We start from the raw sequence: 142,553 nt of genomic DNA, 5'->3' as shown, positions 1-142,553 counted from the left end.
TTAAGTTATAAAGTATTTTGGTACTTGAATTATACTAATTTGTTTCAATTAAACACATTATAATATTCTTGTTATAATTTGTTGCAGTTAAGTTATCTGACTTATAAATCGTAGTTTCTTAGCATAAAATCAGCTACTAATTAAATTGTATGACTTATAAATCATAGATTTTTAGCATAAAATCAGTCACTAATTAACTTTTTATATTAGAATACACTGCTTACATTAAACTTTTATGGGTCGTTTGGTACAAAACTTAATAGCGCATGCAGGGGCGGCTCAAATCCGTTGGTGGCCTAAGGCCAAAATTAAACTAGATGCCTTAAAAAAAGATTATTAGAAAATTAAAAATATTTTTATTTTAAATCTATTTTTCTAGCTTTTTGAGATGCAAAGTTGTTAATAATTTTTGTGTAGTCAAACTTTCTAATAATTCTTTTTCAATCGATAATATAGCTAAACCACTTCTAAAATTTATCAAGAGCACCTTTTTGAGATTTTATCAAGTTATCGACTTTTCTTTTTCTTTTAAGTTTTGAATGACCGGATTCATATTTTCTAGTTGATATATTAAAATCTAACAAATATTTTAGACACTATTTACAATATCAAATAAAAAGTATAATAAACATAAGACACAAAACAAAAATAATATTAGAAATTAGAATGATATTACCGAATTCAAGAACTATGAAGACTTGATTTTTGAAAATGAATTGAACTGCTGCAATAATATTTTTTTCCAAATTTAAAATATAAATTATCAATAGAACAAGTAAATTCCTAAGCTTTAAATAAGAGAGATATATAAGATTAAGAAAAAATAAAGACAAGAAGAAATAGAAGAGAGGAAGAGAGGAAAATAGAATATATAAAAATAAAATTAAAAAAAGAATAAGGTTAAAAAAAAAAAAAAAAAACTTGTACATTAACAAAAATGTACACAACTTTTTATTGGAAAGGGAAAAAATAATTGTCATATCTATCACTTCATTCATTAATGTCATTTGCATTTGTTCGTCTTAGTTCTATAGTTTAACCCTACCTAATTAACTAAAAAATGGGCCTCCCAATTTATTGGGGCCTAAGGCCAAGGACTTTTTTTTATACCTTACTAGCCGCCTCTGTGCACATGGATTAGTAATGTAGGGATTAACAATGCAAGAATTAGTAATGCAAGGATTAACAATGCAGAGATTATTTTTTATCCTGTGTTTGGTTCATTGCTTCCTATCTAATCTAGTGTTTGTTTTAAAACTCTACAAAAAACTTCTTTTCAATTATATTCTTGAATTATTATGAGATTTTTTATTTCATGTAATTGGTTCAAGGTACATAACTACCGACTAATATTATTTTTTTGTGGCCTTCGAACTAGCTAGAATAAGCACAATTTTGTCTCCATATTTGCTATTTTCTCACTTGAATTATTTGAAGATAAATAATTATCATCTTAATAAATTTATCTCACAAAACATCAATTTCCAAAAAAAATTTAAAATAAATAATTTACTACTAAAACAGAAAAAACGATAAATAATAGTAAAATCAAGTAAACCGTCTACATTTACACATAAAAATTGCAAATTATAATTTTAATATGTATACATTTTTATAAAATATTGAAAATATGAGTCAATTTCAATAAAAATTAGAATAGTTGTATCTTTATACCTTTAATTCAACCAAAAGCACACTCTTATTCTTTGACATATATATAGCAACATATGCCAACGGATATATGTTGTTCTGCCATCCTATAAACGTATACACACACTCTTATCTATTCATACGTTGCTACGGTAGGTCTCAAATATGTCTTCTATATATCTAGTAGATTATGAAAAAAAATATAGAAATGATCAATGCATACATTTAAGATCTTTTAAGTGAGTTAATACAAATATCATACGGTGATATATTTATTTTTTTAATTAGTAAATATTAAATAATTCATATTTCAAATATTGTATGGACTTATATTGGATTTTTTTTTTACTTGTAATAGATTTATTTAGCAACAAACAACTCTCTCTAAGTAATAAAATTTGTTAGCTAATTTATTTAAATAAATTTACTAGTACAAATATAAAATTAAAAAAAAAAAAATATGATTAAAAGGATTTGAGGAATATTTTTATCTTTACATAGACTAATCCTATGCATTGCTAATACCACCAAATAGAAGGTATTAGTTATACATCCTACAATACCATGTAGGGTGTATAACTAATCCATGAATTAATTACACATAAGCTCAAAATTCCTACCAAACATATTATTAAATAATATCATACCTAATCTATGAATTAATTACACATAAGCCCAAAACACCTAACACATGGATTAGAATCCTGTGTGAATATAAAACGTCTATATATAGCGATGTTTTTTTTTTCTCAGGTCAAAATGCATACAAACTAGGTGACCTGTCACATCAACTTTGTAGCTCAAGTGATTAAGAAGATCTCTCAAATCCATTTAGGATTAGGTTCTAGTCATGATTATATAATAAAATATTACTAAAGAATCCATTTAATGTGTTACTTGCCAACTTTGATAATAGCACTAATTAGTATATATTATTTTTGCAATGTTTCACTTATATAATGAGATGAATGTATTTATTGTTGTAATGACTATCATTTAAATGTAAAAAAAAAAAAAAAGCATTGAAGAATTTCTGTTGTTAAATAGTATAAATTATGGCTAATTTTATTTAATTTGATAATGGAATATCAAAAAGTCTATTAATTAGAGGCTATATAGCAATAAATTAACAATGAATTTTGTGGCTAATTCATATTTGTTTCGTTATGAAATTTTAATGTTAAAAGTTTTAGTTTGCTCCCATCTCACAAACACACGATTTTGACTTTTAGCAAAAATAAAATAAATGAATTAGAACATCAAACCTTTCTCCAACTCATTTTTTTTTAAAACAAAACTAATAAGAACATACAAACAAATTAATAAAAACATAGTGTCATATAAATTGTATGATTGGAAGAAAAAAAAAATGGTTTATTCATACACCTTAAATATTAGTTTTGGCATGTTAGAAAAGCTCAAACATAATATTATATGAGCGTCTTGAATGGAAAAAATTAAAAAAATAATTCACACACACACAAAAAAAATAATTAATACACTATAGTAAAAAGTGCAAACAATTTATATGAAAAAAAAATCAAATTTTATTTCATGATAAATCAAATCAAACAATACTCCTACGAATAGAAATTAAACTACTTGAAAGTTACAAATCAAACAATATTCCTACGAATAAAAATTAAACTACTTGAAAATTAATAGAAACTAAATCATCAATAAGATATTGATCGATTCATCAATAATATTCTTTAATTCTTAGGTGGAGACGGTTTTGGTGGATGCATGAATGGCCATGGAAACTTAGGATGAAAACCACCAGAAGGCATTGGAGGATGAACAAATGGCCAATGTGGACGTGGATGTGGACGTGGACGTAGCCATGGACGTGGACGTAGCCATGGACGTGGACGTAACCATGGACGTGGATGATACCATGGATGCCAATAATCTAGTCCAATATTATTTTGTGTATTAGTAACACCACTTTCATCATTTGATGATGAATCAAGTTTCTCACTTGCAAAACATAAGTTAACAAATAGACATATGCAAACGAGAAAAGTAACTAGGCAATTTTTATTTGCCATAGTTAATAGTGAAGTTTTTTTTATTTTAGATGAAATATGAATGTTGGTGTTGTGGGGATTTTATAGGGTTGTCAAGCAAGAGATTTATTTAGCTTAGGAGAGCTTTTATGTTAATCATAAGTGAAGTTTGTGTGCAAATAGAATTCTTAATTATAACAATGAATATCAATAGAGATTATTAATTTTAAATGAAACTAAATATTTGTTTGGGACGTGAAATTGCAAGAATATTAAGAGTCATACGTACAAATATTATATCAAAGAGTATAATAAAATTTTATAACCATAAAGAATTAATTTTGCTTTCTCTTATGTGTAAATGTAAATAAATAATTCCAACTTTGATTTATGTATCATAAAAACTTCGTATTAATGTTAAAAGATAAAATTTACCATTGAATTCCTTTTACAAATACAAAAATGTCATTCTTATATGAATAGACTAATAAAAAAAATAGCGTCACATAAATCAAAATGGATGATAAGAATTGTTACACTTTAAAGATTTTTTTTGGCATGATTTGGAGGATACAAAAAGTCATAAAATAATAACAGCTAATAATAAATTATTTTTAAAAAAAAATAGCGTACAAGACTAATTTTGACAGGAAGGGTAGTGTTTAATTTATTGTCCTTTTGTTATAATGATTTTTCTGGATGCAGGTTTGCTCCAAAAAAACAACACTAAAAATAAAATGAGGTTGTTGAGTTTGAGGATGGTAACAAATTGTTTCTGGTAGACTCTCGATTAAATGAGAATATTATTGAGTTTGAGGATATATCAATGTATACAGTCTTATCCTTATCTGTGAATGAGATTGTTGAGTTTGAGTTAACTCCTATTTTGTGAAAATAGAGAGATTGTTATGATAGAAAAGCTGATTCAAACAGCCAACAGCCTACCACTTCTAAAAGCCAAAGCATATAAAAACATTAAAATTTAAACTTATTCCTAAGCCTTAAAAAAAAGTAATTTTTATTGCCATTTTTGACTTTTCTCAAGGCAATTTTGGAGTTTCTCAACAGTGAAACCCTACTACAATCTACAACAAAAGAAGCAGCCAAACATATATTAGATAATAGTGTATCTTACTATATCGACAGGACTTCAATTTGTTACACTATACAAAGAGTACATAACATTTGAGGCATACCATCCAAGAATCAAGATGGTACTCATGCAAGACAACCACTCAACAGTCACAAGTAACAACCAATTTCCCAAACTTCAGCTCCATCTATTTCAATTTACGTGACGTTCTTTCCTTTATAATTTATCTAAAAAGACACATTTTCTTTAGTATAGACACATGTACACTCTTAATGAAGTAATTTATAGTAACAAAAATATTCAAGATACCATCTTTCTAGGCTAGTGCAATTCCTGCTTTGGTCTATATTTTCCTTGAGTCAAGGGTTTATCAGAACACTCTCTCTACCTCTAAGATAATAGTAAAGTTTGCGTAAACTTTACCCTCTCCAGACCTCATTTTTGTGGGATCACACTGAGTATGTTATTTTTGCTTCTAGATCACAATTTTTTTTTAAAAAAAAAATTCTTAATTTTTTTTTTTATCAAATTAAATAGTGCCACGTAAAATCGAAGAATGAAGTATTATATACTACTAGACAAATCTCAACTCATTGGTGTGAAATAGCATTAACCAGTAGGCAAAGAGGGGGGACATGGATAGGACATAATCCAAATAATCCAGAAAAAGGCAGAAATTGATTGACTTGAATGTTACTACATCAAATCAACACTACATCTACTTTAGCATAAAACTAGACAAACAGGAAGGAAAAAGGCAAAGACAATCAATGAAGATCATGTACCATCATTAATCACACCATTTTCACAGTGATATTGGTTGAGGTTGTTGTTGTAATTTTGTCCAAAAGAGTATGCTTTTTAGATGAACCTGTGCAAATTTAATGACATTTACCTCTAGTTTTCTGAGTGCAGCATTACCAAGATCAAGCAACACATTTTTTTTCTTATGAGCGAGTCTAGATCAGTTTTTACGCATCTCGATTAATTCAATAAAATACCTACTACCTTTCACCAGTAGCAAAAACTAGATAACTCTCTCCACCATGACTGCAAATAAAGCATTATATTTTTTTATGAACGATGATGTCCAGATAAGCTTATATACACCTCAACTAATTAAACACAATACCTACTATATATTCCACTAGCAATAAGAATCAAATAACTTTGTCCACAAAGACTATACATAGATAAAATGATACATTTTTTAAAAATAACTATGACATTCAAATCAATTATTGTGCACCTTGACTAATTCGACAGAATACTTGCTACCTACTATTAACAACAAGTATCAGATAACTCTGTCCCGATAAAGAAAGCAATACTACATTTGAGAGCTGTTCACCTAAATGCTGCTCTTCCCAATTTGGTAGACCTCTTGGGACCTCACCTTTCCACTGAAATATTTCAGACAACTCTCCCACTTCAACCACCTGGTATTAAAACACAAACATGCATCAGAATTCAGAATGACCAATACCAAAATCTTTATTATCATCAAAAACTAATAAGATTTAAATTTTATACAATGAAAATGTATGGAAGTAAGTTGACTATCTTGTTTTTCATGTTACAAGTTGATATATCTACCTTAATAAACTAAATGGCTATCTTTAAAGAATTCTCTACATTGTCGATCAAGTATAAAAGTTACAACTCATTTAATACGCGGGATAAGAAGAATAAGAGTTAATATTTCAAAAGGTCATTCAATTTTGAGAATTTATCTAGTAAAGTCATTGAACTTTGTTTTGTATCAATAAAATCACTCAACTTACACTTTTGTATCAAAAAAATCATTCAACTTAAATTTTTGTATAAATAAAATCACTTAACTAAATTTATCATTGAATTTTTTTTTTTTATATCACAAAATAGTATTTTTTATGCCAAGTATACATTAATGGAGTTTAATTATTATGCATTTAATTAAGCAACAAATAAAGGTCTCTTGGTTGGATATATATCACGGGTAAAGTGTTGATTTAGTGTGGTAATCCTATTAAATTAAGCGAATACATTAATAATTATGGCTGTCATATCTCATTTGCAATGGAAGTTTTGTAATTAAACTTCATTAATAAATGTATACATAGCATAAAAAATAACTACGAAAAGGAAAAAAAATTCTTGTGTAAAGCGCTAACTAATTTGTTTATCAAACTTCTCAATATTCACTGCTAGGTTAGGTTTAAGACTTTAAATAATAACCAACAAATAAGGGCTCCTGGGTGGGATATATCACGGGTAAAATGTTGGTTTAGTGTGTTAATCCTATTAAATTAATAATTAATTAAGGCTAAATTTAGTTAAATGATTTTATTGATACAAATGTTAAAGTTGAGTGATTTTATTGATACAAAATAAAGTTTAATAACTTTATTAGATAAATTCTCAAAGTTGAGTGACCTATTAAGATATTAACTCGAAGAATAATCCTGAGATAATATTTGAGAGATAATCCCATTAGATATCTTTGTTTATCCCATCCCGTGTTATAGAAAAAAGACCCCTTAAAGTGTTGCATTACAATAACATTATGAGGAACATAAAATCATATAAAGATTATGAAGTACTACTCCATATGCCTTGTTTGGTACAAAAAAAAACTGAGGAAAAAGAAAGATCTTTTCTGGCTTTCAAGACAATTGAAAACCTCAATAATGACATGACCCAAAACCCACATACAGTACAATTTTAACAAATAAAAAAGATGACTTTTTGTTTCAGACATTTTTTGTAATCAAATTTGATCTTTATAGACTCCAACTTTCCCTCTTATACATTAGTAAGTCCACTGAAAAACACAATTTTCCTTTCAATCAAACTAAATATATGCAAAAGTAATCAGCTAAACACAAAGGAAACTTTTTTTTTTACTCATTTTCTTCAAAGTTCATCCAAGAAACAAGCAATATCTCCTACTTTCTATGTCTCAATTTATATGATTCACTTTCCTGGTTAGTCAGTTAAAAAAAGAATGACATATTTCCATATCAAGTAATAATTTAAGTTTAAAATGTCCATATTTATCTTTAATGAAATGATTTATAATCACACAAATATTTATCACTTACTTTAGACTACAAATTTTGAAAGTCTTTCTTTCTTTCTTTCTTAAATTCAGTGTCAAGTCAAACTAACTCATATAAAATGAGATAGATAGAGTAATAATCAATAAATCACAAAGAACACAACAACATAACTAGCAGTGGCGAAGCTAAGAATTTTGTTAAAAATATTCAAAACTTTAGTTTATATCTCCCAAAAGTTATTTTTGACATATATGCACAATATTATTTTCTATATACCCAATATAATTTTCTATATGCCCAATATAATTTTTTTATAAATAGTGTTCGAATAATCACACATGAGTCAATGCAGCTAGGCCACCAATTTAATATAATCCTACAAAAAAAATTTAATATAAAAAAATAAAGCATACAAAACCTTAACAATATCATATAGATCTAGAAATTGCAAAGACCATATAAGAAAAAAAAATGCTTATAAACAAGATAGGACAAAACCCCATCTATTTGTACAACAGAAGAAAAATAATAGAGAGACAAAAAAATACAGAGGACCAACCCAACCCTACATACTTGAAAAATCTTTCTTTTTTTGGGTATTCAAATATTTCCTTTCTTTTTCATAACTCTTCAATTTTATCTTTTTACGTGACATATTTAATTAAGATTATTTTTTTCTTCATATATTTATCATATTCTTAATTTATAATCACCAGATTCAATTATATTTTTTTAATTTTTTTTATGTCGAATTAAAATAGAATTCAAATTGGAATGGCGGAGTATATAAAGGATAACTTCACTATGATGGAGTTTCACGAATAATTCGATTAAATCTAGATTTGTTATAAGAAAGTTTCCAAGCAAACTATAAGGTATATTATTTAATGTAAATTACTTCGTTTGACTATAATTCATGTTAGCTCCTTCTATTTGTTTTTTTTTCTTTCCGCCGGTTGAGTTATAATTATTATTTAATGTAAATTATCGAAATACTACTCCAATAAATTCGGTTTGGCTTACACTTTGGGGCTATTTGGTTGGATCAACGAATTAAGTGGATTTTTTTTCGATATAAATTTAAAATTTTATCTATCCCATATTTGATTAAGAATTTAAGAATATTAATCAAAATTAAAATTAACTCATAGCGTATATTAAAATTTGAAATTATATACTAATTCAGATTTGCACAAAATTACAAATGCGATGTGACATTCAGAATTCGAATGAGCATACTAATTAATATTTGTACAGTTACAAAAGCGATCTCATATCCAGGATTCAAACGTTAATACTAATTCAGATTTGTACAAAGTTATGAAAACAATTTCATATCCAAACTTCGAACATTACATACTAATTCAGATTCACACAAAGTTACAAGCACGATTTCATATCCAGAATTCAAATAAACATACTAATTCAAATTGAATACAAAGTTGCAAAAACAATTTTATATTTAGGATTTGAACTTTACATAGTAATTCAGATGTGCACAAAATTATAAAAACAATTTCATATCCAGGATTTAAACTTACATACTAATTCAAATTTTCACAAAGTTACAAAAGCAATTTCATATCTCACCTACTTCATATATACATATACAATGTCCACTTGCTTTATTATCTACATATTTTATATACATCCATTGTCTTTCTCCCAGCATAGTAATAAGCTTAAGCTGAATCACAACAATGGCGGCAGAGGGAACAAAACTGGGAAGAATGAAATTGGGTTCAGAGGGATTTGAAGTATCTGCTCAAGGACTTGGTTGTATGGGTATGTCCGCTTTTTACGGGCCGCCCAAACCCGAATCCGATATGATCCAACTTATTCACCACGCCATTAACTCCGGCGTCACTCTTCTCGATACTTCCAATAGTTATGGGCCACACACTAACGAGATCCTCCTTGGCAAGGTATCAATCAATTTGTTAATTTTTTGAGTTTTATGCAGTAAGATAGTTGTACCTAATGTTAAATATGTTGAACCTTGTGGTGTCTTGGAATGATGTGATTGGCAGAGGCGTATTCATGAGATGATGGGTGCACTATTATAAAAATGTTGATCTATGATATAAATTTGATACCAATTACCACTTAGAGAAGTGTTATCTAGTTTTAGAAAGAAAAATAAAATAAGATAAATTTAAAATTCAAATTTCCAACTTGGCGAATAGAGGTGCATCTAGTCATAATCGCATTATGTGATACTTCGAGTATGCGTTCAGGATTCACGTGAACCCCATTAATACACCTTTGGTGATTGGGTATATGGTTGAAAGTTGGATTATTTTTTCCCTGAAAGTTGAAGTTATCTTTGGACATTACATTTCACTTAAAATTTTTTTAGAGTTTTGCGAGTTATAAGGTAGAAAATCGAACCGTTGGTCATTAGTTCTTTGTTTGACTATATTTCATGGTGGCTCCTTCTATTTGTTTCTTCCCATCAGTTGAATTACAACAACAATCTATTTAGTGAAATCTTACTATATGGGGTCTGAAGAAGGTAAAGTGTATATAAATTTTATCATTATCTCGTGCAGGTATAAAAATTGTTTCTGAAATATTCTCGGCTTAAGTACATCAAACTCAAGTATAAGAATAAATTAATGATGAAGAGACCATAACAATTAATAAGAAAGCAATGTAAAGTTTACACGAAAGAAATAATAATAATAACAATAACAAAATAATATGATACATATGGCTAAAACTACAAGGATATGACTTGTGCTACACAACAATCTACGCAATGCAAGACAATACTCTATTCCTACTATTTTATTAATCCTAATATACAATCTTCACTCCTTCCTAACTAGAGTCAAGTGCTCGATAATTTGAAGTTGCATCATGTCTTGTCTAATCACCCCTTTCAATATTTTTTTTACCTACTTCTACCCCTCCACATAACCAGCTACAACCAGCCTCTCACACCTCATCATTCGAACGTTAGTGTACCTCCTCTTCACATGTCCAAAGTGACTAATAATCTTATTGAATGGAAAAATGAAATTCAACGACTAGTATATGATTAAGAGCCCGTTTGGATTGACTTAAAAAAAGTAACTTTTAAAAAGTAACTTTTCAAAGTGCTGGAACTTATTTTAAAAATAAGTAGTTATGTGTTTGGATAAAAGTGTTGCAGTTGAAAAAAAAGTTGTTGATGTGTTTGGCAAATAAGTGCTGGTAAACACTTTTTTTATCAAAATGTCTGAAATACCCTTTAAGTTATTAACATGATGAAAAGTTGATTAATTTAAGGTTTTTATACTTTAAAAAAAATTTAAAAAAAATTAATTTATATTTTACATCCATAAGTAATAATATTTTCCTACCATTCACATATTTCTTTACCACCACAAATTATTTATAAGAGGAATAATAATAATAATAATAATAATAATAATATAATAAAATAATAATAAATAATAATAATAATAATAATAATAATAATATAAATAAAATAATAATAATAATGATAATAATAAAATAATTATAATAATATAATAAAATAATAATGATAATAATAAAATAATAATGATAATAATAAAATAATAATAATAATAATAAAATATCACATGTTTCTTTACCACCACAAATTATTTATAAGAGGAATAATAATAATAATAATAATATAATATAATAATAATAATAATAATAATGATAATAATAAAATAATAATAATATAATAATAATATAATAATAAAAAATAATAATGATAATAATAAAATAATAATAATAATGATAATAATAAAATAATAATAATAATGATAATAATAAAATAATAATAATAGTAATAAAATAATAATAATAATAATAATGATAATAATAAAATAATAATAATAAAATAAAATAAAATAAAAATATAATAATAAAATAAAATAAAAATATAATAATAAAATAAAATTATAATAATAATTAAAATAAAATAAAATAGTAATAATAAAATAATAATAATAATAATAATAATAATAATAATAATTCAATATGGACAATTTAGAAATTGTATAAAAGAATTAAGGGCAAAAAGGTAATATACTTGGTCAACATAAAAGGGCTTTTAAGTTAAAAAAAAAAAAGAAGCTCCCCTCCCCTAGCTTTTAGCTTTTGGCTTAAAATTAAGTCATTTTTTACTTAAAATAAGTCACTTTGATAATTGTCAAACACTCTAATAAGTCAAAAACTAGCTTTTAAGCCAGTTTGACCAGCTTAAAAGCCCATCCAAACAGGCTCTAATTTAAATCGTCTTATTCAAATAACTACTCCAATAATTTATCTAGTGTTTGTTGAATTCATAGTCACAAGGGTTCATAAGGTCTTCTAGTTTAAATAAAAAAATTCTTAGCAATAGAAAAAATGAAGCACATTATGACTAGTGATAATTTATCTAGTGTTTGTTGAATTCATAGTCACAAGGGTTCATAAGGTCTTCTAGTTTAAATAAAAAAATTCTTAGCAATAGAAAAAATGAAGCACATTATGACTAGTGACGCGTGTGCTTACATATAATAAAGTTACGTTTGTGCTTATATATAGAAAAACACTTCTTCAAACTTTTAAGCTAAACCACAACAATGGCGAAAGAGGGAAAAAATGTGGGAAGAATCAAATTAGGTTCAGAAGGACTTGAAGTATCTGCTCAAGGACTTGGTTGTATGGGTATGTCCGCTTTTTACGGGCCGCCCAAACCCGAACCCGATATGATCCAACTCATTCACCACGCCATTAACTCCGGCGTCACTCTTCTCGATACTTCCGATTTATATGGGCCCTACACTAACGAGATCCTACTTGGCAAGGTATCAATTTTTTAATTTTTTTTAAGTTTTATGCAGTAGGATGGTTGTACCTAATGTTAAATATGTTTGTACCTTGTGGTGTCTTGGAATGATGTGTGATTGGGTATTTGGTAGAAACTTGAAAACAAAAAAAGTTTTTGAAAGTTGAAGTTATGTTTGGACATTACATTTCACTTGATATTTTTTAGAGTTTTGCGAGTTATAAGGTAGAAAATCGAACCCTCGATCATTAGTGCTTTGTTTGACTATATTTCATGGTGGCTCCTTCTATTTGTTTTTCCCCACCGATTGAATTACAACAACAATATATCTAGTAAAATCTCACTATATGGGGTCTAAAGAAGGTAGAGTGTTGTATACATATTTTATCATTATCTCATGCAGGTAGAAAAACTGTTTCTGAAATATTTTCGGCTTAAGTACATCAAACTCAAGTATACGAATAAATTAACAATGAAGAGAGCATAATAAATAATTAATAAGAAAGCAATGTAAAGTTTACAGTAACAATGGCAAAATAATATGATAATCAAAATACTGTAAATAATATATGACTAAAACTACAAGGATATGACTAGTGTTACACACAATCTACGCAAGGCATGACAATACTCTATTATCCCTACTATTTTTTTTTATCCTAATATACAATCTTCGTTCCTTACTATCTAGAGTCAGGCGCTCGATAATATGAAACTGCACCATATCTTGTCTAATAACTTCTTTCAATACTTTTTCAACCTGCTTCCACTCCTCCACATAACCACCTACAACCGGCCTCTCACACCTCATCATTGGAACATTAGCGTACCTCCTCTTCACATAACCACTTATTGAATGGAAAAATGAAAAGTCAACAACAAGTATTTAAATCGTCTTATTCAAATAACTACTCCAATAATTTATCTAGTGTTTGTTGAATTCATAGTCACAAGGGTTCATAAGGTCTTCAATGTTTAATTAAAAAATTCTTAGCAATAGAGAAAATGAAACACATTATGACTAGTGACGCGTGTGCTTACATATAATAAAGTTATGTGTGTGTTTATATATAGAAAAAACACTTCTTCGAACTTTTAAAGTGAACCACAATAATGGCGAAAGAGGAAAAAATGTGGGAAGATTCAAATTAGGTTCAGAAGGGCTTGAAGTATCTGTTCAAGGACTTGGTTGTATGGGTATGTCCGTTTTTACGGGTCGCCCAAACCCGAACCCGATATGATCCAACTCATTCACCATGCCGTTAACTCCGGCGTTACATTTCTCGATACTTCCAATAGTTATGGGCCACACACTAACGAAATCCTCCTTGGCAAGGTACCAATTTGTAAATCATATAAATTTTAAGATTATATTTTTCATTATATTGATATAAAAAATTATAATTTATAGTACTTTTCGTATATTTAATTTTTTAATATAAAATATCAAATCAATATAACCTAATTTAGCTTTGAGAATTAGTTACTCTCTATAAGTGCCACATGACAACATAAGAGGAACATAAAAAGTAATTCTTTGAGTTTTATGTAAGAGGGTGGTTGTACCTAATGTTAAATATGTTGTACCTTGTGGTGTCTTGGAAATATGATGTGTGATTTGGTTGGAACTTAAAAAAAAGAAAGAGGAGTTTTTGAAGTTGATGTTATGTTTGAACATTGAATTTCACTTGAAAAAAATTGAAATTTTGTGAGTTACAAGGTGAGAATTGAATCCTCAATACTTCTTCCGTCTCATTTTATGTGATATCATTTGACTTGACACGGTGTTTAAGAAAAAAATGAAGACTTTTGAAATTTGTGATCTAAAACAATTTTTAGATATTTCTGTGGTTGAAAATCATTTCATTAAGGATAAAGAGGGTATTTTAAAGTTAAATTATTACTAGTTATAGTAAGGTTACATTCTTTTTGGGACAGACTAAAAGAAAAGCGTGCCTTATAAAATGGAACGGAGGGAGTAACTACTTCGTTTGGCTATACTTCATAGTGGCTCCTTATATTTGTTTTTTTCCTGCCGGTTATATTACAACAACAATAACATATTCAGTGAATTCCACGGGGAAGTTAAAGTGTACATAGACCTAATTACTATCTTGTGAAAGTAGAGAGTTGTTTCTGAAGACTCAAGTGCATCAAACCTAGGTACAAGAAGAAGAAAACAATGAAGAGAGCGTAACCATTAAAAAGAAAGTAGTGTAAAGGCTACGAGAAAGAAACATTAACAACAATAAAATACTGTAACAATCAAAACTCAATAAACAACATATATATACTAGAACTACAAAGGTAAGACTAGTACTACACAACAATCTACGTAAGACAAGACAAACATTATCCCTATTAACCTTTTATCCTAATAAATGACCTCTATTCCTTACTATCTATACTCTATAGTAATATCTTCAATAATATGAAGTTTGTCATGTCTTATCTAATTACTTTACCCTAATACTTTTTCAATCTACTTCTTATATACCTCCACATACCATCTACAATCAGCCTCTCTCACTTTCTTATCTTGGCATCAACTGACGTCCTAATCCTAAAATGACTAATAATCTTATTAAATAGAAAAATGAAAAGTCATAAACTAGTATATAAAATTTCTTAGCATGAATAGAGAGTGAAACACATTAGTGATGCATGTGCTTACATATAATAAATAAAACGCATGTGCTTACATATTATAAATAAAGTAATATTAGTGCTTATATATAGAAACACTTCTTCGAGTTTTTTAACTGAATCACAACAATGGCCAAAGAAGGAAAAAATATGGGAAGAATTAAATTGGGTTCAGAGGGACTTGAAGTATCTGTTCAAGGACTTGGTTGTCTGAGTATGTCCGATTTCTACGGGCCGCCTAAACCCGAACCCGATATGATTGAACTAATACACCATGCCATTAACTCCGGCATAACATTTTTCGATACTTCTAATAGTTATGGGCCTTACACTAACGAAATCCTCCTTGGCAAGGTATCAAATTCTTAATTCTTGTAGGATGGTTGTACCTAATCGAACATGAGTAATAAGGTGAAAGTTCAGGTAGCTAGTTAACTAACTGAGCTACTAAAATTCTAATACAGGCTTTGAAGGGAGGAATGAGGGAGCGAGTCGAGTTAGCAACAAAATTTGGTATACATTTTGCAGATGGAAAGAGAGAAGTACGTGGAGAGCCAGCCTATGTAAGGGCAGCATGCGAGGCTAGCTTAAAGAGACTTGATGTTGATTGCATAGACTTGTACTACCAGCACCGGATTGATACACGCGTGCCCATTGAAGTAACGGTTGGTTTCTCTTTTCCACAACTCTGTAAAATGGCTCAATGCTGCATAAAAAAATACACTATCAGCGTGTTTTATGCTTTACAATTCTTGTTTTACTAGGTTGGAGAACTTAAGAAGCTAGTTGAAGAGGGGAAAATAAAATATATAGGTCTATCGGAGGCTTCAGCATCAACAATTAGAAGAGCACATGCTGTTCATCCAATAACAGCAGTACAATTAGAATGGTCTCTATGGTCGAGAGATGTAGAGGAAGAAATAATCCCTACTTGCAGGTTTTTTCTTCTTTTTGTTTATTTTTCGTGTTTGAGGTTTATAGCAATGTGAGATCCTGATCTGTTAACTGTTCAGAGAGCTCGGAATTGGGATTGTAGCATACAGTCCACTAGGCCGGGGCTTTTTGTCATCCGGTCCAAAGCTGGTTGAGGACTTGACAAATGAAGATTTCCGAAAGGTTTAGATTATATTTATTGTTTGTTTTGAGTTCCAACATATTCACATTATGTTTAATTGCAGTGCATTTGACTTGAAATGATCTCCAACTTTGCAGCATCTACCGAGGTTTCAGGGCGAAAATCTTGAGCATAACAAAAAATTTTACGAGAGGATTTGTCAAATGGCAGCTAAGAAGGGATGCACCCCGTCTCAACTCGCGTTGGCCTGGGTGCATCACCAAGGAAACGACGTGTGCCCCATCCCGGGCACCACTAAGATTGAAAACTTCAATCAGAACATTGGAGCTCTGTCCATAAAGCTAACATCAGAAGACATGGCAGAGCTTGAATCTATTGCTTCAGCTAATGCAGTCCAGGGTGATAGGTACGGTTCGGTTGCGCCTACCTACAAAGATTCAGAAACTCCACCCCTTTCAGCATGGAAGGCTACATAAATGATGAGTTGTTCTTGTGTTGTGCAGTGTATGCAATGAGAAAGTTTGTTATTCTTTTTTTCTGTTTCAAAACTATTGTGCCACTTGCTGATGGTTCAAATAATAAAATCAATTCTCTGTTTGTGGACTTTTTTACCTATGGAGTAAAATATTGATACCGATTGGGGTTTGTATTAGTTATTCGACCTATCCGTAACTTACTTCCTACCAAATATCGTATAAGTTATACCAAAATTAATACAAGAATAACTTAAAAAGTATATTAAGTTAGGCAATCAACATGAATCAAATTGTACAAAGTTACGAAAGCAAATTAATATCCACGATTGAAACATATACACTAATTTCAATTTGCACAACATTATAAAAAATGATTTCATGTTCAGTTGTCGACATACATACTAATTCAGATTTGCATCAAGTTACAAAAATAATTTCACATTTAGGATTCGAAAGTACATATTAATTCAAATTTGCACAAAGTTACAAAAGCGATCTTTTGTCCAAAATTTGAACACACACTAATTCCGATTTGCACAAAGTTACAGAAATAATTTCACATGCAGAATTCGAACATACATACTAGTTTAGATTTACACAAAGTTGCAAAAGCGATTTCATATCCATACTAATTCAAACTTGCACAAAGTTACAAAAATGATTCCATATTCGAGATTCAAAGTTCAAACGTACATACTAATTTAAATTTGCACAAAAGTTATAAAAGTTATTTCATATACAAGATTGGAACGAACATACATATTCAAACTCACACAAAGTTACATAAACGATTTCATATCAAGGATTTAATCATACATACTAATTCAAATTTACACAACAAATTTATAAAAACAATTTCATATCCAGGATTCGAACTTTCCGAACGAAAGTACACACTCAGCCACAACTTTGGTGGTTTGTCATTTGTCAATACCTCATCTAATTAACAACCTCTCTATAAATACAATACAATATCCACTTGCTCTATTACGTGCATATTTGCAGAGTAATAAGCTTAAGCTGAATCACAACAATGGCGGCAGAGGGAACAAAAGTGGGAAGAATGAAATTGGGTTCAGAGGGATTTAAAGTATCTGCTCAAGGACTTGGTTGTATGGGTATGTCCGCTTTTTACGGGCCGCCCAAACCCGAACCCGATATGATCCAACTCATCCACCACGCCATTAACTCCGGCGTCACTTTTCTCGATACTTCCGATGTATATGGACCCCACACTAACGAGATCCTACTTGGCAAGGTATCAATTTGTTAATTTCTGTGAGTTTTATGCAGTAGGATGTATGTACCTAATGTTAAATATGCTGTACATTTTTTTTTCTTTTTGGTGATTGGCTTTTCTTGTGCTTGAGCTGAACTGTTTTCTGGATTTCTAAGCATTTATGCATTGATTTTATTGTACCGTATGCCTGTTCTGTTGTACCTTTTGGTTTTGGAGTTTTGGTGTTTGTGCTGGAATAATTGTAACATATGCAAAATGTGCTGGTTCATAAAGCTTAAAAGACTTGTACTTTTTGCACCCACGGGTGTAGTCTAATGGTCAATGAAATGAGTTGAGAACACGAGGTCTCAGGTTCAATCGAGACACCATGGTTATCAATAATATAGAAAGGACTCTACTCTTTGTTTTAGGTTGGGTAGGAGTTGGTGCTATACTTTACATGTTTTAAGTCTCTTGAGTTGGACCTTACCAAGAAATGTAGTTCATGGTTCTTCAAACCTTGTATATTTTCTGGGGTGCTAGCATAAGCGAATTCAAAATTTGAACTTTATGTCCTATCTGTCCTAGCTTTGGTGCATAGAGTTATCTGATACCTGTTGTTGGTGGGAGGTGGTAGGTATCCTGTGGAATTAGTCGAGGTATGCGAAAGCTAGGCCGGACACCACGGTCATGAAACAAAAAAATTTGAACTTTATGGGTTCGCACTCAAATTTTATCATATGCCGTCTAATTTACTGGTTCAAAATCTATCATTTATACTAATTTATTGAGCTTTTTAACGCATATACATGGTCTAAGCCAAAGCTATTGGGTTTAGATGAGTCGATAGGTTCTTTACTAGATCCGCCCTGGGTGTTGGTGGATGGTTTCCGCTGGGTGCTTGGAATTTGAAGGTTCCAATATATGAAATCAGTGCTACTATGCAGATTTTATCCTTGTTATAGCTAGTTCCAACAAATTCATTCTATATTCTCATAGTCTGATTATTTAGATGCTAAAATCTATCGAGGTCAGGATAAGGGCACACGTAGCAAAAATTGAAGTGAAATGATAGAAATAACAGAGAATGGAAAGCTCAGAGACAGAGAGGAAGAGAGGGAGTTGTTTTATTATTGATCCGCTGTCCAGTAAAAAAAAAAACTTTCTTGTCGATACGAAGTCAGCCAATTCTAAGAACAGGAATACTAGTAAATTAAAGAAAGATCTTTTCGGAGTGTAATGTAGTAGTTGCAGCGAGTAATTGATGATTGATGTCCTTGCTTGTAGGGGCGAGGCTCCTTTTACAGGGTAAAGAAGAGGGTCTATATGTAATTCGTTTGTTCTTTTTTCAAATGATGAGAGTCATGGTCAGTTGCTAAGAGCGTGACTCTCGGTTCTTGGGTTGGTTGAGAGTCTCTTGGTCCTCAAGGTTATATGATAATCCATGACCATTGTATTTATGCAGGCTCTGAAGGGCGGGATGAGGGAACGAGTTGAGTTAGCAACAAAATTTGCTGTATGTTTTGCAGATGGAAAAATGCAAGTGCGCGGAGAGCCAGCCTATGTAAGGGCAGCATGCGAGGCTAGCTTAAAGCGACTTGATGTTGACTGCATAGACTTATACTACCAGCACCGGATTGATACACGCGTGCCCATTGAAGTAACGGTTGGTTCTCTATTCCACAACTCTGTAAAATGAATGTTATGAACGTTTCCTAATCATCAATTACAAACACTAAATGGCTTCAATGCTGATCAACATACACAATCATTTTGGAGTTGATCTAGTTGTTGAAAGCCAGTCTCTGTATATGTTTATAGTACAATCGTCGCGATTATAATCCAAATGGCTTTCTACACAGACAAAAATAAGAAGAAGAATTGATCCTCCAGAGATGGGAAGAAGCAATATGAAGTTGAGACAAAATTAGATGCAACTGCACTCTAATTTAGACTTTTCTGACTTCTAGTTTACATCTCTGAGCTTGATGAACCATTTAAAGAATTTAAAATGAGCAGCCGGTACCTCTGATATAATGCATGGGTAACCTTTAGAGAGTATTGGCATAGACCAATACATTTCAGCCGCGCACCAATTAAGTGGAGTGCTTATATTGTTTAATTTTTTCACATCTTTGTTCAAATGGTTAATGATCATCATTTTTTCCCCTTTGAATATCTTGTTTTACTAGGTTGGAGAACTTAAGAAGCTGGTTGAAGAGGGTAAAATTAAATATATAGGTCTATCCGAGGCTTCAGCATCAACAATTAGAAGAGCACATGCTGTTCATCCAATAACAGCGGTACAATTAGAATGGTCTCTATGGTCGAGAGATGTAGAGGAAGAAATAGTCCCTACTTGCAGGTACTTTCTTCTTTCTGTTAATTTTTCGTGTTTGGCTCTATAGCAATTCGAGCTCCTGATGTACGCCTATGTGTGAACTGTTTAGAGAACTTGGAATCGGGATTGTAGCATACAGTCCACTAGGGCGTGGATTTTTGTCATCCGGACCAAAGCTTCTTGAGGACTGCTCAAATGAAGATTTCCGAAAGGTTAGCTTGTGTTTATTGTTCGTCTTGGAGTTCCAGCATATTCATATCATGTTTAATTTCAGTGCGCATTTGGGTTGTTAGTGTAATATGGGGCATGGTTTGATCTTCAATTTTGCAGTATCTACCGAGGTTCCAGGGCGAGAATCTTGAGCATAACAAAAAACTGTATGAGAGGATTTGTGAAATGGCAGCTAAGAAGGGATGCACCCCGTCTCAACTCGCGTTGGCCTGGGTACATCACCAAGGAAACGACGTGTGTCCCATCCCGGGCACCACTAAGATTGAAAACTTCAATCAGAACATTGGAGCTCTGTCCATAAAGCTAACATCAGAAGACATGGCAGAGCTTGAATCCATTGCTTCAGCTAATGCAGTCCAGGGTGATAGGTACGGTTCGGCTGCGGCTACCTACAAAGATTCAGAAACTCCACCCCTTTCAGCATGGAAGGCTACATAAATGATGAGTTATTCTTGTGTTGTGAAATGTATCGAATGAGAAACTTTATTTTTTTTCTGTTTCAAAACTATTGTGCTACTTGCTGTTGTTTCAAATAATAAATTATGTGTCCAAACATAATTTGAACTTGCAACTTTTAAGTTTGAACATGCTTGCCATCTGATCAATCCCTCTCATCCAATGCAACTTGATTCTTTTTTTTTTTTTAAAAAAAATATTTTCAAATGATATGATATATAAATACATTCAAACTTAACCTCAAATAGCAGGTAAGCACTCCGACTTTGAGAATGTACATATAAACCACCTTAATCTGGTCTAAATGACAATTTGGATACGACGGTAACATGACACATAAATTTTGGTATTTAGATGATTATTTTGTAATTTGAAGTGTTTAATTGACATGAAGACGAATTAAAGGTATTTAGATGTGCAGTGATAAATTGACTATTTACTTACCAGCCGCCGCGCATAGTTATAAACCACAGTCCTTCACATTTAGCAGAGTGAAACGACAACGATGGCGACGTTAGGATCAAAAGTGGGAAGAATGAAATTGGGTTCAGAGGGGCTTGAAGTATCTGCTCAAGGACTTGGTTGTATGGGTATGTCCGCTTTTTACGGGCCGCCCAAACCCGAACCCGATATGATCGAACTAATCCACCATGCCATTAACTCCGGCGTCACTCTTCTTGATACCTCCGATGTATATGGGCCTTACACCAATGAAATCCTCATTGGTAATGTATGATATTCAACTTCTTTCCCCCAAATGCTTAATTTTTTTTTTTTGTTGATGAATTCCATTCTTTGGGTTTATGCATTAGGATGATTGTACGTAATGCTGTAATTGTTGTACCTTTATTGGTTTTGGTAAAAGTATGTGATTGCTACTCGTCGTCCCAAAATGAAATTGTTACTAATAAAGCTAAAAAGGTAACTATTTGTTTCAATTTGTTTGTCTTACTTTTCTTGTTAATCCGTTTAAAAATTGCCTATATGTTTAAGATCACACAATTGAAGAACATTTTGATACATTCTACGTATCTTTAGTTTAACACTATAAGATTTAAAAGTCTTTCTTTATTCTCTTAAATTTCATGTAAGTGAAAACCAGGCAGACAAATTGAAATGAAGGGAGTATCATTTTTGGAACGGACTAAAAAAAAGAGTGTTACATTACGGGACGGAGGTAGTAAGTAGTAGTGCTAATTACTGGTGTTTGAGCTGGAATACTTTTTTGTTTGTTTACATATGCAGAATATGATTGTTCTCAGAGCTTAAAGTCTTGCACTTTTCTTTTTTGGGTTGGCGGCGGGGTTGTTATGAGACTTTGAGGTACCATTACATGTTTTCACCTTACAATGTGCTACGTTTCAGACTTTCAGATGCTTAAGCCTCACGAGTTGTACCTTAAGAAGAAGAATTGTTCATAATTCTTCAAACCTGTATCCTCGTGCGCGATTTCTAATTTTACTATTTGAGATTATTTGTTTTTTTTTCCTGCAAAGTCGTTGTTTTGGAATGTTGTTTTCTTAATATGAAGTACACAGAAACAAAAGTGTAGTGAACTTGTATTTTCTTATAGTAGTGTTCAAGTTAGCTTCTGTGCACCTTGATTATTTCACCGTGTAGTTGCTAGCTTCCACTAGCACAAATATTGAGTAACTTTACAAACCAAGGCTTAGACAGGTGAAATGAAATCATCTTGTATTTTATTTTTGTCTCCGCTGAGATTTGAATTGAACTTTTGAAAGTTTGCATCGACTTCATCAACCATAAACCACACTCTTAAGCTTATTCATTCATCGCATAAGCAACTGAGAAATTTTAACCATTTTGCAATAATTGTTGCTTGATGTTCTGATAATTATGTATCTATGCAGGCTTTGAAGGGAGGGATGAGAGAACGAGCTGTATTAGCAACAAAATTTGGTATTGTTTTAGGAGATGAAAAGAAAGCAGAAGGAAAGAGAGAAGTGCATGGAAATCCAGCCTATGTAAGGTCAGCGTGCGAGGCTAGTTTAAAGCGACTTGATGTTGACTGTATAGACTTGTACTATCAGCATCGAATTGATACACGTGTTCCAATTGAAGTCACGGTTAGTTCTCTTTTTCCATTTATGATCTTTGTAGTTACTGATTATTTATTCAGGAAAATGATGTAGTATTTGATCTTACTCGGAGGATGTACTGCTGAGGAAGTAGTGCTGCTAAAATCAAACAAAATAATTACTGTACAGTAGTTATATTATATCTACAAATGCTGGACTGTAATACGAACTTCTGGCTAGTATTCGAGTAAATGTTTTACTTAATATCTCAGTGCAATATTTCGGAATTGATCTTAGCTGTTGTTAGCCACACTCTTTATATTGCTTAGACCAAATCATTGCCCTTATTGTCCAAATCAGCAAAACAATTCACTGTCTTTCTGCTTTAATAAAAAGGAAAGCAACAACAAAAGAAATGATCATCCGGAGACAGGAATCAAACAATAGGAAGATGAACGGAAAAATAGATGTAACTGCTCTCTTTTTTAGACTATTGTCAACATTTCTTATTCCCTTGAGATTCCTGCTTTACTAGGTTGGAGAACTTAAGAAGCTGGTCGAAGAAGGTAAGATAAAATATATAGGTCTATCCGAGGCTTCAGCATCAACAATTAGAAGAGCACATGCTGTTCATCCAATAACAGCAGTACAATTAGAATGGTCTCTATGGTCGAGAGATGTAGAGGAAGAAATAATCCCTACTTGCAGGTTTAATCTTCTTTCTGTTAGTTTTCGTGTTTGGGGTCTATAGCAATGTGAGATTCTGATGTTCGCCTATCTGTTAACCATTCAGAGAACTCGGAATTGGGATTGTGGCATACAGTCCACTAGGACGGGGCTTTTTGTCTTCCGGTCCAAAGCTGCTTGAGGATTTGTCAAATGAAGACTACCGAAAGGTTTGCTTTGTTGTTTCATATTTCAAACATATTGCTATCATGTTTAATTGCATTGATGTATTTCTGTTGCGAGTATATTTACTTGTTTTAGGGAAGAAAGAGTTTCGAATAATAAGCTTTGATCTGGATGACATTACTAGGAACAAAAGCTTTCAATAGTTTGTATCAAAAGTCATGAAGTATGAACTTTACATTATCCCTTATATATTGCCATTTGCTTAATTGGTATACAATGCTCTCCTTCGTGATGTTTAGTGTTACTATTTGTTTACCTCTATTTTCTACGCGATATCGTGGGATAGTTAAGTCATGTCTTCAACCCATTGGACTTAAAATTGATCCTCAATTTTGCAGCATCTGCCAAGGTTCCAGGCTGAGAATCTTGAGCATAACAAAAAGTTGTATGAACGGATTTGTCAAATGGCAGCTAAGAAGGGATGCACCCCTTCTCAACTAGCGTTGGCCTGGGTACATCACCAAGGAAACGACGTGTGTCCCATTCCTGGCACCACTAAGATTGAGAACTTCAACCAGAACATTGGAGCTCTGTCCGTAAAGTTAACATCAGAAGACATGGCAGAACTTGAATCCATTGCCTCAGCTAACGCAGTCCAGGGTGATCGATATATACCTGGTATGAGTACTTTCAAAAATTCAGAAACGCCGCCCCTTTCAGCATGGAAGGCTACATGATGTTGCAGTTGCTTGAGTTGTTCTTGTGTTTGTGCATAATATGCACTGAGAAAGTATATTTCCCTGTTTCAAAATTCAAACTATAGTGCCATTTGCTTATGGTTCAAATAATAAATTTCATGTTTATTGTTTGTAGACAGTGGCGGAGCCACCAAGATGAACCCCTTCGATGGAAAATTATATTATTTTTACATGGTTAAAATAATTTTTTAGGTATATATAGTAGATGTCGAACCCCCTTCGAGTACTTCATGTGTTTATTTTTTCAGATTTTGAACCCTCTTATTGAAAATTTTGGCTCCGCCACTGTTTGTAGACTTTTACCTATGGAGTAAAATACTGATATTTATTCCTCCACTGCCTTACAAAATATGTATAATTCAATCTTTTTCCTTAATTGGACAGAGTCGAGAAGTATTTTTCAAATCATGATAGTGTCCAGGCAAACTTCCGTTCTTCGATTATTTTCACTCATTTAGCTAGTTTAGCTATAGACATTATTTTTAGCATGTTTAGCTTCCAAAATTGCTGAAGTCCTGCGTTACGATATTATCACAAAAGACATCTATAAAGTTGCATAAATAATTTTTCGAAACAAGCTTGAAATAATACAATATGATGCATTTTTCGAAAAAAAGTTATTAATGGCAATAAAATGTTCATACAACCCCTATGGTCCTCTTTTTAATCAATAATGACGTATGTGCTTACATATTCTTTGTCACAATCCATAATCGGTGTATAAAATATTACTCCGATCCCGCTCCTTTAATATTTAATAAAAAAGTATTCATCTCTATAATTAAAGCTATATACATTATTAGTGTTAAACTTTTGTACTATCAAGTTATAAATACTAAGTATAGATTTATATATGTCGTGTTATTAGTATTTAGACTTTATATTTATATATAAAAAAATATTTAAAATGTACAATAATCTATTCAAGATTAGTGTCAAGAATTCATAATTACTTTTTTTAACTCTCTGCGAATTTAGTAATTTTTTTTTAATTATTATTGTATTTGTATTTAAAGATTAATTTATATATATATAAATATGTAATTATGAACCCAATAATCATGACCATTATGCATTGCACACTTTCACAATGTTACAAAATTAGATCCATCCGAACTTATTACTTTCCATGTAAATCATATATTTATCTATAAATATTCACTAAAATATACTTTATTTCATACTAAAAGATCGTTTAGTATGATAGATTAAAAAAATTAACTCTGAAATAATTTTTGAGTATCCTTTATACTCATAAAATTCAAATCCCGAACTTAGGTGCATACGTATGCCTTGTAAAGTTCATCATGAATGACAATTAACACAACGAGCCGCCAGATACAGTCCTTCAATGTCAGCTATAAATAAATCATAAATTTCTTCACTATCTCTCATAATAAAAATCATTATTAGCTAAATGGAGAAAAAGGGAACAAAAATGAGAAAAATCAAATTGGGCTCAGTTGGGCTTGAAGTATCTGCTCAAGGGCTTGGTTGTATGGGTATGTCCGCTAATTTTTATGGGCTACCCAAACCCGAACCCGAAATGATCAAAGTGATCCACCATGCCATTAACTCCGGCGTCACCCTTCTTGATACTGCCGATATCTATGGACCCAACACTAATGAAATACTCATCGGCAAGGTAATATTACTCTCCGCGTTTTAATTTGTTTGTTTGATTTTGATTAGATACGAAGTTTAAGAAAGTAAAAAAAAGTTGAATCTCGTGATTTTAAACTAAAGAATGTGTTTTAAAGTTATAAATTGAAACGGAGAGAACAATTAAATGTTTATTTTTTCATTTTTTTTTAAATTTTATGCACTAGTATGGTTGTACGTAATGCATTAACTGTTGTACCTTTTGGTTTTGGGTTTTTGGTAGGAGTGTGGTTTGTTACTTGCTAATTACTGGTGTTTGAGCTGGAATAGTTTTTTTTTTACTTATGCAATATATGATTGTTCTTAGTGCTTAAAGTCTTGTACTTTACGTTTTGGGGGTTGGCATGATGCATTATATTTTGTTGTTTTCACCTGATAATCAGTGGTTGGTGGATATATATATATATAGTGAACTTGTATTTCCAATGTACTCTAGTTGTATTTTTTTCTAGTGACAATAGTGTCTAGATCAGCTTCCGTGCACCTTGACTATTTCACCTAGATACCTGTTATCTTCCACCAGCATAGGTATCTTGTAACTTTACTCACTAAGACTTAGACATATGGAAATAAGCTACATCGTATTTTTGTCTCTGTTAAGATTTGAACTGTAGTTTCCAAGGTTTGCATCAACTTCGTGAACTACTTAACAATGCCCTTCGTCTCTGATAATGTAGGCTTTGAAGGGAGGGATGAGAGAGCGAGTTGTGTTAGCAACAAAATTTGGTGTTGTTTTAGCATCAGATGATAAGAGAGCAGAGGGAAACAGAGAAGTGCATGGTGATCCAGCCTATGTGAGGGCAGCGTGCGAGGCTAGCTTAAAGCGACTTGATGTTGACTGCATAGACTTGTACTATCAGCACCGAATTGATACGCGTGTGCCCATTGAAATCACGGTTGGTCTTCTTTCTCTTCAATTTATAACTCTATAAAATGCAGGCTTTAAAATGATCAACATTTCTTGTTCCTTTGAACTCTGTTTTACTAGATTCGAGAACTTAAGAAACTGGTAGAAGAGGGTAAAATAAAGCACATAGGTTTATCTGAAGCATCAGCGTCAACAATTAGAAGGGCGCATGCAGTTCATCCAATAACAGCAGTCGAGTTAGAATGGTCTCTGTGGTCGAGAGACGTGGAGGAAGAAATAGTTCCTACCTGCAGGTATATTTACTTCTTTTCTGTTGTTTTTTCATGTTAGTGCGCGGTCTATAACAATGTGAGATCTTGATGTTCATCTGCTAGGGAACTTGGAATTGGAATTGTGGCTTACAGTCCACTAGGACGGGGCTTTTTGTCATCAGGTCCGAAGCTGCTTGAGGATATGGAAAATGAAGACTACCGAAAGGTTTGCTTTGTATTTATTGTTGTTTTGAGTTTCAAACTTATTAGATTTGCTTGTATTTGTGTATGGTTTTGGATTTCAAACATATAGATATCATGTTTCATTGTTGTGTATTTATATCGCGAGTATATTTCTGTCCTTAAATGTATATAAGGAGCATGGTAGTTAGTTAATGCATACATATTGCCTTTTGACCTTGTTGATTGAGAGTCGTATTTGTGGCTACTGATATTGAATGAACTTAACATTTGTGCTACTCTGTATACGATGTACTAAAGTCGAAAAATACATGTTTGACTCAAATAGATGTTCAATTTTTGCAGCATCTACCAAGGTTCCAGGCTGAGAATCTTGAGCAGAACAAAATCTTGTACGAGCGGATTTGTGAAATGGCTGCAAAGAAGGGATGTACCCCTTCTCAACTGGCGTTGGCCTGGGTACATCACCAAGGAAACGACGTGTGTCCCATCCCAGGCACCACTAAGATTGAAAATTTCAACCAGAACATTGAAGCTTTGTCCATAAAGTTAACATCAGAAGATATGGAAGAGCTTGAATCCATTGTTTCAGCTAATGCAGTCCAGGGTGATCGGTATATTCCTGGTATGAGTACTCATAAGAATTCAGAAACTCCGCCCCTTTCATCGTGGAAGGCTACAGAATGATGCAATCGCTTAACTAGTGTCTCAGAGTATGTAATTAGTGTGTGTGTGTGTGTGTTAAGTCGAGCTAAGTTTTTTCTGTATTTTGCGCGCTGTAATATAGAGTATATTTTTCGATTTCAGTCTATCGTGCTACTTACGATGTTATAATGGTATAAACAATAAACTTGTGACTCTCTTTTACAATTTTTTTGAAATGATTCTATTTGGTGTTGGCCGAAGAACATGCCCTGGATTTCCATTGGCATTGAAATTGATGCCAGTAATGTTGGAAACTTGAGGCATGCATTGAGCCAAAATACTTGGACATGGAGGAGAAGTTTGGTGCCATCTTAGCCAAAGCTCATCCTTTGAAAACTATCTCATCTCCTCTTTGATATTTTACTTGATCGATAAATATTTATCTAATATTGATTTTCTAATTATATCACTTAACATAATTACCCGCCACCATCATCAATAACCTTTTGTCATATATAATAAATCAAAATCATAGCTCAAAGGTGTTTGCAACATGTTCATACCTTATTTGAAATAAAATGGTTTCATATTCTTGATTGATCGATTATTTTTCTCTCCATATTGTTGGGCTATTGCCCGTGTTCCAGCCAAAGGCCCATGGCCTAATCCTACTTGAAAAAGGATTGGAATTATTCTCTTTATTTGGTTTCCAATTCTATTAGGAAAAGGATTGGAATAGTAATCCTATTTGGAGTTGGTTTTGGCTTTGTAAGGAAAAGCACAACTCTATAAATAGAGGATGGTCTTGAGAGAATAATTAAGATTGCTCATTAATATTGTCTTTGAAAGACATTAGGACATAAGAGAGGTTTTTGAGAGAGCTTTCAACAAGAGATAAGAGAGAAGAAAAAGGGTTCTTTTGCTGCAGTCCTATATTCCGACCAGCAACCTTCAGATCGTGTTTTCCGATTAACTAACCGTTGGATCGGGCTGAAATTTGTACTGAGTGTTCCTGACATCTTGGTGGTTGATTTGAACGGTGGAGATCGGATTCGGAAGTCAGCAAGATCCTGTTTTAAGTCCCGAACAGCAGCTGGGTTTGGGTGGTGTTTCTTTCTATTTATCTTTTGTTGGTGTAGCTATTGTTTGTTCTCTTTTGGCACTTGTTGTGTAGCCATTAGAAGAATAATTGTAACTCTCTTATTGTTATAGTGAAGCAATTCGGATCTTGTCGATCCCGTGGTGGTTACCTTCGTTTTGAAGGATTTTTCCACGTTAAACTTGGTGTTCTTTATTTTAGATTTTCGTTTTTCATCTTTTCGTCACAACACATATGTATATCTATTTCCAATTTCGAATGGTCACAAAAGTAGCATATTCTAAATTGAGTGACCATTCGAAATATTATCATTAGTGTTTTAAAAGTAAAATTTTGCGACGTATTTATAAAAAAAATGTTACGCAAAGTATATAATTACTTTCACAGTGTTACCAAATAGGAAAGATGCGATACTAATACTTGTTATTTGAATTATTCTCAAACTTCTTTATCTCTATAGATTAAAAATTATTATGTATCATTCAATTATTCAAAAATTATGAGGGTCAACAATCTTAACTAAAGATTTTAACACATAATTTGTGTAAGATATGTTAGGCGAGCCTCGAGCCTCGAGCGTTGGATGTGCTTAGGGCATACAGTCGGACGTTTAAGGCGTAAGTCTTATAGAACTAAGCCCCACACTTGAGTCTCGAGGCGTTTTGCTAAAGTCCCACCCTAGGGCGATTCCCAAGGCAAGTCCCAACAGAGCTTTTTAAAACACTGATTATCACATTCCACTTCCCCCCTCCCCCAGCCAAACTACCCTTATCTACACTAAAACATAAACTACCCTTATCTACACTAAAACATAGTTATTCCCCCTCCTCCCCTAAGACCAAAAGTTCCTTAAAAGTTAGGCCGCAGTAATTACTCTACACATATGAAAAGCAATAATAGGACCAAAAGAGTTCCTCAAAAGTTAGGCCGCAATAATTACTCTACACATTTTATTTTACTTTACTACTCCTTTATTTGTCAAATTTTAACTTACCTTTGTTAAGAAAATAATGATTGGTATAGTGAGTATGTCATTTTATCTCTATTAATTGGTAGAGTCTTAAATATATTTTCTCACTACACTTCAAAAACAGTAATTCAATATTCATAAATTGAGGGTATAATAGGTAAAAGTAATTGTCCTTCCTTAATTTGAAACATAGGAAGTAATATAAAAATTATGTAAAAAGTATTATAAATGACAATAATTAACAACTTAAAATATTTAAAACCATATAAAAATTGGTAGAGGTTGAAACTTTCTAACACATCAATAATATCAAAGTTGGAAGGAAGAGAGTGATAAGAGATAATGGATTACTATACACTTGTGATGGGATCAAGTTTTGCCTTGATAAGTTTTGTTTATATTATAGCAAAGCTATGTAGCAAAGGAAGCAAAAAAGTTCCACCAGGGCCATCACCATGGACAATTATTGGAAATCTTCACTTGTTAGTTACAAAACCCCATGTATCACTAGCCAATCTTGCAAAAAAATATGGTCCAATTATGAGTTTAAAGTTAGGACAAATAACATTAGTGGTCATTTCTTCATCAGCTATGGCAAAACAAGACTTTGCCTTTTCTTCTAGATTTATCCCTAATGCCCTTCAAGCACAAAACGATTGCAAATTTTCTATGTCATGGCTTCCTGTTTGTCCTCAATGGCGAATGCTTCGGAGAATATTGAACATAAATATCTTCTCTACCAATAGGCTTGATGCAAATCAACATCTAAGGTCTCAAAAGGTGAATGAATTGATTGCTTATTGTGAAAAATGTTGTCAACAAGGTGAAGCTGTGGATGTTGGTCAAATTGTTTTCAAGACTAATCTCAATTTAGCGTCAAACACCCTTTTCTCCAAGGATTTGGTTCATCTTTATTCGGATTCAAAGGTATAATTGAATAACATGATTGTTTAATAACGTATAATTAGCTGGGTGAGAAATTAATATATTACTTTTAAAAGTTGAAGGTTGAATTGAAGGACGTGATCTGGGGCATCGTTGATGTTGCTGGGAAGATCAACCTAGTGGATTTTTTCCCTTTACTTGAAAAGAATAAGGCATCGCACAAACATCCTTTTTGGTAAGTTGTTTAAACTCTTTGTTGATATGATCAATGAGCGGTTGGAAGAAAAGAGCGAAAAAAGTGATATTTTACAAGTGCTTCTCAACCACAGTGCAGAAAATCCCCAAGAGATGGATCAAAATTATGTGAATTCCATGCTCCTGGTTCGTTCTCTTCTCTTCTCTTTTGATGCATGGTTAAGAAGACATGATGTGCTACTTTTTTAAGTTTATTTGAGAGAATTACCAAATTTAATTTACAGGACATATTTATTGGTGGAATCGATACAATTACAAGCACGTTAGAATGGGCAATGGCAGAAATACTTAGACAACCAGAGATTATGAAGAAAGTCCAAGCTGAACTTGCACAAGTCGTTGGAAAAGGAAAACCAATAGAAGAGGCTGATGTATCCAGACTCCCTTACTTGCAATTTATCATCAAAGAAACATTAAGACTTCACCCACCAGCTCCATTCTTAATCCCCCGCAGGGTGGACCAAGATGTTGAATTGTGTGATTATATCATTCCAAAGGGTTCACTAGTACTAGTCAATGCGTGGGCAATTGGTCGTGATTCTTCTTTCTGGGAAGACGCTTTAGTGTTCAAACCTGAGAGATTCCGGAGTTTAGAATTGAATATGCGTGGAAAAGATTTTGAATTGATTCCATTTGGTGCTGGCAGAAGAACATGCCCTGGATTTCCATTGGCATTGAGATTGATGCCAGCAATATTGGGCTCTGTGGCGGAGGACGGGGTGGCCTAGGCGGGGGTGATCTTGTTTGGGGGGAGGGGTGGCTGGCGGGCGGGCGGGGAGAGGGGGGGTGACGTGAAAAAAAAATTGAAATATTTTTTAAAATTTGAAACATTTTTCAAAAAATATTTTTTTTGTTTGGGGTGGCGGAGGTCGGGAGAGGGGGGCTAGTTTGGTGGTAGGGATAAAATATATTTGAAATTTTAAAAATAAGTACTTTAAATTTTTTTTTTTTTGAATGGGTAGGGTCGAGTATGGGGTATGGGTAGGGTAAACAAAAAAATTAAAGTATGAAATAAAGGTTTGGAAATTGTTTTTCCTAATTTTGAAAGGGAAGTCATTTACCTTAAATTTGAGTAAAATGAATTGATTTGAAAAATATTTTCCAAACATTTAAGTCAACCAATCATGAAAAAATTAGAAAACATCCGTACCAAACACACCCTAAATGAATCATTAATTTCTATAAAAGGTCAAAATGGGGGGCTAGGATGTCAAAATCACATTCAACTCTACATTTGAATCCAAAAAAGGGGTCATTCATGTTGATATTAACACCAAAAATTCAAATCATTTGTATCTACCGTTAATTGAAATAAAAAATAATAAACTGTTATATCAATATTGTAATCAGAGATGACAAAATTAATCCATGAAAATATAAATCATTCATAGACACCTTCTTGTCCTTAATATGTTATATAAAAGTGAAAATTACAAAAATATACACCTTAAGACTTTTATTAACAAAATATCAATATATTTGTTTTATTAGGAAAATATATTTTTTGAGTGGTTTAGAGTCGCCACTTAATTTTTAAGAAAAAATTAAGAAAACTATTGTTTTCAAAAGACTGAAACAGTAAATCTATTGAAAACTTTTAAGGGGGTTCGAGGTTCCTATTAATATTCTAGGAAGGTTTTTAAAGCACCTGGAATATCCGCTAATGCGGTTATCCGACAATTAATTATTTGGCTAAAATAATTTTAACTTAGCTTAACTTTGTAAAAAAAAATTGAATTATTTTATAGTTAGAACTATTTTTAAAAGGGAAAAGGGGAAATATTGAAATATTATCTAAGTGAAATATTTTGTGAATTTATTTATTTATTTTCTTTTACGTTAAGTAGAGATGAACAATTTAGTTTAAGTAATTAATAAAAAAAATTGGTGTCTTTTGGGGATTTGAATTCTTTTAAAAACCTTAAGATTAATAGCAAATAATAACGAGCAAACAAATATAAAAAAAACAAAGAGAGAAAGGAACTTGGGCCCAAATCCGGTTTTCCTGTCCGCCTGGGCCGGCACTTGGGCCCATTTTCATATTGGGCCTTCGGCCCATTTGAGCCACCTGCACCTGTCCTACACTAACGTTAAAGAAATATTTTTTTTCTTTGGGTTTTAGGCCCAATTTTTCACCTGTCTTAAGCTTCTAACAAAATAAGAATAGCAACTAAATGGGCTTAGGCCCCAATAGATAACAAAATACAAATTTGGAATTAAAAGTGGGCCTTTGGCCCAATCTTTCAATTCTCTAATCTGCTCCAATATTTTCCTCGACTCCGGGACCTGTACGCCTTAGTCTGTTGGGACTTGAATTTTTAAATACGACTCGAGGGAAATGCGATTTTGGGCCTCCATGGCCCATGGGAATGGAAAGAGGGGCACTAGAGCTCCATGAGCTCATTCAATATCACATGAAACAAGAAAAGGAAGAAAAAGGATTAATATCCATACTAATAACTATAAAACTCACAAATAAGGCAAGATTATTCAATAAGAGGAATGACACACTTGATGGCATGGCAACAACACATTTTGACAGTAATCTTTATATATATTCCACATATGTTCATGTTCACAAATTAGAAGCTAGCCAATCGAACCTTCTCTTTTCCTCTTTTAAAGACACAATTCCCGGGGATAAGCATAAGCAAATTAAGATAATTAAGCAGAACAAATTCAAACAATTTAAGTTGACTTTGCAGATGCTTTCCGAGATAAAATGCGACACCAAACTAAAGGTGTTTAACTCGATCCCTAAAAAATGATAGGCCGTGGATTGCTACAATAAACAGAGAGAAAGCCATATTGCTTAATACTTAAGGAGACATACTGAGAGGAGAAAAAAAATAAAATAATAAAATAAAATAAAAATAAAAATTGAATGGACAACTACACATTCCTAACTCCACATGCTCAACTATCAAAATGCTAAGACAATAGTTAAAAAATAAAATGAAATAAAAAAAAGCAAACATGCTAAGGTGGAAGTAAAGTACATACAGGTTCAAATCAAATAAAATTCAATTATGCAGATTTGATATAAAGTAACGGCAAATAATTCGGCTACTATTTAAAGCATGGATATAAGAGCATATGTATAACCGGTTGTTTCAATACCAATTTAATCATATCAAACAGATATCAAGAAAATAAAAATAAAAATAAATAAAAATAAAATAAAAAATAGAAAATACATATATGTGTGTGTATATATATATATATATATATATATATATATATATATATATATATATATATATATAATAAAAATAAAATAAAATAAAAAAAATAAAATATATATATATATATATATATATATATATATATAACCTACCAACAACTATACCAGATTAAAAGAAGCTTAAAAGGGAATATAGGCAATACGATGAGATCAAGCAATGATAGTGACCAACAGAGACACAAACTTCAGCACATCAAGTAAATATATAATAGGAGAAAGAAAAAGATTTAACTCCTTTCTTGAATTAATTAGCCGGCAACAACCTCAAGCAAATGCTAAAGTGACCACAAAGATAAAACTAATCAATCAAGAAAACATGTTTACTACTAGTAAACTAGCTACTGTTTTGGCACTAAGATAAAATCCCACAACAAAACATATACTACACTACCAATGAAGAAGAATAACTATGAGCAAGCTAGCAAATGATACCTACAGTCGAAAAACAAAATCCTTAAATTCATTTTGCATTATATGGAGCACCATTGTTGGACATTTTAGAGAAATAAAACTCTATTCTAACTTACTATGCTACATGATAAAAAAAAAGAAAAGAAGAGTTCATCAAGCATCAAGACCAAATTGTTTCAGAAGCGAAAGGATAAAACAAGGTATTAGTAGCTAAGCAAATAGGAACATATATCACCATACTTTTGTCAAAAAAAAAAAGCTTAAGCTATATCTCTTAAATGGCTAACCAGATTTACAGTGCTCCAAAAAGTTAATGCAAGATAAGAACAGCGATAGGCAACATAATCAGCTATAAATAAATAGATCGAAACAACTTGAATTCCTATCATTCAATTAACTCAACAGTTATCATACCAAGATATGAACTGAAATCGGGGGGTTACCTTTCGAGGTGCAGCAAACAGGACAACGAGCAGAGGACAATGATTTTTCCACCAACGACTCCGGAGAACTCCGAAGATTTCGGCAAAATTCCCAGCAACCAAAGAGAGACGCTAAGACGAATATACTTGGTATATGTTTTTTGTATGACCTTTGAGACTTGCCACTTTTATCTCTATCAACTTTTATATGTATTGATGAAAAGTGACCAAAAGTTCTTCACTAAAGAATCGCTTCAAATCTCTTATGTAGAAATTTTGGTTCTAAAAAACAACACTCTTTTTGAGCCTCAATTTTCTAATCGAAAAAAAATAAAAATCCCCCCCCTCTCAACTGAAAAAAAAGAGAATATATAGAAGGATATAAGGTTCGATTTTGAGGGGGAAAGGGCTGAAAATCGGATCAAGGGGTCATTTGGACTGTTGTAATCATTGTATTGTTTGGATTGTTATATTGTATTGTTACTGATTTGCTTGGGCCGGGTAAAGGGGGAAATTGGGCTGAGGGAATATTGTATGTTGGGATGAGAGGAAAGAGAGGTGTGTTGGGCTGATTGTGTGGGTTGTAATGGTGGGCTGAAAATGTAATAAAAAATAAAGGCCCCTTGGTGATTATTTAAATAAGCTAGAGGTAAGGTTAGAGAATGGTTAAAATTGTAATGTCAAGAAAAGGGCTAAATGGATTACGATTATAACCATCTAGAGTTAAAACTTAGCCAAATTGAGATAATTGGTGAATTCGGTCAAAAGCTAAATAAGATGGATTTATAAAAATTAATTAATGAGCTTCTTAATCTTAACGAAATGAAATAATTAATTTAATCGCAAACCAATGATTTAAAATTATGACCATAACTTGAACTAAACTAATTTTGTAAAATACTTACTAAAATTAAACTCTTTTTGGGATGATTTTCGAACATTCATAAAATATACTAATTAGACACATAATTATATAATAATTAACTTAATTATAAACTAATTAACTCAAAATATAAGTTATTAATTAATTTAAACCAAATAGCCAAATATTTAAATAAAACTAAAATCCTTTTGAGACAATTTTTGAACATTCGTAAAATATACTAATTAGACACATAATTATATAATAATTAACTTAATTATAAACTAACTAATTAACTCAAAATTGTAAACTATTAGATAACTAAGCAAACTAACCAAATATCTAATTAAACAAATCTTTTTGAGACGATTTTCCAATATTTATAAAATACACTAATTATATACATAATTGTATAAAAGACATATTATTATTTAAAAATTATAACAAGTGACAAACTATTTGAAACAACTTGCAAATTATTCTATTATATTTTTTCTTTTTTTCGAAATTTCTAAAATTAATTATTCTAAATCATTCTAAAATTAATTATTCTAATTTTCTCAGGTGAATCAAGTGGTCCGAACTCTCGCGGGACTTGATTATGACGTCATCTACATACACCTCGATCTCCTTGTGAATCATATCGTGAAAAATGGTTGTCATGGCCCTCATATAAGTAGCACCGGCATTCTTGAGGCCAAAAGGCATCACCCGATAATGATATACGCCCCAAGGCGTGATGAAAGCTGTCTTTTCTGCATCTTCTTCGTCCATCAGGATCTGGTGGTAACCCGCATAACAATCCACAAATGACTGCATCTCATGCCTAGCACAGTTATCAATGAGAATGTGAATATTTGGTAATGGAAAATTATCTTTTTGGCTAGCTTTGTTGAGATCTCTGTAATCGACGCAAATTCTTATTTTTCCGTCTTTCTTGGCAACCGGAACAACATTAGCTAACCAAGTCGGATATTGCGTCACTTCCACTACTTGGGACTCGATCTGCTTTGTAATCTCCTTTTTGATCTTCAAACTCAACTCAGGCTTGAACTTCCGAGTCTTTTGTTTTACTGGACTGAAATCTGGGTTGATCGGCAACTTGTGGGACACCATATTTGTGCTCAGCCCTGGCATGTCTTTATAAGACCAGGCAAATACATCAATGTACTCCCTAAGCAAGCGAACCAGGTCTCTTCTTTGAGCTTCCGTCAAATGGACACTGATTCTTACTTCTTTAACACATTTATCGTCTCCGAGATTCACAGTTTCGGTTTCTTCCAAATTTGGCTTATGTTGATTTTCAAATTGTCGAAACTCTTCAGCAACATGTTCGGGAACCTCATTTTCTTCTTCATATTCCTCACATTCATCATCACCTGCCTCATATTGTTCACTCGGTTCATGACATGACATGACATTGACAGGTTTTAAATTAATATTACTGAAATCATAAACAAACAAAGTTAGGAAAGTAAAATATAAACAGATAAGTAAACAAGCAAATTTGATAAAAGAGGCTTTTCATTTAAATTGAAAGACAAGCACAAACTTTAGCCATGACCGAGGGCCATTTTTCCTTTTGAAACATCACAAGGGAATTTAAAAACTTCAAACAAATAAAATTGCATAAAGGGTGGGTCTCGGGCCTCTTCCGGACTACCACCGATTTTAAAACAAACAAAGACACATGTCTTTTCTACCCAGATGAGCGGGAAATCAGGAGTGGTGTGGAGGTCCAGTTCTGCAATCGCTCCTCAGGCTCTGCATCACGGATGCCTGATGTCCCAGCCTCTTCCTCAATGACCGCATCAATCTCCTCAAAAAGGCCACAGATTCCTTCCCCGAGACCATCATCATTGACATATCCTCGCACCGGGAATGACTGGTACAGATGAGGAATTGGCATGGCCAATGCTTGATCAACATTCTTGTTCTTCATCTCTGCTTCGTCATCTGTTGGGACATATCCCAAACCAAACTTTGCTCCTTTGGTGGGAATTTGGATAGACTCGACGATTTCTTGGAAATGCTTCCCCAACCCAAAACCTGGTTCGAAACCATTCTGGAGCATAACAGCAGCAATCATCTTGTACACGGCAAGCATAAGAGGTTGCGGAGCCAAATCATCACCGGTGGCATTTACCAGCTCCACCGAGTAGAAATCACAACCTCGAGAAACCTCGTGAACGACCGACGCATACCCATCGGAATGACTCCCCTCACCATGAATGACCAATTCCTGATCCTTCCAAACAAATTTCATCAATTGGTGAAGGGTAGAAGGCACAACCCCAGCCATGTGGATAAACGGCCTTCCCAGAAGCAAATTGTAGCTGGTATTGATGTCCAACACCTGAAACTCCACATTGAATTCTGCAGGCCCCATCTGAACATCCAAATTTACTGCCCCTATCGTGTCTCTTTGTACTCCATCAAAAGCTCTCACATTGACCTGGTTTTGTTGAACCTTTCCCAAGTCGAATTTCAGCTGCTTGAGAGTTGAAAGCGGACATATGTTGAGACCGAACCCATCGTTGACCAAAACACGATTTATAACTTTTTCCCGGCACTTGATGGTGACGTGCAGAGCTTTGTTGTGCATCCTCCCTTCAAAGGGCAACTCTTCGTCACAAAAGCTGATTCGATGTCCCCGAATGACCTGGTGTATCATGGCTGCTAGATTGTCGCTGTTAGTACCCACAGGCACATAAGTGTCATCCAAAGCTCTCATCAAAGCCTGTCTATGCAACTGTGAACTCATTAATAAAGCCCACACAGAAATCTGAGCTGGTGTTTTCTCCAAATGCTTCATAATTGAATAATCTTTCGGTTGCATTTTTCTCCAGAACTCCTCAGCTTCGGCTTCACTGATCGGCCTTTTTGCTTGGTCCTTCTTCTGCCCTCCTTGAGCCAACTCTTCCGGTGTGTAGCACCTGCCGGATCTGGTCATACCCTGAGTAACAGCTGTTTCAATCACAAACTTTGGTTGGGTAAGAGTTTCCCGTGGCACCAAGGCAACAACCTTTTCGGGTGTCAGAATCACAAACTCTTTCTTCTCTCTAATGCTCAACGAGGCTACAGCCCTTTCTAGTTCATCAGGAACAACTGAAACTATTGCCTTTGACACACACCAATCGTCATCTGTCTCTATCATATTGATAGTGACGCCTCCATGATTTGGCAAAGGATTACTGTTGACATTGGGCGCGACCGTCCGAAGAGAGACCACATTCTGATCGATCAGGTCTTGGATTTTATGTTTCAGGTTGATACAGTCTTCGGTATCGTGTCCAACACTGTTGGAGTGATATGCGCACCTCTGGTCGGGTCTGTAAAACTTTGAGCTAGTATCAACCGGCTTGGGCCCCACTGGATGAATATATCCTGCCGTGGTTAATCGCTCAAACAACTTTGTTCGGCTTTCAATAAGCGGGGTGAAAATTCTAGCAGGCTTCTTCTCGAATCTAGGGCGGGGGGGATCGTAATTTACTTGTTGCGGAGGAGGCATCTGGCGATAATTTGGAGCGTTTGGACGGGGGGCTTGATATCTGGGATATGAATTGGTTTGGTAATTTGGTTGTGGAGCTTGGTAGTTCGGGGGGTACTTTGGTAAAGTGGAGTTGGGGTTTGGTACGTCGGGGGAGGTATTTGGTAATTTGTCTGAACATTGGCACAGTTGGGGGCGACGTTCCGATAGTGATGAGGTGGAGTTTGGTAAATTGGAGGGGGAGTTTGGTAAATAGTAGGGGGGGTTTGGTAAATGGGAGAAGGGGTATTTTGATAACAGGGGGGAGGATTATTTTGGTAATCAACCTGTGTATAACAAGCCGGGTACGAACTCTGTTAAAGTCTAGAACGACCTTGGTATGATGAGGTTTTCCTTGGGGTCTTCTTTCCCTCATAAGAGATAGTGGACACATCCTCTCTTTTCTTCTTCAACAAGCCCGAAGATCCGGGCGAGGCAGCAACACGGGCAATCTTCCCAGTTCTCAATCCATCTTCGATAGTCTCACCTACCTTGACTATCTCAGCAAATTTTGCTCCAACGAGCAACATGATTCTATCATAATATTCGGGCTCCTGCACCCGCACAAACACTTCGACAATTTCCTTTTCTGACATAGGAGGTCTAACTCTAGCTGCCTCCTTTCGCCATCTATATGCGAACTCTCTATAGCTTTCAGTCGGCTTCTACTTCATCTTCTCCAAGGAGTAACGATCAGGAACGATCTCCACATTATAGGCGAATCGTTCGATGAAGTCCTTAGCCAGAGCGTTCCAGCTAGACCACTGTCTCGTTTCATGAGACGTAAACCATTCTAAAGCTTCTCCGCTCAGACTTCGGCTAAAAAGCCGCATTAACAAAGCTTCGTCTCTTCCAACTCCCACGAGTTGGTCACAGTAAGCCCTCAGGTGTGCTAAGGGGTTTCCCGTTCCTCCGAAGATGTCAAATTTTGGCACCTTGAACCCTTCCGGGAGGTCCAAATTTGGATGAATGCACAGGTCTTCGTAACTCAACCCTGCGACCTCAGGAATGCAGTTCAGCTCCTTCATTGCTTTTCTAATTTCCTCCTTCATATCTATCTTGGCGGTCTCTTCCTTTGACCTCCACTCTCTCTCCCTCTCCTCATAGTGGTCGAGCTCCGAACCATGGGCATCATGCTCGTTGGGAACTGGTATTTGGAAAATGGGTTTTTGCGGTAGTGGTGGAGCGATAGAGGGACTCTGGCCATTTAAAGGGGCGTGATAGTTTTGGGGATAAGTCTGGGGGTTGGTGTACAGGTTTTGGTGAGGGAGGGAAGTGCGTGGGTTATTAGCGTTTTGGCCGTAGGGGGGCAGGCTAGTTTGGTGGTTTGCGTTAGGGGGAGGGAGTGATGCTTGGAGGTTGGTATTTTGAGGAGGGGGTGGTGTTTGATAAGAGGCCGAAGCGTAGTGGGGATTTTGAGTGGTAAGGTCAATGACGGAGGGGTTACGAGCAGGGCTTGAAGACGGGTTTTGAGCCTGTTCCACGTTCGGAGGGGGAATTTAAGCTGGAGGTCTTCCGTCTGGTTGAGTGTTGACAGCAAAAATCGGAGGAGGCAAATCTTGTCTTTTCTGCATCTCGACCCTCATCTCAGCAATTTGTTGCATCAACTGCAGGATCAGTTCATTCTGATCAGCAAGGGCGGGTTGAGCCACCACGACATCAGTAAGGCCAGGTTCTTCGTTGTTATCACTCATTGCTGTTTTTCCCTTTTGTGAATTTTGGCTGGGAAAGGAATCTGTAGGCCCTTTTGATCTGGTAAAATAGGGGTGTTCAGCCAGCGTATCAATACAGATCATTTCTAACTACCTGTAAAGACGAACAACTCAAAGACAAATCTGTCAGTATTAGTTCTGGATGAATAATGCAAGATATCACATAGAAAGCAGGTAAATACATAAAAGTTGCTTTGTCTGAGAACATGTTAACCCACGAATAATGGGGACTGATTTTTGAACAAGCAGGAATTTGCTTGTTTTTTATATCGAGGTTGGTGTCTCAGAAAGGTTAAATTGCGTTGAGCTAAGGTCTTCTTGTTGGATCTTCTCGGCATGTGTTGATGTGAATTCAATGTTTCCTTGTATGATGACAGAGGGGGAAAGAAAATTTGAAAAAGATAGGGGCCGGGCCTTGAAAGGCTGCCTACGTATCTCCCAGGGAGAATTCAAGCCCTACGTAGTTCGAATACAAAAGGGAATTTCATTTTCATTCATTCATTTCTGGTGATTACAAGAAAAATGAAAAACAGATAATAAAGCGTCCTAAAAGATAGATGGTGCCTTCACCAAAGCTTCTTCTTCTAACTGCCGTATTAGCCACGGGGGACAGACTCAACTTGAATCTTTCCCATGTTGACGAGGGATTCCACGTCATAGCGAAACTTGAGGCACCTCCCAATGTTGTGATCGATGACATCATGATAAGGGCAGGGCTTCCAGATCTCAATTCCAACGGGATCGATTGCTTCACCATCCTTTCTGATAGAGGCCAAGACTCCTTTTTGGACTAATAGACTGTAGATATCCAGCAATGTTTTCTTAAAAGGTGTGAAGTAGTGACAATAAAACAAAGTGTGCTCAGTGACTGGCACATTAGGCTCCTGTTGGTCACAGGTAAAGACGGTGTTTCTCCCCCACATATACGGGATCTTCCCAATGTTGATCAGGTTGTGGATCGCTGCCTTAAGCTCCACACATTCCTCTATACTGTGTCCTCTTTGGTTCGGGTTGTAGGCACATGTCTTTTGAGAGCTTTCATGCCCAAACCCAAAAGTGGTTCCTTCGAGAGGCTTCAGCATACCTGATGCCTTAAGGTGCTCGTAAATGAGAGCACACGACACGACTCTTGCCCCTATGCTATGTGTCCGCTCATAAGCCGGGAGAGTGATCTTTTGGTCCCCTCCTTTCAGACGTCCCAGGAAGGGAGGCATATAGATGATTTCCTCATCGACATCTTCTTCAGTAGCCCCAGGGTGAGTGTCTCTTGGACCACTATTGGCTTCTTGATTGAAGAAAGAGCATTTCCCACGTGTCTTCTGAAGTCTCATAGTTGCATCTTTGAAGGCATCGCGTTTCTTCCGCACAACAACTGTCTTTTTACTTATAACATCGCATTTGGTCATCTTTGCGGCCAATTCCGCGTCTAGTGCCGCATTTGCTGCTTGTGCGACCGCGGTGGCAAACTCCACTTCTATTCTCCTTTTTCTGGTTTCTTGGATCTCTTGTCTGAGCCGCTGCAACTCCATCCTCAAATCCTCCTCGGTCAGCTCTATGTCGACACCCTTGCTTTTTTCCATCTTAGCGGCAATTTCACCTTTCCTGAGATGATAGAGTAATATTTTAGGATTTGGGTGGTAGGACTTTATTTCTGGCTGAGAAACTCAAGACTCATGGAATTTTGGTCGGACATTTTGATAGTGACTTGTATTTGGTATTGTAGAGATTTTGGAAATTTTTTGAAAAGGAGTGGGCTAAAATATCATCATTCAAAGCAACAATATCACATAAACAGCTAAAGCACACAAGCATATATCGCGCATCCTAAACAAGTAGGGGACCCTTTTGTGCCAAGGGTAGGCCTAGCGTATTTGAAAATGTATGTGTAGAATTGAACCATTTTGTTACCCAAAGCAAATTTCACATATAAAATGATGTTCAAGAAGTGAAAATAAGCAAGGGAAATAGGGAATAAACGAAAATCGCAAAGGAAAGGCCCACGCAGGGGTCATTTGAAAAGAGTACCAAAATACAAGAAAGGCAAGCCCACGCAGGGGCAAATAACAATAAGTACATATAGAAAAACCCACGCAGGGGCGAAATCCGCTAAGATGTTCCCGATGGCCCCGTCTCTGATCTGCTCCTCTTGTTCTGTGCCATGAGATGTTGAAGCCTGTATTGAATCATCAGCAAGTATCCTTCGCTCCGGCGACCTTTATCTTCCCAGTCTTCGAGGCACATTCCGTTTTTCTTATCTCCAATCCATAAGTTAAGCTCTCCCAAATCGCTTCTCAAGCTTTCTTGTTCTTGAGTTACGCTCTCGAGGGCGTACTTATCCTCTTCTTGCTTTCGGAGAAATTGCTCGTGCATTTCCTGGGCTTCTCTTCTTACCTCTCTCAGTTCTATCAAAGCTTTGGACTCTTTGTCCTCTATACTGCGGTAAATGTTCGGAACTGAGAAAGAGATACCCTGTATATTGCGCTTCAACCAAGCTTTGTAAGTTTCATCATACCCCGCATTAAATCGATCTATGGCAATAGTGTCCTTGTTCATTCGCACAACTCTTTTCCATTCTCTCAGCATCTCTGAAGCCTCAGGCACTCTATCATCCCCGATGTCGAACACATAGATACGGTAATATGCTTCTGGGGGTGTAGTCTGTCTTCTTCCAAACTGTCTCAAGACCCGAATGGGTGCATATGGGCGAATACCTCGAATACCTGGCAGAGGAAGCACAAGTTGTCTGTCACCCCGTACTATGGCATCTTTCGAGATGAAACGATCGAACATCCATTGAATGTTTTCTTCTCTCAACTCAGAGAAAATTTGAACCCATCTTTCTCTGGTTCGTCTTTTTTCCAAGTCTGCCCAGAACAACATGTCATTCAAACTCTTAAGAGCGTTATACTCATCGAGGGTATGGAGTTCTTGAATTCCGTGTCTCTTCACCAAGTGACTCATTATCCACCATTGAAGAAGAAGGTTGCAACCCTGAAAGTAACGATGCCCTTCCTTGCATTTCCCCAAAGCACGGTACATGTCGGAAAGGATGACAGGTGCGATAGGATAATACTTTACTTGCCCTTGGTTCAGATGCCCGTGGAACAGAGTGTGCGCAAGCATTATCACTCGGGTGTTGATACTGAGGCTCGGGCCATGTGGGAAAACCATGGTGCCTAATAGTGCAATGGTAAATGCCAAAGGTCTGATCCCGTCCCATTCTCTGAAAGTGACCCTGAACTCTTGGTTGTAATTCACATAAAAGCTCGCATCTCCGAATCTAACATAGAGATCCATGAAAGAAACGCTAGAACCCTCGGCCCAGTAGGCGCAATCCTTTCTTAATCCGAGCCAGTTTACAATATCCTCAAGGGTAGGCTTGTTAGGGATTAGGATGTTTTCCCGCTTTCTCACCCTTCTTTCAAGCCCTGTACCGACTGTGTCTATTCCATCCCGAATTTCCTCAATTGTCGGGGTGATTTCCGTGGTTCCGAATCGAAACACCATTTTCTCGTTGTCCCAATAACCCGTGAGGACTTCAATCAGTTCAGGCCACCCAACCATATTGAGGAGTTCTGTTAGGGCTCCTATATATTTGTTGAGGACCCTTTTGTGAACCACAGTGAGGTCGTTGTACCACATCTTGAGCAAAACTGGGGCTTCTACTACCATGTCAAATTTAGGAAATCGATCCATACCTACAAAATAAAGCATGGTTAAGATTCCCCTCCCCCAAATAGGCAACAATTAGGTTTCCACACATACATCTTTCAAATGTCAAACAATATGATATGTCGTTAGGTCGTGGACCTTGGACATGATTTTTGGCAGTTTTACTAATGGACTTAATACGCCTTGGGTATTAAGCCGTCTTAGGCTAATGCTTAGATTTGGATTTGGTCTCGCTCTACTCTAGGTTGACTAGAATTGGTTGAGAAATGACGGTTACCCGAGTCGGACAAACAACGGGGTGAAGTCTAATAAACGACGTTGGATGACCACAAGCCAACTATTCGTTTATCACTTCCAAAGAGTTCAACTTGTGTTTTTCTGAAGGACAGCCGTGGTAAGCCACGTAACCGCCTTTTTCCTAATGCAATCTATTTGCCGTTTGGCGGAATCGACTGTCATGAATGCCACAATTCAATAAGATATGATAATTTAAACAAGTAAACAGTTAAACACATAGCCAAATAAATTAATCTTAAGGTTAGAACCATTCAAATCCCCAGCGGAAGTCGCCATTCTGTTTTATTAGGAAAATATATTTTTTGACTGGTTTAGAGTCGCCACTTAATTTTTAAGAAAAAATCAAGAAAACCATTGTTTTCAAAAGACTGAAACAGTAAATCTATTGAAAACTTTTAAGGGGGTTCGAGGTTCCTATTAATATTCTAGGAAGGTTTTTAAAGCACCTGGAATATCCGCTAATGCGGTTATCCGACAATTAATTATTTGGCTAAAATAATTTTAACTTAGCTTAACTTTGTAAAAAAAATTTGAATTAGTTTATAGTTAGAACTATTTTTAAAAGGGAAAAGGGGAAATATTGAAATATTATCTAAGTGAAATATTTTGTGAATTTATTTATTTATTTTCTTTTACGTTAAGTAGAGATGAACAATTTAGTTTAAGTAATTAATAAAAAAAATGGGTGTCTTTTGGGGATTTGAATTCTTTTAAAAACCTTAAGATTAATAGCAAATAATAACGAGCAAACAAATATAAAAAAAAACAAAGAGAGAAAGGAACTTGGGCCCAAATCCGGTTTTCCTGTCCGCCTGGGCCGGCACTTGGGCCCATTTTCATATTGAGCCTTCGGCCCATTTGAGCCACCTGCACCTGTCCTACACTAACGTTAAAGAAATATTTTTTTTCTTTGGGTTTTAGGCCCAATTTTTCACCTGTCTTAAGCTTCTAACAAAATAAGAATAGCAACTAAATGGGCTTAGGCCCCAATAGATAACAAAATACAAATTTGGAATTAAAAGTGGGCCTTTGGCCCAATCTTTCAATTCTCTAATCTGCTCCAATATTTTCCTCGACTCCGGGACCTGTACGCCTTAGTCTGTTGGGACTTGAATTTTTAAATACGACTCGAGGGAAATGCGATTTTGGGCCTCCATGGCCCATGGGAATGGAAAGAGGGGCACTAGAGCTCCATGAGCTCATTCAATATCACATGAAACAAGAAAAGGAAGAAAAAGGATTAATATCCATACTAATAACTATAAAACTCACAAATAAGGCAAGATTATTCAATAAGAGGAATGACACACTTGATGGCATGGCAACAACACATTTTGACAGTAATCTTTATATATATTCCACATATGTTCATGTTCACAAATTAGAAGCTAGCCAATCGAACCTTCTCTTTTCCTCTTTTAAAGACACAATTCCCGGGGATAAGCATAAGCAAATTAAGATAATTAAGCAGAACAAATTCAAACAATTTAAGTTGACTTTGCAGATGCTTTCCGAGATAAAATGCGACACCAAACTAAAGGTGTTTAACTCGATCCCTAAAAAATGATAGGCCGTGGATTGCTACAATAAACAGAGAGAAAGCCATATTGCTTAATACTTAAGGAGACATACTGAGAGGAGAAAAAAAATAAAATAATAAAATAAAATAAAAATAAAAATTGAATGGACAACTACACATTCCTAACTCCACATGCTCAACTATCAAAATGCTAAGACAATAGTTAAAAAATAAAATGAAATAAAAAAAAAGCAAACATGCTAAGGTGGAAGTAAAGTACATACAGGTTCAAATCAAATAAAATTCAATTATGCAGATTTGATATAAAGTAACGGCAAATAATTCGGCTACTATTTAAAGCATGGATATAAGAGCATATGTATAACCGGTTGTTTCAATACCAATTTAATCATATCAAACAGATATCAAGAAAATAAAAATAAAAATAAATAAAAATAAAATAAAAAATAGAAAATACATATATGTGTGTATATATATATATATATATATATATATATATAATAAAAATAAAATAAAATAAAAAAAATAAAATATATATATATATATATATATATATATATATATATATATATATAACCTACCAACAACTATACCAGATTAAAAGAAGCTTAAAAGGGAATATAGGCAATACGATGAGATCAAGCAATGATAGTGACCAACAGAGACACAAACTTCAGCACATCAAGTAAATATATAATAGGAGAAAGAAAAAGATTTAACTCCTTTCTTGAATTAATTAGCCGGCAACAACCTCAAGCAAATGCTAAAGTGACCACAAAGATAAAACTAATCAATCAAGAAAACATGTTTACTACTAGTAAACTAGCTACTGTTTTGGCACTAAGATAAAATCCCACAACAAAACATATACTACACTACCAATGAAGAAGAATAACTATGAGCAAGCTAGCAAATGATACCTACAGTCGAAAAACAAAATCCTTAAATTCATTTTGCATTATATGGAGCACCATTGTTGGACATTTTAGAGAAATAAAACTCTATTCTAACTTACTATGCTACATGATAAAAAAAAAGAAAAGAAGAGTTCATCAAGCATCAAGACCAAATTGTTTCAGAAGCGAAAGGATAAAACAAGGTATTAGTAGCTAAGCAAATAGGAACATATATCACCATACTTTTGTCAAAAAAAAAAAGCTTAAGCTATATCTCTTAAATGGCTAACCAGATTTACAGTGCTCCAAAAAGTTAATGCAAGATAAGAACAGCGATAGGCAACATAATCAGCTATAAATAAATAGATCGAAACAACTTGAATTCCTATCATTCAATTAACTCAACAGTTATCATACCAAGATATGAACTGAAATCGGGGGGTTACCTTTCGAGGTGCAGCAAACAGGACAACGAGCAGAGGACAATGATTTTTCCACCAACGACTCCGGAGAACTCCGAAGATTTCGGCAAAATTCCCAGCAACCAAAGAGAGACGCTAAGACGAATATACTTGGTATATGTTTTTTGTATGACCTTTGAGACTTGCCACTTTTATCTCTATCAACTTTTATATGTATTGATGAAAAGTGACCAAAAGTTCTTCACTAAAGAATCGCTTCAAATCTCTTATGTAGAAATTTTGGTTCTAAAAAACAACACTCTTTTTGAGCCTCAATTTTCTAATCGAAAAAAAATAAAAATCCCCCCCCTCTCAACTGAAAAAAAAGAGAATATATAGAAGGATATAAGGTTCGATTTTGAGGGGGAAAGGGCTGAAAATCGGATCAAGGGGTCATTTGGACTGTTGTAATCATTGTATTGTTTGGATTGTTATATTGTATTGTTACTGATTTGCTTGGGCCGGGTAAAGGGGGAAATTGGGCTGAGGGAATATTGTATGTTGGGATGAGAGGAAAGAGAGGTGTGTTGGGCTGATTGTGTGGGTTGTAATGGTGGGCTGAAAATGTAATAAAAAATAAAGGCCCCTTGGTGATTATTTAAATAAGCTAGAGGTAAGGTTAGAGAATGGTTAAAATTGTAATGTCAAGAAAAGGGCTAAATGGATTACGATTATAACCATCTAGAGTTAAAACTTAGCCAAATTGAGATAATTGGTGAATTCGGTCAAAAGCTAAATAAGATGGATTTATAAAAATTAATTAATGAGCTTCTTAATCTTAACGAAATGAAATAATTAATTTAATCGCAAACCAATGATTTAAAATTATGACCATAACTTGAACTAAACTAATTTTGTAAAATACTTACTAAAATTAAACTCTTTTTGGGATGATTTTCGAACATTCATAAAATATACTAATTAGACACATAATTATATAATAATTAACTTAATTATAAACTAATTAACTCAAAATATAAGTTATTAATTAATTTAAACCAAATAGCCAAATATTTAAATAAAACTAAAATCCTTTTGAGACAATTTTTGAACATTCGTAAAATATACTAATTAGACACATAATTATATAATAATTAACTTAATTATAAACTAACTAATTAACTCAAAATTGTAAACTATTAGATAACTAAGCAAACTAACCAAATATCTAATTAAACAAATCTTTTTGAGACGATTTTCCAATATTTATAAAATACACTAATTATATACATAATTGTATAAAAGACATATTATTATTTAAAAATTATAACAAGTGACAAACTATTTGAAACAACTTGCAAATTATTCTATTATATTTTTTCTTTTTTTCGAAATTTCTAAAATTAATTATTCTAAATCATTTGAAAATTAAGAAGCTCAAGATTAATTATTATCGGGGAGGGTCAAAATTAGGTGTCAACAATATTTATATTTAATTACAAACTAAGTTTTTAAATTACATACATAACAAACATTTAATTTTGTATTTAATTTAATTTTGTTTTACAGATTTTTCTCTCTCATACTATTAATATTTTGTGCCTTTTATATGGAGTATAATTAGGATATTAATATTTATCAAATATTCTCTCTCCTAAACAGTTTCAAACTCTTTTTGTTTATAACAATAACATTTTAATTATACATATGACAGCTTATTAAATATATATATCTTCAAACGTGTTTATACCTATTTTTGTGCCTTAGTGGCTTATTTTATGGAACTCGTTATTTATTACTTTTACCATTTAGATTATCAACACAATTATAATTGCATACATTTCTTTTACTTAAATTTTTTTTTTCTCTTTTTTACTTGATACAATTACTATGGTAAAAAATATTTTTCTCTCTCTTCAATTACCTTTTTCTTAAATTATCTGTTTTAGATGTTGATGCTAATTTTTTCTCTCTCTCTTCAATTACGTTTTTTTTTTTAATTATCTTTTTAGAATTTGATGCTAATTTTCTCTCTCTCTTCAATTACGTTTTTTCTAATTATTTTTTTAGATTTTGACACTAATTTTTAGGGAGTAAAAATGTATCATGTAATTAATATGATTTCTATCCTTAAACACGTTTCTCATTAATTTCATACAATTACTACTGAATTTATTTTCTCTCTCTTTAATTTCATTTCAACTATTATGGGAAGATCTTTTTTTACTTCTCTCTTCAATTTTATATATGTTAGTTAAAAAGGGGTGGGGTGGGGGGTGAGTATATTAAATGGTATAGAATTTGTATTATATCGTTGACCATTTTTTTGTAATTATAATAAATAACTTATACCAAAATCTAATCAAATTTTATTCCTATTAAAAACCATAGCACCGTTCAATAGTTTTAACTTTTTTTAAAAAAGTATATTAAATAATGTACATTGTAGATTAAGTTTGGTGTACAATTATTTTTAATCACAATGAATAACTTACACCAACAAATAATTAAATTGCACATGAAGTAAAAATTCATGATTATAACATTAATATTTGTTATATATTTCAACTATATGTTGCCTTACACCATAATATTATCAACTATCTATCAATATTTATCATCGAATTAATAAATAATTATACCAATATATATATGAAAAAATCACTAGTATTAGTAAGAATTCCATTCATAAAAAAATAAAATTAATTACAAAGTATTGTATCTATTTGGTAAACGTCTTTTTGGTGTTTGTGTCATATATCACTCTTTCAATCTTGAAATCCACATACATTCCTGCGATACATTTCGATAAATAGTTAGACACATACTAACCTACAAGAATGTATAACATCATAATACAACCACTTATTTATAATTTTTTAAATTACAAATTAATTAGAAATGATATATAATATGGTGACGCTTTGGTGTACAGTATGGTAACGTTTTGGTGTGTAATATGGTGATGTTTTGGTGTACAGTTCAATCTAATATATAATATATGATGTACACCAATATATACACCACAAACTAACCAAGAAATTACCATTTTCAACTTAATTAAAAAAAAAGTGCACATGATAGTTTAACATTGCTATCTTGAACAATATTGTACATTATGATTAAATTTTGGTGTATAGTGCACTATAGTACGAAATACATAAACTAGACCAAGATATACACCATAATTTAACCCAAAATTTTTCAATCATTTTATATAATCAAATTAATTCAAATTTGTGTGTCAAACAATATACGAAGCATTCATTCAAGCAACATTTTTCATAGTTAACATATCTATTTACACAAAAAATCAAGCAAGAAAAACAACAAAAAAAACTTAAAACAATAAAAAAAATGAACTATATATTTTAGCAATCAAACTAAAAAAATAATAATTAAAAAACTAATACATACTTGTTACACTCCATATTTAAGATCCCATCCAAAAAACACCAATCAATAAAGCTATAGCAATATATGTTTATAAAAACGTTTAATCAATAAAACCAATAAAATACTTCAAAACAATCCAACTTATATTTGTGTATTATAGTGGTATAATTTATGATAAAGAATGCTAAAATTAATTTACTGGTTTAAATGCTATGCAGAATTGGTATAAATTTTAGTATTTACAATTATTATGGTGTATATTAGGATTAAAAATTTGTGTACACTTCAAATTGATATATATATCATCATTTGAACTACAAACTAACCAAACAATACCAATAAACAAACTAACCACTATCATATAACAAAACTTTATAAAATCTTATTTTATATTTGTTGGTGTTTTGTTTTTGGTAGATACAAAATAAATAATAGTGCCTAGTAGAATAACCCGATAAATAACATAAAAATTCAACAAAAATACACCATAATATTTTGGTGTATATACGCCACTAACTAAAAAACATATGCATTCAAAATATATGGACTACACCAATATATAAACCACTAATTAACCAATAATTTAACTATAGGCGAGTACCTACGTATGGTGCAAAGCAATTGAGAACAATATAGTTTATGTTTTACAAATTCCATCCAAAAAATACCAATCAATAAAGCTATAACAATATATATATTTATTAAAAAAAATCAATAAAACCAATAAATATACTTTAAAACAACCATAATCGAAGCAATTATTATGGTGAATACCAGTTTCATTCCATCTCCCGTCGTGCTGAAAAAAATCCATTGAACACACTTTCAGAATAACTTGCAACACAGATGGGGCCAGTAAAGGAAACCCAGGTCAGAGTACATATGGATTTTGCATAAGGGACAAAGAGGGCGACCTAATTTATGCTGAAGCACAGAGTATAGGAATTACAACTAATTTGGAAGCAGAGGTTAGAGCAATTTGGGAGGCTTTATTGTATTGCAGAAGAAAAGGCCTCAATCAAATAAAGCTGGAAACTGATTCGCTTATGGCCAAAAATATGATTACAAGAAATTGGAGGATACCTTGGGAAGTTATGGAAATGATGGAAGACATACATGACATAGCTAAAAAGCTTAACGTGAATGTTCAACATATTTTCAGGGAAGCAAATCAGTTAGCAGATTATATCGCAAACACAGCAATAAATAAAGAGGAAAAACAACAGTATAACAGTTTCAGTCAACTACCAAGTTTGGGGAAAAGGATTCTCAACATAGACAAACAACAGATCCCATCAGTGAGAATCAAAACAAGAAGGATAAACTGCATCAGTAATGACCAGCATGATTAATTACAAGAATGACAACACAATGGGCTACATCTATGATGAGTACAAATTCGATAGAAGCAATTGCAGGAGCAAAAAGTTGTACGAATTATAATTCTAAACTATGACAGCCTGCAAAAAGTGTTCCAGGTACCTGCAAAAGGTGAGAGACAAGGAGCAAAATTGGAAATCATATTAAGCATCCAGGAAGGAGATCAAAGGATTGAAGTGCGAGAGAAACCTCTCTTGTTCGTCTCCAGATATACACAAAGTTTCAGATCAGTAACAGCAACACACACAAAGGAAGTGCAGGAGATACACTTACATGGATCTACAATACTGTTGTGCCAGGCTCAATCTCTCATTCGAGTTCAACACAAACTCAGGCATTCAGTTCGGACAGTACACCTGCACAAGCATGGAGGTCAGTGGAGAACATGGGGATCAAAAATACTAAACAAGGAAAGTCACTGACCTTTATCAGCTGATATGTTCAACATTGCACAACATATGAAGATGAAGTATATTCACTCAAAGGACAAGAAGCATGAAGGTAACATTAAAGCTGGCAATGGAGGACATTTTCAGAAGCAGCAACAAAAAAAAAAAGAAGAGGAAGAAATAGATTAGGGGAAGAAGGAACTCATTTAGGAAACCCTACTGATGGGTCTTGTTTTTACTTACCTGGTCCGGTCACTTTTGGGCCGACCAGGACGCTCTTTTCAATTTGGAAACTAGCCCATGTTTAAGTATTAATAAAATGGACGACATGTCCAAATTTAATTAAAAAAAAAAAAAAAAAAAAAGAATAGTGAAGGTATAGAGTCTGATTTTGATTAGAATTATGAGAGAGAAGCAATAACTATATTAGAGATATTTATGGAAGGTAAATAAAAGAGGGGGAGAAAATTAAGGAATTAAAAAACAAATTGTGGGCTGTCATGCTTTAATTTCCGATTTTTCTTTTTCTTTTTATTATTTATTTTATTGTTCCGATTTATTTTTTTAACATATTTGAATAATTTAGGGAAGGTAAAATTATTGGAGAAATTTATGGAAATCGGGATAAGTGTGGCTGATTTGGAATTTAAAAAAAAAAAATTAAATTCTACTTTTGAAAAAAAAATATTGCTATATAATTGAAAAAGAAAGTATTGCTATGTTGGTGTAAATACAATTGTTAAGTTGTATACTTAAAAAATCGACCCTATATAAAATCATAATAATTTTTTTTAAAATAGTTTAATTTGATTCTAAAATGAATAATTACCGCTCAATTCCTTTAAACTATCTAGTATATAGATAATATACACGTTGTACTAAATATACATATTGATACACAACATATTCAGATGTTACAATCAAGTTATTGTTTTGAAAGCAATTTGACCTACAAAGTGAAGATTTCCCATAAGTGGCCTTGGTGGAAGATTTTTGCTTCCGCTTGTGAATATTTTTGCTATAATATAAAGAAAAATCAAAGCAAAAATTGATACAAACACATTTTGTCAGTTAAAATACAAGTCGTATGTCATGTACATTTTAGTTTTAATAATAAAACAAATAGGCATGTGCCTATTTAAGATGTGTTTGTGGACACAATGGATTTTTGCTACATATAATGCCAAACTTTTTAGATTTTTGCTATATAATGCCAAACTTTTTAGAATTTAATCTAATCTTGGCTAAATATATGCCAACAATTCTTAGAACTATATGTAGATATCAATATCCCTATCTTTGAAGAGAATAGTCTATTTTAAAAGCAGAAAAACTAGACCATTAATTATGTCCAACTGAATATTAGCAAAAAGGTCTATTTTAGGGTAATCTTTAAATTTCGTCATTCACCATTTTTGAATATTTGCTAATTTTTCCCTTATATATGTCTATGTATAATAATAATAATAATAATAGTAATAGTAGAATACATCTATAATTACACGTTAATTATTAAAAATTAGAAGATAAAATAGTCTTTTCAAGAGTAAATTTTATTTCAAAATGATGAAATTTTAATGCGAATATTAAATATTACTCCATGTCTTCTTCTACTCTTTGATATGACAAGGTCCAGGGATGGATCTACTAGCCTAAAAAAATGACAGTAGCCTTATGCCACCTAATTTGAGGACCTAATTTTTTTTAAAGATAGATTATGAATTTTTTAAAAAAAAATTGAATTATTTAGAAAATATAAATTTTCATAAAGGAGAAAAAGTTCATTAGAAATTTTGATAAATCTAAAATATTGCATATCAAAAAATACTAAACGAATTAATTATAAATAAATTATTTAAAAAATAATTAAAAATTATGAACTTCGTTCCAATTTGGCGATAGGCTACTAATATATTAAGCCGCCTCTGACCAGTCAATTACTTCAAAGTCAATTTATTAAGCCGCCTCTGACCAGTCAATTACTTCAAAGTCAATTTATTAAGCCGCCTCTGACCAGTCAATTACTTCAAAGTCAATTTAAATTTAGAGTGATGGGTTTTTGTATATAAGGCTGGCCTACCCTTCTATTTCATCTCTATCCTACCTTTTTTTTTAATTGGACCTATTTTTGATATAATAAAATCCATTTGAGAATTTTTTTGTAAAAGAGAATATTAATAATTCCTTCAATCCCATTGTTCATTAAAACGAAAAAAAAAATAGAACATATGATTTCTCAAGTTTCCCTATTAAAGAATCACTATCATTAATCATTTCCCTAAATGTTCGTTGGAGCGACTCCAATAAAAATTGATTGATTTTTAGGAGCGAAAAATTGAAAGAGAGAAATCATTTCAATTAAGATTTTCTTAAAGGAATATTTATTTAATTTTTTAGTTTGAGAAACACACTTCTCTCTTTTGTAACACTCTCATCATGGTGATACACTCTCTCTTTTATTTTTAAAAACTAGTCACATTGACAAAAAATATTTGTTTTAGCGCCTTCATTTCAGTTATCCAATTCAAAAATAACAAAATCCTACCTCTCGTTGATTTGCCTTTTCGGTATTTACGATTCTATGCGAAGATATATTGTTTCTCCTTCTTTTTTCTTGAATCAATCCAAAGATTCCGATTGGCTATTGCATTGAATTGAAAAAAAAAACACCTTTGTTGAGAAATTTTAGCTTGCAATTACGCTCTTTGGTTGATACAAATTTATGTTAAAAATAGTGAGCACCCATAGCTGTAAAAATTTTGATCCGCCACTGTCTTAAGGAAGACATAGATTGATGAAATTTCTATTTAACTTTTGCAAAACACTACTCTCATTCGACAACAACTTCTTAATACGTATGCAAATGTGAAAAGTTGGAGATTACAAAGGTGAAAAAGAATATGATAAACTCAAGACAAGAAATATTTTGAAATCACGCTTGACATTTAAATTATGAGTTATGACATATTAAACAAAAGAAACTTTTATCAAATTGAATACGTGATATATTACAAGAATTGCATAATTGAAGTTATTGGTTTGAGCTTGTATATTTCTCTTCAATTTTTGTGCAATTTATCACACACTTATTATAATATTTTCAAATTTCTTGTACTTAATTAGCATGGGATACACGAGCAATATACATGTCCGAGTATATAAATATCGTTATTACGACTCCACACAACTTAGCATGGGACACACGTGCAACACACATGCCCAGGACTAGTTATAGTAAAAGTAGGAAGCACTAAAGTGCAAAGTTGGATTACCATTTTACCCCTACATTAAATTATTTTTTAATAAAAAACTAATTAATTATATATTAAATGTTTCTAAAAAAATCAAATGACCATTTTTCATTCACTAAATTAACACTATTCTCTAATAACTTAGCTTAGGAACTAAATTATTACGTAAACATTAATGTTTCAAAGCACAAAAAATTAATAACAGAGCTTCTTAGGAATTTCAAAGGTTATTTTGAAATTTACAAGCAATTTAATATGGTTCATGTATTAGCAAGAAGTCACGTTTTCAAGAAAAATGTTAATATTCTCATGCATTTATTTCATGATTTGCACTTATCTAACTCTTGACTATACACATTCTCTTATAATTTTTGGATTATCCCTACATTTTTCATCTATAAATATGATAAATATTGGAGTAAATAATATCATATGATATACAAGGAATGAGCAAGCTAAGATTTGGGATATCATCTTCTTTAGGAATGAACAGAGCATTATTCTTACTCTTTTTTTTTTTAAGAACAAAGATGAATGATCTTCTGGAAGGAAACATCATCAGATGTACAAAATATCAATTAGATATGTTTTTTTTTAGTACATAGTTTTCCTTCTTTGAATGTAAAATAAAGGGCCATGCATCAAAATATAAGATCATGACATTTTAATTTACTAATATACTCGTGTGATGTAATTTGTAAAAAAATAATAATTATAATTTAATTGATCTTTTTAACAATTAAATTATTGTACTATATTAATTGATAAATAAAATTATTTAATTTGTTCTTATGGTTTAATCACTTATATATGTTTATTTTTTGTAAGAAGGGTGTAAAATAGAATATATAAAACTAATTTTTTGTCAATTTTTTTCTAAAGGGGTGTACAAGATTGAAATAGGATAAATAATTTGAGATGGAGAAAGTGACATATAATTAAATTATTAGTAACTTCTTTAATTTATGGAATAGATAATGATATAAATGTTTATCCTTATTTTTTTTTTCCTTTTGTGTCATTTTGAGAAATGCAAATTCAGTGTTTCAACTTTTGATATCGTTTCATATTTTTAGTTGTCGCTCTGTTGATGCTATGTTTCTGTATTCTTAGCTCATTTTTTCTGAAAAAAAATATATTAATTTGGTAGGATTCAATACTTGATACGATCCCTTAATAATCAATAAAATAATATTAATTATTAATTGTAGCCTTCATTTTATTTTAATTAACTCTATGAAATGACTAGCAAATTCTTTTCATTTTTCATCTTTCATCTTTTCTCTGAACTTTGTCTTGCAGGTAATTAACATATATATGAGATAAGAATATACATATTGTAACATCCGGCAATGTGAAATAATCGAAGAGGCTTAGAATTGGAAATTTTCATTTTTGGAAAGGATTTGAAAATCTGGAAAATTTTCGGCCAAGTATGGAAAGGTGAGTTTTTGGCCAAGTTTGATCAGTCGTAACTTCTAGCTCATGATGAGTTAGAAGTATTTCCAGTTATGGTTGCATAGCCCTCTGAACGATCTTTCCAACGCCGCCGAGTTTGCTCAATTCCGAGTCCGTATGAGCGAGTTATGACCTTTGAAAGTTGGGCAGTTGACAAGGAAATCCGTCCGGGAATCATTAAGGGCATTTTGGTCTTTTCCCTAGCCTTTTATTTTGGTTTTATAAATGTGTTAGGCTGATCATTTTGATCAGTTTTACCATTTTAAAAGAAGTGAGAGTGAGGGTTTTGAGAGAAGAAGAAGAGAAGAAGAGAAGAAGAGGAGATCAAGCAAGGAGATCATCGTGGATTTTCGTCGGGGGTGATCCCTACCAAGGTATGTGAGCTTTTAGTGTTGGGTGATCCTTTCCCCCACATGCCAAACTCGTTTTATTTTCGAGAAAAGATGGATTGTGTTTGTTGAAGTTGTGAGTTGTTGTGGTTGAAGTTGTTAGAGTTGTTAAAGTTGTTAGTTGTTGAAATTATTGTTGGTATTGTTGTTGGTTGTGATGTTGAGATTCTTGATGATTTGGGACTTGTTTCCGGTTGGGGTTTTGAGTTGAAATCTATTGAATGTTGAGGGATTTCATGTTTCTAAGTGATTGGGGTTGGAACCCTTGAAGTTAGAGAGTTTAGAGTTGGAAAAAATGAAGGAGAAAAGTCGGGCTTCTTACATGAAACAAGTCCGTGTCGCGGACTTGTTCCCTCTGTGAACAAAATCTTCTCCGCGTCGCGGACAGGACGCGGACTTCACTGTTTTCAGAATTTATTCTCAAAAATTTTCTTAAGTTTGGTTGTTCCAAATCATTCATAAATCATTCCTAAACATCATGAGGTCCTTCCAAACACCAATCAAGTCCTTGAATCCATAATTCAATTCAAGTGAAGTTAGTTTCCGATTCAAGTGAAGTCAAGCTTAGAAATTAAGTAAGTCCAAGCGAGTCTTTAAAGCTTTTCAAGAGTCTTCATTGAACGTTTTAACTTCATTCTAAGGCTCAAGTTCCAAGTTAAGTATAGAGTTTCAAGCTAAGTAAAGAGTTTCAAGTTTCAAGTTGAGTTAAGAGTTTCAAGTCAAGTCAAAGTAAAGAGTTTAAGTAAAGTAAGGAGTAAAGAGTCGAGTCCATTTTCTCCAAAGTTATTAGGGGAACTATGTACTTCCCAAAGAAGTTCTAAATGTCTTTACATTTAAGTAAGAAAGGAGCCATGTTTTCCAAAAAGAGCCTTTGGGCTAAGTTTTGAGTAATCATCTCAATCAAAGAAAGAAGTTCTTTTAAAAGCATGAGCCAAAGTATTTTTGGGAGTAGTATTGAGCACCGAATTGGGGACACGAGTTCATATTAACTCGACTCTCCATAAGAACCATGCGCCAACATGGGACTTGACGTATCCTCTTTTTAGATGATCACGTAAGATTAGGCTAGTGGATCCACTAAGCAAAAGTAAGGTCCTATATCGATGGCAAGGTATAGGATGGTCCTTTGGCAACGTGAGGTAAAACGTTGTATCATCACTAAGGCTCGTAGTGGTGGTTGTCGGTTAAAGAACCTCCCACAAAAGCTGTATTATGTTTATAAAAGAAAAGTTGAGTTTGTTATCATTTTATCCTTAACGATCTAAGTTGTTTACATTCTTTTACAAGCTTTATATGTATGGCTCGTGTCTTATTGCTTTACTTTGAGTCCAATTACATATATGAGTCGTTCAGAGTCAAGGTTAGTGATCTCTTGTTCTCCTTTCAAGCTTAAGTTGTGGTTCAGCTTTCCCAGCTCACATATTCGTACATTCTATGTACTGATGCCAGTTGGCCTGCATCGTCTTATGATGCAGATACAGGTACCCCGGATCAGCATCCTGCACGTCGTTGATCCAGCTGAGCACTCCAGAGTCAGTGGTGAGCCTCCTTGCATTCCGGAGGACTCAATTATTTTGTGTACTTAGTTTTGTTCTATTAGGATGTGCGGGGTCTGTCCCCACATCCATCTCAGTATATTAGAGGCTTCAATAGACAGTCAGACAGTCAGTCAGTCAGTTAGTTTTGAGTCTCTCATCCATGTATATGTATATATGTGTAAATATTCTATTTTGAGACTCGAGTTGCCCTTTGGGCCATATTTTTATTAGTTAAGTTGTTTATGTCTTTGCACGACGTTGAGTTATTCTGTTGAGTAGGTTTCCGCTGAGTTAAGAAAGCCAGGCCAAGGGTTCGCTTGGGGCCAGCAATGGTCTCCAGGTGCCGGTCCCGCCCAGGGTGTAGGCTCGGGGCGTGACACATATATTAATTTGTGTTTATTATTATAGTATTTTAAATTACTAAATATTCTCATCTTTTATTTCATTTGGAGAAGAGATACTTTGCTGTCATATTTTAATTTGTTATTGGTATTCAAGAATAGATTCTAAATATTTGAACTACTTTTTGTTTGAAAATGATCTATATTCATGTAATTTAATTATAAAACTATTTTTTATACAATGATAATTTAAAACAATTTATGTCAATTTAGATAGGGTACGCATGCATCGTTTGGTGTGATGGATAAAAAGAATTAATCCCGGGATAACTTTTTAGTGGTCTTTAATTCATTGTTTGGTTGCAAAGGTAAGGATAACTTATCCCAAGATTAACAATTAGACCTGGGATAAGTTATCCCTCGTTGGGGGTGGTATAGTAATCCCAGGATAAGCTATCCTGGGATAAGGTGTGTAAATTAACAAAAATATCCCCTTAAACTCTCTTTTGTACACCACTTTTACATTCATACATATTAACATAATTTTTAACAATATTTATAATAACATTCACAGCCTTAATTATTCATTGTTTTTATGATAAATATATTTTCTATTAAAAATTTACATTTTATAAATACAATTTTTATTTATTAATATATTATAAGTTGAATTTATTTACGTAATTATTATGTTTATTATTATTATGTTCACTTCACTACTAAATTACATATTTTTCATTAAATAGCTTATTACTCACTTAAAAATTATATTTTATCTATAATTAAAATGTAGATTACTTTAATAATAAATTTTCTTTTACTATAATAAACTTACAATGAAAGTTTTATTTTTAAGCTAAATAAGATGAAATTTTTATTTTTAAACTGAATAAGATGAAAGTTTTATTTTTAAGCTACATAAGATGAAATTTAAGCTAAATAAGATGAACATTTTATTTTAAAGCTAAATTAGATGAAAGTTTAATTTTTAAGTTAAATAAAATGAAAGTTTAAAATTTTAAACATACGGCACAATCATGGAAATGCACACACAATTTTTTTTTAGCTAAATAAGATGAAAATTTTATTTTTAAGAATGAATAACTAAAACTTGCAAAGAAAATGTAAAAAAATAACTAAATAAGGGGAGGGTATTTTTGTAAACAAACAACTTATTCTTAAAAAATTTACAATGAATGTTAGTTTGAATATGACAAACCAAACAAGCAATAAAAATTAATCTCAGCATAACTTATCTCAGTATAACTTATCCTATCATAACTAATCTCAGCATAACTTATATTCAAACCAAACGACCCTTAAATGTATACGCATGTGACGACTAATGGATAAAAGTAGCTATTGTAGATCAAAAAGGTTCCACTAAAGTTAGGCCTTAGTAATCTCTTTTTCAAAAATGTAGTTTTCCATATTACGTCATCAACAGTAACGATTAATGGTAACAATAGTTAATTTCTCTGTTTTCTATCCGTTAATTCTTATGAATAAAATTATTGATAAAACGTTACTTATGGTAACGTTTATATTATTTTGGTTACTTTTTAAGAATATGTATGACTTTTGTTCATTTATTTTATATTTATATTATTTTGATCAAACCTTCAATATTGACCTGCACATTCATTATCACGCTATGCTAGTAAATAGCACGACCATCTGATATTAATGGATAACAGTAGTCAAATACCAAGAAAGTCAAGCAATCATAATTGTATCCGATCTAACAACAGTTGTCCACTATATTATTTTATAATATCTATCAATACTTGTTCACTTTATAAAATTAATGGATAATTTTACACTTACTTTCTAATTTATCGTTATCATTAATCATAGTAATTTCCCTATTACATTTCAAGACATTGTATTTATTATATTTAAGGGTGATATAGTAAAATCATCCTTCTATTTATAGTTTCTTAAGAAATGTGTAAAGTCAATAGTGGACAAATATAGTTGAACTGAGGGAGTATATATATATATATATATATATAGTTGAACAGAGGGAGTATTATATATATAAAATAATAATAATAATAATAATAATAATATTATTATTAATAATAAATATGAAAAGTTCCAAAGTACAAAGTTGGAATACCATTTTACTCTTTAATCTAAAACTATTTCTATAATATTTTATGTACTAAAATGTAAATTTATATTGCAATAAATATTTAGACCATAAAATATTTTATAATGAATTGTTAGATGAGAAACTAAATTTGTAGTAGTCTTTTCAATTTTTTGGAGTTACCTTTTTGCTTAATACTTATCGTGAATATACAATATGTATTATGCTTAGCGATAAATTTATGTATGCTTCACTATGATATATTTACTTATATAAATTTACTTTTCTAATGTCAATTGGGAGACAAACGTGTAACGCACGTTCCCAGGACTAGTATATAAATAGATGTATTGTCCAACTCCCTTACATATCAACTTTGTGAATAGTACTAACAAAGTTGAAGGAAAAGAGTGGGAGAGCTTTGCATCATGAATTATTTTATACTTGTGTTGGCATCAATTTTTGCTTTGATTTTTGTATATAGTCTAGCAAAATTATCCAGCAAAAAACTTCCACCAGGGCCATCACCATGGCCAATTATTGGAAATATTCACTTGTTAGGTGCAAATCCCCATACATCACTAGCCAATCTTGCAAAAATTTATGGTCCAATTATGAGTTTAAAAATAGGACAAATAACAACAATAGTAATTTCTTCATCATCCATGGCAAAACAAGTCCTCAAAAATCATGACTTAGCCTTTTCCACTAGATTTATCCCTGATGCCCTTCAAGCACATAATTATAGCAAATTCTCTGCTGTATGGCTTCCTGTTTGTCCTCAATGGCGAACACTTAGGAAAATCATGAACACCAAACTCCTCTCTACTAATAGGCTTGATGCAAATCAACATCTAAGATCTCAAAAGGAGAAAGAATTGATTGATTATTGTGAAAAATGTAGCCAACAAGGTGAAGCTGTGGATGTAGGTCAACTTGTTTTCAAGACTAATCTCAATTTAGTGTCAAATACCCTTTTCTCCAAGGATTTGGTTGATCTTTATTCGGATGCAAAGGTAGAATTGAATAACATGATTAATGTTTAAGTATAACATAACCGTCTGAGAAATTAATTTTTTTAAAATTTGAAGGTTGAGTTGAAGGACGCGATCTTGAGCATCATTGATGTTGCTGGGATGATCAACCTAGTGGATTTTTTCCCTATACTTGAAAATGTTGATCCTCAAAGAATAAGGTATCGCACAAACATTCATTTTGGTAAGTTGTATAAACTCTTTGGTGATATGATCAATGAGCGGTTGGAAGAAAAGAAAACGAACCAGAGTGAAAAGAGTGATATTTTACAAGTTCTTCTCAACCACAGTGCAGAAAATCCCCAAGAGATGGATAGAAATTTTATGAATTCGATGCTCCTGGTTCGTTCTCTTCTCTTTTGATGCATGATGTGCTACGTTGAAATACTTTTTTTAAGTTAATTTGACAGAATTACAAAATTTTACAGGACTTATTTATTGGTAGTATTGATACAATTACAAACACGGTAGAATGGGCAATGGCAGAAATACTTAGACAACCAGAGATTATGAAGAAAGTCCAAGCTGAGCTTGCACAAGTCGTTGGAAAAGGAAAACCAATAGAAGAAGCTGATGTATCCAGACTCCCTTATTTGCAATTTATCATCAAAGAAACATTAAGACTTCACCCACCAGCTCCATTCTTAATCCCCCGCAGGGTGGACCAAGATGTTGAATTGTGTGATTATATCATTCCAAAGGGTTCAATAGTACTAGTCAATGCGTGGGCTATTGGCCGTGATTCTTCTTTTTGGGAAGACACTTTAGTGTTTAAACCTGAGAGATTCCAGAGTTTAGAATTGAATATGCGTGGTAAAGATTTTGAATTGATTCCATTTGGTGCTGGCCGAAGAACATGCCCTGGATTTCCATTGGCATTGAGATTGATGCCAGTAATATTGGGCTCGATGTTGAATTCATTCAATTGGAAACTTGAGGCATGCATTGAGCCAAAAGACTTAGACATGGAGGAGAAATTTGGTGCCATCATAGCCAAAGCTCATCCTTTGCGAGCTATCCCATCTCCTCTTTGAAATTCCGCTCAGTTCATAATAAATACTTATCTAATATCGGTTTTCTTATTATGTCCACAATCACCAACTACCACTCTATTTACCATCATTACTTTATCCACAATCACCACCCACTACCATCAGACGTAACCTTTTGCCATATATTGAAATCATAACTCAAAGGTGTTTGCGACTTGTTCATACCTTATTTGAAATAAAATGGTTTCATGTTCTTGATTGATTGATTATTTCTCTCCGTATGTATTTCTTTTTCAAATTTTGTTTGGTCACAAAAAATTGAATGGTTATTCTCCTCCGAACTCGTTTAAAAAAGAGATAAGAATAATTTAATCAAATTAAATACTCTTTAATGATAAAAATATTCCGATAATTTTATTACTTAATTTGATTGCTCATAATACATTGAGCGGAGAAAAAAGCATGCAATTTTTTTTAGGGCAAATCACATAAATATGCTATATTAAGAAAATATTTACCATCTATGACAATATAATTTTTCTAACTTAATATAACAATTTTTTGGATTAAAAAATTGTACTGCTTCGCCTCCTTCTCTATCCTTTTTCTCTTCCTCCTCTTCTTCTTTTTATTTTTCTTCTTTTCGTCTCTTTCTGTGTTATTCTCTCTTCCTCCTCTTCTTTTTTTATTCTTCTTCTTCTTCTTTTAAAATTTTCATTTAAATAATTATTCTCAAATCAATTTTTATCCATATTTCACTATTTTTATCCAAAAACACGACGAGAAGAGAAATAAAAAAATAATATTTTTTTTAACAATATCATATTCTCAAACAAAAATTTCAAATCTCTAAAATTACAACAACAAGAATTCACCATTGATGGTCACTATAAAGCTTCAAATTTTGAATTCATTTTATGAATCTTACGAACTAGATTAGTTTGGATAGGTTGATCCTACAAATAATTGAAAATGCAATTTAAAGTTTATATCTCAATTTTAAGAGGGTTCAGTTAAGTTTATAATTGATTTTAGGAGAAATATAAGATTGAAACTCAAAAAAGGTAAAGTTTATGGAACTATATCGCAATTGTATTAAAGTTGAATTAGATATGTTTTTATAATTGTATTAAAATCATGTACAGTACATTTATAATACATATTGCAAACTTTATTCTCTTCTTAGTGATACCAACCAAATGATTTAGGTAACACACTTAATAATACATTTATAATACATGCACACTACATTTTTAATATATATTGCAAACATCACTCATGTTCTTAGTGATACAAACCAAAATAATTTATAACACATATATATAATACATGTTTTATTCATGAATAATACAAGTTTAATTTAGTCTATAGATTATTGTCTTGTCTTTCGTTAGTTACATTTTTCATTTATTCTTAATTTTCTCTTCTAATTCAACTTTAATATTGTGTATACACTTTTAATGCAAATTTAATTCATTTTGTAGTTTATTATTTGTTACTATTAGATTACTTGTTTAATTCATTTTTTTTTATATAAGTTTAATTCACTTTGTAGATCATTGGCTGCTCTTTCATTAGTTACATTTTTTATTCGTGCTTAATTCTCTCTTCTAATTCAATTTTAATATTTGTGTAATACACTTTTAATACAAGCTAATTCATTTGCAGTTTATTGGTTGATTTGTTACGATTGAATTACTTTATTATTTCATTATTGATACAAGTTTTATTTAGTTTACAAATCAAATAATGCTCTTTAGTTTGCTACATTTTGCATTCATGTTTAATTCGCTTCTAATTCAACTTTAATATGTGTATAATACATTTTTAATTCAACTTTAATTCATTCGGCAGTTTATTATGTTTCTTCATTTGTTATGATTAGATTACTTGTTTGCTCTTTCGTTTGCGATTAGTTTGGATAGGTTGTTCCTACAAATAATTGAAAATATCTTTTGGAGTTTATATCTCAATTTAAAGAGTGTTTGATAAAGTTTAGAATTGATTTTAGGAGAAATACTAGATTGAAGCACGAAAAGGATGAAGTTTATGGAACTATATCGGGTTTGTATTAAAGTTGCATTAGATATGTTTCATAATTGTATTAAAATTGTATAAAAATCATGAACAATACATCCTACATTTATAATACATATTGCAAATTTCACTCCCTTTTTAATGATATCAACTAAAACAATTTAGGTAACACACTTATAATATATGCACAATACATCTTTAATACATATTGCAAACATCACTTACGTTCTTAGTGATACAAATCCAAAATAATTTATAAGACACATATAATACATGTTTTATTCATGAATAATACAAATTTAATTCAGTTTATAGATCGGTGTCTTGTCTTTCGTTACTTATGTTTTTCATTCATTCTTAATTTTCTCTTCTAATTCAACTTTAATATCGTGTAATACAATTTTAAAGCAAATTTAATTTATTTACTTGTTTAATATTTGTGTAATACACTTTTCAATACAATTTTAATTCATTTTGTAATTTATTGATTTGTTACGATTGAATTACTTGTGAAATTCATTGTTGATACAAATTCATTCAGTTTACATAGAATGCTATTTGGTTTGCTACATTTTGCATTCATATTTAATTCTCTACTAATTCAACTTTAATATTTGTGGAATACATTTTTAATGTAAATGTAATTCATTTTGCAATTTATTATGTCTCTTCATTTGTTACGATTAGATTACTTGTCTAATTAATTAATTATTGATACAAATTTTATTTAGTCTACGAATCATTAACTACTCTACAAAAGAAAATAGAGAGAGAAAGGGAAAAAAAGTAAGAGAAAGAGCAAAAAAAAAAAGTAGCAAAAAGAAAAACAAAAGAGAAAGAACAACATAAAGAAAAAAAAGGGAGAAAGAGCGAGAGAGAAAAGGGAGAAAGAGGCAAGAGAGAGACAAATCTAATAAAATATATAGTATTGTTATATATTGCTATAAATGGTAATAATTAAAGAGTATATTTAAAATAAGTAATTATTTTTTAAAAGGGATCCACTCAAGTAATTAGCCCTTTTTTTTTCTAAATCCAACACCTAATAAATAAACTAAACAAAAGAATTAACATTAACTAGCACCCAATAATTGAATATATTATGGGAAAAGGGTCTGATTTACCCCTGAACTTTATGATTTGGAGCTGATATACCCTCCGTTTAAAAAGTGGCTCATATATGCCCTTGCTGTTATAGAAATGGCTCATATATGCCCTTTTACTTAACAGACCAATATTTAATAAATTAAAATTTTATTTTTTTGTCTCTAATTTTAGAAAATGCCATGTGGCTTTTAAAATACCCCACTCAATAACTTTTCACCATGCCCACCCGACCCAATTGGAAACAAAAGCCCCGCTCATTTAAATAAATCAAACCCATTTCATTTCATTGTCTCCCCAATTGGAAACAAAACCCCCCAGCCATTTAAAGTTTACAATAGTATTTTGATCTATTAGCTTACTAAATTTTCTAAAGAAATCGGTACCTCTTTTTTTATTTTATAAATTGTTCAATTTTTTTAATCGTTCCAGAGAAATTGGTGAACAAGCAAGCTTCTACTAAAACTGATCTTCAATGGCGATAAATTATTTTAACCGTTCAAATTGAACTGAAATGCATTGTTTTGTGTGTGTGAACTCGTCTATCTTCCTCTGTCTTTCCTATTCGTGGGTGTCATGTGCCATAGATTCACCTTTAGTAAATTTTATTGAATAAAAAATGCTTTTGCAGAATATTAGAGCCGCCAACAGTGATGATGCCTTCTACAAGTATTGCCAAAACTCTAGCAAGGCCAACATCTTACACTATAAAATTTTGATGAAAAAACTGAAACTTCCCTCGTCAATGGAGCTCATGATTCTGCCAAGCTTGCTGGTCTTCTTGAGATTTTCATCAAGAAATGGAATGAAATGGGTTTGATTTATTTAAATGGGTGGGGGGTTTTGGATCAAGTTTTGCCTTGATCAGTTTTGTTAATAATATAGCAAAAATATGTAGCAAAGGAAGCAAAAAACTTCCACGAGGGCCATCACCATGGACAATTATTGGAAATCTTCACTTGTTAGTTACAAAACCTCATATATCACTAGCCAATCTTGCAAAAAAATATGGTCCAATTATGAGTTTAAAGTTAGGACAAATAACACTAGTGGTCATTTGTTCATCAGCTATGGCAAAACAAGACTTAGCCTTTTCTTCTAGATTTATCCCTAATGCCCTTCAAGCACAAAACTATTGCAAATTTTCTATGTCATGGCTTCCTGTTTGTCCTCAATGGCGAATGCTTCGGAGAATATTGAACATAAATATCTTCTCTACCAATAGGCTTGATGCAAATCAACATCTAAGGTCTCAAAAGGTGAATGAATTGATTGCTTATTGTGAAAAATGTTGTCAACAAGGTGAAGCTGTGGATGTTGGTCAAATTGTTTTCAAGACTAATCTCAATTTAGCGTCAAACACCCTTTTCTCCAAGGATTTGGTTCATCTTTATTCGGATTCAAAGGTATAATTGAATAACATGATTGTTTAATAACGTATAATTAGCTGGGTGAGAAATTAATATATTACTTTTAAAAGTTGAAGGTTGAATTGAAGGACGTGATCTGGGGCATCGTTGATGTTGCTGGGAAGATCAACCTAGTGGATTTTTTCCCTTTACTTGAAAAGAATAAGGCATCGCACAAACATCCTTTTTGGTAAGTTGTTTAAACTCTTTGTTGATATGATCAATGAGCGGTTGGAAGAAAAGAGCGAAAAGAGTGATATTTTACAAGTGCTTCTCAACCACAGTGCAGAAAATCCCCAAGAGATGGATCAAAATTATGTGAATTCCATGCTCCTGGTTCGTTCTCTTCTCTTCTCTTTTGATGCATGGTTAAGAAGACATGATGTGCTACTTTTTTAAGTTTATTTGAGAGAATTACCAAATTTAATTTACAGGACATATTTATTGGTGGAATCGATACAATTACAAGCACGTTAGAATGGGCAATGGCAGAAATACTTAGACAACCAGAGATTATGAAGAAAGTCCAAGCTGAGATTGCACAAGTCGTTGGAAAAGGAAAACCAATAATTTTTGACAGTGATGGCGGAGGACGGGGTGGCCTAGGCGGGGGTGATCTTGTTTGGGGGGAGGGGTGGCTGGTGGGCGGGCGGGCGGGGAGAGGGGGGGTGACGTGAAAAAAAAATTAAAATATTTTTTAAAATTTGAAACATTTTTCAAATTTTTTTTTTTGTTTGGGGTGGCGGGGGAGGGGGGCTAGTTTGGTGGTAGGGATAAAATATATTTGAAATTTTAAAAATAAGTACTTTTAATTTATTTTTATTTTTTTTTGAATGGGTAGGGTCGAGTACGGGGTATGGGTAGGGTAAACAAAAAATTTAAAGTATGAAATAAAGGTTTGGAAATTGTTTTCCCTAATTTTGAAAGGGAAGTCATTTACCTTAAATTTGAGTAAAATGAATTGATTTGAAAAATATTTTCCAAACATTTAAGTCAACCAAACATGGAAAAATTAGAAAACATCCGTACCAAACACACCCTAAATGAATCATTAATTTCTATAAAAGGTCAAAATGGGGGGTTAGGATGTCAAAATCACATTCAACTCTACATTTGAATCCAAAAAAGGGGTCATTCATGTTGATATTAACACCAAAAATTCAAATCATTTGTATCTACCGTTAATTGAAATAAAAAAATAATAAACTGTTATATCAATATTGTAATCAGAGCTGACAAAATTAATCCATGAAAATATAGACACCTTCTTGTCCTTAATATGTTATATAAAATCATAATAATTTTTTTTAAAATAGTTTAATTTGATTCTAAAATGAATAATTACCGCTCAATTCCTTTAAACTATCTAGTATATAGATAATATACACGTTGTACTAAATATACATATCGATACACAACATATTCTGATGTTACAATCAACTTATTATTTTGACAGCAATTTGACCTACAAAGTGAAGATTTCCCATAATTGGCCATGGTGGAAGTTTTTTGCTTCCGCTTCTGAATATTTTTGCTATAATATAAAGAAAAATCAAAGCAAAAATTGATACAAACACATTTTGTCAGTTAAAATACAAGTCGTATGTCATGTACATTTTAGTTTTAATAATAAAACAATAAGATGTGTTTGTGGACACAATGAATTTTTGCTAATATATAATGCCAAACTTTTTAGATTTTTGCTATATAATGCGAAACTTTTTAGAATTTAATCTAATCTTGGCTAAACATATGCCAACAATTCTTAGAACTATATATAGATATCAATATCCCTATCTTTGAAGAGAATAGTCTATTTAAAAGCAGAAAAACTAGACCATTAATTATGTCCAACTGAATATTAGCAAAAAGGTCTATTTTAGGGTAATCTTTAATTTCGTCATTCACCATTTTTGAATATTTGCTAATTTTTCCCTTATATATGTCTATGTATAATAATAATAATAATAATAATAATAATAATAATAGTAGAATACATCTATAATTACACGTTAATTATTAAAAATTAGAAGATAAAATAGTCTTTTCAAGAGTAAATTTTATTTCAAAATGATGAAATTTTAATGCGAATATTAAATATTACTCCATATGTCTTCTTCTACTCTTTGATATGACAAGGTCCAGGGATGGCTCTACTAGCCTAAAAAAATGACAGTAGCCTTAGGCCACCTAGTTTTTTTTAAAGATAGATTATGATTTTTTTTTTTAAAAATTGAATTATTTAGAAAATATAAATTTTCATAAAGGAGAAAAAGTTCATTAGAAATTTTGATAAATCTAAAATATTGCATATCAAAAAATACTAAACGAATTAAATATAAATAAATTATTTTTAAGAATAATTAAAATTTATGATCTTCGTTCGAATTTGGCGATAGGCTACTAATATATTAAGCCGCCTCTGACCAGTCGATTACTGCAAAGTCAATTTGGAGTGATGGGTTTTTGTATATAAGGCTGGCCTACCCTTCTATTTCGTCTCTATCCTACTTCCGTAGTGAATCACCTACTAAAGGGGCAGAGCGGGGCGGCTCCAGAGGCGCTACCGCAGGCGTCAGCATCGACATAAATTGTTCACCCCGCTCCTGATCAAAAAGAGCGTGCGAGACTTCGAAGGGACATTTTTTTTTAATTGGACCTATTTTTGATATTATAAAATTCATTTGAGAATTTTTTTTTGTAAAAGAGAATATTAATTATTCCTTCAATCTCATTGTTCATTAAAACGAAAAAAAATAAATAGAACATATGATTTCTCAAGTTTCCTTATTAAAGAATCACTATCATTAATCATGTCCCTAAATGTTCGTTGGAGCGACTCCAATAAAAATTGATTGATTTTTAGGAGCGAAAAATTGAAAGAGAGAAATCATTTTAATTAAGATTTTCTTAAGGTAATATTTATTGATTTTATGACATTTACTGACACACACATGCACCCTGTATCATTTATCATATACTCCTTGTTAGCTTAATTTCAAAGTTGAAGCAAGGGAGAGAGGCATAATGGATTACTATACAATTGTGTTTGGATCAATTTTAGTATTGGCTATCCTTTGTAATATCATAGCAAAAATATTCATAAATTGAGGATATATATAATAGGTAAAAATAATTGTCCTTCCTTAATTTGAAACATAGGGAGTAATTTATAAATTATATAAAAAGTATTATAAATGACAATAATTAACAACTTAAAATATTTCAAATCATATAATAATTGGTAGAGGTTGAAACTTTCTAACACATCAATAATATCAAAGTTGGAAGGAAGAGAGTGATAAGAGATAATGGATTACTATACACTTGTGATGGGATCAAGTTTTGCCTTGATAAGTTTTGTTTATATTATAGCAAAACTATGTAGCAAAGGAAGCAAAAAAGTTCCACCAGGGCCATCACCATGGACAATTATTGGAAATCTTCACTTGTTAGTTACAAAACCCCATGTATCACTAGCCAATCTTGCAAAAATTTATGGTCCAATTATGAGTTTAAAATTAGGACAAATAACATTAGTGGTCATTTCTTCATCAGCTATGGCAAAACAAGTCCTTCAAAAACAAGACTTAGCCTTTTCCACTAGATTTATCCCTGATGCCCTTCAAGCACACAACCATTACAAATTCTCTACAGTTTGGCTTCCTGTTTGTCCTCAATGGCGAATGCTTCGGAGAATCATGAACATAAATATCTTCTCTACCAATAGGCTTGATGCAAATCAACATCTAAGGTCTCAAAAAGTGAATGAATTGCTTGCTTATTGTGAAAAATGTTGTCAACAAGGTGAAGCTGTGGATGTAGGTCAAATTGTTTTCAAGACTAATCTCAATTTAGTGTCAAACACCCTTTTCTCCAAGGATTTGGTTCATCTTTATTCGGATTCAAAGGTAGAATTGAATAACATGCATGATTTTTTAATTAGTTGAGTAACCATCTGAGAATTTAATCTTTTTAAAATTTAAAGGTTGAGTTGAAGGACATGATCTGGGGCATCGCTGATGTTGCTGGGAAGATCAACCTAGTGGATTTTTTCCCTATACTTGAAAAGATTGATCCTCAAAGAATAAGGTATCGCACAAACATCCTTTTTGGTAAGTTGTATAAACTCTTTGGTGATATGATCAATGAGCGGTTGGAAGAAAAGAAAACGAAGCAGAGTGAAAAGAGTGATATTTTACAAGTGCTTCTCAACCTCAGTGCAGAAAATCCCCAAGAGATGGATCAAAATTTTATAAATTCCACACTCCTGGTTCGTTCTCTTCTCTTTTATCATTAAAATTTTTGAGATGTAAATTTCCATCCTTTTATCATAGTGAACATAAATAATTTTTTCTTGTATTCATAGCAAGTTGTATAATTTGATGCATGGTTAAGAAAACATGATGTGCTAGTTTGAAATACTATTTTTTTAAGTTTATTTGTGAGAATTACAAAAATGTTACAGGACTTATGTATTGGTAGTATTGATACAATTACAAGCACGTTAGAATGGGCAATCGTAGAAACACTTGGACATCCAGAGATTATGCAGAAAGCCCAAGCTGAGCTTGCACAAGTCGTTGGAAAAGGTAAACCAATAGAAGAAGCTGATGTATCTAGACTCCCTTACTTGCAATTTATCATCAAAGAAACATTACGACTTCACCCACCAGCTCCATTCTTAATCCCCCGCACGGTGGACCAAGATGTTGAATTGTGTGATTATATCATTCCAAAGGGTTCACTAGTACTAGTCAATGCATGGGCAATTGGTCGTGATTCTTCTTTTTGGGAAGACACTTTAGTGTTTAAACCTGAGAGATTCCAGAGTTTAGAATTGGATGTGCGTGGAAAAGATTTTGAATTGATTCCATTTGGTGCTGGCCGAAGAACATGCCCTGGATTTCCATTGGCATTGAGATTGATGCCACTAATATTGGGCTCGATGTTGAATTCATTCAATTGGAAACTTGAGGCATGCATTGAGCCAAAAGACTTGAACATGGAGGAGAAATTTGGTGCCATCATAGCCAAAGCTCATCCTTTGCGAGCTATCCCATCTCCTCTTTGAAATTGTGTACACTTCATAATAAATACTTATCTAGTATCGATTTTCTTATTATGTCCACAATCACCAATTACCACTCTATTCACCATCAGTTTATCCACAATCACCACCCACTACCATCAGTGACGTAACCTTTTGCCATATATAATAAATTGAAATCACAACTCAAAGGTTTTTGTGACTTGTTGATACCTTATTTGAAATAAAATGGCTTTATGTTCTTGATTGATTGATTATTTCTCTCCGTATGTATTTCTTTTTCAAATTTTGTTTGGTCACAAAAGATTGAATGGTTAATTCTCCTCCGAGCTCGTTTAAAAAAGAGATAAGAATAATTTAATCAAATTAAATACTCTTTAATGTTTAAAATATTTCGATAATTTTATTACTCATAATACATTGAACGGAGATAAAATAATTTATTTATTTTTCTAAATCGAACACCTAATAGATAAACCAAACACAAGAATTAACATATTAACTAGCACCCAATAATTGAATATATTATTTTGTTGACGTGCTTTCATGTAAATGGCGGGCTAATAACTAGCTTTACTTATTTGACTTTTGTCGAAAGGAGAAATCACTTTTAAAATATAGTAATATGGTCAATATTGCTAAAAACACTGATTTAACGATCAATAATTAAAGTTGATGAAATAGTTGAAGATCAAAATTAATTTCCAACAAGAAAAAAAAACTTATTTACAATTTCTTCCTATTTATTTGAACTTTGGTGGACAATTTTATCCTGTTTATATACTGGTGAAAAATAACCGTGAGATACGTGTAAGGTAGCTCTCCATTTTGTGTGGATACTTTTCTTTGTTGTCTCTCTCAAACATAACAACATGTTTCTATATTTAAAATAAATTTAGCTCTACACTTCTCCATTTTTACTTTTAAAGTTTTAATGACACAATATTATATCAAGACAAATAAAAACAGCCAAAATTTTGAGTTTATAGGTTCTGAATTCTGAAAAAAATGGCTTACTAATTTATGAACATATTATTTATACATATTAGATGAATTTTTTAAAACATAAATACTAAGTCTAAAAGCAAAGCTACTAACCTGTAAGTGAAATTGTAATTCCGCCCCTGGCCCCTACACACAAATGTCTATGTCATGTTACCACAAATTCAACTATCTCTTTTAATTTCTTAAACTTCCTGTCTAGTCAAATCAATCCAATTTAAATTCTAAATCCGCGTCCCTCAACTCCATATATATATATATATACCTTAACATCTTCATCCTAGTCACACACACAACTCTGTTTCTCTGTTTTTTTTTTCTCTCTTTCATTCATCAATTGCTGCAGAAGGAATTAAAAAAGTGCAAAGAATGAAGATGGGCTCACAAGGCCTTGAAGTATCAGCTCAAGGGCTGGGCTGTATGGGCATGTCTGCATTTTATGGTCCCCCAAAACCTGATGATGAAATGATCAAACTTATTCACCATTCCATCAATTCTGGTGTTACTTTTCTTGATACTTCAGATATATATGGGCCTTACACAAATGAAATCCTCATAGGAAAGGTATGTTACTCTACGAATTTAGTCAGTTCCAAAAAGAATGAGTCTAAATATGTCATAACATTTGTGTGCTCATTAAAGGTAAAATGAGAAGTTCGCGTAAAATAATTTCCAAACTCAGAAAGATGCCATTTTTTTTATAAGAATGAACAAATGAGAAAATAGTGTCATTCTTTTTTAAATCGAGGGAGTGTATATAAGGGATCTTACACATATTGGTTGATTTCTCAGATGATTGTTCAACTAAAAGTTATTATCTAAGAAGTAACCTTTCTTCTTTATTCCAATTTTCTTCAACAAAGAAAGTGACTTCCGAGATAATAATAATTAGCTGAGTGACCATTTGAGATATCATTGTAAATTCAGACTTATAATCATACTGTTTACTAAAGTACATGATTTGAGAGTTGTAAAGATCATTGAAATCAACATGAACATAATATCTGTCTGTAATTTGTTTCATAAACTTGTTGATTAACGTTAATTGTATAATCGCGACAGGCTTTGAAGGGAGAGACGAGAGAACGAGTTGAGTTGGCAACAAAGTTTGGAATTAATGCTTCTGCAGATGGAAAAATAGAAATAATTGGAGATCCCAGCTATGTTAGAGCTTCATGTGAAGCCAGCTTAAAGAGACTTGATGTTAACTGCATCGATTTATACTATCAACATCGGGTCGATACACGTATGCCAATTGAAATCACTGTAAGTTATATACATCATCAGTATAAGTTACGATAACAAGTTTGTTAGTACTCTATCTTTATCAGGTTACCAATCAAAAAATTTCTATATTTATTGGTCATGTTGTGAAGAGCTATGTGATATTGACACAGATCATAGAATTATCTTATTATTTCAAGTTTTTCAAGAGTTAAACTAACAGCAGTACAGTTAGAATGGTCCCTATGGTCGAGAGATGTAGAGGAAGAAATAATTCCTATTTGCAGGTTTATAACATTCATCCATTTAATATTCGTTTAACGTCTAAAAGCATAGTTTTTAAGAACATTAATCGTCATGACTAAAATTGATTTTTGTAGGGAGCTTGGAATTGGAATTGTAGCATATAGTCCCTTAGGTAAAGGTTTTTTGTCATCGGGTCCGAAGCTGCTTGAGGATCTGTCAAATGAAGACTTTTGGAAGGTTTGCAGTATTTGTTGAACTGTGCGATCATTTCATCTAAAATTTAGATTGTTATAAGAAAACAATCTTGTATAAATACTGTATATTGATTTTGCAGCATATACCTAGGTTTCAAGCTGAGAATCTCGAGCATAACAAGATCTTATACGAGAGAATTTGCCAAATGGCAACGAAGAAGAGATGTACGCAGGGGCGGCTCAACATAATTTGTGGCCTAAAGCGAAATTTTTATTAGAGGCCTAAAATCTATATAAATTTTATCTATAACTATTTATTTTTCTAAATTTCTAGATGTAAATTACTACTTAATATCTTTTATATAAATGATTTTTCAAACACTTTTTTATTTATTTATTAGTCAAAAAGTTGATAACTTGGTATACCTACTTTAATATGAAAATTAACAAATAAATTAAAAAAAATAAAATTGCAATGCACTTTGTTCAACACTTTTCGACTATTGATTCATATTTTTGAGAGTATATTACTCTAACTATCAAAGATTTGAAAAAATAGAGTGCAAAAAGAGTTACAAATGATAAATAATATGAGTGTTAACGAAGAAAATGTAAGAATCCAAAACAATGTTTCCTTAATTTCTTCTATTTGAATGGGGTTAAGATACATAATTTTTTATTTATAAAAATTTGAGGCCCCCAAAAATTTGGGGCCCAAGGCCAATGCCTAAAATTTTATAGGCAAGAGCCGGCACTGGATGTACGCCATCTCAACTAGCCTTAGCCTGGGTATATCACCAAGGAAATGACGTGTGCCCCATCCCAGGTATTAGAGACAGATTCATGATTTAAATTTGACGAGTTCAAACTATTGAGAGTGTAAGTTTCTGTAACATCCGGCAATATGAAATAATTGAAGAGGCTTAGAATTGGAAATTTTCATTTTTTGGAAAGAATTTAAAGTTTTGGAAAATTTTGGCTAAGTATGGAAAATGTGAAATTTTGGCCAACTTTGAACAGCCATAAATTCTAGCTCAGGATGAGTTAGGTGGAATTCCAGTTATGGTTGCAAAGTTCGTGGAACGACCTTTCCAACGCCACCGAGTTTGCTCGATTCCGAGTTCGTATGAGGGAGTTATGACCTTCGAAAGTTGGGCAGTTGACAAGGAGATCCGTCCGGGAATCATTAAGGGCATTTTAGTCTTTTCCCTAGCCAATTCTTTTGAGCTCATATTGTTGTATTAGGATGATCTTTGGATCATTTTTGTCCCATTTTTGGTAAGAGAAAGAGTTAGGGTTCTTGTGATTGAAGAAGAGAAGAAGGAGAAGAAGAAGAAGAGAAGAAAGAGGAGATTTGTCAAGACCATTGTGGAATTTCGTCGGGGGTGATCCCTATCAAGGTATGTGAGTTTTCCGTGTGGGTTGATCCTTTCCCTCACACACACCAAGTTTATTTTATGCTTTGAGAAAAGATTTGGGAATTGTTGTTGAAGTGTCGAAGTTGTTAGTTGTGGTTGATATTGTTCGTTGTGAGGTTTGATTGGGTTGTGCATTAAGTTGAAACCTATTGTATGTTGAGGGGATTATGATTCTAAGAGCTATGACCCTTTAGAGGTTGATCCACCATCGATTTGCAGAAGTTTCTGGCTGTCGATCCCCATCTACGGGACTGACCTACGGACCGTAGATCGATCAACGGTCCGTACTGGTCAACCGTCAATCGAAACAGAAGTTGGTTTTTGGGGCATCGATCTACGGTCACGACCTACGGTCCGTGGCCTGACCTACGGACCGTAAGTCATGACCGTAGGCCAACACTTAGTCTTTTTCTTAAATGAAATTCTGGGGAAAATCTCTGACGCAATCTACGGACCTGCAGTACGGACCGTAAGTCCATCTACGGTCCGTCGATGGCGACCGTAAGTCCCATATGTGTCACCAGAAATCTGAAGTCTCAGCCAAGTTTCCCCTCTTCTTTTCTCACTTTCTCATACATGTTCCAAAGTAATTCACCTATGTTTTATAGTTGTTTTCGACGTTCCAAAGTGCGTCTAAGCGTTCAAGAATCCTTCCATAACATGTGATCGAACACCTTGAATTCATAATTCCACTTCAAGGAAAGATAGTTCCAAGTCAAGTGAAGTTTCAAGTCGAGTAAGAGTCTTAGTTTCAAGCTAAGTCATGAGTTTAAAGTTGATTTCTCTAAAAAATAAATAAAAAGAGAGAGAAAGCTATTAGGGAACTAAGTATTCCCAAAGGAGGTTGTAAATGCTATTATATTTGAATAAGAAGGGAATCCCGTTTTCTTTCCCCAAAGGAGCATTTGGGCTAAAGTTTTAGTAAGTATCTCAATCAAAGAAAGAAGTTATTTTAAAAGCATGAGCCAAAGTATTTTTTGGGAGTAGTATTGAGCACCGAATTGGGGACACGAGTTCATATTAACTCAACTCTCCATAAGAACCATGCGCCAACATGGGACTTGTCGTATCATTCTTTTTAGATGATCACGCAAGATTAGGCTAGTGGATCCACTAAGCAAAAGTAAGGTCCTATATCGATGGCAAGGTATAGGATGGTCCTTTGGCAACGTGAGGTAAAACGTTGTATCATCACTAAGGCTCGTAGTGGTGGTTGTCGGTTAAAGAACCTCCCACAAAAAGCTGTTTTATGTTTATAAAAGAAAAGTGGAGTTTGTTGTCATTTTATCCTTAACGATCTAAGTTGTTTACATTCTTTTACAAGCTTTATATGTGTGGCTCGTGTCTTATTGCTTTACTTTGAGTCCAGTTATGTATATGAGTCGCTCAGAGTCAAGGTAAGTGATCTCTTGTTCCCTTTTCAAGCTTAAGTTGTTTTTAGCGGTCCAGCTCGCGTACTCGTACATTCCATGTACTGATGCCAGTTGGCCTGCATCGTTTTATGATGCAGACGCAGGTACCCAGGATCAGCATCCTGCACGCCGTTGATCCAGTTGAGCACTCTAGAGTCAGTGGTGAGCCTCCTTGCTTCCAAAGGGCTCAGTTATTTTGTTCTCTTAGTTTTGTTTATTAGGGTGTTGTGGGGTCTGTCCCAACATCCATCTAAGTATTTTAGAGGCTTCATAGACAGTCAGTCAGTTAGTTTTGAGTCTCTTATCTATGTATATATGTAAGTATTCTATTTTGAGACTCGAGTTGCCTTTTTGGCCAGATATGTATCATTTAAGTTGTTTATGCCTCTGCATAGCATTGAGTTATTCTGTTGAGTAGGTTTCCGCTGAGTTAAGAAAGCCAGGCCAAGGGTTCGCTTGGGGCCAGCAATGGTCTCCGAGTGCCGGTCCCGCCCAGGGTGTAGGCTCGGGGCGTGACAAACTTGGTATCAGAGCACAGAGTTCAAGAGTCTTAGGGTGTCTATGAAGCCGTGTCTGTAGAGTCCTAGTTATCGGTGTGAAGCGCGCCACATCTATAATTGGGAGGCTACAACATTTAGGAAGGTTTCCCATTTTTTTTTTTCATACTCATCTCGTGCGCTAGAGTTGATCTCTAAAGAGTTTCCTTTTAATCCGTGCTTGCGCGTGTTTTCAGATAGTCATGCCTCCACGAAGAGTTGGTAGAGGGCGTCTTCCTAGACGCTATGTTGATGAGCAAGAGTTACCCTATGCACCGGGAGTGCAAGATCAAGGGGAAGTTTCTAATGCCGAGTTCAGAGAGGCAATTAGGATGTTGAGTCAAGCTGTAGCCAATCAGGTGGGTCAGCAAAGGGGAGTTCGACATGAAGGAGCTGACACTTCAAGGATCCGTGAGTTCTTGGGGATGAATCCTCCGAGTTTCATGGGATCAAGCACTACTGAGGACCTAGAGAACTTCATTGAGGAGTTGAAGAGGATTTTTGATGTAATGCATGTAGCAGACACTGAGCGGGTTGAACTAGCTGCGTATCAGCTGAAGGATGTTGCTAGAACATGGTTTGACCAGTGGAAAGGGGGTAGAGTTGAGAATGCACCATCGGCGAGTTGGGCCGATTTTGAGGAAGCTTTCTTGGGGCATTTCTTTCCTCGAGAATTGAGAGAGGCCAAGGTACGTGAGTTCCTTACCCTTAAGCAGGAGCCCTTGAGTGTTCGCGAATACAGTCTGAAGTTCACCCAACTTTCCCGCTATGCTCCGGAGATGGTTGCGGACATGAGGAATAGAATGAGCTTGTTTGTTGCTGGGCTGTCTCGGTTGTCGAGTAAGGAAGGTAGGGCTGCAATGCTTATCGGGGACATGGACATATCCAGATTAATGGTCTATGTACAGCAGGTTGAGGAAGAAAACTGAGGGATAGGGAAGAGTTCAGGAGTAAGAGAGCCAAGACCGGTAATGAGCCTGGGCAGCAGAAAGGTAATGTGAGTCGTCCGTCCTTCCAAGAAAGGCAAAAGGGACCTGCTCCATCATCTGTTAGCGCACCCGCACCAAGGTATAGAGGTGGTCATAATGGCCAGAATTCGAAGGACTTCAAGGCTAGACCAGTACAGTCCTCAGGTAGTGTGGCACAAAGAAGCAGTTTGTTTCCTGCATGTGCTAGGTGTGGTAGAACCCACCCAGGCAAATGTCGTGATGGCCAGACAGGATGTTTTAAGTGTGGGCAAGAGGGTCACTTTGTGAAGGAGTGCCCTAAGAATAATCAAGGTAGTGGAAGTTTGGGTAGTAGGACCCAATCTTCATCAGTTGCTCCCCCAGACAGGATGGCACCTAGAGGAGCTACTTCTAGTACCGGTGGAGGAGCAAATCGCCTTTATGCGATCACCAGTCGCCATGAGCAAGAGAACTCTCCAAATGTTGTCACTGGTATGATCAAAGTCTTTGCTTTTTATGTATATGCCTTGTTAGATCCAGGAGCAAGTTTATCTTTTGTGACTCCTTATGTTGCGAATAAGTTTGATGTTCTTCCTGAAAGACTTTGTGAACCCTTTTGTGTCTCTACACCTGTTGGGGAATCTATCCTAGCTGAAAGAGTTTATCGTGATTGTCCTGTTTCTATCAATCACAAGAGCACCATGGTTGATTTGATTGAGTTAGACATGGTAGATTTCGATGTCATTTTAGGTATGGATTGGCTTCATGCTTGTTATGCATCGATAGATTGTAGAACTCGAGTGGTCAAGTTTCAGTTTCCGAGTGAGCCAATCTTAGAGTGGAGCAGTAGTTCAGCAGTGCCCAAGGGTCGTTTTATTTCGTACCTTAAGGCAAGAAAGTTAGTTTCAAAGGGTTGTATCTATCACTTAGCCCGAGTTCATGACTCTAGTGTTGAGATACCTTATTTTCAGTCGGTTCCTATAGTAAGAGAGTTTCCAGAAGTTTTTCCTGATGATCTACCCGGAATTCCTCCCGAGAGAGAAATAGATTTCGGCATAGATCTCATACCAGATACTCGTCCTATCTCTATTCCGCCTTATAGAATGGCACCAGCAGAGTTGAAAGAGTTGAAAGAGCAGTTGAAAGATCTTCTAGAGAAGGGTTTCATTAGACCGAGTGTCTCACCTTGGGGTGCTCCGGTTTTGTTTGTGAGAAAGAAAGATGGTTCCCTTAGGATGTGTATAGATTACCGCCAGTTGAATAAGGTTACCATCAAGAATAAGTACCCTCTTCCGAGGATTGATGATCTTTTCGATCAGCTTCAGGGTGCCACCTGTTTTTCGAAGATTGACCTCAGATCAGGTTATCACCAGTTAAGAGTAAGGGAACGTGATATTCCAAAGACAGCTTTCAGAACCAGATACGGTCATTATGAGTTTTTAGTCATGTCTTTTGGTTTGACCAATGCGCCGGCTGCTTTCATGGACCTGATGAATAGAGTCTTCAGACCTTATTTAGATATGTTTGTTATTATCTTTATTGATGACATACTAATCTATTCAAGGAATGAAAAAGATCATGCTAGTCATCTCAGAACAGTTCTTCAGACTTTGAAAGACAAGGAGTTGTATGCCAAGTTCTCAAAGTGTGAGTTTTGGCTTAAGTCTGTGGCGTTCCTAGGTCATCTTGTGTCCGGTGAGGGAATTAAAGTTGATACTCGGAAAATTGAGGCAGTGCAGAATTGGCCTAGACCCACATCTCCAACTGAAATTAGGAGTTTCTTGGGTTTAGCTGGTTATTATAGAAGGTTTGTTGAGGGGTTCTCGTCTATTGCATCTCCTTTGACAAAGTTGACTCAGAAGACGGTGAAATTTCAATGGTCCGAAGCTTGTGAGAAAAGCTTTCAGGAATTGAAAAAGAGATTGATTACAGCTCCAGTTTTGACGCTACCAGAAGGTACTCAAGGTCTTGTGGTGTATTGTGATGCATCTAGAATTGGTTTGGGTTGTGTCTTAATGCAGAATGGCAAAGTTATCGCTTATGCCTCCAGACAGTTGAAGGTTCATGAGAAGAACTACCCAACCCATGACTTAGAGCTAGCTGCTGTAGTATTTGCTTTGAAGTTATGGCGTCACTACTTGTATGGTGTGCATGTTGACATATTCACTGATCACAAGAGCCTTCAATATGTGCTTACTCAGAAAGAGCTTAATCTCAGACAGAGGAGGTGGTTAGAGTTACTCAAGGATTATGACCTGAGTATTCTTTACCACCCAGGTAAGGCTAATGTTGTTGCTGATTCTTTGAGCAGGTTGTCTATGGGTAGCACCGCCCATATTGAAGAAGGAAGGAGAGAGTTGGCAAAAGATGTGCACAGACTGGCATGTCTGGGAGTCAGATTTACAGATTCCGCAGAAGGAGAAATTGCGGTGACGAGCAAGGCCGAGTCATCATTGATGTCAGAAGTGAAAGAGAAGCAAGATCAAGATCCCATTTTGCTTGAGTTGAAGGCAAATGTTCAAAAGCAAAGAGTATTAGCATTTGAACAAGGGGGAGATGGCGTTTTGAGATATCAAGGTAGATTGTGTGTACCTATGGTAGATGGACTCCAAGAAAGGGTTATGGAGGAAGCTCATAGCTCCAGATATTCCGTTCATCCGGGTTCCACGAAGATGTACCGTGACTTGAGAGAATTTTATTGGTGGAATGGCATGAAAAAGGGCATTGCAGAGTTCGTTGCTAAGTGTCCAAATTGCCAACAAGTGAAAGTTGAACACCAAAGGCCCGGTGGTTTGGCTCAGAATATAGAGCTTCCGGAATGGAAGTGGGAGATGATCAATATGGATTTCATCACAGGGTTGCCAAGGTCTCGCAGACAGCATGATTCTATTTGGGTGATTGTCGACAGAATGACAAAGTCAGCCCATTTTCTACCGGTAAGGACTACCCATTCGGCAGAAGATTATGCCAAGTTGTACATTCAAGAGATAGTGAGACTTCATGGAGTGCCAATCTCCATTATTTCAGATAGAGGTGCACAGTTTACTGCACAGTTCTGGAAATCTTTTCAGAAGGGTTTGGGTTCGAAGGTGAACTTAAGTACTGCATTTCATCCTCAGACTGACGGGCAAGCAGAGCGCACTATTCAGACCTTAGAAGATATGTTGAGAGCTTGTGTGATCGATTTCAAAGGCAACTGGGATGATCACCTACCTCTCATTGAGTTTGCCTACAACAACAGTTATCATTCTAGCATCCAGATGGCTCCATACGAAGCTCTATATGGGAGAAGATGTAGATCTCCTATTGGATGGTTCGAAGTTGGTGAAGCACGGTTGATAGGACCAGATTTAGTTCACCAAGCTATGGAAAAGGTGAAAGTGATTCAAGAGAGGTTGAAAACGGCACAGAGTCGCCAGAAGTCCTACACTGATGTTAGGAGAAGGGCGTTAGAGTTTGAAGTAGATGATTGGGTATATTTGAAGGTTTCACCCATGAAGGGAGTTATGAGGTTTGGTAAGAAGGGGAAACTTAGTCCCCGGTATATCGGACCTTATCGCATAGTCCAGAGGGTCGGCAGTGTGGCTTACGAGTTAGAGCTACCACAAGAGCTAGCAGCGGTCCATCCGGTATTTCACATCTCTATGTTGAAAAAGTGCATAGGTGATCCTTCATTGATCCTACCGACTGAAAGTGTTAAGATCAAGGATAACTTATCTTATGAGGAGGTGCCGGTTCAGATTTTAGATCGCCAAGTTCGTAGGTTGAGAACGAAAGATGTGGCATCAGTCAAGGTCCTTTGGAGGAACCAATTTGTTGAGGAAGCCACTTGGGAAGCCGAAGAAGACATGAAGAAGAGATATCCTCATCTTTTTGAATCCGGAGGGAATGCGGATTAAGGTATTAATTTCCTTCTTAGTGCTCTTTAATATATAATGGGCATGTTGTAGTTGTTGTTGTTGTTTGCATGATTGCTTGTTGAGTGTTTGAGTTAGATGTTACACCCTTAGTTTTGTTAGAGCAACCTCATTCGAGGACGAATGTTCCCAAGGGGGAGATATTGTAACATCCGGCAATATGAAATAATTGAAGAGGCTTAGAATTGGAAATTTTCATTTTTTGGAAAGAATTTAAAGTTTTGGAAAATTTTGGCTAAGTATGGAAAATGTGAAATTTTGGCCAACTTTGAACAGCCATAAATTCTAGCTCAGGATGAGTTAGGTGGAATTCCAGTTATGGTTGCAAAGTTCGTGGAACGACCTTTCCAACGCCACCGAGTTTGCTCGATTCCGAGTTCGTATGAGGGAGTTATGACCTTCGAAAGTTGGGCAGTTGACAAGGAGATCCGTCCGGGAATCATTAAGGGCATTTTAGTCTTTTCCCTAGCCAATTCTTTTGAGCTCATATTGTTGTATTAGGATGATCTTTGGATCATTTTTGTCCCATTTTTGGTAAGAGAAAGAGTTAGGGTTCTTGTGATTGAAGAAGAGAAGAAGGAGAAGAAGAAGAAGAGAAGAAAGAGGAGATTTGTCAAGACCATTGTGGAATTTCGTCGGGGGTGATCCCTATCAAGGTATGTGAGTTTTCCGTGTGGGTTGATCCTTTCCCTCACACACACCAAGTTTATTTTATGCTTTGAGAAAAGATTTGGGAATTGTTGTTGAAGTGTCGAAGTTGTTAGTTGTGGTTGATATTGTTCGTTGTGAGGTTTGATTGGGTTGTGCATTAAGTTGAAACCTATTGTATGTTGAGGGGATTATGATTCTAAGAGCTATGACCCTTTAGAGGTTGATCCACCATCGATTTGCAGAAGTTTCTGGGCTGTCGATCCCCATCTACGGGACTGACCTACGGACCGTAGATCGATTAACGGTCCGTACTGGTCAACCGTCAATCGAAACAGAAGTTGGTTTTTGGGGCATCGATCTACGGTCACGACCTACGGTCCGTGGCCTGACCTACGGACCGTAAGTCATGACCGTAGGCCAACACTTAGTCTTTTTCTTAAATGAAATTCTGGGGAAAATCTCTGACGCAATCTACGGACCTGCAGTACGGACCGTAAGTCCATCTACGGTCCGTCGATGGCGACCGTAAGTCCCATCTGTGTCACCAGAAATCTGAAGTCTCAGCTGTCACGCCCCGAGCCTATACCCTGGGCGGGACCGGCACTCGGAGACCATTGCTGGCCCCAAGCGAACCCTTGGCCTGGCTTTCTTAACTCAGCGGAAACCTACTCAACAGAATAACTCAATGCTATGCAGAGGCATAAACAACTTAAATGATACATATCTGGCCAAAAAGGCAACTCGAGTCTCAAAATAGAATACTTACATATATACATAGATAAGAGACTCAAAACTAACTGACTGACTGTCTATGAAGCCTCTAAAATACTTAGATGGATGTTGGGACAGACCCCACAACACCCTAATAAACAAAACTAAGAGAACAAAATAACTGAGCCCTTTGGAAGCAAGGAGGTTCACCACTGACTCTAGAGTGCTCAACTGGATCAACGGTGTGCAGGATGCTGATCCTGGGTACCTGCGTCTGCATCATAAAACGATGCAGGCCAACTGGCATCAGTACATGGAATGTACGAGTACGCGAGCTGGACCGCTAAAAACAACTTAAGCTTGAAAAGGGAACAAGAGATCACTTACCTTGACTCTGAGCGACTCATATACATAACTGGACTCAAAGTAAAGCAATAAGACACGAGCCACACATATAAAGCTTGTAAAAGAATGTAAACAACTTAGATCGTTAAGGATAAAATGACAACAAACTCCACTTTTCTTTTATAAACAAGGTAGAGTTGAAGGAAGTTATATGGGGTGTCATGGCTGAGGTAGGGAAGCCTAACCTAGTAGATTTTTTTCCCATACTTGAAAAGATTGATCTTCAAGGAATAAGACGTCGTGCAATCATTCATTTTGGTAAGTTGTTTAAACTTTTTGATGGTTTGATCAATGAGCGATTGGAGGAAAAGAGAAGATCAGGATTCATGGAAAAGAGTGATGTTCTGGAAATGTTTCTCAATATTACTGAAAAAAATCTTGAAGAGATTGATCATAATCACATCAAGTCCATGTTCCTGGTTCGTATTCTCTTAATTACCATCATTTATCATAACCTTATGTTAGTTTCTATTAATTATTATTCTAATTAATGAATTTTCTTTTAATTACTGCAATATATGGTTATATATTTTGATGTACAAATGTTATAGGACCTATTTGGTGCGGGTACTGATACAACTACAAGCACATTGGAATGGGCAATGACAGAATTGCTTAAACAACCTGAGATAATAAAAAAAGCTCAAGTTGAACTCGCAGAAATCATTGGAAAAGGAAAACCAATAGAAGAAGTTGATGTTTCTCGACTCCCTTACTTGCAATGCATTATCAAAGAAACATTAAGAATGCACCCACCAATTCCGCTCTTAGTTCCGCGCAAAGTGGAGCAAGATGTTGAATTGTGTGACTACATCATTCCCAAGGGCTCACAGGTATGTGTGCCAAATTAAAGTTATTTGAAACATTGACCAAAATAAGCTATTTTAAAAATCAATTCACCAAACTAATACGCTTTTTAAATTTTTTACAAAAGTAGTATAAACATACTTCATGGTAACGTTTTAGGTTATTTTTATTTTAAAAATTCAACGGACAAAAACTGACGGAATTGACGACGTTAAATGAATAAACGTTACTGTAAGTAACGTTTTAGGTGTAAAACGTTACTCCCAATAACGTTTATTGAGAATCCAATCACGTCAACCCTACAAATGCAGAATCAAATCCTGCAAATTTAAAACGTTACTATGAGTAACGTTGTACACCTAAAACGTCACTCACAATAACGTTTTACACCTAAAACGTTACTATGAGTAACGTTTACTAAGAATCCAATCACGGGTCTTCAACTCCTGCAAATTTAGAATAAGTGAAGTTTATCATATTATGTTAAGTTCTTACTATAGCTTTAAAATTATTTTTCTAATTTATTAATATTATTTTAAAAAATCTCTTAATAATATGATACACTTGACTTATTACCTAATGAAGTTTTGTGAAAATTATTTTAACAATGGGCAACACAAGTAAAAGTTTTGTTGAATATTGTTGGAATATGCAAAACATTCCTTACAGCAACATTTATTTTACAATCACATGTGGTCAGTTTAAAAAATGAAGGAAGACTTTAACAGAGTGTCGTAACTGACAGTCACGTTTTTGAGGTAAAACGTTACTATGAGTAACGTTTTATAGCTAAATTTGCAGGATTTATTCTAAATTTGCAAGAGTCGAAGACCCGTGATTGGATTCTTACACCTAAAACGTTACTATAAGTAACATTTTAAATTTGCAGGATTTGATTCTGCATTTGCAGGGTTGACATGATTGGATTCTCAATAAACGTTATTGTGAGTAACGTTTTACACGTAAAACGTTACTCACAATAACGTTTTTTCATTTAACGTCGTCAGTTCCGTCAGTTTTTGTCCGTTGAATTTTTAAAATAAAAATAACCTAAAACGTTACCATGAAGTACGTTTATACTACTTTTGTAAAAAAATTAAAAAGTGTATTAGTTTGGTGAATTGGTTTTTTAAATAGCTTATTTTGGTCAAAACTTCAAGTTATTTGACGAATATAATATGAATAGTACTCCAAAAAAAGACCCAAAAGAAAATTTATCAAATTAATTTTGACTTGTTTGGTATTTCTTTTTCAAAAATAAAGAAATTAAAACTTGGTTAGAGTTGGACGGATTAGGTTTGACCTATTATTTAGTACTCAATCTTAGCTCTGATATTTTTGGGCGAGTTAATGACCTTTCTATTTATTGATTAGCTCTTTTGATCAATACAAACATAAATTAACTAACTCATTTAATTTGATGCCTTTACTCACAGGTACTAGTTAATGTGTGGACGATTGGTCGAGATTTTACTTTTTGGAAGGACCCTTTAGTGTTTAAACCCGAGAGATTTTTGAGTTTGGATTTGGACACGAGAGGACAAGATTTTGAGTTGATTCCATTTGGTGCGGGGCGAAGACTATGCCCTGGCTTGCCACTAGCATCGAGGATGATTCCAGTAATGTTGGGCTCACTCTTGAATTCATTCAATTGGAAACTTGAAGCAGGCATTGAGCCAGAAGAATTAGACATGGAGGAGAAGTTTGGTATCACCTTAGCTAAAGCTCGTCCTTTGCGAGCTATCCCCTCTCCTCTTTGATGTTGCATTGCCTAGTCGATAAATACTTCTTTGTATTTGATATTTACAATGAACCAAAGTATTTAAGTCTTAATAATCTTATCACTTCATCGTGACTTAACCATGATTAAGTGATATGTATAATACCTATGTAATATATATATATATATATATATATATATATATATATATATATATATGTATATTGACTATATGATGTTTCTCATTAATGTTATTTTCTTTAGAAAAATAGACAAAAAGAGAATAAATATAAAAGATTATGAAGATCAAAAGAGGAGATTCATGTTGTGCAATAGTAGTACTAGGGGTGTACATATTAGGGTTGGTTCGGGTTCTTCAAATATCAAACCAAATTATTTGTGTCGGATTTTTAAATCTATAAACCAAACCAAACCAATAAAACTTGGGTTTTTCAACCTCGGGTTTTTTCGGTTTTTTCGGGTTTTTCGGATTTTCGGATTTTTTCGGGTTTTTCCGGTGAAGTATTCATACAAACATATAATTTACTTGTACTTTAAATATTTCTTTAGTCCTACCAAAATATAACTATCTAAGGTGTTTCTTAAGAAATTAACACAAAATATGATATGATTAATGACACTAAAATATCCAACAAAAAAATAATAATAATGAAATCGAGTAAAACAAATATTGCAAATCAACAAGTCATAAGGAAAATGATCATAATTTAAAAATACTAAATCATACTATGACAACTGTTTAGAGATCAAGAGAGTAATGTATAACTGTATATGAACATGTTATGCTTAATGGATAAAAATAGTTCATGTTGACCAAGAAAGTTCCACAAAAATTATGCCTCAGTAATTGCTCTATGCATCAATTTTCACTCTATGATAGTACATAATAGGACCATTTGATATTAATGGATGAAAGTAGTTCAATACCAAGAAAGTTACTCAAAAATTAGGCATTGTGTAATTATTCAACAGTTGTGTACAAAATTTATTATTCACACATTGCACTATTGTTTTTGGAAAGTCAAGCAATATATATAAATATACATTGTGCAACATAACACATCAAATTTGTGAATAATACTAACAAAGTTGAAGGAAGAAAGAGAGAGCGCTTTGCATAGTGTGTTCAATGTAATAAGCCTGAATTCTTTATAATTTCTACAAAGTTAATATTTAATATATATTACCTTCATATATTAAAAGAAATTTACCCTATCACATTAAGTTGACATATACTATGTAAATGATAGTTGGAATAATGTGTATTAACTTAAAACTCATGATACATTAATTAGAAAAAAAAATATGAATCAGGAACATGGACTTGATCTGATAATTATATATGATTAATTTCTTCAAGATTTTTTTTTCACTAATATATTGAGAAACACTTCTAAAAAAACAGATTGATAACATAATTATTATAGTTATAACAACATGAGTACATTATATTAAATGCACCATTTAATTTCTGTAAAAAATCAAAATGAGGGGTTGGGATGTCAAAATCACATTCAACTCTACCTTTGAATCCAAAAAAGGGGTCATAAACATTTATATCAACAGTATAGCAATTCATGTTGATATTTACACAAAAAAATCATTTGTCTCTACCTTTAATTGAAATAAAAAATCATAAACTGTTATATTAATATTGTAATCAGAGCTGACAAAATTAATCCATGAAAATATAAATGAATAATTACCGCTCAATTCCTTTAAACTATCTTGCATATAGATAATATACACCTTGTACTAAATATACATATCGATACACAGCATACTCAGATGTTACAATCAAGTTATTGTTTTGAAAGCAATTTGACCTACAAAGTGAAGATTTCCCATAATTGGCCATGGTGGAAGTTTTTTGCTTCCTCTTCTGCATGCATATTTTTGCTATAATAATATAAAGAAAAATCAAAGCAAAAATTGATACAAACACATTTTGTCAGTGATAATACAAGTCATGTGTCATGTACATTTCAGTTTTTATGATAAAAACAAATAGGCATGTGCCTATAAGATGTGCTTGTGGACACAATGAATTTTTGCTATATATAATGCCAAACTTTTTAGATTTTTGCTATACAATGCCAATCTTTTTAGATTTTAATCTAATCTTGGCTAAATATATGCCAATAATTCTTAGAACTATATATTATATAGATATGGATATCCCTATCGTTGAAGAGAAAAAACAAAAAATAGTCTATTTTAAAAGCAGAAAAAATAGTTCATTAATTATGTCCAACTGAATATTAGCAAAAAGGTCTATTTTAGGGTAATCTTTAAATTTCGTCTTTCACCATTTTTTAATATTTACTAAATTTTCCCCTTATAGACTATGTATAATAATAATAATAATAGTAGTAGTAGAATACATCTATAATTACACATTAATGATTAAAAATAAAATAGTACTCCATATGCCTTCTTCTACTCTTTGATATGACGAGGTCCAGGGTGGCTCTACTAGCCTAATAAAATGACAGAAGCCTTGGGCCACCTAATTTGAGGGACCTCTTCTTCTTTTCTTTAAGTAATAATAGATTATAATTTTATTTTATTTTTTAAAATGAATATTATTTAGAAAATATAAAATTTTCATAAAAGAGAAAAAGTTCATTAGAAATTTTGATAAATCTAAAATATTGCATATCAAAAAATATTAAACGAATTAATTATAAATAAATTTATTTAAAAAATAATTAAAATTTATGAACTTTGTTTGAATTTGGCGATAGGCTACTAATATATTTAAGTCGCATCAGCTCAATTACTTCAAAGTCAATCAGTTGTACTGTCTATGATAGAGTGATGTAATTTTCTACCCTTCTATTTCGTCTACTTTTTTTTAATTGGACCTATTTTTGATATAATAAATAATCCATCTGAGATTTTTTTTTTTAAAAAAGAATATTAATTATTCTTTCAATCCCATTGTTCATTAAAACCAAAAAAACAAAACATATGATTTATCAAATTTCCCTATTAAAGAATCACTATCATTTATCATTTCCCTAAATGTTCGTGGAGCGACTCCAATTGAAATGGATTGATTTTTAATAGAAAAAAAATTGAAAGAGAGAAATCCTTTCAATCAAGATTTTTTTAAAGCAATATTTATTTAATATGTCAGTTTGAAAGGAGTGGTGGTTATTGACTTGTACATTATTGATTTTATGATATTTACTGACACACATATGCATCCTATTATTGACTTGTACATATATCTTGTTAGCATTTTAATATTAATTCTTTGTAATATTAATTTGCTATCCTTTACTTACTTTTGGTTACTGCCTTCCAACGGTTAGGTGGCATTTCATTAGATGCCGTTGGAACTACTTTATTGCTGCATTACTCCATCTTATTTTGGAGTTAGTGCTCATTCCAATTCTTCAATAAGTTGAGCAGCAATCCGTTAGAGAAATTAGCCATTGATGGCATTGGATACCCCTCATTTCATTTCACTCTTAATTCCTCCATTATACCTTGTAACCTATGTAATTTCTAAAGCCATTATCTTTACTATTTACTATCCCATTATCTTCCTATTCATTGCTAGGAAGACTTCTTCTAGTATAAATAGTGGTGGTCTTCATTTGGTTTGGGAGATACAATACACACAAGAAAATATAGAGTGCATAAAGTTTATCAAAAAGAGAGTTCTTATTAGTTGAAGGAAGGTGTTTCTTTTGTGGAGTTTTGGACTCAACTCTTGTCCAGAGTTGTTGAGTTATATTTTGTGAATAGGCTGTTGTATCCTGGAGGGGACAAGTCAAGAAGGACTACTGTTGAACCAGTGAAAAACATTTGCTGCAGTGGACTTAAATCCCCTTAAAGAGAGCGAGATATCCGCGCCTCAGTCTGAAGAGATTTTATTTCTTCATTTTTATTTTCAATTATAATTTTGTAATTCTGTTATTTTGTAATATTTCACTAACATTTATCATTTCCCTAAATGTTCGTGGAGTGACTCCAATTGAAATTGATTGATTTTTAATTAGTAGAAAAAAATTGAAAGAGAGAAATCCTTTCAATCAAGATTTTTTTAAAGCAATATTTATTTAATATGTCAGTTTGAAAGGAGTGGTTGTTATTGACTTGTACATTATTGATTTTATGATATTTACTGACACACACATGCATCCTGTATCATTTATGATATCCTATTATTGACTTGTACATATATCTTGTTAGCTTTCAAAGTTGAAGCAAGGGAGAGAGGCATAATGGATTGCTATACACTTGTGTTTGGATCAATTTTAGTATTGGCAACCCTTTGTAATATCATAGCAAAAATATGTAGCAAAGGAAGCAAAAAACTTCCACCAGGGCCATCACCATGGCCAATTATTGGAAATCTTCACTTGTTAGGTGCAAAACCTCATATATCACTAGCCAATCTTGCAAAAAACTATGGTCCAATTATGAGTTTAAAATTAGGACAAATAACAACAATAGTAATTTCTTCATCATCCGTGGCAAAACAAGTCCTTAAAACTCAAGATCAAGCCTTTTCATCTAGATTTGTTCCTAATGCTCTTCAAGCACACAACCATTACAAATTTTCTGTGGCATGGCTTCCTGTTTGTCCTCAATGGCGAACACTTCGCAGAATATTGAACACTAACCTCTTCTCTTCCAATAAGCTTGATGCAAATCAACATCTAAGGTCTCAAAAGGTAAAACAATTGATTGCTTATTGTGACAAATGTAGTCAACAAGGTGAAGCTTTGGATGTAGGTCAAGTTGCTTTCAAGACTAATCTCAACTTGTTGTCAAACACACTTTTCTCCAAGGATTTGGCTGACCCTTTTTCAGATTCAAAGGTAGAGTTGAAGGAAGTTATCTGGGGTGTCATGGCTGAGGTAGGGAAGCCTAACCTAGTAGATTTTTTTCCGATACTTGAAAAGATAGATCTTCAAGGAATAAGACGTCGTGCAATCATTCATTTTGGTAAGTTGTGTAAACTTTTTGATGGTTTGATCAATGAGCGATTGGAGGAAAAGAGAAGATCAGGATTCATGGAAAAGAGTGATGTTCTGGAAATGTTTCTCAATATTATTGAAAAAAATCTTGAAGAAATTGATCATAATCGCATCATGTCCATGTTCCTGGTTCGTATTCTCTTACCATCATTTATCATGAGCTTATGTTAGTTTCTATTAATTATTATTCTAATTAATGAATTTTCTTTTAATTGCTGCAATATATGGTTATATATTTTGATGTACAAATGTTATAGGACCTATTTGGTGCGGGTACTGATACAACTACAAGCACATTGGAATGGGCAATGACAGAATTGCTTAAACAACCTGAGATAATAAAAAAAGCTCAAGTTGAACTCACAGAAACCATTGGAAAAGGAAAATCAATAGAAGAAGCTGATGTTTCTCGACTCCCTTACTTGCAATGCATTATCAAAGAAACATTAAGACTGCACCCACCAGTTCCATTCTTACTTCCGCGCAAAGTGGAACAACATGTTGAATTGTGTGACTACATCATTCCCAAGGGCTCACAGGTATGTGTGGTAGATTAAAGTTATTTGACGAAAATAATATGAATAGTACTCAAAAAATACCCAAAAGAAAATTTATCAAAATAATTTTAACTTTAGTTTGGTAATTTTATTTTCCAAAAAAAATAAATTAAAACTGGGTTAGACTTGAACATATTAGGTTTGACCTATTGTTTAGTACTCAATCTTAGCTACGATATTTTTGGGTGAGTTAATGACCTTTCTATTTATTGATTAGCTCATTTGACCAATCCAAACATAAACTAACTAACTCATTTAATTTGAGTCCCTTACTCACAGGTACTAGTTAATGTGTGGGCAATTGGTCGAGATTCTACTTTTTGGAAGGATCCTGTAGTGTTTAAACCTGAGAGATTTTTGAGTTTGGATTTAGATATGCGAGGACAAGATTTTGAGTTGATTCCATTTGGTGCGGGACGAAGAATATGCCCTGGCTTGCCACTAGCATTGAGGATGATTCCAGTAATGTTGGGTTCACTCTTGAATTCATTCAATTGGAAACTTGAAGCAGATATTGAGCCAGAAGAATTAGACATGGAGGAGAAGTTTGGTCTCACCTTAGCCAAAGCTCGTCCTTTGCGAGCTATCCCCTCTCCTCTTTGACGTTGCATTGCCTAGTCGATAAATACTTATTTGTATTTGATATTTACAATGAACCAAGTATTTATGTCTTAATAATCTCAACACTTCATCATGACTTAACCATGGTTAAGTGATATGTATAATACCTATGTAACATATATATATATATATATATATATATATTGCCTATATGATGTTTCTCATGAATGTTATTTGCTTTAGACAAATAGACAAAAAGAGAATAAATATAAAAGATTATGAAGATCAAAAGAGGAAATTCATGTTGTGCAATACTCTTAGTTTCCTCATAATAAATATTGTAGCAATAAAAAAAAAAAATCTACCTGAAAAATAATAATATGATAAAATGTCAATGATAAATTTAAAATATCAAAATGACATAATAATATAATATGTTTTTCTTAATCGTTTGGTCTATTATTAGCTGTAAGATCTACAACATCAAGATATGGTCGATTATAACTTTGTAATTTAACTTGATATTTTAATTATATTATGGCTCTCAACCATACAATGGTATGTGATGTACATTCTATTTTTGTATTATTATTTTAAAAGATACCAAATGGCATGCCATGCGAATATTAAAGAAATTAATTGAAAATGGATCAAATAACTATATTAATAGAGATAATATAAAATATGAATTGTAATGTCAATGATATACTGAAAATATATAGTGTATTAGATATTAATAACTCACAAATATTGATAATAAGTGGGCCAAATCCACAATTCAATATCTGTTAAGGATGTTGGATTGGGCCCGGAGAAGTTGCACAAGGACTACTATTTAAAATATAGCCTAAATTTATTTTATTTATATCTTAGCAACTTTGGGTTTAAACTTGAGATTTCATGTTTGAGTTTCGATTTCAGTTCTTCAAGACCAAGAACCTACTAATGGCCGAAAGTAGTTACTCCATCCGTCTCAATTTATATGACATAATTCGGATTTTAAGATTAATTTTTTATTTTATTTTGATCGTGTATATTTCTTCTTCAACCATTGCAAAACAAATCCTCAAAAATCAAGATCAAGTGACCATCAATCAAAACGAACAAACACAAATCTAGTGCTATTCGGTGTGTCTGTCAGAGAAGACGAGGAAGGATCTATTGTTTATCGGAAAAACGATATAGTTAAATATGAAAGAGATCAATGACACACGTCTCAGTTTAACTAATAAGGTAAAGTTGTCTTCGTATATATCATAAATTTGAGCTATGATAGCAATCACTAATATTTTCAGTAGGGTGAGATGTCAATAATACACCTCTTTAGATGTGACCCTTCCTCGGACTCTACTAATGCGTAATGCTTTGTACATCATGTTGACCACCTAAATATATATGTATAATAGAATTTTGTCTTGGTACAATTTAAAATATTTTAGACATATTATGTGATACATACACGCACAAGCTAGTAAATTAGTCCCAAAAAGAAGCACTACCAGAAAATAAAATATAATATGACCCAATGATTCAATTAAATATATCAAAATCATGACATAATATGTTTTTTTTTATATCGTTTTATATTCTTCTATCATTAGTACGACAACATAATGAGACGATATTGTGATAACTTTGAGAAAAAAAATCTGTACATAAAGTTAAGATTTGCAAATCTGATTTTTATATTTTTAATTGTATATTATCGATCTCATTCATATAATATAGAAACATATATTATTATATTATATTAATGGAAAGCTCCAAAGTGAAAAAATAAAAATTAAAATAGCTATGAGTTTTGTCGTATGGGAAAATGCAATATCGTGTCATTATGTTGTCGTACTAATGATAGAAGAATATTAAACGATATTAAAAAAAACATATTATGTCATGATTTTGATATTTTTAATTGTATCATTGAGTCACATTATATTTTATCTCATGTAGTGCTTTTTTTGGGACTATTTTTTTTTCCCCTCCCTAGGAGCTCCCAGAGTGACTCGAACTCGCAACATTCGGGTTGGAAGTGAGGGGTGCTTACCATCCGAGTAACTCCCTCTCGTCACATAGTTTTAATATGAAATTACAATCTATCCCTCTTTTGTTTGTAATTACATTAATTCCTTAAAAAGTAACACAAACCGGATACATAATATATAGCTCAGATACATTAAAGAGTATCTCGGATACATTATAACATAAACCAGATACATTAAAAACTAGCTCGGATACATTATAAAATAAGCCAAATACATTAAATACTGGCTCGGATACATTAATATGTAGCTCGAATACATTAAAGAAATAAGGGATTTTAGAGGTTTTTAAAAATAGAAGGGGATATTGGAAATAAGGAAAACATAAGACGTGTATTTCAGTAATTTTTCCAAAAAAATAGTCGTCAGATGTATAACATATGTATATTAATTAACGATTGTGAATAGTTTTCATCGAGCATCAAAATATGTAACTTTCCCTTGATATTATTCCATATGTTTAGGTCAAGACAAGACAATTTTTATATTGTTGGGTGTGGAATTTATACTCTTCAAGAGAAAAGTTTGATGACTTTATTAAGTCTTTAACACAAAATAGATTTATATAAAGACACAGCAAGTGACTACCAAGGTAATTAGACAAAAAAAAATGATGCTCTTTCTACTCTTTGTAGCCCTTCCTATCATTCTTATTTTCCTTCTTCCTAAAGCCAAAAAGGGTGCAAAAAACACACAGCCACCAGGTCCTGTTGTCCTGCCATTCATTGGAAATTTGCATCAATTTGATAGTTTAACCCCTCATATCTATTTTTGGAAACTTTCCAAGAAATATGGAAAAATATTCTCATTGAAACTTGGTTCTACTCCAATGGTCGTAGTTTCTTCAGCAAAATTAGCAAAAGAAGTGTTGAAGACACAAGATTTAGTATATTGTAGTAGACCCTCTATTCTTGGCCAACAAAAATTGTCTTACAATGGTCGCGACATAGTCTTTGCACCTTACAATGACTATTGGAGAGAGATGAGAAAAATTAGTGTGCTTCATCTATTTAGTCTCAAGAAAGTGCAATTATATAAACCAATTCGTGAAGATGAAGTATCAAGAATGATCAAGAAAATATCTCAACATGTTGCTTCTTCTCAAATTACAAATTTGAGCAATTTAATGATTTCGCTTATAAGTACAATTATATGTAGATTTTCTTTTGGTGTTAGGTTTGACGAGGAAGCACATGAAAGGAAGAGATTTGATTATCTATTGGCTGAAACTCAAGCTTTGATGGCTAGCTTTTTCGTGTCTGATATTTTTCCTTTTTTAGGTTGGATTGATAAACTTACTGGATTGACAATTAGACTCGAGAAGAATTTCAAGGAATTGGATGAGTTTTATGAAGAACTCATTGAGCAACATCAAAATCCCAATAGGCCAAAATCCATGGAAGGAGATATTGTTGATCTTTTGCTTCAATTGAAGAAAGAGAAATCAATACCAATTGATCTCACTTTGGAGGACATAAAAGGACTTCTCATGGTAATTTCACATGTCTTAACTCAATACATTGCTATTTTTAAGATAATTCGATAGCTATTTTAATTAAATTATTTGCTTGTATATAGAATGTGTTAGTTGCTGGATCAGATACTAGCGCGGCTGGGATAGTATGGACAATGACAGCTTTGATGAAGAATCCAAAAGCCATGAAGAAAGTTCAAGAAGAAATCAGAAAGTCAATTGGGAACAAAGGCATTGTGAATGAAGATGATATACAAAATATGCCTTATTTCAAAGCAGTGATAAAAGAGTCCTTTAGATTGTATCCACCAGTTCCACTTCTAGTGCCAAGAGAATCAATGAAAAAATCCACACTAGAAGGGTATGAAATTCAGGCCGGAACTATAGTTCATGTTAATTCATGGGCAATTGCAAGGGACCCTAAAATATGGGAAAATCCAGAAGAATTTATACCTGAGAGATTTCTGAATAGCGACATTGATTACAAGGGACAAAACTATGAACTAATTCCATTTGGAGCAGGTCGAAGAGGTTGCCCCGGAATGACACTTGGGGTTGCATCCATGGAACTTGCATTATCAAATCTTCTTTATGCATTTGATTGGGAGTTACCTCACGGGATGAAAAAAGAGGACATTGACACAAATGTTAGGCCTGGAATTACCATGCATAAGAAAAATGACCTTTGGCTTATCCCTAAAAGTTATTTTTAAAATATACTCAGATGTGAATCTAAGGCGAGTTTTGTAATAATAAATTGTAACGACTTTAAATCTGGAATTCACATTACACCCTCCTTCCATTTTGATATTCTTCGCCTTATAATCCATTTAGTCATCCGCTACTCGCTTTATTTGATACTATTCAATGGACCTTAGTTAAGTTGGTGTATATATATATATATATATATATATATATATATATATATATGGTTATTATAAAAATGTGTATCGTAGATCCAAATCTTGAATAATGAAATGAATATAACTCTTAAAAAGTTTTAAGGATAATATTATTTATGAAATTGTTATTCTATAGGCAGAGTTGGTATGCTTCACTTTTGAGATGTTTGGGCCAAGAGTACATTCATGAGTTGTAGTTCTCATGGAGTCATGTGTGGACGTTATCGTTCATACAAGTCCCAATCAAAAAGAAAATTGTGCCCACATTGGTAGAAGCTCATCTTCTCATGGTTTGATCAATTGAAAGACATCCTCTTGGTGCAATTACGTAAGTAACAAAAATAATTTGTTTTTAGTTTTATGTTACTCGAGATGATTTTTATACATAAAAAAACTGAAAAAATTATTTTTGTTATTTAATTATTGCAAATAGTCGTAGGAGAATTGTGTTCGGTGTTAGGTTTGATGAAGAAGGGCATGAAAGGAAGAGATTTGATTGTCTTTTAGCCGAAGCTCAAGCTATGTCCGTTAGCTTTTTTGTGTCTAATTTTTTTCCTTCTTTAAGTTGGATTGATAAACTTACTGGATTGACAAATAGACTTGAGAAAATTTTCCAGGATTTAGATGAGTTTTACGAAGAACTCATTGAGCAACATCAGAATCCCAATAGGCCAAAATCCATGGAAGGAGATATTCTTGATCTTTTGCTACAATTGAAGAAAGAGCAATCAACTTCATTTGATCTCAATTTGGATGACATCAAAGGAATACTTATGGTAATTTTCCGAACCTACCTACTTCTACATGCATCTCGCATACATGTATATACATATACATAATTAGCTAGTAATCATGAGTACTTTGGAAACTAATTTACTAACTAGTGCTTATATGTAACACATATCTCTATAATATTTTAAATTGTACCATGACAATTAATATATCACTGTAATTACATAGGGAAAAATCACTATGTAAGACAATGATGATGTTAATTTAAAATTTAAAATACTCCAATTACACAACTCTAGAGAATTTATAAGTGGGAAAATGAATGGCATACTTTAAGACCCTAGTGGATTATTATTATTACAAACAAGGGTGCATGAGTGTATGAGAGAGGCATAATGGATTGATTATATACTTGTGTTTGGATCATTTTAGCTTTGATTTTTCTCTATACTACTCTAGCAAAATTATCCACCAAAAAACTTCCACCAGGGCCATCACCATGGCCAATTATTGGAAATCTTCACTTGTTAGGTGCAAAACCCCATGTATCACTAGCCAATCTTACAAAAAAAATATGGTCCAATTATGAGTTTAAAATTAGGACAAATAACAACAAAAGTAATTTCTTCATCATCCATAGCAAAACAAGCCTTTAAAAATCAAGATCAAGCATTTTCTTCTAGATTTATCCCTAATGCCCTTCAAGCCCACAACCATTACAAATTCTCTGTGGCATGGCTTCATGTTTGTCCTCAATGGCGAACGCTTCGCAGAATATTGAACACAAATTTCTTCTCTTCCAATAAGCTTGATGAAAATCAACATCTAAGGTCTCAAAAGATGAAAGAAATGATTGCTTATTGTGAAAAATGTAGTCAACAAGATGAACCTTTGGATATAGGTCAAGTTGCATTCAAGACTAATCTCAATTTGTTGTCAAACACCCTTTTCTCTAAGGACTTGGCTGACCCATTTTCGGATTCAAAGGTAGAGTTAGGGGTGTACAAAATCGAACCGAAACCAAACCAAACCGCAAACCGAGTCAACCCAAAAAAAAACCCCGACTAGTGGTTTGGTTTGACTTGGTTTGGTATTGAAAAAAAAAAACCTGACTATATTTGGGTTGGTTTGGTTTTAACTAAAAAAAACCAACCCGAGATCAAACCAACCCGACATTATATATATAATTTTAAAATTTTATTTTATACATAAAAATATTACTTTGATTTAATTTTTAAATATTTCTTATACTTTTTCATAGTTTTTGTCACGACCCGATTTATCAAGTCATGATGACACCTACTATAACCCACCAGCAGGTAAGCCAACCCGTAACCCGGAACAACAAGTAATGGGTCTTAGGGTAGAAATTAAACAAGAGTAGACAAATAACAATATAAACAGGCGGAAGCAACCCAAAACATATATACAAATAAAGATCCCTCCGAGAACCTGGAAGTCACCAGTCCAGAGCTACTACAAAATGAGTACAAGTCCTAAAACCGGACAACAGAGAATAGACTGTCTCGAAAGGAAAAAGACAAGTCTATATATACAGATGGAGACTGAAATAGTACAAAACGTCGTGTGCTCACCCCCGTCTCCGGATAAGTCTACTCCAAGCTCGATCAACGCTGGCTACTAGTGCTCGGACCTGCATCACGAAATAGATGCAGAGCGTAGCATGAGTACCAAAACAACAGGTACCCAGTAGGCATCATCGGCCGACTGAGCAAGATAAGCAAAAGTAAACTGAAATGCGAATAAAGGGTTACATCAAGTGCAAAGAGTAGTAAATGGGGGGTATGTACACGAGCGTACAGGCAACAAAGACAAGTAATCTAACTAACTCCGCCGAGCTCCCATAAACCCGACGGGTACGCTCGTGCACAATAAAAGAAACCACCTGCACGGACCCCCATAAGCCCGGCAGATGCACCGACAGTTGAAGTAAAATAATGGAGTTAGAAGGTCTATCACAATATTACCAATTTCCAGACTTTTAACTGAACCATTCCCAATCATATTCTAAGATCTCATTACGTCCCGGACTTTAATCAGAATCTCTCCAACCTCCAAAACCTCAACCTACAGATGAGAGTAATCAAGACTAAACTGAAGCTTTAGTGAGGAATTGGGAATACACCACGTGCAAGCTGGACCACGGACTCGAACCGGGTACTATAGCTAATGAGTCAACCTATATGGGTTGGACCACGGACTCGAACCGGGTGCTGTAGCCAAAGGTCAGGCACGGGTGGGCTGGACCACGGACTCTAACCGGGTACTGTAGCCAAAACCAGATCACAGGTAAGCTGGACCACGGACTCTAACCGGGTACTGTAGCTAAGCCTGGACATAAGTAAGCTGGACCACGGACTCTAACCGGATACTGTAGCCAAAACCAGATCACAGGTAAGCTGGACCACGGACTCTAACCGGGTACTGTAGCCAAAACCAGATCACATGTAAGCTGGACTACGGACTCTAACCGGGTACTGTAGCTAAGCCTGGACATAAGTAAGCTGGACCACGGACTCTAACCGGGTACTGTAGCCAAAACCAGATCACAGGTAAGCTGGACCACGGACTTTAACCGGGTACTGTAGCTAAGCCTGGACATAAGTAAGCTGGACCACGGACTCTAACCGGGTACTGTAGCCGATAGAAAAGCAGGGCATTATGGATACAAGGTCATAAGCTGAGTTACCGTCTAGCTAAGGCTCAGACTATCAGACTCAAGTCTGCTATATCAGTCTACAAGGAGCTGACCGTCCGAAACGACGTCGGAAAAAGTTCTACTGCCCAACGACATCCGAAACCTCGCAAGTCTATGGCAACACTAGTCTAAGCCTAGACTAAGGCTAAACATACTTCAAATCAATATTATCATATACATCACAAAGTATGGATGTTCATTAATATCAAGAGACATGCTGTCACAATCCAACACTTTCCCGAAATAAGGTCTAAGGCAGGAATTATAGAAATTTAGCATGCTCGACACCCGAACCCCTCCATACTCAAGAAAATCAATAAACAAATGCCTAAACATGCTCAATCTCACGAGAGAAAACCATAGCCTACCTGAAAGCCGACCACGCGTGCTCCAACTCACGGTACTGGATCTTTTCCCCTCCGAACGGTCTCCAAATGCTTCCCCACTAACAAAAGGTTAATCACCTCGTCATTACGAATATATTGACACTAAAATTATATTTTTTGGAGACGGACCCAAAATCGGGTCTAAAACGGGATTGTGGGGCCCACAATTAGAATCTCAAAATCGAATCCGTGGAAACGTCCCAAATACCTTACTAAACTAATACCCCAAAATTTTAGCACAAACAGATGCCTACAACACCGCAAATCAGCCACAACAATTAAAATGGACAGCCCCTTGATCATCAATTTCTGGAAAAACGAGACCCTTTCAACCCAAACAGATTATACCACGACGATCCTTGCGAAAAACTCTACAAGTTAGCCTCAAGAATGACTCAAAACGGACTTACGATGATCAAGATCTCACATTTCAAAAATTCAACAACAAAACAATCCGGAAATCACCCTGGCAGTGGCTAAAAATCAATTTCTTACCTCAAATGAAGCCTCCCCTCGCGTTTCTGAGACCACCGCTAGATTCCCCTCGAAATTCTCTTGAAGTTTACCTTTTGAATCACTTAATTTGGACTCAAAATGAAGGAGCAATCTCAAGTTGAAGTTGAAGGAAAAAATTGGACGAATTTCGTCCTAAATTCTGGAAATTTCCAGATTCCCACTCCTCTGCCACGTCACCGCCGCGTCAAAATTCTACAACCCTTCAAACTTAAATTTCGATGTTTCGGACTCGTTCGGAGTCGGAAAAATACAAACCTTATATGGAATCTGATTGGAAATGATATTTTGGACTCAACGGTGAAGGCGGAATTTCCATTTGGAGCTCGCTTCGATGAAAAGTGGGTCCCACACCCAGTATCGTTTTGAGCCAGATTCCACAACTGCTATCTAAAGTCTCGGGAAGTGAACAAAGGGTCGTTCTAGACCAAAATCGATCTTCCGAAGCTAACCTAGCTGTCAGAATTTTCATCTGAGCACGCCTTCCAAAAAGGTTGACCAAAGTCAACTTTTCAAGTCATTACAGTTTTTATCTTTTAATATATTATTTCAAGTTTGAAACTTAGAATTATGAATGGTCCAATAAAGATTATAGTCCACAGCTGTTGGTAATTATAATAAAGCTTAAATCAAAATCAAATTAATACTAATGCAAAAAGAAAATCAATTCAACACTAAGAATGACAATAATATTGAATATTTGTTCTTTAGTTTTACATTGGTTTAGACAATTAAAACACATAATCTAATTTTAATTTCTTTTAATATTTAGTTATGTAACTAATACTTATTAAACTTATTTTAGCATGATTTATTACTTTTAAATTATGATCATTTTCATTATGACTTGTTAATTTGCAATATTTGTTTTACGCGATTTCATTATTCTTATTTTTGTTGGATATTTTAGTGTCATTAATCATATCATATTGTGTTATTTTTTTAAGAAATACCATAGATATTTGTATTTTGGTAGGACTAAAGAAATATTTAAAGTACAAGCAAATTATATGTTTGTATGAATACTGTCACGACCCGAGCCTACACCCTGGACGTGGCCGGCACTCGAGAACTATTGCTGGTCCCCAAGCGAACCGTCATCCTGGCTGACTACAAGCAGAAGACTAACTCAAGCATACAAAAGCTTAAAACCTGAATAAAAATCCATGAAACTGAAATATAAAACTTTAACTCAAATGAAATACTCTGAATATAAAAATAATATTCAACTCGCCATAAAATAGGCAACTTAAGTCTTTAAAACATTTAATAAAATAAATGAATAATACAGACTTCTCAACTATACTGACTATCTATGAAGCCTCTAACTGATAAAGATAGAAGTCGGTACAAGACCCACGACATCCTGACTAAACTGAAAGGTAAATGAAATCCTCCGGAAATAAGGAGGCTTACCATAGCTAACTCGAACTTCTGAATGTATCAACGAAGCTCATGTTGATGACCTTGAATACCTGTGTCTGCATCATGAGAAGATGCAGGCCAAATGACTCAGTACGTGAAATGTACGAGCATGTAAGAGGAATTTTAAAACATAAACATAAGCTTGAAACTTGATAAAAAGGAAACATACTTACCTCTTTTCAATCTTACTCAACTCAAGGAATACTCCAAACTACTCAAACTTACTCAACTCAGAGATTAGATACTCAACTCAAGGATATGATATACGACTCTGGATACTCAACTTTGAATACTCAACTGAACTCATTTCATTATAAAGCAGTTTAAAACAAGTGCAATATAAAGAAAAGGAAAATTGTTTAAAAACATGTTGTCAACTCTGTGTGTATGCAAGGACACAACATAACTCTGAAATATATGTAAAAAAACAAATAATTGTGTATATAAGAATACAATAACTTCTGTGGGAGTTTCTCTAACCGACAACCATCACATAAGAGCTATAGTGATGATACAATGATCTACCTCACGCTGCCATCGCATCATATACCTGGCCAAAGGTATAGGACCTGAACTACTAAGTGGATTCACTAGTCTATTGTGAAAAGGGTTCATCTAAAAAGTATGACTCTTTTCTACCCATGATGGCTACATGGTTTATGGGGGCTGTGAGTTGTTTGAACTCTCCCCCATATCGGTGCTCAATACTACTCCCAAAATATACTAGCTCTTATGTTTTAAAAACATACTTTTTCTGTGATTTGAGATTAGTGCTCAAAACTTAGCCCAAAGGCTATCTTGGAAATATCAGTTTCCTCTCTTGCTTTATTTAGAAAGCGGTTTCTCTTTTCTGAAAACTAGCCCAAAAGATCTTTGGAAATCTCAGTTTCCGTTCTTATTTAAATGTGAAAACATTTTAAATCTCTTTGGGAATACTTAGTCCCCATATACTTCTTTGAAGAACAGAACTTCAACTTTACTCTTTCTCAACTCAGTGCTCAAGTCTTTAAAACAAGTTTTAAAACAATTTGTAAAAAGACTTCTTGAAATAGGGTTCATGCCGAATTATGGACATGAACGACTCAATTCAAGGTTTTCAATAACCATGCATAGAACTCAATTAAAGGCTTAGAACTTGAAGATACCACTTCTCCGAAAGATGCTCAACTTACGAAGTTCATGTTGAATTATGGGCATGGAACAACTTGACTCGAAGGTCTACATAACTACATGGAACTCATGTATACGACTCTTCTCATTCTCTTACTTACTTCCTCAAAACTTAGTTCAAATCAATAGTTGATCTCAAAGGATTCACAATTGAACTCAAAGGCTTTCTTGGACTCTACTCTTTAACTCTCTCTTGAATGTGAATTATGAATTCAAGAGTTTGGTTCATGACATGAAAGATCTAGGTGATAGTGTAGACTCATGAATACATTCTCCTAACTCTCATGCTCACTTACTCGAGTCTTGAAACAAGTTACTAGAAGTTGTAGAAGACTCCACAAAATGACTTAAAAGGACTTTCTTAGAATGTTTGAAAGAATTCTTAAAACTTAACTCTTAACTCTACCTTGAATTTGAATTATGAATTCAAGGTTATGATCATGTTTGGAATGATTTTAGGTGTTTAGAAGTAGCTTAGAGTAGTTAGAATCGAAAGGGAGTGAAGGTGCACTTTAAACGAACTCAAACGGGGCAACCGACGACAAACTGGATGGGGCAGGCGACCCTGGCGCTATGGGTGGCGCGGGGCTCCAGCCCCTAAAATTCAGAGGAGGGTTTGGGGCGCTCTGGCAGGCGCATCGCGCCAGGCCCCAACCCAGAAAACGCGACGAATTGCTTTGCTCGTTTTCTCACCCTAACTCGCCTAGAATCGAACGGTTTCTTTCCAAATCACTTAGAATCAATTACTTAACATAAGTACACTCTAATCTACTCAATACAGCCCTTAAAACACTCACTTTGATCTCAAGAAATCATCAAAAATCCAACAAAACAAGATTTAGAGAGAACTTCAAGAACACCTATCAAGAATTCATCAAGAACTCTACTCTTTCAACTTCAAGAATGAAATTTGTGCTGAAAACAACATGTTTTGCGTGTGGGTGAAAAAACCCATCACTATGGAAGCTTACATACCTCTTAAGGATCAAACCATGGCGAAAATCCGCAACAAGATGCAAGAATCTCGACGAACGCTTTCATCCTTTCTCTTTTCTTCTCTTTTCTCTTCTTCTTTTCTCTTCTTGAATTCTCAACTAAAACCCTAGGCCTAAACTAGGATTATAAAACTGAACCTAATCATATTACTCCCCTAAAATATTACTAAAAATGAATTAAATCTGATTGGGTAAGGAAAAGACCAAAATACCCCTTACTATTTCCGGTTTTGACTTTCCTTATCTAGACAGCCCAACTTCGAATGGACATATCTCCCTCATACGAACTCGAAACTGAGAAAACTCAGCGGCGTTGGTAAGATAATTCAAAGGTATTTCCTACAGTATCTGGTAGCACACCTAACTCATCCTGAGTTAGGAGTTATGGTCGTTTGAAGTCGACCCAAAACTCATACTTAAGCATAACTTGCAAAATTTCAGATTTTGCTATATCCAATTTAGTTCTTTTTCGAACTCAAGGTGCTATATCTAGTGAACTTAAAACTTAAGAAATTTTAATTCCTCAGTAAAATCCTACTCACAACGAAGGATGGTTCAAGTCTTAGCTCAAAAATTTTCTGGGGTGTTACAAATACTTTACCGGAAAAACCCGAAACAACCCGAAAAAATCCGAAAAAACCCGAGTTTCATTGGCTTGGTTTGGTTTATAAATTTAAAAATCTGAAACAAATGGTTTGATTTGATATTTGAAAAACCCGAACCAACCCGGCCATGTAAACCCCTACGTAGAGTTGAAGGATGTTATATGGGGTATTATGGCTGAGGTAGGGAAGCCTAACCTAGTGGATTTTTTCCCTATACTTGGAAAGATTGATCTTCAAGGAATAAGGTGTCACGCAATCATTCATATTGGTAAGTTGTTTAAACTTTTTGATGGTTTGATCAACGAGCGATTGGAGTAAAGGAGGATGGGAGTCAGTGATAAGAGTGATCTTCTGGAAATGTTTCTCAATATTGATGAAAAAGACCCTGAAGAAATGAATCATAATCACATCAAGTACATGTTCCTGGTTCGTTTTCTCTTTTAATTCTTCATGTCCATTGTCTATCCATACTCCATCTAGTCAATGCATTCACAAATTGATTTGCTTCTATGTAACAACGTTGAGTAATTTGATTGAAAAAACATGTGTTAGAGCCATATCTTTCTCAAAATTTAAATGCATAAAGTATGCTAAAGGATTACAAATGGAGTTTTCCCTCCTTTCAATTTCCATCAAAGTTAAGAATAATTTTAAAATAGTTCCCCTCTGCTTATTATTGTTTTGTTATTTTTTTAAAAAGAGGTACCTCAATTTTCTTCACTAATATAAGTGTTTTATGGTTATAAATATACTCTGACGTACAAATTATGTAGGACTTATTTATTGCGTCTACGGATACATCTACAAGTACAATGGAATGGGCAATGACAAAAACACCTAAACAACCTGAGATTATGAAGAAAGTTCAAGTTGAACTTGCAGAAATCATTGGAAAAGGAAAATTAATTGAAGAAGTTGATGTTTCTCGTCTCCCTTACTTACAATGCATTATAAAAGAAACATTAAGAATGCACCCACCAGTTATGTTATTACTCCCACGCAGAACAGAGCAAGATGTTGAATTGTGTGATTACATCATCCCGAAGGGCTCACAAGTATGTATATCGAATACAAGTGAAACCCCCCAGCCTTCCAAAAAAATAAATAGCTTCACGATAACATGTAATAACCCGTAATAATAAGGATATTTTTGTCTTTTGACAGAAAAAAAAAAAGGAGAAGGAGATAAATGGGCCAAGTCCACAACGAAATATTCTCTGTTAAGGATATTGGATTGGGCTTAAGAGCCTAGGATTCAGGAGAAGTGTATAAGGATCACTATTTAAGATATAGTCAAAATTACACTATTTAAAATTTAGCCTTAAACTTGAGATTTCATGTCTAAGTTGCAACTTCAGTTCAATTGGTCTGAAGTTGGGATTTGGGAAAACCATGCCTAACGTCAAGCTTTAAGTTTTAAAGTTTGAATGGTAACTCAAACTTCGAACCTATGAATTTAAAGTTAAGTAATTTTAATAATACACCATTAAACTTTTCAAATTTAAATTTTAAATTCGATTTTTTGATCATGAACACGATAAAAAAAGAGACTTGCAAAGGATGGGATTTGGCTAAAGGTACTACCAAATTCCCCTCCATGTCTAATTCTTTTGACAAAATGGCATCCACAAGCTTCCAATTAAAATAATTTAAAATGGACCAAACATTACATGTAATCATTCTCAATGCTAATAATATCTTCTTTCTCTTGAGTTGCAATAGTCCACAATTCTCATGTAAATATATAACTTATAACCTAATAATCATGAACCTATTAACCTAGAATATGTCTCAAATTTAAAATTATTTGTGGCCTTGACCTATATATATTAAAAGAAACTCTCAAAAAGTTCAGATACGTGCATTTTGAGATTAACTAAAAAGAGGAGTAAGTCATATATATTAATAAACTTGAGAGAGTAATTTTTCATTGCTTTAGTTCTATTGAAATAAGTATAATTGTTACCACCGTTGAAATAGTGTCATTTATGACAATTAGGACAGTTTGAGTTGAGATCGACGGATTTCAAATATAATTAAGCCACCTCTGACCAGGTCAATTACTTCAAAGTCAATTAGTTGTACTGTGTGTGATAGAGTGATGAGTGATGGATTTTAGTTAGTAATATGAGTGGTGGTTATTGACTTGTCCATTATTGACACACACATGCATCCTGTATCATTTATCATATATCTTGTTAGCTTTCAAAGTTGAAGCAAGGGAGAGAGGCATATGGATTACTATACACTCGTGTTTGGATCAATTTTAGTATTGGCTATCCTTTGTAATATCATAGCAAAAATATGTAGCAAAGGAAGCAAAAAACTTCCACCAGGGCCATCACCATGGCCAATTATTGGAAATCTTCACTTGTTAGGTGCAAAACCTCATATATCACTAGCCAATCTTGCAAAAAATTATGGTCCAATTATGAGTTTAAAATTAGGACAAATTACAACAGTGGTCATTTCTTCATCAACCATTGCAAAACAAGTCCTTAAAACTCAAGATCAAGCCTTTTCATCTAGATTTGTTCCTAATGCTCTTCAAGCACACAACCATTACAAATTCTCTGTGGGATGGCTTCCTGTTTGTCCTCAATGGCGAACGCTTCGCAGAATATTGAACATAAATATCTTCTCTCCCAATAGGCTTGATGCAAATCAACATCTAAGGTCTCAAAAGGTGAAAGAATTGATTGCTTATTGTGACAAATTTAGTCAACAAGGTGAAGCTTTGGATGTAGGTCAAGTTGCTTTCAAGACTAATCTCAACTTGTTGTCAAACACACTTTTCTCCAAGGATTTGGCTGACCCTTTTTCAGATTCGAAGGTAGAGTTGAAGGAAGTTATATGGGGTGTCATGGCTGAGGTAGGGAAGCCTAACCTAGTAGATTTTTTCCCCATACTTGAAAAGATTGATCTTCAAGGAATAAGACGTCGCGCAATCATTCATTTTGGTAAGTTGTTTAAACTTTTTGATGGTTTGATCAATGAGCAATTGGAGGAAAAGAGAAGATCAGGATTCACAGAAAAGAGTGATGTTCTGGAAATGTTTCTCAATATTATTGAAAAAAATCCTGAAGATATTGATCATAATCACATCAAGTCCATGTTCTTGGTTTGTATTCTCTTAATTACCATCACTTATCATGACCTTATGTTAGTTTCTATTAATTATTATTCTAATTTATGAATTTTCTTTTAATTACTGCAATATATGGTTATATATTTTGATGTACAAATGTTATAGGACCTATTTGGTGGGGGTACTGATACAACTACAAGCACATTGGAATGGGCAATGACGGAATTGCTTAAACAACCTGAGATAATAAAAAATGCTCAAGTTGAACTTGCAGAAATCATTGGAAAAGGAAAACAAATAGAAGAAACTGATGTTTCTCGACTTCCTTACTTGCAATGCATTATCAAAGAAACATTAAGATTGCACCCACCAGTTCCGCTCTTAGTTCCGCGCAAAGTGGAGCAAGATGTTGAATTGTGTGACTACATCATTCCCAAGGGCTCACAGGTATGTGTGGCAAATTAAAGTTATTTGACGAATATAATATGAATAGTAGTCCAAAAAAAGATCCAAAAGAAAATTTATCAATTTTTTTTTAACTTTTGTTTGGTATTTCTTTTTCAAAAATAAAGAAATTAAAACTTGGTTAGAGTTGGACGGATTATATTTGGCCTATTGTTTATTACTTAATCTTAGCTCTGATATTTTTGGGCGAGTAATTAATGACCTTTCTATTTATTGATTAGCTCTTTTGATCAATCCAAACATAAACTAACTAATTCATTTAATTTGATGCCTTTACTCACAGGTACTAGTTAATGTGTGGACGATTGGTCGAGATTTTACTTTTTGGAAGGACCCTTTAGTGTTTAAACCCGAGAGATTTTTGAGTTTGGATTTGGACACGCGAGGACAAGATTTTGAGTTGATTCCATTTGGTGCGGGGCGAAGAATATGCCCTGGCTTGCCACTAGCATCGAGGATGATTCCAGTAATGTTGGGCTCACTCTTGAATTCATTCAATTGGAAACTTGAAGCAGACATTGAACCACAAGAATTAGACATGGAGGAGAAGTTTGGTATCACCTTAGCCAAAGCTCGTCCTTTGCGAGCTATCCCCTCTCCTCTTTGATGTTGCATTGCCTAGTCGATAAATACTTATTTGCATTTGATATTTACGATGAACCAAGTATTTATGTTGCAAATCTATATTATGCTTCTCATGAATGTTATTTGCTTTAGACAAATAGACAAAAAGAGAATAACAATAAAAGGGAAAGAAGAGGAAGGGGAAAATTGTAGAAACCCCTTTTGATTCGAATTCTGATTTTGTTAGTGAAATAAAAAAGAAAAAAAGCAACAAATGTAGAAATTGTTCAATCTTCAAAACCATCAACAAGAAGAACAACAAAAAAGAAGGAATCAGAAATTTGAATATCCAAAAAAGGCAAAAAAAGTTGTTATGGTAAGTATTATATTTAATTTATTTTCACATTATTCAAATTAGTGATTTTTTTTCTAAAATTATCACATTATGCTTATTGTTGTTTCGAAACTTTTGTTTGGGTGAAACTTGTACGAAATGTGAATAATATTTATATGAATCTCACTTTAATATACGATTTTGGGATATTATATGAAATGTGATATAATATTGGTATGCAAATCGTATGAATTGTGTTTTGACATTGATATGAAATTGGTTTGATATCAGTAGCCCAATGGTATGAGTTGTTAAATTGGTATGCAAATGGTATGAATTGTTAAATTACTCTGTTTTGTATGAATTATGACTAATATTGATATGAAATTGAGATTTTTTTCTAATAGGAAGGTTTCTTTTTCAATTTCTTCATTAATGTATTTAATTTTTTAACATTGGTATGAAAATGGTATAAAATGATTTTTCTTTCAAATTTTTTTTAGTGATTATGGTTTGTACACGTGTCTATTTGCTGAATACATCAGTAATGGAGTTTTTGATATGCGTTCTATTGATATCGATGCAAAGTACCATCGTCAAAGGTATGCCACAATCATATGGCATTATGGAAAAACAAAGAATGATGATGGCGCGACCAGTGAGAGTGAAGTAACTGGCACTGTTGCTAGCAAATTTGATGGACCCCGCATAGCAAAAGAACATGCTCTGAATACCAGCAATTATCTCACACCAAGACCACGGAGATCAAATTTGAGATAGTTGATTGCACCTTAGACTTTTTAGAATTACAAGTTTTTTTTTTTACTTTTGGATGATATTTTTGTGTTTGTTACAGCTTTAAGTATTTGATATATATAATATCCACTGTTTTATTTCAAAAAGATACCAATTACATATGAATTACAGATTGACTATTGTAATCGCAGGATACTAGTTATATACAGACTGCATTCCAAATGGATACACCATTCTAAAGATAAATTACACATTGACTATAATAATTCTCGGGATAACAGTTATATACAAAATGCATACAAATTGGATTCGACATTTAGAGTTTATGATTTTACAATTCTTATTAACTAGAAAGAAATCATACTACTAATTGAGAGTTCATGAACTAACTCTGACTTATAATTGGTATCCAAAATGTACACCTTTGGCATCCAAATTCATATTCTAACACAAAAAAATAAAAAAATAAAAAATAAATGAAGTTGGTATCCAACATGTATAAATACCTTGTATAAACGATTATGCCAATGTAAAATAGTGATAATTGTATTTTGTAACAACCTCAATTACATTTTTGTTTTACATTTTATTCATCTTGGACAATTTACAACCTAATTGTAAATTATATTGTCTTAACAAGCGTGGATTAAGTATTTTTAAAGATGTATGAAGTTGTATACAATCTATATAAATACTAGAATAAACGAATCTTACAATTTAAAACATAGATCATTAAATGTTGCACCAACATCAATTACATCTGGTTTTATTTTGTTTTTTTGAAAATGGATAAAAAAGACTTCTTAATTAATTTTAACAGATTAGAGTGAATTAAGGAAAAAAAATATTCCTAATTAGTTTGAATCTCCTAAATTTATGCTAATTAAAAATTATCATCAATCAATTCAAATTTAATTAATACATCTATTTCCATTTTTTCAATTTTTTTCTTTATTATTTCTAATTTCGTTTTTTTTTTAATTTTCGTTTATCTTTTTTTTTTTTTTTAAGTTTTTTCCAATTAATAAAAACATTTTTTTTTTTTGTAAATTTGTTATAACCTGAAATTTTTAATGTTATAGCTTGAAAGTCTAAATCTACTGCTATAGCTTGAAAATAGTACTATAATATATGTCATATATGAAATTTACACTAATATCAATGATATAATTCATAAATATTGATAAGAAGGCCAAACCCACAATTCAATATCTGTTAAGGATGTTGGATTGTGCCAGGAGGAGTTGCACAAGGACTACTATTTAAGATATAGCCGAGAGTTACTTTATTTATATTTTAGCAACTTTGGTTTCAAACTTGAGGAGTTGCACAAGGACTACTATTTAAGATATAGCTGAAAGTTACTTTATTTATATTTTAGCAACTTTGGTTTCAAACTTGAGATTTCATGTTTGAGTTCGATTTCAGTTCTTCCAGACCAAGAACCTACTAATGTACAAAAGTAGTTACTCCCTCCGTTCAAATTTATATGACATAGTTCGAATTTCAAGAATCAAAATTCTTTATTTTGATCATGTATATTTCTTCTTCAACCATTGCAAAACAAGTCCTTAAATATCAAGAACAAGTGACCATCAATCAAAACGAACAAACACAAATCCAGTGCTACTCGCAGAAAAACGATATAGTTAAATTTGTATGAGATAAATGACACACGTCTCAATAACTAGTAAGGTAAAATTGTCTTTGTATGGGTCACATGTTTGAGCTATAAAGCAATCATTAAAACTTGTATTAGGGTAAATTGTCTACATCATACCTCTTGAGATGCGGTCCTTCCTTGAACTCTACGTGCATATGCGCACTAGCTAGAAAATTAGTCCCAAAAAAGAAGGCGCTACCAGAAATAAAATATAATATGACTCAATGATACAATTAAAAATATCAAAATGACATAATATGTATTTCTAAATATCGTTTATCCTTCTATCATTAGTACGACAACATAATGATATGATATTGTGATAACTTTGAGAAAAAAATTCTGTACATAAAGTTTAGATTTGCAAATCTGATTTTTATATTTTTAATTGTATATTATTGTTCTCAATCATATAATATAGAAACATATATTATTATATTATATTCATGGAAAGCTCCAAAGTGAAAAAATCAAAATCAAAATAGCTATGAGTTTTGTCCTACGGGAAAATGCAATATCGTATCATTATGTTGTCGTACTAATGATAGAAGAATATTAAACGATATTATAAAAAAAAACATATTATGTCATGATTTTGATATTTTTAATTGTATCATTGAATCATATTATATTTTATTCATGTAGTGCTTTTTTTGGGACTAATTTACTAGCTAGTGCTCATATGTAAATTGTACAATGGCAATTAATATTTTACTGTAGCAATCAAAATATATGAACGTTATTATAAAGTGATTTCATTGTATCACAATATAACAACTGAAAAATATCCAGACAAATCACTATGTAACACAATGATGATGTTAATTTTAAATTTAAAATACTCCAATTACACAACTCTAGAGAATTTATAAATGGGAAAATGAATGACATACTCTAAGAACCTAGTGGATTATTATTACAAGCAAGGGGGTGTGTGTGAGAGAGGCATAATGGATTACTATATACTTGTGTTTGGATCAATTTTAGCTTTGATTTTTTTCTATACTACTATAGCAAAATTATCCACCAAAAAACTTCCACCAGGGTCATCACCATGGCCAATTATTGGAAATATTCACTTGTTAGGTGCAAAACCCCATGTATCACTAGCCAATCTTGCAAAAAAATATGGTCCAATTATGAGTTTAAAATTAGGACAAATAACAACAATAGTGATTCCTTCATCATCCATAGCAAAACAAGCCTTTAAAAATCAAGTATCAAGCATTTTCTTCTAGATTTATCCCTAATGCCCTTCAAGCCCACAACCATTACAAATTTTCTGTGGCATGGCTTCCTGTTTGTCCTCAATGGCGGCGAGCGCTTCGCAGAATATTGAACACAAATTTCTTCTCTTCCAATAAGCTTGATGCAAATCAACATCTCAAAAGGTGAAAGAATTGATTGCTTATTGTGAAAAATGTAGTCAACAAGGTGAAGCTTTGGATATAAGTCAAGTTGCTTTCAAGACTAATCTCAACTTATTGTCAAACATCCTTTTCTCCAAGGACTTGGCTGACCCTTTTTCGGATTCGAAGGTAGAGTTGAAGGATGTTATATGGGGTATCATGGCTGAGGTAGGGAAGCCTAACTTAGTGGATTTTTTTCCCATACTTGGAAAGATTGATCTTCAAGGAATAAGGTGCCGCGCAATCATTCATATTGGTAAGTTATTTAAACTTTTTGATGGTTTGATCAACGAGCGATTGGAGGAAAAGAGGAGGGAATTCAGTGTAAAGAGTGATGTTCTAGAAATGTTTCTTAATATTACTGAAAATGACCCTGAAGAAATGAATCATAATCACATCAAGTCCATGTTCCTGGTTCGTTTTCTCTTCTAATTCTTCATGTCCATTGTCCATCAACACTCCATCTAGTGAATGCATTCACAACTTGATTTGCTTCTATGTAACAAAATGTTGAGTAATTGTGATTACATCATCCCGAAGGGCTCACAGATATGGATGTCAATTAAAGTTAATTGAAAAAAATATTATTTTCTCAATCGGGTGGGGGTGGGGTGAATGACTTATCTATTTATTGATTAGCCCTTTTGATCCATCTAAATTTAATCTAACTTGCTTACTTGACGCTCTTACTCACAGGTACTAGTCAATGTATGGGCGATTGGTCGAGATTCTACTTTTTGGGACGACCCTTTAGTGCTTAAACCTGAGAGGTTTTGGAGTTCGGATTTGAATGTGCGAGGACAAGATTTTGAGTTGATCCCATTTGGTGTTAGTCGAAGAATATATATGCCTTGGCTTTCCACTAGCATTGAGAATGGTTTCACTAATATTGGGCTCACTCTTAAATTCCTTCAATTGGAAGATTGAGGCAGACATTGAACCAAAAGATTTAGACATGGAGGAGAAGTTTGGTAGCACCTTAGGTAAAGCTCATCCTTTGCGAGCTATCCCATTTTCTCTTTGATGTTATCGAGTCAAGAAGTATTTATATGTATTCGATATTTATACTGAAACCAAACATGTTGACCTTAAGCAATATTTAAAGAATAATGTGATAAGTGTGTGTGAAATATTATTAATCAAGTGTTTGGATATGTAGTATTTATATGAAATAACTGCTTGTTCAATTTTAATAAGGATTTAAATAGATCATATATTTATTTGTGTTTGTTTACTTCTATTATTGATAATTCAGTGTATAAAGTTTTAGTTTATACATAAAGGATTAAATGGAAGAAAAGAATGAGACAAAAGTACACAAAACTATCTGAATATGTCGTCAACATGATTATAGCACAAGATTTAATATAATTTATATTGGCTCTGAAAACGATATTCACAATAAATATGATTCATGGATAACGATTCCTTTAATATTTTATAATACTTGTATTGAATTCATCTTTTTGTTTATTTATTTAAACCACCATTAGTGGGGATTAGGCATTGCCTAATCTATGTATTGATAGTAACGAAAATACATAGATGGATACGTAGGCGTTTTGTCCAATCCACCTTGGGAGATCAGAAAAATGATTAGTTCATCCTTAAACAGCCAAGTCCTAATACATAAATATAAGATAACAGAGAAAATTACTTTCAAAATTGAAAAATAATGGATTACTATACTCTTGTGTTTGGATCAATTTTAGCTTTGATTTTTCTCTATACTACTCTAGCAAAATTATCCACCAAAAAACTTCCACCAGGGCCATCACCATGGCCAATTATTGGAAATATTCACTTGTTAGGTGCAAAACCTCATGTATCACTAGCCAATCTTGCAAAAAAATATGGTCCAATTATGAGTTTAAAATTAGGACAAATAACAACAATAGTAATTTCTTCATCATCCATAGCAAAACAAGTCCTTAAGAATCAAGATCAAGCATTTTCTTCTAGATTTATCCCTAATGCAATTCAAGGACACAATTATTGTGAATTCTCTGTGGGATGGCTTCCTGTTTGTCCTCAATGGCGAACGCTTCGCAGAATATTGAACATAAACATCTTCTCTCCTAACAGACTTGATGCAAATCAACATCTAAGGTCACAAAAGGTGAAAGAATTGATTGCTTATTGTGAAAAATGTAGTCAACAAGGTGAAGCTTTGGATATAAGTCAAGTTGTTTTCAAGACTAGTCTTAATTTGTTGTCAAACACCCTTTTCTCTAAGGATTTGGCTGACCCTTTTTCGGATTCAAAGGTTGAGTTGAAGGAAGTTATAGCGGGTATCCTAACTGAGTTTGGGAAGCCTAACCTAGTGGATTTTTTCCCTATACTTGAAATGATTGATCTTCAAGGAATAAGGCGTCGCACAACTATTTATATTGGTAAATTGTTTAAACTTTTTGATGATTTGATCAACGAACGATTGGAGGAAAAGAGAAAGGGATCTAATGAAAAGAGTGATGTTTTGGAAATGTTTCTCAATATTTGTGAAGAGAATCCTGAAGAGATTAATCACAATCACATCAAGACTATGTTCATGGTTTGTATTACTATATAATTTATGGTTATATACCTTAACGTACAAAATATGTAGTACGCAATCCCTTTTTATTACTATAAGTTATGGTTATATACTTAAACGTACAAAATATGTAGGACTTATTTCTGGCGGCTACGGATACAACTACAAGCACATTGGAATGGGCAATGGCAGAAATACTCAAACAACCTGAGATTATGAAGAAAGTTCAAGTTGAACTTGCAAAAATTATTGGAAAAGGAAAATCAATTGAAGAAGTTGATGTTACTCGTCTTCCTTACTTACAATGCATCATCAAAGAAACTTTAAGAATGCACCCACCAGCTCCATTTTTAGTTCCGCGCAAAGTGGAGCAAGATGTTGAATTATTTGATTACATCATCCCTAAGGGTTCACAGGTATGGATGGCAATTAAAATTAATTTACGAAAATATGATTTGCCCAGCTAATTTAAGCTAAATAGGTATCTGGGGGGGGGGGGGGTGTGTGTGTTAATGACCTGCCTATTTATTGATTAGATTTTTTGATCCAAATATAATCTTATTACTCACAGGTACTAGTCAATGTGTGGTCAATTGGTAAAGAATTTACTTTTTGGGATGAGCCTTTAGTATTTAAACCTGAAAGGTTTTGGGGTTCAGATTTAGATATGCGAGGACAAGATTTTGATTTGATTCCATTTGGTGCGGGTCGAAGAATATGCCCCGGCTTTCCACTAGCATTGAGAATTGTTCCAGTAATATTAGGCTCACTCTTAAACTCCTTCAATTGGAAGCTTGAGGCAGACATTGGACCAGAAGATCTAGACATGGAAGAGAAGTTTGGTATCACCTTGGCCAAAGCCCATCCTTTGCGAGTTATCCCATTTCTACTTTGATGTTGTCAAATTAGTAGTAAATATTTATTTCTATTTGGTATTTATATTGAACCAAGCATTCTGACCTTAGCATAAAAAGAATAAAGTGATGAGTATATCTATGCAATACATATTTGTATTATTATTGATTTGATATATGCATTGAATATTTGTTAATTTGATATAAACATTGAATATTACGTATAATAAAAACAGTGGTGACCGTAAAAGGAGAAGGGGATAAATGCATCATGTAATGGGCGAATTTGAATTTAATCAAATTCCAATATGTATATCGAATCCAAATGTAAATAGCTTCACGGTAACATTTAATAGCCCGTAATAATAAGGATATTTTTGTCTTTTGACAGAAAAAAAAGGAGAAGGGATAAATGGCCGAGTCCACAACTAAATAGTCTCTGTTAAGGATATTGGATTGGGCTTAAGAGCCGCTAAATTCAGGAGAAGTGTATGAGGATCACTATTTAAGATATAGTCAAAAATTACATTATTTAAAATTTAGCCTTAAACTTGAAATTTCATGTCTCAGTTGCAACTTCAGTTCAATTGGTCTGAAGTTGGGATTTGGGAAAACCATGCCTAACGTCAAGCCTTAAGTTTTAAAGTTTGAATGGTAACTCAAACTTCGAATCTCTAAATTTAAAGCTAAGTAATTTTAATAATATAAAATTAAACTTTTCAAATTTAAATTTTGAATTTGATTTTTTGATTGTGAACACGATTAAAAAAAAAAAGGAGATTTGCAAAGGATGGGATTTGGCTAAGGTACTACCAAATTTCCCTCCATGTCTAATTCTTTTGGCAAAATGGCATCCACAAGCTTCCAATTAAAAGAATTTAGAATGTACCAAACATTACATGTAATCATTCTCAATGCTAATAATATCTTCTTTCTCTTGAGTTGCAATAGTCCGCAATTCTCATGTAAATATATAACTTATAAACTAATAATCATGATCCTATTAACCTAGAATATGCTACTCAAAATTTAAAATTATTTATGGCCTTGACCTATATATATTTAAAAAACTCTCAAAAGTGCAGTGCTTTTTGAGATTAACTAATAAAAGGAGTAAGTCATATATATTTAGTATACTTTTTTATAGCTTTAGTTCTATCTGATTATGTCCCTTGTCATGTATAGTTAAAAAATGAAATTCGTGAAAAAAATGATAATTTAGGTATTAGAATAAAAAGATCTAACAATTGGCATGTGACACCTATCCACAAATGGAGGGTCCTTCTTTACTACACTCTTTACAATCCCATGATTGTTCCATTCCAAGTTGCTATTTTTTTATAATAATTTTGTAAGATCGCTCCTAGGAATTTGTATTTTTTATATATACTTCTCTTTGATTCTACTCTACCTCTAAAAGCTAATCTTTTCTCTCTTAAATCAGTCAATTTCAAGCATCAGTATACAATTTTCACTGTTAATGTGCTTTAATAATGGATTCTATGCATCTGTCACACTGTTATTCAGCTCTAAATGTGAAAAAGAGACAACCCCAGATCAAGATTTCGAAGCAATTCAACGTTGTTCATCAGATAAGTCATAAAAGTGTGAGAAATTTGACCCTTTTGCCTACAAGAAATTTGGGTTTTTTCATGGATCGTAGGGTTAAAGGAATTGTCTGTGGGGTATCTTCTGTTGAAACCAGGTACCCTGTTTTTCGTTTCTTTGAATTTGTTTTTATTGAGGTGGCTTATAGTGTGTTTAGTTTGAATTAAAGATCAAAACTTTCACATAAGTTCTTTATAATTTGGAAAAAGAAGTTTGTTTGTTTGTGTGTTTGAGTTTATTTTATGAGAATGGTGTTTTTCTTCTGCTCCCTGTGTCCTTTTTTAGGTGTCTTTAAGTTTGTTTTGGAAGTACAAAGTTTTCACCTTGAATACTTAATAATTTTGTAGAGAAATGGTGGGCACATATTAAATTGAAATTAATATGATATCGAAAAGTTAAGCTTAATTTGTATTAAAGGTCGAAACTTTCACCTTATTTCTTCATCATTTGGTAAAAGAATTTTTTGTGTGTGTGTTTAAATTTGTTCTCTGAGAATTCTGTTTTCTTCTACTCCCTCTGGCCATTTTTTAGTGTCTTTAAGTTTGATTATAAAGCTTAAAGTTTTCACCTTGAATACTTAATTATTCGGAGAAAATGGAGGGCACCTATTGAATAGAAATTGATATGATGTCGAATTGTTAAGCTTTAGTTGCAGAAGACTCTGTGTATTGTGAGTATTTGATGTTCAAATTTTTGTAATTTTGATCTTAAAGACAGCTTAGTGCAGTCAATTTGGGATAGAGTGCTAGTTTTATTGCCTTTGTAAATTAGATAGGAAATGCGTTGAGTAATGTGATACTATAGCGATATTAGGGATATGGTACTGCCAGACCTTGGTACTATTTCTCAAGTAGATGGAGCAACCGTGAAGTTCCACTGTCTCCCGAGTTAAGTTTTCTGTGTTGGCTTAACTGCCTCAACCTTGGTAGTCTTCAGTTCTTGTTTTAAGTCATTACTCATTCTATTATACCCCAATTATACATGGCAAAAATAAATGAATTATGTTATTGTACACCAATTGTATTATGTGGTTCAGCAAAATCATTGATTTTATTTCACAGATCTAAGAATAGTGGGTTTTCCTTCACTAAAATTTTCTTTGATGCAGGAAAAACCAAAATAAAGGAAAGAATAAAAATAATTCTGGATCATCTAGTGAGAAGGTTCAGCTACGTTTTCGGCTTGATCACCAAGTCGAATATGGGGAGCACATTGCAGTTTTGGGATCGGCCAAAGAATTAGGGTCCTGGAAGAAGAATATAATGATGGATTGGACAGAAAATGGATGGATTGGTGAATTGGACGTACGATCTGGCGAGACTCTTGAGTATAAGTTTGTAATTGTTGGTAAGGACAAGAAAATGTTATGGGAAAACGGCAGTAATCGGATCTTGAAGCTACCAGAAGGAGGAAGCTTTGAACTGGTCTGTCAATGGAATGTGACAGATGAGCCTGTGAATTTGTTGCCATTGGATCCATTTGAGGTAGAGAAGGGAGTGGAAGAGACAAGTGATAATGGAGCTAAAATTACTAGCCAGGCAGCTGTTCCTGACGTAGTAACAAGTCCGTTTGTGGAGCAATGGCAAGGGAGGGCTGCATCTTTTGTACGTTCAAACGACCAGCTGGATTCTGATAAAAACAGGAAGTGGGACACATCAGGTCTCACCGGAATTTCCCTAAAGCTTGTTGAAGGTGATAAAAATGCTCGGAATTGGTGGCGGAAGGTGAGAAGATGGATTAGATCTTGTCTTGATGGCATGTTTGCATTCTGGAAATTGACTGTGCCATAAAAGAATTACTTCTGTGCAAGATAGCATCACAGTGCATTTCTGCTATTTATTTTCTGTAATTCATCAATCTGCATTATTGGTATCCTCACTATTGCATAAGTTTTTTAAGCTCACTCACCACTGGTGTGTGAAGTCCTCCAAGTGTGTCTCCTTTTAACTATGGGGATATCTATATATATATATATATATAGATATATACATATATTTGTATCAATATATATTTGCTAGCCCTCATGATGATTAATGAGTGGAGAAATGGTACGAAGGAAGAGAAGGAATGAGCAAAGAGGGAAGGAAATAACTTTCCTTGCTTTCTGTCTAAGATCAAGTGGTCACAGAGGGAAGTTGGAGAGATATGTTTCCAGGAGATTGAGAGTTATTTTTTTGTAGAACGAGCACTTGGTTCTTATGCAAATTGACTAATGAACTAAGATATTCTCTTCTTTCAGTTTTATTTGTTGCTAAGTAGTCCATGGAGAAATCGATTGCTCTCCATTTGGTGGTCTACTATACTACAAATTGCTTTTTATCCATCAGATTAACACACCAAAACATATCTTGAGCTAGTTATGCGAAAGTGCATTTTCTTGTGCTTAGATGAAGCTTAAATTTGTTGTTCAGCTACATCAATAAGGATGGGAGAACTGTTACTTCATATTAGATTTAGATTATTGTTATTCTTTGCCTTATTACTGGTTCTCATTAGAGATACAGTGTGGAATAGCAGCAGCCCAAACAGAGAAACGGAGGAAACATGAGCTTTTAAAAACTAAAACTTCCTAGCATAATGCCAGTCAGTTGGCTGTGTATGAACTCATAATTCGTAGCAAATTGGCATCTATTTGAAATATTCCCCTTTTCTCATTCTGTTTACTTTACTAATTTGATTATATGTTGCAGAGCTGAAGGTCAGAAAAAATTCTGAGTCCTTAACTTTTTCCTTATCTAAAGGTAGTTTTAGTCTTTATCAATTGGAGATAACTAAATATACTTTTTGAACAATGGTAGATTGCGTGGTTAAAAAATAGCTGGTTGAAGAGAGGTAACACCAGAACTAAAGCATGAGAAGTGATGTTATTCTTTATTAATTGCAATTCTTGTGGTTTGTTACTTATCCATTTCGTGAAAAGGTTCTAACTTAAGATTTGTCTACATCTCTTTAAAATTAATAGTCTTCATGTTTTTTTACCCTTTTTAGCTTGAGGTTGTTCGAGAACTCGTTGTTGAAAACATGGATAGTTCACATCGCTTGGAGGCTCTTACGTATGCAGCTGTCTATCTAAAGGTCTCATCTATTTTTAGATGACTTGCTTGATTTGATTGATTTCTATCCCTACTGAATATTACTCTTGGGTGCAGTGGATAAACACAGGGCAAATTCCTTGCCTTGAAGATGGGGGTCACCACCGACCAAATAGGCACGCAGAGATTTCCAGGCTTATATTTCGTGAAGTAGAAAAAGTCTTGAGCAGGAGAGACACTACGCTTCAGGTGTTCAATCGTTAAGTGCACTCATTACGCTTATTTTAATTTTTATTATGTCTTTGGATTCTGGAACACGTTGGTTGCTCTTGAGAAGTTAATTTTGATCCGTTGAACTGGTTCAATTTGTTCTGCCAATTCTTATTTGATCTGTTAAGTGGTGGTACTTATTTGGTGACAGTAAATCATAGGTGACTGGAAATCTCAACAAGGTCGAGGGTCGGCCCACTATCCACTGAGTTTCAAACTGTGCTTACTGGCCCTCAGGAATTCTCGGTTAGAAAAAAATGTGACTGGAAATAACACAAATGTAACTTCAGTGTGGACGTGGCAGTAGATATTGACCTCTTTAGTATTTTGTGTCAGAAGAATTCAGTTGATCTATGTTTTATTCATTGAATTTTTATTTAGAGCAACTACTCTGAAGAGAAAATGTTATTGCTTCTACAATTGAGCTAATTCTGTGGTTCAGTTTTTTTTCTTAATAATAAAATCAGCTATGCTTTTTGAATAAAGAAGGGTCTGAACTTCTGAGTTCTGACTGCTATTCTTTCTTAAATCTCATTAATATAGTTAGAAAATTCCCTCGACAAGGTAACAATTGGTCAATATGAGCTCTTGCTTCAAAATATTATTAGCCCATACATCTACTGTCTGTAAATATGATTATGAGATTTAAAGCTTGTGAGTTGAAATGCAAACAAAAAAGGTAACTTGGGAACAGCATGTGGGAAGTTGAAAGGTAGTTAGAAAAATCATTGCTCTGTACTTTGTGGATATGAGTCAGTCATTAGCTTGTTCTCGAGCTTTGCCTTAGTTTTGAGTGGCTTAGAAAAGTTCTATTCAATATATGCAGGAAATACTTGTTATCCGGAAGATGCAACCGTGCTTGCCTTCTTTTAAAGCAGAATTCACTGCATCTGTTCCTTTAACAAGAATCAGGGACATCGCTCATAGGAATGATATTCCGCATGATCTTAAGGTTGTATTTTGAGCAGCTACCAAATATTTATTTTCAATTTTTCCTTGCATTCTCAATATTTCCATGTTTATTACACAATATTATCTATCGTTCTTGCTATTAAAAATTAACCTTCCTTCAGCAAGAGATCAAACATACTATACAAAACAAACTCCATAGAAATGCTGGCCCTGAAGATCTAGTATCCACAGAAGCAATGCTCGAAAGAATTACCAAGCAACCTGGACAATATAGTGAGGCATTTGTAGAACAATTCAAGATTTTCCACAATGAACTAAAAGATTTCTTCAATGCTGGGAGGTATGACCTTTATCTGTTAGTTGTTTCAAAATATTTGATTTCTGCACAAAAAGTCAGTCCTGATGTGGAATAAAAAGGAGATGAGTTTAGTAGATCGACTAATCAAGTCGTAGCATGCATTTGGTCCAGTTCCATTATTTTGTAAAATAGGCTTCTTCACTTGCTAGATAATAGTATCTCCCCAGTATGTTGTTCCTCAATTTCTTCCTGAATTGTTTTTCTCTTTCCTATATTAATTTTTTTCTACCTTGCAGTACCCTCACTTAATCAATTGAGAGGTATCTAGACATGTCTGAGAGATCAGTTGGTATCATGATGTATGAACTTCACTGTTTGCTATCACACGTGCAAATGTGGTTCTCTCCCATGGAGAAAAGAGAAGTGGATTGAGTGCATTATTATAGAGTCGTTTTAAAGATATTGTTAAGTAACTCTTAGTCTGATTAAATGTGCTCTTTGACAGTGAAGAAAAATGATTTAGGTGCATGTTATAAAATTTTCTCATCCTGCAAAATTGGTCACCCTTCAAGGGATATGTTTCTTCAGTACCAAATGCCAAATTATGAAAGTCTGTATGATTTGCACGGAATTGATTAGTTGGAGTATGTTCCTATAAAAATGCTTGCACACTGGAAAATGAAATTTGCTTGACATGACATCTTTCTGTTCTTTCTTTTCAGTCTTGATGAACAACTGGAATCTATAGGAGAATCACTCGATGGAAGTAGCTTGTCAATGCTTTCATCATTCTTGGAGTCCAAAAAGGTCAGTGTATTTGTTTTGGTGATAGCTCTACCTAAGACAAGCTCCAAAGTTTTTGCTAATACGCTGTGATTTTTAGCAATAACTGTGTGTTCTTTGCTATAATGAATGTAGTTTAAACTGTTAGTTAGGTATTTGTGTACATAAATATGACTTAGATGTAATATAGTGAAGGTTTACGAGCTGCTCTGGGCTTCTTTCATCTCTCTCAATTCATATGGGTCACTGACTCTGATCCGTACCCACTCTTCAACCATCTCTCCGCTCCAAGTCCCCTCTTCAGCCTATTCTCTGTCTCTCTACCTTAAACCCACTATCTTCTAAACAAAAGGAAAAAGGTAAAAAAGAAAAAACAAGAAAAAAAAGGAAAATCTTCCACCCACATGTAAACATAGAATCTGTTTACACATGTGGCATGCGGGAAGGTGTAGGAGAATGCATTGTCCCCACGATCGTGTAAGGATTTCTAAAAGAGTTTATAATGTCATGGGTGACGCCATCGATAGCTTTAAGGTTTTGGGTTCGATGCTCAGATTATATCATAATATTAAAGCAAGAAATGTATGAATAATGATTCAAAATAGAATAGATTCATTATGGAGCAAGACCACTAACAAACCATTGCATAAAAAACCAAGTTCTTCCTGTAACTTAACAATTACCAAACATTACTTATTCTAGAACTAAAGATATTTTAAGTTAATGCTCTTTGCATGACATACAATTAATATCACAACCCTAAGTGTAGGTTACTTAATCCCAAGTTACTAAGTTCAAAAAGTGTAGGTTACTTAATCAATCAAAAGTCAGGATTTAAAACCTATTAAACTTTATTGTTATAGTGGCATTAAATATGTCTTTCATCTTTACATTTATTTGGTCATCAAGATGTGCAAGGATCCCTGTTTTTCTTTGAGTAGCCTTCTGCTAACAAAAGTTTAGTTTCTTCATTTCAATGGTTCATTAGTATACTCTTTTCTTTTAATTTGCTAGTTAGGAAAAAATTAGCTATAAGACTGGAGAAGTTAAGGCAGACCTATGGTGAAACTAGTAGAAATATCAACCTGGGTAAGACCCTCCATTTTTTTTAGCATGTGGTGTTTTCATCTTTTTGAAGGAAATTGTTTTGTTACATTGTGTGTATATGTAAAACCATAAAGCCCATTCTATGCACCATACCTAATGTGATTTGAATTTCATGTCAGAGTTCTTGTTCTGAGCGTTTTGGAGAGTATGTTCCATTCGCTTAAATCTTTTCCTCTTCAAGTTTCTGGTTTGTTTCACACGTTTGACTATCCCGACTTTGGTGTCTTACCTTCAGGATTACTCGGCAGTCTCAGGCTATGATTGATACCCTTGCCTTACTTAGTGACTTAAAAAAGGAAAAAAAAGATACTTCTTGCTGAGTGGTGAAAATTTTATCTAGTTTGTTTGCGATGACATGCATCTTTAGCTTTCTATAGACCCTATGTTTCCTTGAAGAGAAAGCATATACGAATTTTGCAGCCTCAATTGTTTAATCAATTAGTGTTGGCCTCTTGATTTTTTCCTGTAAGCAAGGATCTCTTAGTTGGATAATTCCTATTATTAAAACTGATGTTGATTCTGGTTTCGGCGTCTCTCCCAGGAATTGGCTAGATTGGATGAAAAACATAATGTTTCAGAGACTGAAAGAACTGGAATTCTAGTCAGGACTATTAACTCTCTGAATGCTCTTCGTGAAGTAATTGCCAAGGGTCTTGAAAGTGGCCTCCGAAATGATGCTCCGGATGCTTCAATAGCTATGCGTCAGAAGGTATGAATTGCTTAAATGCACCAACACTAAAGTTGTCATTGATTCCTGTTACTTGAATCATCCAATACTTCCAACTTGTCATTGTGCAGTGGCGTCTCTGCGAAATCGGGCTTGAAGACTATGCATTTGTTCTTTTGAGCAGGTATACTCTGAATACCCTATATGTATGGAAGGAACATATGGGTGCATTGCAGGGGAAGGACATTGGTCCATTTCGCATTATATTTTCCCTTTTTCCTGGCAGTAAAAGATTCTAAAAAAGTAAAGTTGAGGATAGGTTGATCAATTAAACATAACAGTATTTTATTGTCTTGATGGATCCTCTTTTTCATTTTAGCATCAGTTGCTTATGGTTATATGCTTACCATTTATTATTATTACAATCTTTTTTTGTCCCGATCTAAGAAATTTTCTTCGAAATATAGGTTTGTGAATGCAGTTGAAGCTCTAGGTGGAGCTGATTGGCTTGCAGAGAATGTAACAGTGAAAAACGTTAGTTCTTGGAATGATCCAATTGGAGCACTTACAGTTGGAATCCAACAGCTAGGTATATCTGGTTGGAAGCCCGAGGAATGCAAAGCTGTTGGAAATGAACTTTTGTCATGGAAAGAAAGGGGTATTTCAGAAATTGAAGGTATCTTATTGTCATCAATGATTTATCATGCGTGCAATAAAGAATGCATCAGCAATCCTGAAAATTTTTGGGCTTATCCTAACTGAAGGCAGCGAAGATGGTAAGACTATATGGGCATTAAGACTAAAAGCGACTCTTGATAGAAGTCGAAGGTTAACTGAGGAGTATTCCGAGACACTTCTCCAAATATTCCCTGAAAAAGTACAGGTATAACAGCTTTTTGGAAAATAAATTATTTCCTCAGTTTTAATTTGCTCGTCTTACTTTCCTTTTTAGTCCGTTTAAAATTTAAAAAAGAATGATTCTTTTCTTTTTTGGCAACTCTTTAATTCTAACTTTCCACATGACATGCTTAAGACCACAAGATTAAAGGCATTTTGATATCTTTAGCTTAAAACCACAAGATTCAAAAATCTTCCTTACTTTCTTTAACCACAAAGTCAAAACCAAACAAACAAATTGAAACGTAGGGAGTACTTCAGAACACAGTAGTGGCTTCTAAGCTTTCAGTTTTTCTCGTGGTACCGGTTTAGCTATTATTTTCAGTTCTTGTGTAAATTTGTGTTATTATTCACTAGTTTGGAATTATTATTTTTAAAAACTCCATTATATGTGGCATGCCTGTAAGCTATCCAAATTGGACAGTTACATTTGGACCACATGATGATATGGATTAGCTAAGTCAGTTGGAAGGAAATTGGTTTTCCTATATCAGCCCTTATTTTATTCAGTGTCATTGACATGCTTGTTAGTTAAGAGATATATAAATTGGGATTTGAACTGAGTTTATATGTTCTTGCAGATTTTAGGAAAATCTTTGGGGATTCCTGAAAATACTGTCAGAACATTCACTGAAGCTGAAATTCGAGCAGGGTATGATTGGACAAATATTTTATTGTTCTGAATAGAGTTGCTCCAATCTTTTTCTTCTTATTTCTCTGTCTGATAGAAGATGTTACTATAAGTTAACAAAGTGCCTAACTTTGTAAAATACATGCAATTTGTAGTGTGGTTTTTCAGGTTTCGAAGCTTGCTACACTACTTTTGAAGGCTGTTAGAAGGACAATTGGGTCTTCGGGATGGGATGTTCTCGTTCCAGGAGATGCTTTTGGAGAGCTAATACAGGTAAATATTATATTGTCAATCTCTTATTCCAGCAATTTATTTATATATTTAGAGCTCTAGCTGGTATTTGCACAACAATTGTTTAATTTTCTCGAAATGTGAGCGCAAGCTGGCCCAGGGTTATAAAAAAGATTTGGTTTATTTGCTAGAAGTAAGATTTTTTGTCACAAAAGAGTCTAGAAGAATTCATTCTGATCAAGCAACGAAGCACTTAGGTTTATCTGAATGCTTGCAGTGTAATTTCTTCTATCCAGTTCAGTACTAGTTCTATGTTTTGACCTTAACTCTATGTTGTGAATTGCATCTTCTCTTTTTGAAATTTTATCCAAGGTAAAACGAGTTTAATGCTGATGTGTTGGCTGATTTCTCACATTTCAGGTGGATAGAATTATCCCCGGGACTCTACCATCATCGGCAACAGGACCTGTTATTCTTGTAGTGAACAAAGCTGATGGAGATGAAGAGGTTGCTAGCACTTCTCATCTCTATGTTGCTTCTGCAGAATCCTAAGGTATTAGAAACTTATGTATTACTCAGAGAAAGATACTGAATGGCGTTGTTGACCATCTTTCAGGTGACTGCAGCAGGGAGTAACATATCTGGAGTTGTACTTCTACAGGAGCTACCACATTTATCTCATCTAGGTGTTAGGGCCCGGCAGGCGAGTTCCAAATTTTGGCTCCATGTCCAAAAGTTAATTATAGTGTCTTGTTTTTGTTATCTATCGCGGATTAGGATAGAAGGTTAGTAGGTATTGGAGTGTTTTTTATTGTGTTTCAGTTATCACACTATTTTTGTTGTTATTATCTCCTTATTAGTTACTATGTCTTCTTAACTGTCGTTTTTACTTTTCATACCTACTTTGATTTGCTATGCTGAGGGTCCTTAGGAAACAACCTCCCTACCTCCACAAGGTAGGGGTAAGGTCTGTGTACATTCTACCCTCTCTGGACCCTACTTGTGGGATTTCACTGGGTATGTTGTTGTTGTCCAAAAGTTAATTATAGCCTTTCTTTTATCTGAGTGTTAGTTATAGAAGTGTTACATACTTTTGTTGCAGGAAAAGGTAGTTTTTGTGACCTGCGACGACGATGACAAAGTTTCTGATGTAAGACAACTACTAGGAAAATATGTGAGGTTATATTCTTCAAACCTTTTAACTCAGTGATGATTATAATGCTTTAGTAGTTTCTTTATTTTTTCCTTAATTTTCTTTGGTTTTTCCCTTTGTTTTTTCAGGTTAGAAGCATCATCAACTGGTGTAAAGTTAACTGCTTCTTCATCAGAGAAGGCGGGTGGTGTTTCTCCAAATAAACTTCCTTCAAGTAATACTTCTTCTGCAGGTGCAACCTCATCAGACAGCAGTGCTTCCTCAATTGCCGTCAAATCATCTCAAGTTAAAGAGGTAAATAATTGATTCCTTGCAAATAACCTTTTTGTGCAAATATGTTCTGCTTTAGTTCAGTTCCACCCCTCTTTTCTCACTTTGCTTTCTCTTTGTTCTTTCTTTTTCTATCATTTGCTTATCGAGCTGCCAAAGTTCTACTTGCAGGTTGGACCTACCAGAGGTGTTATTCCTCTTGTTGATGCAGATATACAAACCTCTGGTGCAAAAGCTGCTTCTTGTGCTCAATTAGCTTCACTGGCCACTTCTTCTACTAAAGGTAGTCTTGGTTCTTTGCAGGACAACCCTCTCTTAGTATCATCCATACTTATTATTTTCTTCTTAGTTTCTGTAGCTAAAATGTCAGTTCTGCTTAACGAACCCCCAATGATTTATTTAAAAATGAATGTTCCATGTAAATGTTTTTGCTCCCATTCTATTTTGATTTTTTTTTTCCTTTTTCCAGTTGAAATCTGGTCCCTTGCATTTCCTATGCTTGTTATACATAGTTAAATTTCGATTCTGGTCAACATTGATTGGTACATTATTTTTGCGTTTTGCTTATCATAGCATAAATGATGGATCCCATTGGTGCAATATATGTCTTTGCCTTTTCTTTTGGTCTGATGATCTATCTGATTGCAGTTTATAGTGACCAAGGTGCACCAGCATCATTTAACGTTCCTGCTGGAGCAGTTATTCCATTTGGTTCCATGGAAACGGCATTGAAAACGAACAAGTTAATGGAGACCTTCACATTGCTTGTCGAACAGATAGAAACAGCTGAAATTGATGGCGGTGAACTTGATAAACACTGTGAGGATCTCCAGAAGTTAATATCTTCTCTATTGCCTGGACAAGATGTCATTGAAAGCTTGGGAGAAGTATTTCCCGGTAATGCACGTTTAATAGTGCGTTCAAGTGCTAATGTCGAGGACTTGGCGGGGATGTCAGCAGCCGGACTTTATGATTCAATTCCTAATGTTAGCCCTTCAGATCCAATAAGGTTTGGACATGCTGTAGCCCGTGTTTGGGCCTCGTTGTATACTAGAAGAGCAGTACTGAGCCGCAGAGCTGCTGGTGTGTCCCAGAAAGATGCTACAATGGCCGTGCTAGTGCAAGAAATGCTTTCACCAGATTTATCTTTTGTCCTCCACACACTGAGCCCAACGGACAACAATCATAACTTCATTGAGGCTGAAATTGCACCTGGACTCGGTGAAACACTCGCTTCAGGAACAAGGGGTACACCGTGGCGTCTATCTAGTGGTAAATTTGACGACACAGTGCGCACACTGGCATTCGCCAACTTTAGTGAGGAGATGGTTGTAGGTGGCAATTCCCCTGCTGACGGAGAAGTTATTCTCTTGACTGTCGATTATAGCAAGAAACCTTTAACAATCGACCCCATTTTCAGACGTCAGCTTGGTCAGAGGCTTGGCGCTGTTGGTTTCTACCTAGAACGCAAGTTTGGTTCTCCTCAAGATGTCGAAGGATGTTTGGTTGGTAACGAGATTTTCATCGTGCAATCGCGACCTCAACCCCAGTGAGTTCTCGATTTTGCACTGAACTTCTTCACAATAGTGTTTGTAAAATTCAGCATCTCTCTGAGGTGTACATAGTTGATTAAATAAGCTTATACTAGTCCTATACAAGTAAAGGGGCAGCTCGGTACATTAAGCTCTCCTGTTATGTGCGAGGTCCGGAGAGGAGTCGAACCACAACAGTCTATTGTACGAGTCTTACCTTGCATTTCTGTCAGAGGCTGTTTTCCACAAGTAATTTATGAATAAATATTCTCACCCAGATTGTACAATCTGCTGGACTGGGTGAGATCATACTTTCATGTTATTATAGACATTTATAAAGTTCAATCACATATTAGTTAACTGCTTTGAATTTTTCCATTGAAATCAATGATATCAATGGTCTCTGTTACCTCTAAACACTTTTGGAGGTTTTTCTTTTGCTTGGATTTTTCATCTCAGCAGCTTCTTATATTATTTTGAGAAATTAACATAAATAGCCGTCCACCCAAAAAAAATCTGTCAGATGCATGATATATGTATATATTGGGCAGAGGCTGTAAATATTTTTGATCGAGCAACCAACTATGCGACTCCCTCCCCCTATAGTGAATGGAAGATTACAGTTTCAATGATCAAGGCTGCTTGCATTTTATGTGGCACTTTTTGCTTTTTTTAGTCTGTTTCTAAAAAGAAAGACAGATTCATTAATTAAGTTTAAACTTCTTGTTTTAACCTTCTTGACATGCTTTTACCGTCATAAAATATCATGATAGGTTTAAAATCATAAGTTCAAAAATATACTCCTGATAGGTGTAAGAAGTCTGTCTTTCATAAAGAAGTTCAAAAATATACTCGTGAATCGTGATAGGTGCAAGAAGTGTGTCTTTTTTTCGTAAACTCTATGGACAGTCAAATACCATCACTTTGGGCCCTTACATCATACTACATTCACTTTATGACTTCAATTGGTCGTCTTTCTATATCAAAAAATAGTACTTAACTACAATTAAAGTGAAATTAATACTGTTAATTCCATCTCTAGGATATGGCTTTTTGACAAAAACAGAAAAATATCTGGAAAAATGAGAAGAAGCCCCTTACCTCTTTGCTATATAAATAGTTAATTTAACTTTAAAAAGCTGAAAAGCCAACGTTTCATTTTAGATTTTCCACAAATTAATTTACTTTAATCAATAAAGTAAATGCATCTACATAAGTAAGTAGGGTAAGTAGCTTTTCTTTTTTGTTATTCCAAAGAACTAAACCTGAGCAACTTATCCACTAGTAAATATTCCAAATTACATGTATGAAATGAGGAGGTCACAGTTCGAGCTGTGGAAACAATCTCTTACAGAAATGTGTATAATCCGTGTGGTTTGGTCCTTTCTTGGACCCCGCACATAATGAGAGTTTAGTGTACTGTACCATAATTATAAAACTAATTTGTATATCCATCACAATATAAAAGTGATGGATATATACTTGCAGTGTTGTTCACTATATATATGACAAAAAAAGAACTTGGAATCCCAAGAAAAGATAGAATTAAAATGCAGAGGGACTTGAGTGACAAAGCAAGTCGAAGATCACAAGCTTACATAGCGGCATCTGAAGGGAGGTCTCTGGAAATTTTATGCGAGTTTTGGAGAGAAGAAGGTGTTTCTCCGATGGATAATCGGGGTGATACCATTCTTCACTTTCTAGCAATCCATGGTAACTTGGCGGGTTTCGAGATTCTTGATTCTAATTTGAGCATTAAAGATTTGGAAATTAGGAATAGTAATGGAGATACACCATTGCATGAAGCTGCAAAATTTGGTAAACAAGATGTGGTGGAGATGATTTTGAAGAAGGAGAAGGAGTTAGTTTTTATGCGCAACAACTTAGGTGAGTTAGGTGGTGGAGTTGGAAGCCCAGATACGGGCCGGGTTCTTCCAGACAGACTTAGTAACTTTTGCTCAAATAGTAAATTTGTTGAATGTATACTCATTCTAAAATCCAATACATAAAGTTGAAATCCTGGCTCGGCTTTTGCAGGTGAGACACCACTTTACGTAGCCGCGGCAAGTGGAGAGAAAGATGTATTTACTCTTCTGGCAAATTGTGATTTTAGTGAGGTAACTATGAAGAGGAATGATGGTAAAACTGTTCTTCATGCAACAGTAGCCCATAATTGTTATGGTAAGTTTTATATTGACAAGCGATTGAGCGGATTGAATTAAATTTGAATTTTGTGATCTTTAATTATATTGTTGCTATGTTCCACCAGTATAGGTACCTAGTAACTTTATCCATTGATCGACTAGCTAATTATTATTTTGTTCCGTAACTTTATCCATTGATCGACTAGCTAATTATTATTTTGTTCCGTGTGAAGCAGATCTAGCAATATATATTGTGAATCAATATCCTGAACTTGTTAACCAACGTGATAATGAGAAAATAAGTGCTTTGAATGTGTTGGCTACAAAGCAATTATCATTCAAGAGTGGATCTGATTATTTGTTTGAAGAAATTGGGAAGACACCTTCTGTTCCTGTTCAGATGATTGAAACTATGATCTATTCTTGTAAGCTCACATTTAATATTCCTCTACTTGTCTCGTTATACTTTGAGGTCATTCATATACTTATTATTAGTTAATCGCATCGTATTTCCCCGTGTCAAAATGCTTCGGGAAAAAATAGTCCAAATTTACTTTCTCTAATTTTGACTATGGTTATTACCTACATTTAATTTACTATTTGATGGAGCAGGTATTCCTCCTTTGTATACACAAGCTAGCACCAAAATTGTCAGCAGAAAAAGGTTTTTATTTACCAATTTTGTGTTAGGTATGCTCTCCATATAATCATCCATTATATGATTGGAATTGAATGTACCACTTTTACATTTGCTAAAATAGTATTATATTATATGCCTACTATAACATGTATAGATAACTTGATAGTGTAAAAATTATATGCGTAACTCTCCATTACAAAAACGGAATTTGTAATTTTGAAAATAAGACACGTCACCTGCTATAACATGTAAAAGTGACTTGATAGTGTAAAAATTCTTTAGATTGTCGGTAGATATTAGTCATACTCTTAATACCCTACTTTCTCACTATTATATTTCTTGTATTTTTAGGTAATTTCTGGTTACAAGTCATTGATGAAGCAAAGCAAAACCATGTTCTTGCTCTAATATTAGCAAAAATGTTGCTGGAAAATTATGATTGGAGCTATAATACTGATTACATTGTGCCAAATCCACTAATACAAGCATCAAATCTCAAAATCAATGAGTTAGTTGTTGAAATTTTGGAAATTTACCCTGAAGTTGTTGAGACATTGGATGAACAAAAGAGGAACATATTGCATATAGCAGTGGAACATAAGAATAGATTTTTGTTTGATTATTTGGTCAAAAAAGTGGCTCATATAGAAAGGATGTTGGCTGATATTGATGAAGAAGGGAATACAATATTGCATTATGCAGCAAATGTTGGGTCACCATTTAGGACATCAAGTTCAGAGCATTTTGAGGAAGTGTGGTGTGTATTGTCTGTGTTCATGATGATGTGGGGGATTCTTTGGTTTAAGGTACTTTTTTCTGTTCTTTTCTCTTTTGTGTGCATTTATGTTGTGCTAGGGATTGATCTCCTTAACGCGGTGTGAGTTGCAATCATATTGTTGGTTTCATGTTTAGGCTGACAGTCAACGTAAAACTAACTAAATTTGAGTATTCAACCATGAAGTCTTGTCTTATGATGTCATGATTGGCCTTACTAAAATTCGCCTTTTGTCTCGTGAGGACTTTGTCCAATGAATCTCGTTACTATATCTAGTTGGTACTTTTGCCCCAGTGTTGTGTTGGTCTTTAATTTTTTGCCTCTCGAGAAAAACTACATTTTCGCAGGGCATAAGTTTATATTTTCACATCATAATAACTTATGATAAGTTATGTCCTACATCCTTAACTAGGCATAAGTTCGATTGCTAAGGGCAAAAATTAACGACCAGCCTATTTGAAGGGCAAAAGTGTAATTTTTCTATCTACCCTACTCGAACCACCCTATCAGGGAGCGACAACGCCTACCATACAATGCCTCGTACAATATCAGTTAGCTAGCTGCTATTGTAGGGAAACTCTATATATATAAGTCTAGTACTACTTCAATTACCTTCAAAATCAACTACTCAAGCTCTGAATTACTAGTCCAAGTGGGAGATTGTTAGAATTAAATACTAATTTACTTTACTTTACACACGTTTATATATACAATTTTATGTTACTTTATTATGTGATTTCTAATTTTATCTTTGCAGCACGTAAAATACCACGTACATCCACGCCTATGGGACGTTAAAAACTCCAAAGGTGTAACAGCAGAAGAACTATTCGAAAAAAACCATCTACAAATACGAAAAGAAGCAGAGGACGCGATTAGAAACCTCGCGAATTCAGCTCTGATACTTGCTACTCTCCTCTGCACAGTCAATTTCGCCGCGATTTTCACAGTTCCTGGAGGATTTGATCAGAAAACTGGCCTACCAATTCTCCTCCAAAATTTGAAACGCGAACTATTGATGTTGATATTTTACTTAGGTGCAGCACTTATAAGTTCAGTAGTCACAATAGGTACATTGCTATCATTTATTCTTTGCAAATTTCATAGTGATGATTTTTACATTTCTTTGCCTATAAGGGTCATAATTGCTATGGTTTCAGTATTTTATGCCACAACATTTTCAGTTTTGGCATGTGTGCAAACACTAAATCTTGATAATATTTTTTTGAACAAAGATGTATGGTGGCTAATTATAGTTATGGTAGTTGTTGGATTTATTATGACCCTTATTTATATAGATTTAGCATTTCCAATTTTTGATTATTTGTATTATTTTGTTTCTTATTCATTTATATCCAATAAGAGAGGAGTTATGTAAGTTAAAGGTTTTGATTTAACCATGTATATTTCATGCAACTATGTTGTAAATTTTTTATTATTTGAAGGAATAAGAAGGTTGAATTGTTGCTATCACACTTTTTTTTTTTGAGTATTGAGTGATTGTTTTACTTAAGTGGCATCTGCCTGAATTTTTTGTAAGTGGTGCAACAATATGAAATGAAGTGAACTAATGGATAATTTATCATCATTATAGCTGATTTATTTAAAATGAAAGAAACGACGGGTTTTATGAATCGCCACTTAATTTTTAGAGTAAAATTAAGAAAATTATTATTTTTCAAAAGACTTTACACAATATCAAATGAAAAAGGGTTCGGGATTCATATTAGCATTTCGGAAAGAGTTTGAAAGCACCTGAAATGCCCGCTAACATGCGGTTATCCAACAATTAACTATTTGGCTAAATATATGTTTAATTAAGTTGGGAAAATAAACAAGGGAAAATTAGCAAACTAGTCACAACTCTAACATAATTATTAAATGCATCTACAATTTAAAATAATTGTTAAAAATGTCAATATTTTAGAAAATAATTGTATCCTAATATAATTATTTTTCTTTCCTTTTATTTCTCAAATCAATTCCACATTAGATTAATTTCTACACCACTATCCCATAAAAAGGAAAAAGCTTCACCCACTACATACCTACCCATCTTTCTAGGGTTTTCCCCCCATAAAACATAAAATTGTATTCAGTACTCAATTGTATCCACTACTCACTACAAATCAGCAATAAATTATTATAACACATAAATTTTGTCGATTGTATCCCAAATTAGTTATTCATTATTGGGCTACAATATATTTGTTGTATTAAAAAACACCATCTACAAAAATCAAAATTGTATCCTATACTCAATTATATCCAGTATTCAGTACAAATCAACAATAAATTATTATAACACGTATATGTTGTCGATTGTATCCCAAATTAGTTACTCATTACATAATTGTATTGGACTATATTTGTTGTATTCAAAAACACCAGCTACAAAAACAAAAAAAACACGCACTTTCATTCATTATAATCCTAGAATGGCTACAATATTTCGTAAAAAGGTCAAAATCTCCAATGTACAAACATTCCACTACATTTATCCAAAAAAAAATTCTACTCAATTTTCTAGTCAAGATTTACGAATATCAAAAATTAAATAATCAACAATTAAAAAGAATACTTAATCGTTTTTTGAGTTTTCACCGACAATATCGAACTCTAAAAAAATCTGTGGAATTGACTTTGCTATCCAAAACGATTGTTTCAAAAATCTGTCGAAGTCAATTCGACAAAGATGGAATTCAAAAAAGAGTCTACTGATTCGAAACTTGTTTTGAAAATTTTAAGAACAATGGAGAAAGACTCTTCAAAGAACAATGGATAAGAGAGACCCACTTTTGTATCTCTTTTGAATACGTAACTGATGAAAAAATTGAAAGATTTTTACCTTTTAAAAATATTTTGTCCTATGATTTTCTCTATTCTGTAACTGATGAAACTTGTATTCTTTCCAAATTAAACAAATTTTTAAAAAAATACATAACTCAACTCTTAACAAACTAAAATATTGTTGTTTTGGAAAATTGTAATCTCAAGGGGAAAGGGAAATATTAAGATCCTACTTAAGTATTATATTTTGCAAATTTATTTTTAAAAGTCTAAGAAAATGGCCGCTTACTTAATTTTGTTAAATTTAATTAGGAATGGCTATCCTTAGGAAATTGAATTGTGACAACCTCAAAACTAAAAAAAACTAGTATGCAAATGATAAGAGACACAAGTAATAAAAGATGGGCCCAAGTTTGATTTTCTGTCCGTCTGGGTAGTACTTGGGCCTGATTTTATTCTGGGGCCTTTGGCCCATTTAAGCCACTTGTTGTACATGTGCTTAGGGCGTACAAAATCGAACCGAAAATCGAGTCAAACCGGAAAAAAAACCGACTAGTGATTTGGTTTGACTTGGTTGGTATTGAAAAAAAAAACCCCTATATCGGGTTGGTTTGGTTTAACTAAAAAAAACCAACTCGAGACTAAACCAACCCGACATTATATATGTAATTTTAAAATTATATTTTATACATAAAAATATTTACCAAATATAATTTAAAATATTTCTTATTTCATAGTTTTTATCTTTTAATAATATTATTTCAAGTTCATAGATTGATAATATAAAAACTTTAAATTCAAATTAATGCAAAAAGAAAATCAATTCAACACTAAGAATGACAATAATATTGAATATTCTTTAGTTTTTTACATTGGTTTAGACAATTAAAATACAAATCTAATTTTAATTTTCCTTAAATATTTAGTAATATAACTAATCTATTAACCTTATTTTAGCATGAACTTTTAAATTATGATCATTTTCATTATGACTTTACAATATTTATTTTATATGATGATTCATTATTATTTTTTATTGAATATTTTGGTGTCATCATTACTCATCTCATATTTTTTTTATTTTCTTAAGAAAACATCTTAGAAAACATCTCAATGTTTGTATGCCTTTACCGAAAAAATTCAAAAATCTGAAAAAATCTGTCATGAATTGATTGCAAGTATTTTCTTCCATTTTTTTATTTATTAATTTTAAATACACCCAAAACACATGAATTAAATTCCCTAAAAATAATTGACATTCAATAAATATTTATTGAAGATTCAAATAGCAAAATCGTAATTGTATACGTTCAAAAACATCCACAACATGTTACGGCATGTTTTGTCCTTGCAAACAAAGACATACATGTGCATAGTTTTCAATAGTCTGTCTTTGTTTGTCAAGCATGCCGTAACTGTACATGCTCCCGATTGCTCATGTGAAACAAGGAAAAAAAAAGATTAGCAAGAAAATTGGCATTTGACGGAAAAAAAATGAATTCACATCAAAACCTTAGAGAGGAGGGGGGGGGGGGGGAGGGGGGGGAGGCTCTTCAAGAAATTAAAAAAATCACATATGGAACAAACCCTAATTATTGGTTAATAAGATTGTCCATTTTTTAACATAATCATCAAATACTGGATACAGATGTCCCTGGAACACATAACAATACATGATTCTTTAAAATTTATAAACATGAAATAAAATTATCAATCTAACAATCTGGGATCTTCTTTAAATGCGAAAAGAAAGTTCTCAAACAAAAAGTTAACACAAGATTCCTAGATATATATATATATGACTTCTACAATGGAAATGAGAAATCTATTTACACAAATATTCTCACACAATCAACAAGTTTACAGAATGGAGAAATGGTGAAGACTTAAGACTAAATATGATGGACCAGTTTACTAGACAAAGCACAAATAGGTTTCAGTAAAGTTCTCTAATAAACATGAATTCTTCAAGACAAGTTTCCTTCTTGCGATTTTCTAATTAAAACATATAGGATAATGACTAACAAGGATTCTAAGAAAGATTCCTATTATTTGGACACAAACCCTTGAAGAAAATGAAACCAAAAGATCAACATAATGTTCAAATTCACTCAATTATTAATTCAAGAAGAAAACTCTTATGTACACAGTCTTGTTTCATCTTCAAATAAATCGACAGTGAACCAAAATCAAAGCGGGAGAGCATTGCCAAAACAGATTTCAGAAGAGACATTATTCAACATTTGTAAATTTTGACGAGTTTAGACCTATATGAATCAGTGATGGCATTTCTAAATTTTCACAGCTCATTTTAAGATTGTAGAAACAAAAATTAGACATGGAGATCTACGACAAGTGAATGAATCAATAATTTTCCCCTTAAAATTTCCTACCTTAATTAACCATTTTACGTACTAAAAAAAATTGTAACGTAGATTTTTTACTAATTTTTACTAAAAAAAATCAGAATGTTACCAATCTATATTTCAAACAAATAT

General features: G+C 33.5%; 15 protein-coding genes and 3 pseudogenes across 16 annotated transcripts; 16 read left to right on the top strand and 2 right to left on the bottom strand.

Annotated features, from left to right (window-relative positions):
* Window positions 1-15,361: 15,361 nt before the first annotated feature.
* LOC125834923 (auxin-induced protein PCNT115-like) lies at window positions 15,362-21,159 on the top strand (annotated as a pseudogene). Its single transcript, XR_007443380.1, has 8 exons — window positions 15,362-15,585; window positions 15,696-15,896; window positions 15,996-16,168; window positions 16,245-16,347; window positions 16,444-16,789; window positions 20,222-20,366; window positions 20,452-20,554; window positions 20,673-21,159. The product of XR_007443380.1 is annotated as an auxin-induced protein PCNT115-like (transcript).
* Window positions 21,160-21,518: 359 nt separating this feature from the next.
* LOC125834917 (auxin-induced protein PCNT115) lies at window positions 21,519-24,778 on the top strand. Its single transcript, XM_049514068.1, has 5 exons — window positions 21,519-21,759; window positions 22,901-23,116; window positions 23,604-23,776; window positions 23,862-23,964; window positions 24,319-24,778. The coding sequence occupies exons 1-5, from the start codon at window positions 21,535-21,537 to the stop codon at window positions 24,655-24,657; spliced, it is 1,056 nt and encodes a 351-aa protein (XP_049370025.1). The 5' UTR covers window positions 21,519-21,534; the 3' UTR covers window positions 24,658-24,778.
* A 1,317-nt stretch (window positions 24,779-26,095) lies between these two features.
* LOC125834916 (auxin-induced protein PCNT115-like) lies at window positions 26,096-28,530 on the top strand. The gene is made up of 5 exons (XM_049514067.1): window positions 26,096-26,323; window positions 27,018-27,236; window positions 27,329-27,501; window positions 27,583-27,685; window positions 28,006-28,530. Exons 1-5 carry the CDS (start codon window positions 26,096-26,098, stop codon window positions 28,345-28,347), a joined length of 1,065 nt encoding a protein of 354 aa, XP_049370024.1. The 3' UTR covers window positions 28,348-28,530.
* Window positions 28,531-30,716: 2,186 nt separating this feature from the next.
* Window positions 30,717-32,242, top strand: LOC125834881 (geraniol 8-hydroxylase-like; annotated as a pseudogene).
* A 5,910-nt stretch (window positions 32,243-38,152) lies between these two features.
* LOC125834879 (uncharacterized) lies at window positions 38,153-39,610 on the bottom strand. Its single transcript, XM_049514030.1, has one exon. The coding sequence runs from the start codon at window positions 39,608-39,610 to the stop codon at window positions 38,153-38,155; it is 1,458 nt and encodes a 485-aa protein (XP_049369987.1).
* Window positions 39,611-43,800: 4,190 nt separating this feature from the next.
* Window positions 43,801-45,390, bottom strand: LOC125834878 (uncharacterized). Its single transcript, XM_049514029.1, has one exon. The coding sequence runs from the start codon at window positions 45,388-45,390 to the stop codon at window positions 43,801-43,803; it is 1,590 nt and encodes a 529-aa protein (XP_049369986.1).
* Window positions 45,391-63,165: 17,775 nt separating this feature from the next.
* LOC125834911 (geraniol 8-hydroxylase-like) lies at window positions 63,166-65,027 on the top strand. Its single transcript, XM_049514060.1, has 3 exons — window positions 63,166-63,753; window positions 63,829-64,113; window positions 64,200-65,027. The coding sequence occupies exons 1-3, from the start codon at window positions 63,166-63,168 to the stop codon at window positions 64,803-64,805; spliced, it is 1,479 nt and encodes a 492-aa protein (XP_049370017.1). The 3' UTR covers window positions 64,806-65,027.
* Window positions 65,028-68,974: 3,947 nt separating this feature from the next.
* LOC125834877 (geraniol 8-hydroxylase-like) lies at window positions 68,975-69,990 on the top strand. The gene is made up of 4 exons (XM_049514028.1): window positions 68,975-69,310; window positions 69,385-69,503; window positions 69,598-69,649; window positions 69,748-69,990. Exons 1-4 carry the CDS (start codon window positions 68,975-68,977, stop codon window positions 69,988-69,990), a joined length of 750 nt encoding a protein of 249 aa, XP_049369985.1.
* Window positions 69,991-72,340: 2,350 nt separating this feature from the next.
* LOC125834914 (geraniol 8-hydroxylase-like) lies at window positions 72,341-74,488 on the top strand. The gene is made up of 4 exons (XM_049514064.1): window positions 72,341-72,386; window positions 72,680-73,224; window positions 73,302-73,586; window positions 73,782-74,488. Exons 1-4 carry the CDS (start codon window positions 72,341-72,343, stop codon window positions 74,385-74,387), a joined length of 1,482 nt encoding a protein of 493 aa, XP_049370021.1. The 3' UTR covers window positions 74,388-74,488.
* Window positions 74,489-75,683: 1,195 nt separating this feature from the next.
* On the top strand, window positions 75,684-77,881 carry LOC125834876 (auxin-induced protein PCNT115-like). Its single transcript, XM_049514027.1, is given in 6 exon segments — window positions 75,684-75,929; window positions 76,428-76,696; window positions 76,790-76,876; window positions 76,970-77,072; window positions 77,170-77,254; window positions 77,778-77,881. Coding segments are annotated over 6 exon segments (843 nt in total). The 5' UTR covers window positions 75,684-75,734.
* A 9,279-nt stretch (window positions 77,882-87,160) lies between these two features.
* LOC125834920 (geraniol 8-hydroxylase-like) lies at window positions 87,161-89,859 on the top strand. The gene is made up of 3 exons (XM_049514069.1): window positions 87,161-87,445; window positions 87,578-87,859; window positions 89,270-89,859. Exons 1-3 carry the CDS (start codon window positions 87,188-87,190, stop codon window positions 89,591-89,593), a joined length of 864 nt encoding a protein of 287 aa, XP_049370026.1. The 5' UTR covers window positions 87,161-87,187; the 3' UTR covers window positions 89,594-89,859.
* A 3,950-nt stretch (window positions 89,860-93,809) lies between these two features.
* On the top strand, window positions 93,810-95,748 carry LOC125834922 (geraniol 8-hydroxylase-like). The gene is made up of 3 exons (XM_049514071.1): window positions 93,810-94,700; window positions 94,829-95,110; window positions 95,408-95,748. The coding sequence occupies exons 1-3, from the start codon at window positions 93,813-93,815 to the stop codon at window positions 95,729-95,731; spliced, it is 1,494 nt and encodes a 497-aa protein (XP_049370028.1). The 5' UTR covers window positions 93,810-93,812; the 3' UTR covers window positions 95,732-95,748.
* A 2,590-nt stretch (window positions 95,749-98,338) lies between these two features.
* On the top strand, window positions 98,339-100,007 carry LOC125834910 (6,7,8-trihydroxycoumarin synthase-like). Its single transcript, XM_049514059.1, has 2 exons — window positions 98,339-99,220; window positions 99,307-100,007. Exons 1-2 carry the CDS (start codon window positions 98,339-98,341, stop codon window positions 99,913-99,915), a joined length of 1,491 nt encoding a protein of 496 aa, XP_049370016.1. The 3' UTR covers window positions 99,916-100,007.
* A 10,868-nt stretch (window positions 100,008-110,875) lies between these two features.
* Window positions 110,876-112,829, top strand: LOC125834924 (geraniol 8-hydroxylase-like). Its single transcript, XM_049514073.1, has 3 exons — window positions 110,876-111,770; window positions 111,903-112,184; window positions 112,486-112,829. Exons 1-3 carry the CDS (start codon window positions 110,883-110,885, stop codon window positions 112,807-112,809), a joined length of 1,494 nt encoding a protein of 497 aa, XP_049370030.1. The 5' UTR covers window positions 110,876-110,882; the 3' UTR covers window positions 112,810-112,829.
* A 3,640-nt stretch (window positions 112,830-116,469) lies between these two features.
* On the top strand, window positions 116,470-117,952 carry LOC125834875 (geraniol 8-hydroxylase-like; annotated as a pseudogene).
* A 651-nt stretch (window positions 117,953-118,603) lies between these two features.
* LOC125834912 (geraniol 8-hydroxylase-like) lies at window positions 118,604-120,356 on the top strand. Its single transcript, XM_049514061.1, has 3 exons — window positions 118,604-119,479; window positions 119,596-119,877; window positions 120,033-120,356. The coding sequence occupies exons 1-3, from the start codon at window positions 118,604-118,606 to the stop codon at window positions 120,354-120,356; spliced, it is 1,482 nt and encodes a 493-aa protein (XP_049370018.1).
* A 1,215-nt stretch (window positions 120,357-121,571) lies between these two features.
* LOC125834921 (phosphoglucan, water dikinase, chloroplastic) lies at window positions 121,572-134,037 on the top strand. The gene is made up of 19 exons (XM_049514070.1): window positions 121,572-122,020; window positions 123,032-123,647; window positions 124,912-124,998; window positions 125,073-125,204; window positions 126,052-126,177; window positions 126,299-126,477; window positions 127,158-127,242; window positions 128,867-129,034; window positions 129,124-129,176; window positions 129,460-129,668; window positions 129,757-129,875; window positions 130,471-130,541; window positions 130,676-130,793; window positions 131,172-131,258; window positions 131,368-131,454; window positions 131,854-131,930; window positions 132,033-132,198; window positions 132,346-132,457; window positions 132,823-134,037. Exons 1-19 carry the CDS (start codon window positions 121,809-121,811, stop codon window positions 133,725-133,727), a joined length of 3,609 nt encoding a protein of 1,202 aa, XP_049370027.1. The 5' UTR covers window positions 121,572-121,808; the 3' UTR covers window positions 133,728-134,037.
* A 1,219-nt stretch (window positions 134,038-135,256) lies between these two features.
* LOC125834874 (uncharacterized) lies at window positions 135,257-138,643 on the top strand. Its single transcript, XM_049514026.1, has 6 exons — window positions 135,257-135,593; window positions 135,744-135,887; window positions 136,087-136,275; window positions 136,463-136,540; window positions 136,842-137,296; window positions 138,023-138,643. The coding sequence occupies exons 1-6, from the start codon at window positions 135,257-135,259 to the stop codon at window positions 138,641-138,643; spliced, it is 1,824 nt and encodes a 607-aa protein (XP_049369983.1).
* The last annotated feature ends 3,910 nt before the right edge of the window (window positions 138,644-142,553 follow it).

Source organism: Solanum verrucosum, unplaced genomic scaffold (genome assembly GCF_900185275.1).
Source record: "Solanum verrucosum unplaced genomic scaffold, falcon-dt-bn FXZP01000184.1, whole genome shotgun sequence".
NCBI classification, from domain to species: domain Eukaryota; kingdom Viridiplantae; phylum Streptophyta; class Magnoliopsida; order Solanales; family Solanaceae; genus Solanum; species Solanum verrucosum.
Note: the sequence above shows the minus strand (reverse complement) of the source record. Positions and strands in the feature narration are given on the sequence as shown.

Excerpts from the sequence above, each read along its gene's own strand:
- LOC125834917 (XM_049514068.1), top strand. The coding sequence starts at position 21,535 with ATGGCGACGTTAGGATCAAAAGTGGGAAGAATGAAATTGGGTTCAGAG. Across the intron at positions 21,760-22,900 it reads ATGAAATCCTCATTGGTAAT|GCTTTGAAGGGAGGGATGAG; the intron begins GTATGATATTCA and ends GTATCTATGCAG. Across the intron at positions 23,117-23,603 it reads GTGTTCCAATTGAAGTCACG|GTTGGAGAACTTAAGAAGCT; the intron begins GTTAGTTCTCTT and ends CTGCTTTACTAG.
- LOC125834916 (XM_049514067.1), top strand. The coding sequence starts at position 26,096 with ATGGAGAAAAAGGGAACAAAAATGAGAAAAATCAAATTGGGCTCAGTT. Across the intron at positions 26,324-27,017 it reads ATGAAATACTCATCGGCAAG|GCTTTGAAGGGAGGGATGAG; the intron begins GTAATATTACTC and ends CTGATAATGTAG. Across the intron at positions 27,502-27,582 it reads GAAATAGTTCCTACCTGCAG|GGAACTTGGAATTGGAATTG; the intron begins GTATATTTACTT and ends TTCATCTGCTAG.
- LOC125834879 (XM_049514030.1), bottom strand. The coding sequence starts at position 39,610 with ATGATAGAGACAGATGACGATTGGTGTGTGTCAAAGGCAATAGTTTCA.
- LOC125834878 (XM_049514029.1), bottom strand. The coding sequence starts at position 45,390 with ATGGATCGATTTCCTAAATTTGACATGGTAGTAGAAGCCCCAGTTTTG.
- LOC125834911 (XM_049514060.1), top strand. The coding sequence starts at position 63,166 with ATGAATTATTTTATACTTGTGTTGGCATCAATTTTTGCTTTGATTTTT. Across the intron at positions 63,754-63,828 it reads ATCTTTATTCGGATGCAAAG|GTTGAGTTGAAGGACGCGAT; the intron begins GTAGAATTGAAT and ends TAAAATTTGAAG. Across the intron at positions 64,114-64,199 it reads TTATGAATTCGATGCTCCTG|GACTTATTTATTGGTAGTAT; the intron begins GTTCGTTCTCTT and ends AAAATTTTACAG.
- LOC125834877 (XM_049514028.1), top strand. The coding sequence starts at position 68,975 with ATGGCAAAACAAGACTTAGCCTTTTCTTCTAGATTTATCCCTAATGCC. Across the intron at positions 69,311-69,384 it reads ATCTTTATTCGGATTCAAAG|TTGAAGGTTGAATTGAAGGA; the intron begins GTATAATTGAAT and ends TACTTTTAAAAG. Across the intron at positions 69,650-69,747 it reads ATGTGAATTCCATGCTCCTG|GACATATTTATTGGTGGAAT; the intron begins GTTCGTTCTCTT and ends TTTAATTTACAG.
- LOC125834914 (XM_049514064.1), top strand. The coding sequence starts at position 72,341 with ATGGATTACTATACAATTGTGTTTGGATCAATTTTAGTATTGGCTA. Across the intron at positions 72,387-72,679 it reads ATCAATTTTAGTATTGGCTA|ATATTATAGCAAAACTATGT; the intron begins TCCTTTGTAATA and ends TAAGTTTTGTTT. Across the intron at positions 73,225-73,301 it reads ATCTTTATTCGGATTCAAAG|GTTGAGTTGAAGGACATGAT; the intron begins GTAGAATTGAAT and ends TAAAATTTAAAG.
- LOC125834920 (XM_049514069.1), top strand. The coding sequence starts at position 87,188 with ATGGCTGAGGTAGGGAAGCCTAACCTAGTAGATTTTTTTCCCATACTT. Across the intron at positions 87,446-87,577 it reads ACATCAAGTCCATGTTCCTG|GACCTATTTGGTGCGGGTAC; the intron begins GTTCGTATTCTC and ends CAAATGTTATAG. Across the intron at positions 87,860-89,269 it reads TCATTCCCAAGGGCTCACAG|GTACTAGTTAATGTGTGGAC; the intron begins GTATGTGTGCCA and ends CTTTACTCACAG.
- LOC125834922 (XM_049514071.1), top strand. The coding sequence starts at position 93,813 with ATGGATTGCTATACACTTGTGTTTGGATCAATTTTAGTATTGGCAACC. Across the intron at positions 94,701-94,828 it reads GCATCATGTCCATGTTCCTG|GACCTATTTGGTGCGGGTAC; the intron begins GTTCGTATTCTC and ends CAAATGTTATAG. Across the intron at positions 95,111-95,407 it reads TCATTCCCAAGGGCTCACAG|GTACTAGTTAATGTGTGGGC; the intron begins GTATGTGTGGTA and ends CCTTACTCACAG.
- LOC125834910 (XM_049514059.1), top strand. The coding sequence starts at position 98,339 with ATGATGCTCTTTCTACTCTTTGTAGCCCTTCCTATCATTCTTATTTTC. Across the intron at positions 99,221-99,306 it reads ACATAAAAGGACTTCTCATG|AATGTGTTAGTTGCTGGATC; the intron begins GTAATTTCACAT and ends GCTTGTATATAG.
- LOC125834924 (XM_049514073.1), top strand. The coding sequence starts at position 110,883 with ATGGATTACTATACACTCGTGTTTGGATCAATTTTAGTATTGGCTATC. Across the intron at positions 111,771-111,902 it reads ACATCAAGTCCATGTTCTTG|GACCTATTTGGTGGGGGTAC; the intron begins GTTTGTATTCTC and ends CAAATGTTATAG. Across the intron at positions 112,185-112,485 it reads TCATTCCCAAGGGCTCACAG|GTACTAGTTAATGTGTGGAC; the intron begins GTATGTGTGGCA and ends CTTTACTCACAG.
- LOC125834912 (XM_049514061.1), top strand. The coding sequence starts at position 118,604 with ATGGATTACTATACTCTTGTGTTTGGATCAATTTTAGCTTTGATTTTT. Across the intron at positions 119,480-119,595 it reads ACATCAAGACTATGTTCATG|GACTTATTTCTGGCGGCTAC; the intron begins GTTTGTATTACT and ends CAAAATATGTAG. Across the intron at positions 119,878-120,032 it reads TCATCCCTAAGGGTTCACAG|GTACTAGTCAATGTGTGGTC; the intron begins GTATGGATGGCA and ends TATTACTCACAG.
- LOC125834921 (XM_049514070.1), top strand. The coding sequence starts at position 121,809 with ATGGATTCTATGCATCTGTCACACTGTTATTCAGCTCTAAATGTGAAA. Across the intron at positions 129,177-129,459 it reads GCATTTGTTCTTTTGAGCAG|GTTTGTGAATGCAGTTGAAG; the intron begins GTATACTCTGAA and ends TTCGAAATATAG. Across the intron at positions 131,455-131,853 it reads TAGGTGTTAGGGCCCGGCAG|GAAAAGGTAGTTTTTGTGAC; the intron begins GCGAGTTCCAAA and ends CTTTTGTTGCAG.
- LOC125834874 (XM_049514026.1), top strand. The coding sequence starts at position 135,257 with ATGCAGAGGGACTTGAGTGACAAAGCAAGTCGAAGATCACAAGCTTAC. Across the intron at positions 136,276-136,462 it reads TGAAACTATGATCTATTCTT|GTATTCCTCCTTTGTATACA; the intron begins GTAAGCTCACAT and ends TTGATGGAGCAG. Across the intron at positions 137,297-138,022 it reads GGGGGATTCTTTGGTTTAAG|CACGTAAAATACCACGTACA; the intron begins GTACTTTTTTCT and ends TTATCTTTGCAG.